The 144,179-nt window shown below is 43.3% G+C and overlaps 1 protein-coding gene across 1 annotated transcript; it reads left to right on the top strand.

The window, feature by feature from the left end:
* Positions 1-31,639: 31,639 nt before the first annotated feature.
* On the top strand, positions 31,640-103,694 carry VEGFC (vascular endothelial growth factor C). The gene is made up of 7 exons (XM_037055122.1): positions 31,640-31,801; positions 79,168-79,381; positions 80,789-80,979; positions 90,064-90,215; positions 96,979-97,085; positions 97,600-97,933; positions 101,129-103,694. Exons 1-7 carry the CDS (start codon positions 31,655-31,657, stop codon positions 101,241-101,243), a joined length of 1,260 nt encoding a protein of 419 aa, XP_036911017.1. The 5' UTR covers positions 31,640-31,654; the 3' UTR covers positions 101,244-103,694.
* The last annotated feature ends 40,485 nt before the right edge of the window (positions 103,695-144,179 follow it).

The raw sequence follows: 144,179 nt of genomic DNA, 5'->3' as shown, positions 1-144,179 counted from the left end.
TCATATTGATTATAACATCTCGTCTCTTCTGAGCAATTGTGATCAATTGATCCTTCTCCTGTTTCACACTTTCCTACTTTTAACACGCCTGATAATTTTTTACTGCCAGAGGTTGTGGTTTTCATCTTATTGAAAGCTACATATTTTTATAATCCCATAATGTAATTTTTATAATCCCATAATCTACTCGTGCTTTCTTATGGGATGCAGTTATGTTACTTGGAAACTGATCCTTTCAGATTTTCATTTTAAGTTTTTTACATGCAAACAGAGCTACACTGAACTAAATTACTCACTCTATGGACACAAGGCTTTTTTTGTACTCTCCCAGTCATCCATGAATCTTGAGGGTGTTCAGTGTGGTTGGTAAAAAAAGCACTATACCAGCAGCTTGGGGTCTTTTAATGGCTCTTCCACCATAGTTCTTTATCTGCTCAGTTCACGCATCTCCAGGACTCTGTCTGGAAACTCTCGGCTTCCACGAGCCCTTAGCTCACTTTCCTCAACTTAGGGACGACAGAGCATTCTGCCAAGGTGTCCTCTCCTTGCGCTGTGGCAGAAGACTCAATCGCAGCAATAAACTGAGCTAATTGAAAGAATATCCTTGTTCATTTTCTGTTTCTCGGAGATCACTGTCTTTTGTCTGAGGCCCTGCATTTTACAAAGCATTTTTTCATATATTTTGTCCATTTCATGGTCGTTTGGGGCAGGAAGGAAAAGTCAGTTGTTGTTATCGCATCTTGGGCAGCAATGGAATACATGGATGATGATGATATTATTATTATTATTATTATTATTATTATTTTAATGACAGTGTCCTAGCAAGAGCAAGCCAGGCAAAATGGTTCATCAGCAATAGTTTTCTCAAATCTGAAAAGAGTACATTATGTTTAATTGTAGTTATAGTTTTCATTTCTGCATTGTGTCGTGAAGGAATGAAATATACATATATATACACACAATTGTTTTTATAACCCTTATGTCTCTGGTGTTATATATGTTCTATGTACTCTAACTCCCATGGGACACTTCTGAGAAAAAGAATAATGGACAGGATATAATTCAATTAGTCTTGAATCCTGGCCACAATTGTTTTCATACCATCAAAACCCCACCTCACAAACCTTACAGTAACCTGTTGCCTGGAGACAAAAGGCCCTCACAGCATTACACACACACACACAGCCCATAAAAATGTGATCTGGTCAATGACTTTTAATAATCGAATCATGATTTCAACTACACTGCTTTGTTTTATTTCACATTATTCTCAATATTTTTTACTTTCCTTTATAAAGAAATTTTGGTGACTCTTTTCATTAAGATGAGTAACTTAACATTAAAGATTTAATGTTAAAGGTTTCGTATTTAATGTGATATTTTGGCTTAAGATACGAAATACCTTCACCAAAGGAAAATTTTACTTTTTTTCTATTTGGCTAGTGTGCCAAATAGAAATATGAGGACTAGGTGAGTGGGAACATTTTAATCTAGTCTAATCTAATAATAATAATTATTATTATTGAATTTGCAACAATAATAATAATGCTAGAAGAATAAATAAGAATAAAGGATAAGCATGGAATGATGAATCACAAATCTCTTGATTGCTGCACATCTAAGACATACTGTTTATTATTATTATTTTAGCCATTCTGAGCTCACTTTAAGAAGACATTGGCGAGGAAACAAGGGAATACTGTCAGTGTTGAAATGGTGAGTGATGTTGCTTTGTAGCTATTATTCTTGTTATAAAATATTATTCATATAAAAATAATAAATAAAATAAGTAAGCAAAATAATACATTTCCCCATGTCTACGTCACTTAAACACCATGCATTAGGACAACTGTGCCTACACGCACTTGGCATTTGCAGATATTACACCCAACACACTCTGCCCCTCACTACACACACGTGATTTCTTTTGAGCTTGTGTTGATTTTCCACATTGTTTAAATAGCAAAAATCTGTTTTTTAAACAATAAAATGTAAAACAGATAATTATGATTATGAAGTTTTAATTTAGTAATCTTGAATGAAAACTTATTTGAAAACATTTTGCATCTTGAGCTACATTTTAGCTGCATGACCTCAGGAAAAACAGTGACAACAAAGGAATCGAGCAGAATGAGGGGCAGAAAAAGGTCTGGCCCAGGAGGATGGAGCTCGGATGGCAAAGCCTGTTGGGGGATCAAAAGGAGACTAGGACAAGTCTACACTCAAGTAGAATCTCATGCAAATAGACCAAGTCCAAGGAAGAATGGCCCGGAAGCGGGCAAGAAGCTCAGCTTAGGCACCAGGGCATCAAGATGGCAGGGACCCGCTGGAGCTCCGCGGACGGGTGCTCCCAGGTGCTCTCAGCACTGCCCTGGCTTGTGCTGATCTGACATGCCAGTGTTGTAAAACTGGCAAATCTAGAGTAAGAAACGAGAGTAAAAGCTACTATTATTGAGTGCTCTTGACTCCTTTTATCCCATCAGTCCTCACAACCATACCTCGAGGTAGGTGCCTTTATTCCTATTTTATAGAGGAGGAAACTGTGTCTGAAAGTAACTAATTGACTCACTGGTTCAACCAAGTGAAAACGGCACCTAGAGTTCAGTCCTGGGCCTCCTTTCTCTCAAAACTTTCCCTCGTGGTCATATGCAGAGCAACGGCAAGGAGGTGCCTGTACGTTGTTTCGTGATTTGTCCTGAAGAACAGGTAAGTGTGGCGATTGTAAGGCGCGAGGGTGGAAGAGGATATGAGGGGATAAATGGTAATGGAAAAAATACAATAACGTTTTACTGTAATTTAGTTTTAAAAAACAGAAAAGTTGAATAAGAGGCCTTTTGGAAACTAGACTGACTACTTGTAAAAATGCATTTCTGTTTAATTTGCCTTACACTCCGTGCGTCAGCATTTATATTATTGGGGTGCCAGATCAGTGAAATGCAGCGTACCCACACTATTTCACTTTCTCGCTGATGCTTGGCTTTGTGTCCATACAGCCAGGAACTTGAGTTCCCAATTTTTTTCACCACTGAAAAATTTTCAGGTGTATTCGAAAGGTGAATTTTGATTGATGACGTCCTGAGTACTCTCATTCGGTGATCAGTCAGAACGACTAACAAGCCTGCCTTCTTTTTATGTAGGTCTTGGTTTTCTTGGTATAATTTTCAGGTATTAATCATAAAAGACTGAGAATGGTTCTACTGACAGGCTCTTCAAATTTTCTGTGATTTCCGTCTATACGTTTCCTAAATGTAAAACACAACAAAGTGATCGATAGTGATTGGAGGTGGGGTGCGTCAGGGTTCTCCAGAGGAACGGAACGAAGGACCTTAGCTCAGGGGACCAGGAGGGTTTGCAAAACTGGAGTGTGCAGGGCAGGGCGGCAGGCTGGCAACTCTGGCAAGAGTTCGGTTTGCAGTGTAGAGGCAGAATTTCTGTTCCCGCAGAAAATCTCAGTTTTTGCTCTCAAAGCTTCTAACCTGTTGGATGAGATCCACCCAAATTCACTCTCGTCAACCCCTTTACCTAAAGTCATCTGAGTGTGTAGACGTCAACCACATGGACAGAACACCTTACTGGGTACAACAGACAAGTTGACACAGAAAACTACCTGTCGCACTAATACAGCATGATATTTCTCAGAGTACACATGAAGACATTCCTAGCAGAATATGGAGAAATTTTTAGGAGTCCAAGAGTCACCGAGTTAAAGATCTGATGGGTATTAATGAGAACTTCCCATCTCTTCTTGGGTAGACTAACCTGCTCTGGTGTGGTTTTGCTCCCACAAGCCTTCGACTTCCCTCTCTAGTTTGCCCAGGTCTGATGCTTCTCTGCTCCCCACAGCGATACAGTGAGACTTTCCCGAGAATTCTGTAAAGGAAAACTAAGGACACATCATGACATCTTTTCTCTGTGATATAAGATGCCACCGTCAGATTTTCACTCCACTGAAACTTGGTGTTAGATTTGGTTTGAAATTATTTTCATGGCAATCCATGTGGGCTGTTAATTAATTAGAGTTTGCATTCACATCTATTCCCATCCTATAAACCCTCCTTTAATTATGGTTGGGTTATTTGTTCAAGTCAATGTTCTTTTAAAAAAGAGAGATCCTTTTAACACTGAAACATAGTCTTCAGTGAGAATCTCATGTGTGAAGTGTAATATTTCATCTTGTCCGTGGGGAGAGGACATAACAAGCCCACGCGCCCCAGTGGATGGTACGAATTTTTCTATTTTGATTTTCTGGGTGATTGTGAGGTGTTAATTGGCCAAACACTGACCGCACTGACACAGTTGCTATTTGCCACAGTGTATCTGGACTTAAAAAATTGGCAGAAGATACTTTTTGAATTTCTTCCCTAAGTTCCTCATTGTGCATTTTTCACCTCTTCCCACTACTTTGGGAACGAGCACTAACTCCAGCCATGTGACAAACTGCTCACTGCTTCACTCTGGGTCTTCGGACACATGGTCCGGGCTCAGCAAACAGCACTGACAGCCTCGTTTAAACAACAACAAAACTCATTTGCCAAGATACACTCGGAAAAATCATCAGTCTTAAAGCAGAAATCAGTTGGTATTATCACCACAATGAATTGATGGATAAGAATGTCTTTGAGGTTATTCACTCTAATACTGTTTTAAGTAGTTCTCTTGTTGACCTGGCTTTGGATGTGCCCTTGAGCCCATTCTCATCACCCATGTCTCAAGTCAGACAAACATTTGCCATATTTAGGCTTTCCTTCTAAATAACTTCCTCCGTTGTCTGGCCATCGACTGTTCTTACTGGAGCGAACTGCAGTATGTCACATTCCCCGTGGTCTTCCATTCCACACCGTTCACGATATCTTGCACACAGGACATTCCCCCTGAATGTCCACGGGGTCAGGCATTGTCTTTCTAAAAAATTGTAATATGGTGGTGGAATCCTCTCAGAATCAATGATTGCAGTTTGTTTATTACATCTTATAGATCTAAACCAAAAGTATCCTTTGTAATGATGTTATCAATCACCCTTTCATTGGGGGAGGTTAAGGAGGGAAATGAATCACCCAGTGGCAACATGATTTTGCAGAGGACATTTCTCTGTGAAGAAACAAAGGAAAAAGTATTTGTAGGATGCCTACTTTGTGCCAGGCGCTATTCATTAATATTCGCTGCTTTCTTACTCTGCCCACCAACATCTGTAGCTGGTCTTACAGGCCCATAATACCTGAATAAAATCCCTTGGGCTGGATGTCTCAGAATTCATAAATCTTCAAGTTTTAGGGCCTGGGGTATCACCCTGCAATCAACATTAATATTTCCTCAGTGACATGTACAAATAACTGCAGAGGATGAAATAAGTAAAGGCTCTAAATAAATTCATGTCAGTTCTGGTCAGGTGTGCTGGCAATGGGTACAGGTCAGAATAGATTTTGCTGCCAAATAAGAAAAAAATGAGCAGTTTTCAAGTTTTGGTATTGTGAATAAGGGTGAGTGAACCTGTGTTACCTGAACTTTTGAATGGTTAATAGAATCAGGGACACAGAATTTAAACCCAGGCCTGGCTTGATCCAGAAACCTTTCTTGTTGTTGTGTTATTGAACCTAAATTAAAGATGGATGCACAGATATTCTTTAAGTATATTTAGAAAATTGGATTCACCAAGGGACACTAAAAATAAAGGCTTTCAAAGATTACCCATCCCTGAATCAGTATTTTAAATACTTTTAAACAGTTTTCCACTGTGACTACTCATCACAGAACCACAGGGAAGGTTCTTTTTTCACACTCTGGAATTTAACATATTCAATAACAGGGAAACTCATATTCTTGCCTTATCTAATCTCAAATGAACTCAAGATGCTGATAAGAGGTTGCTTTGGCACGGAAACTTGGGTGTTAGATTTGGTTTGAAATTATTTTCATGGCAGTCCATATGGGTTGTTAATTAATTAGAGTTTGCATTCCCATCTATTCCCATCCTATCAAGGCCTCCCTCTTTCAAGCCCACAAGGAGGTGCAGATTATTAGCAGGGACTAACTGGACGCCCTGGGCGTGATGGCAGTACTGTGCTGCCTGGACAAGAAAAGTTGGCAGAAGGACTGCAAATGCTCTGGATGCGGCTCAGCCAGAACTTCGACCAGGGCTTTCAGCAAAACACGATGTTATCCCGAATACCAGATGCTGCGTGCTAAAACTCTTGGACCAAGGAGTCCTTTTTTGGAAGGCCAAATGTAGTCCCCATGTATTGCAATGAGCCAAAATTTTCTACACTTACCGCACTACCCTTAGGTGAACTTCCCATAATTATCCCGCAAACAAAGAAACACAGACTAATCCTAGTGGAATGCTTTCAACTGGAAATAAATGGCATATTGTGACTGCCTTCAGTGAAAGCTTAGGAATAATTCATGCCTTACGGTCTAAAAAAAAATGGCCCTTAAAAAATCAGTAAAATTTTTACTCCTTTGCTGCCATCCTCAGTTAATGGGAAGCCTATTTTAAGCTAATCAGTCATCACAAAAATTTACACTGTAGTCAAATTCATTGACGATTTGGCAAGAAATTTTCTATTTCATCCATAAATATGATTTAATAATTACAAAAACAATTTTAATTGACCATGTCTAGGGATTCACTATCAAGTTCTAGTCACTCGGAGAAAAAAGCTCTTAAGAATGTAACATGGTGGCCAACATTTAGAAAGACATTACACATTTTAAAAGATGCCAAATATATTATGCCTACTTTCCTTTTTATTGATAGAATGCAAAGTTAAAATTAGACCCTATGCTACGTTAACATAAAACTGAATTTATCTAAGAGAACTATTAAATAAAAAAGTAAAGTTGATAACTTAGATTCTACTTTTGATCTTGTAAAAAAAAAACCATTTGCAATCTACTTATCATGTTGGCCTAAAAATATAGCACCTAGGTACTTCTAGCATGAAAATCCCACAGTGGGTTTGAAGTGAAAATAAACAATCCTCTACCTATACCAATGATTAAAACTTCTAAAATGACATCATTCCTGAGATTCAGTGGAATTTTTCTAATTGCTGGCAAAATTACTTGAGTCACAAATCATGGGAAGCATTCTCTACATGAACAATGTAATGGTGTCCACATTACTCTTCGCAAAATTTTCCTTTGACTCCTTTTCCAACAATTGGATCAACTTATATCTCTGTTTTCTAAAAAGGCTTCATATTCTCCAAAAAGTGGTTCAGTACCTCTAATATAATGTATTCGTGGCCACTTTTGGCTACTTTATAAATGCTTATCATCTATATAGAAACTTTTCTTACTAATAATTCCCTTTATAATATCACAAACTTGGTATTTACTGTGACACTATTTTGGGTGTTAGTTGGCACTTCCATCATCCTGCTCATATTTATAGCTGAGATAGAAAATACATAATTATTAGCTGACTAGTTCATTAGGAAACTCACTCAGGCATAGGAAGTAAAATATACCCAGAAAAGACATCACAATACACAGAAAAAAATTGGAAGATGACAACTTTTTTTTTCCTGGCTAAAAATACAAATAAAGAGAGCTGAACCAAATAAAAACAGACCAACCATACAAACATTTCATTTCTGTTCAATTTAGTTATGACATATAAAAATTGGCTAGCCAAGAATTGGGAGACAAGCTGGAATTGAGACAGACTTGTTGTCATCCTTAATTTAATTGTGCCTTTAAACATAGGAAAAAAGTAGAAAGATAAGAGAATACACAGGAGATTGTATGGCATGTAGAAAGGAGGAGTTAGATCCTTATCAACACAATCCCAAGGGTTTTTGATATGTTTACACACACGTGTTCTTGTACAGGATGTATAAATTAATAATACAGCTTAGCTATCTATTTTTGTTCTAATTACTTACTGAAACAATGTTATTAAAACCTCAAATATCAAAGACCCAAGGACTAGATTGCAGAGCAGGGAAGGACCACAAATTAACAATAGTTTTGGAATAACAAGCCAGGGTTCTCCAACAGAAACACACCCAACAGAATAGACAGGGCGAGCTGTGTATCAGATATTGTAGGAACTGGTTAACATGCTGTGGCAACTGAGGCCTGAAAAGCAGGAGCTCATACGCCCAAGGCCATTAGAAGGTGGACTTCCCAGATCGAGAAGTGAGCCCATAGGGGGCAGGAGTGGAGCCAGGAAGGGAAGGGTATGGGAGGGTAAACAGTGATGGCCAGAGACCTGACTTGGAGTGGTGGCCACACGACACAGTGTACAGATGGGTGTGACGGGGAGTTGTGCACCTGAAACCTATATAACTTGGCAAATCAGTGTCACTCCAATAAATTCAACGAAAAGGAAAAAATAAATGTGCGTTGTTGTGTTCTAGAAAAAGGAGGAGAAGAAGAGAGCATTTTTGACCTTCCTCTGCCCTTTGCTCTGCTGGAATCTGCAGTGGACTGGTCAGGGTCCACCTGCATTGGTGACCACAGGCCTTTCCACAGAACTCAGTCCACTGAGTCAAGTGTGACTCCCTTCTGGAAACAGCATCACAGACCACCACCTTTCCTCATCACAGCATCACCCAGAAGTGTATCTGGGTGCCCTTTACCCTTGACAAGTTGACACATAAAATTAATCATCACAAGTTATAAGAAAAATATTGGCTGGAAACTTCTCTACATGAAGGACTGGTTGATTATGGCAGATGTGATAGAGGAATTCTGGCCCATCGATTGGTGTTTCTGTCTTGGCAAGTTCACGGGGAGCCAGTCTAGTCCTTGGGCCAGCAGGGCAAGACTCTGATTACTTGTTACTTTGGTTCAACAGGAGGAAGCGATGAAGCACCCAAGAACATATTTACACTGTTCAAACACTTCGCCTAAAAGAAACAGAAGATATAGAGACCAGGAGGTCAATTTATTAATTTTCCAAGGGAAATTTATAATGTGAGAATAATAGGCCTACTTGACCAATTATATATCAGCATATCTTTTCCTTAATCAATGGTTCTCTATAGCCCTGAATTAATTCATTCAGTTTCTCCAACACCATCCACTTATTTAAGGTTGAACAACACATTTTAATTCTCTGTCGATGGCTGCAACCCCTGAAAGGAGGCAAACCTTTGGTTCATAGGATTCACCAAACTCAAATTATTCTTTCAAGCTTCACTGACACTCACCTGGGGCATGTGCCTGTTGGGTAAGATGTCTGACACAGTCGTCTATGTTTACTGTGCATGATTTCTACGTTGGACCTTCTCCTGCAGTTCAATTCAAATAAATTAGCTGTAGGCTTGCTGCAACTCCACTGTGCATAGCAAACGGGTGTGACCTGAGGTGTTCTTCTCAAATGTGACGGAGTGGAAGGGGCGCTAAGCTTTGACTCAGAAGCACTGCCGGTCCAGGCTGCTTCTGCCGCTCACTGGGTGTCAGACTTGGGGCAAATCACTCGTCACAGGTGGCTCACATAGGACATATCTTACAGATTGGTTTTGAGGACCAAGTTCTATGAGAGAATCATATACTAGTGGCTTTTGAAATGTAATTCCTGCCCTGGCTAGGTGACTCAGTTCATTGGAGTATCATCCTGTACATCAAAAAGGCTGTGAGTTTGATCTCTGGTCAGGGCTCATACCTGGGTTGCAGGTATGATTCCGTGTCAGGGCATGTATGGGAAGCAACCGATTTATGTTTCTCTTCCACATTGATGTATGTGTGTGTCTCTCTCTCTGTCTCCTTCTTTCTCTAAAATCAATAAGCATATCCTCAGGTGAGGGTTAAAATAATTAAAAAATAAAATATGATTTCTGGGTCAATGAATGATAACATGATAAAAGACACAGAAGGAGCTTGATCTGAGCAGGGATCTATGCCCAGAGTCGACTGGTTCTGAGTGCCCTGAGCTGCTCCCAGAAATGGTGATGAGAGATGAAAGTCTGATAATCAGACAATACGCAACAAGCTGTGTTCCTCAATAGGAAGTCACCTCATCAAAATATGAACTCAAAGAATTAGAGGTTCCCTCCTGATAATAAAATAGAGAGCACTTAATAATGATTTCAATGTCCTTGATGATAAATTATGAGCATCGTATTAGTTTGCTAGAGCTGCCATAACAAAATACCATAGACTGGGAAGCTTAAAAAGAAATGTATTTTCTCACAGCCCTAGAAGCTGCAAGTCCAAGATCAAGGTGACTGCAGGTTCAGTTTCTCTTTGAGGCCTCAGCCTTTGGCTCACAGATGGCCATGTTCTCATGGTGTTCTTGCATGATCTTTCCTTTGGACATATGTGTGCTGGTATTTTTTCCTCATCATAGTGCACTCATCATAGTTCATGAGACCAATATGTTCTCATGACTCATTTAAACTTAATTACCTTTTTAAAGGTCCTGCCTCTAGGTACAGTCATGTTGGGACTTAGAGATTCAATATGTAAAATTGGTGGGGACACGGTTCAGTTCAGATCAAGGGCCTATTCATATGCAGTGGGAGTGGGAATAAAAAGAAGGAAAAAATTGGAGGCATTTTTGAGATGAAATAAAAACCTTATTTGATCAACCAAATGTAGGAAGTAGGAAAAGGAGAACAGAGTTGAAAAGACCTCCTTGGTCATTGTCATATGCCAGACGTCTTGCTATGTGCCGGGAACACATAGCAAGACGCAGCCCCTGCATTTGAAGAACAGAGGCTAATTCTGAAGCAGCAAAAGGAAATCTTGTATCTAGAACAAACGAAGTTACTTAGCTCCATATCTAAGTTCCACAACCATGCACATTCTAAGATTCTCTTTGAGGGACTATAGGCAGGGGATTTGTCAGACATGGTTTAGAATCAAGAATGTGTAATCCACCAGCTAGTGGTTAATATTTCCAAACCTCGGTTTCTTCATCTGCCGCACATGACCAATGGCACATGCCTTCCAGGACCGATGTAAGAATGGGGTGGAATGACATATGTAAGGTGTATAGCACGCTCCCAGGTCTACCATAGACATTCAATAAGTATCGTGAATAAAAAATTTACTAATTTACTAAATAAAAATCATGGTTTTCCCCCATGGAAGAGTGAAGATAGGGAGTGAGCAGTGGGGTGTGAGAGACAGAGATGAGACTGAAAGCTGTAAAAAAAGGTGACTGGGAACTCAAAAGTAGCTTTATTTTCTTAACAATTATAATTAAAATAAGTCATTTTCCTCTCCTCAGATAAATCTGAGGAGATGCCAGGTGTGACTTAGTGTAGTGGTTCCCAAGTTTTTGGTATGAAGAGTCCCTTTTAACATAAAAACAACAACAACCATACACTATGGTAGTAATTTTATCCTCAGTAATCATTCTTAAGAAACAACAACACAAATTTACTCTAAACCTAATAAAATTAAACAAGTAAATTAGTACTTTATGTACCACATCGAAATGACTGATAAAGATATCACTGTGATACGTACTCAGTGTATAAATATTCACCTGTATGTCAGCATCTCTGAAATAAGTCTGTTGAACTCTGAAGGCCCATAGCCTATAAATATGGGTCTGTTGGCTATTTACAGACCAAATGTAGATGTTAGCAAATGTCTGCTCATAATTCAGTTGAGTAATTTATTTAATCTCTTAGAACCTCCATTGAATAGTATTCATATTACCAACTGTATATTTATCATTAATCAGTTATGAAGTGCAAATGAGATCAAGCATAAAAAAGTTCACAGTGAAAGGCCTGGTTCTCTTCTGTTACCATATTTGCAGCAATCAAAGCTATCAAAAGAGAAAGTGTGTGAAATTATAATACTAGTAGAGGTCATTGTAGAGTAATCTTCCAGGGAGATGGCCAAGTTCTTTGTCTACTCTCTGCCTCCTGACACGCCCGACACCCTGCACGCCTGTGTGAGAGCTTCCAACCCCACATTCTTCAACTATCACATAGAAAAAATTTCCCAGTGGAAATGTCATGCCATACCACATGCCATTTTTAACCCAAGGAAAACACATGATAATACGGCTTAAATGATGTTGGACATAGACCTCGCATCTTCCCACAGAAGAATAGAATCCATAAAAATGTCTAGAGGAAGATCGTCTGATTCAGGTGGGGCACGGCCAACGCCGCTCTTTTGGGAGCATCAGGAAAACAAACAGCCCATGACGGCAAAGGACAGACGGACGATGCAAAAAACAGTCAGAATGCATGAGTAACTGTATTTGAAATCGTACTTCCAGGTGCTCATACACATAAACTAATGTCTTTTAAATGAGTTGCAGGTTATAGAGAAGAGAAATTCAGGACACCAGGAGTTTGAGGAGAAGCCACAGAAAAATAAGCAAGGCGCGTCACTTGTTAATGATTATATAATTTACTGTAAGTGACAAATTCTATATTGTAGATGAAAGTATTGTCCAAGGGGAGGGAAAAAACCCGGTGCTTAGTGTGGTATAACCTGGCAAAGCCTTCCATTCATGAAGGCCATTATTCAAAAGTCAGTGCTTTTCAAATGAAGGGATCTGAGGCAGACACAGGAGCTATCTGAGAAGATGTATAGCAAGAGCCAGAAGATTGAAAGACTATAACCTCTGAGATGCTTTAAAACAGAAGAGAGACAGGAAGAGACAGCCTGGCTGATCACAGAGAGATAACAAGACCAGAGAACTCCCAGCAGGCGAGCAAAGTTGGGGATGGAGGGAGGGCCCAGCAATCAGAAAACTAACTGCCAGGGGAGAAGAGAGGCGCGATGACTCCAGACACACAAAAATCTCAGTCCAAAGCCCAAGCGGACACATTCACAGAACATACAGTTCTGTCTGCTGCGTCCTCTTTTCAGCTCGATACTGTGTTTTGCTTACGTGTTACTGAATATTATCTCTTCAATTTATCTAGGGAGCTTTATTTTCTAAAGATGTCCTCAGAGACACGTCTCCAGCAAGCCTGTTTCTCATTAGTGGACATAATAAACAGGAGTGTGTTCACAGCGCAGCACCAGACAGAACAGAATTCCCCTTTCCTCCGGGGAGGCCCAGGGGGCTGAGAGCGGTGCTGGCACGGGTGGGGTGAATTTGGGGCCCAGCTGCCACAAGACAGTGGTCCCTGAGATCACCTTTAAGTAGCAACATGCACAACTCTGTGTGACACAAAGATACACTGTTGTCTTAAGTGGTTCTAAGATATAAAAATCCATGCATGCAGAACATAGAGTGTGTGGTGATTATAAAATGTTTACCTCCTATTCAGTAAATGTTGACTGTCCACTGTGGGCAATAAAGAGAAGATGAAGATGTCTCAGATGTTCTTAAGTAGCTTACAGTCTGGTGACTCATCTGATTTACTGTAAAAAATTAAACTCTTAGAAATCACTCTTTAATACCATAGGGGTGCTTAGAAAATACAGTTAAGCCAATTACAAGTTAGTGAAGCCAATTATAATTATTGGCATCAGTGGAAGTCAACAACGTTATCCTGGGGAGTAAATGAGAAAGTTTACAAATATGTGGATGAAAGAGAATATTTGCACATATTTTCACTGTTGTAAAATACTTCTCTAAGGCCCTGGCTAGCAAAATTGATCATCACAAGGACAAATCCACTTGCACATAGGCACTCACACTGTCTTCCTTCCACGGAGGTAACTTCACTGTCACGAGGGGTGCAGGCTGCGAGATTGAGGAATTCAGACAAAAGATGATGTAGCTAATCAACACAGAAGTACTTGGGAGGGTGGTATTGAATGAGGAGCCAGTAGAACATAATTAGAATGGTCTATATAAATCTTACTTTTTCTGAATTTGTACATAACAGTTTCCTGTGATATTACTGTAACCCCAGAGTAGTATGTATAGAATATCAGTGGTAAGTATGCAATGCGGTTCCTTTAAATGTTAAAAAATATATGCAGAGAATTTTCAAAAGAATATATTTTTATTACTGACTCTGTTAATATTAAGCAGAAGTCTAGTCCCAGGATAATTTCTGCAATATTCTGGGACCCCTCCACTTCAGGTATTAAAAGATAATATTGAACTAGTTCCAAAAGAGATTATTTAATCTAAAAATGCTCTTCATTGCCCAAACAGCTCATTAATTGCTTAAGAGTACATACTATCCCTATGTATTCACAAGACATTTAACTTTGTCATTTTTATTACTATAATACAAATTGAATTTTAAATCAGTTATTTCTGTCTTTGTAAAATAATTTTTAAAAGGAGTTCACATTGACATTGTATTTTTCTTGGTAACAAAATAGTAAGTCCAAGTTCAAAATTTTATGAAACGCAAACTGTTTGTAAAGGTCTCAGTACATGGCCTCGTGGGAGCTAAGATGCACATGCATTTTGAGACGATGGCAGGTGGAGTAAAAGAAATCGCTGTAAAAAGTTTACATAGATGGTGACTAGAATATTTTACACCAATTTTTGTAATCATTGCTTTTTCTAACTCTTGAGAAAATATATTCCAAATCTACACTATTAATGGAATGCCACTTTAATTGTGTCTCACTATGGAAAACTATCTGCAGCCTTGTTTGGCTTATGGGAGATAAAGAGGGTAGAGGAGTGGAAATGAGAAAAGGGAAGGCAAACAGAGAAGTCTGTGCCAGGAGAAGAGAGTCAGCTCAGGGAACAGGGATCTGGTCCCTGGGGTGTCATCCGGATAAAGCTCCCGGAGGACACTGGTGCAGACTGTAGACGGTGTCTGTTGGCTCCGACTCAAGTGACTATCACTTTGGAACGTAGCTTTTGTGCAGAGCTGCTGGCAGGGGTGGCCAAACTTTTGGCATCTCTGGGCCACCCTGGAAGAAGAAGACTTGTCTTGGGCCACACGTTAAATTCACAAACACTGATGAAAATTGATGAGCAAGAAGTGGTTTTAAATAAATTTACAGTTTTGAGTTGGGTTGCATTCATAGCCATCCTGGACTGCATGCAGCCCGTGCGCTGTGGGTTGGACACCCCTGAGAGGTTGACTAGGTCCCGCCAATCTTGCAGGAAGGAAGGTGTCTGTGAGAAGGCACAGGCACGTGTCTTTCATGAACGTTTGTCAGGTGGACTGCTCTCATCAGAAGACAGGGAAGAAATCTTTCACTGGAAGAGAGAAACCTTGAAGAAGTTACGGTCCATAAATAGCTAGTCTGGCAGCAGTCACAGAGCGCAGCTTTCAGGGATCCAAATTTAGGATCCATCATTTCCCTGCACCTAATCACCAACCAGGTCATCATACTACAGTAATTGCCTCAGGATTATTCAACTTTATTTCATCTTCACAATATATATATATACCTCCAAACTGATTCAAAGCAAAAATTCAACTCATACTTTGTTGCATTTTAGCAGAATGATGTTTGGAAAAGCAGTTTGCTTCTCAAAATTTATGAGTAGAAGAATGCAAACTATTCAGGGAGGATGCTGTGAGGGCCTTGAACCTAGGAAAGATGGGAAATGCTTAAAGCAAAGGGTGTTCTGCTAAGCAGAATAGTTTTTTTTTAAGTTCATATAAAATTCATCATTTGAACCATTTTATTTATTTTTTACTTAATTGTTTTCTTATATAAGTCTTAGGTATACAGCAGTATTATGCAACACCTGTGTCACTGCGAAGTGGCAACCTTTACAGGTGTAGCCACCAGCCAGCTCCAGACAGTGGACTCCCTTACCCGTTTTTGCCTCCTCTCCAACTCCCTTCCCTTTTGGTAACCACTAATCTGCTCTTTGTCCCTATGAGTTTGTTTTTGTTTTATTTTCTATTTTATTTTTATTTTCTACTTATCTATTTCTATCAAATGTACTGGGGTGACAGTAGGTGATTAAATTCTATAGGTTTCAGAGTACAATTCTGCAACACACCATCTGTATGTTGTGTTGTGTGTTCACCACTCCAAGTCAAGTCTCCTTCTGTCGCCATTTGCCTCCCTGTACCCTCTCCTTGCCTCCCCTACCCCCTTTCCCTCTGCCAATCACCATACAGCTGTCTGTGTCCATGAGTCTTTTTCTTTGCTTAATCACTGTGCCCTTCTCACCCAGTCCCCAACCCCACCCCAGACAGCTGTCAGTCTGTTCTCTGTATCCATGAGTCTGTCTCCACTTTGTTAGTTCAATGTGTTCTTGAGATTCCTCATATGAATGAAATCATACAGTATTTGTCTTTCTCTGGCTTATTTCCATCAGTATAATGCTCTCCAGGTTCATCCATGCTGTCACGAAAGGTGGGATTTGTTTTTGTTTTATTGTGTTTGTTTGCTTTGCTTCCTTTGGATTTCACATAGGAGTGAAATCATATTTCTGTCTTTCTCTGCCTTACTTATTTCACTTAGCATAATACCTTCAAGGTTTGCCCATGTTGTTACAAATGGCAAACGTTTATTCCTTTTTATGGCTGAGTAGTATTTCATTAACATCTTTTTAATGCTTTATCTATTGGACACCATGCTTTTATTGATGGACACTTAGGTTCTTCTGTATCTTAGCTATTTTGAATACTACAATGAACATAGAAGTGCATGGAATAGCTGGCTCAACATGACTAATTATTAGGAAAATGCAAATCACAACCATAATGAGATACCACCTCATTCTCATTAGAATGGCTATTATGAAAAAGACAAGAAATGGCATGGTAACAGGTATGTAGAAGAAAGAGAGGCCTCATGCACTGTTGGCAGGGTTACAAATTAGTGCAGCCACTATGGAAAGCAGTAGGGACATTCCTGAGGAAATTGAGGCTGAAACCACCATGTACCAACCCTTACACTTCTGGGTAAGAGCTGTTAGGAGAACACAAGAATGTCCAAACCATTGGAAAGTGTGTGCCATCTCAGTGGTTTATGGTACATTCCAAGTGGGCAACCATTATTCCCCAAAGTAACCACATACCCAATAGGTCTTCATTACTTCTGATTTCCTCTTAGACCGACTGGTTGTTAACAAGTGTGTTTGATTTCCATGTGTTTGTGAAGTTTTCACTTTTATCTGATTGTGGCCAGAGGGCAGACTTGGCATGATGAAAATTATTTTGAATTTACTGAGATCTGTTTAGTGGTCTAAGACATGGTTAACCCCAGAGAATGTTCTAGGCACACGTGAGAAGGATGTGCGGCAGCTGCTGACGCCTGTTCTGTCGATGTCCTCGGGTTTCGTTTGCTTATAGAGTTGTTCCAGTTTCTACTTCCTTGCTGATGTCCTCTCTCTTCCATCCATTATTTAAAGTAGAGTATTGAGGGTTTTGACTATTGTCAAATTGTCTATTTCTCCCTTCCCCATGTCAGTTTTTGCCTTTGGATTTGGGGCTCTGTTTAGGTATATAAGTGTTTATAGTTGTTACAGCTCCTGGAATTGACCCTTGAATCATCATGTAATGTCTTTTACATCTCAGAAAAAATTTTATCTTACAATCTAGTAAATGTATTTTGTCTTTTTTTACATCTATTTTATCTTAAAGTCCACTTATCACATCTTTGAAATGAAAGTAAGCTTCTTCTTGATAGCATATTTTAGATCATTTTAATACATCTATTTACCAATTTTAGCTTTTTAATTACATAGTTTAATGCATTTACATTTAATGTAATTACTGAGAAGGAAGCATTTACATCTGCCATTTCCATGTTTATTTTCTGTGACTTAGTCTTTGACACACATATTTCTATGTTTATGTTATTTGATTTCTCCATTCTTTCTTTCTTTCCATTAAATAGATATTTTCTTGTGTACTAGTTTCTTGCGTACCACTTTAATTCCCTTGCTTTTTACTTTTGTATATATTTATGTGTGGTTTTTTTTTAGTGATTATCCTGGGCATTTGATTAACACACTGATTTATTACCATCCGGTTCAAATTAACACCAATTTAGTTTCCATAATCCAAAAACATTGTTCCCATGAGTTTGATCTCCCCCTTTATGTTATTATTGTCACAGTTTGCAACTTTACACAGAGTGTGTCCAGAAATATAGATGTATAATTGTTTTATGTAATTGTTTTTATTAGCTATCAGAAAATATGAGTTACAAACTCAAAAGACATTACTAATTGACTTCAACATTTACCTATGCATTTACCTGTACTGGTGTTCATTGCACCTTCATGCAGACTCAGCTCACTGTGTAGTGTTCTATTTCTGCCCCCAAATTCCTTTGGCTCTTTTTGTGGGGCAGGTCTATTAGCAGTAAACTCTGGCATTTGGTAGTTGTTGTTTATCTGGAAATGTCTTAACTTATCTTTTAATTTTAAAAGATAATTTTACTAGAAATCTTGGTTGACAGTTTTTTTTTTTCTCTTAGCACTTTGAACATACCTCCCTATTGCCTTCTGGACTACGTAATTTTGAGGCAAGACCTAACGTTATTTTATTATTGAGGACTCCTCCCTTGTATGTGACAAGGTGCTTCTTTCTTGCTGTTTTCAAGATTCTTTCCTTGTTTTGTTTATTGACAGTTTGTTTATATGTCTTTTTTTCTACCATTAGTTCTTCAAATATTTATTCTGCCCCCCTTTCTCTCTTCATTTGGGACCCCTATTCCCACTCTACTGATGCTTCTGTGCTTGAGGGCCTCTCACAGGTCTCTTATGTTCTGTTCGTTGCTCATTATCTTTTTTCTCTTTCTGTTATGCAGGCTAGACATCTCCACTAGGATTTGTCTTCAAAATCACTGTGTCTTTCCTTTGCTGGCTCAGTTCTTCTGTTGAGACCTTTCAGTGAATTTTGAATTTTAATGATTGTACTTTTCAATTCCAGAATTTCTATTTTTTTCTTTTAGTAATTTCTGTGTCTTCACTGATACTCTCTACTTGGTGGAACACCATTCTCATGACCTCTTTTAGTTCTATGGCCATGGTTTTCTTTATCTATTTGAATAAATAGATAGAGAACATATTTAAATATTTGAACAAGTATTTAAAATAGGTGACTTAAAGTCTTTCTGTATGAAATTCAACTATTGGACTGTGTCAGAGCAGTTTTCATTAATTCCCCCCTTTTCCCATGTACTGGCCATTCTTCCTTGTTTCTTTGTATGCCTCATATGCTTTTGTGAAAACTGGACACTTAAACTATTATAATATGACAACTCTAGAAATCAGATTCTCTCCCTGCCCCAGGGTTCATTCTCTGCCAGCTATTGTAGTTGTTGATCTCTGTTTAGTTAGTTTTGTGAGCTAATTTTGTAATATCTGTATTCTTTGTCATATTTGGTCACTGAAGTATCTCTCCTGTTAGCTTAAGGGTCGGTCAGCCAGTGACTAGACAGTGTTTTTAGATTCACTCTGTGTGTGTATTGGGAGGACATGTCCTTAACCGTCAGTGAGGCAGTATGAACTTGGCCTTAGCCTTCATTTTCCACTTATACCAAGCTTGAAGGTCAGCCAGAGGTGAGAGATTGAGGCATTCTCAGGTATTTCCTGAGCCGGTAAGTATAAAGTTCTAGGCATGTACATGGTCTTAGAGACCCCAGGAATATGTCAGAGATTTTTAAAGTCCCCACTCCCCAAAACTCCCATTCCTCATACTTTCCTTCTAAGTGCTTTGTTTAGTCTGTTTTACCTCACATTTCTTCCACTGCCCCAGGCAGCCTCAAACAATACAAAAAAATAAATATTTTTGACAAACATTGCCCTTTTAGCCAGTTCTCCAGGGAACCACCATACAAGGTAAAAGAAAAAAAAATCCCTCACTCTCAAAGTTCTTTTCTTTGCAAATAAGGTCCATTCTGCTCTCTCTAGTCCTGACATCTGTACTAGGAATGTGGCCTATTATCTTCAAGGTCACGGCCATGGTGGTGAGTAGGGAATGGGACCAGAGCAAATTCAAATACTGTGTTCTTACCACAATACTGTGCTCTTACTGAGAATCAACCACTTTTTTTCTTGATTTAAGCATTCCACTGCTTGCTGCAAGCTATTGGTTAGATTCCAGATTTCCAAGATTGTTGATTCTGACAGTTTTTGTTAGGATTTTTGTTGCTTTCACGAAGGGACAGACCTTTTCATTGTTTTTACTGCACCACATTTTCAGACCTTCTCTAAGCAAAATCTCTACACAGGTGTAAGCCAATCAAAGCTTTCTGTGAGCTATTAAGTTGCTTTTGTTATTGTCGTTTTACTAACACCCTCTTTGAGTCAAGAGAGAATGTTCAATTTTATAGGACACTTTATAAAAAATGCCGTGCATAGAATAAGTTCCTCTTTTTTCTAAACTCAGTCACTGATATTACAAGTTATTTAGTAGGGTTGCCTTGTGATCGCTCCTGCAGATAAAATATCAGTGACTGGCTGGAGAAGACCGTGGGCCTCGTGATTATTAATGCCACCGGGGGAAGGCCTTCAGGGGACACTTTGCAGTGTTCAGCTCACCTTCACTCCTGAGCACAACTACTGTGACCTGATGTATCCAAGGCCACTGTGTTTGTATCACGGAAGAGTCACTTTGAATGATGGTTTTCTCTTTGAGAGACTCTCAGGCAAAAATGGGACATAAAGATACCTAGGAGCAAGAGAGCAGAGTGTCCAGAAAACCAGATCAGTTTTCCTCACTGGACCTGCACTAAGAGAATCAAGCTCAGACATTTTGGCGGTGCCCATTTCACAGAACGCCACTCTTTCTCTGTGTTAGAAACGCAAGGGGGGTGGCTGCAGGCATTTCTGCTCTTCCCTCGGCTTGCTCCACCCATGGGAAGTGACCTGACGTGAAAGTCACGGGTTAGTCCAGAACCATGGATGTCACCAGATCGGGGTTCAGAGGAAATGCCCTAAGTTCTTCCCTACAGCTCTCAAATAAAGGCATCCTTGGGGTGACCTGCAGGTGACAGTTACCCATTTCCTTCCCATTTCCTCGTTCGCGTGTGGACGTACACGTGACGAGTAAATGTAATAGTCATGGGGGCGGCAGGCGCATCACATCCTCGTATCGAATTGTCACAGAGCACCAGCGTTGATGGCAGGAGCGGTATTTTCAGTTACAGGGACATTCAGGGCCCAGTGGTAAAATGAGTCCTGCTTTCACAGTTCAGTGGCTGTGCTTGTTCAAATTCATTTTCTTTGGGATAAGAACCCAGATCTTATTTTAGAACTTGTATTTTAAATCAAGAAGAAAAATCAAATGTCTTCAGCTGTCATTAGAAATACATTTAAAAGAGAAAGCAAGAAAAATCAAATGTCAAAACTTAATACTCGGTGTTTTTGAAAAGAAAAGGCATGGCCACGTAGGGACTATCTGGCTCATAGTTTTTGAGCACAGAGTGTAAGATTCCTGATCAATCGCGTGTAAAAGAACAATGCAGGCCAGTCAGGCAGCCCAAAGGAGCACACTGTTGGCGATGGCAGAGCCCCACTCCTTGGACACAGAACAGCCCAAGATTTATGCGCAAGGAGCCTTGGCAAAAGAGCAAGGGACTCCTCCTGAAAGAGAAATTAAGACCCCATTTCCCATCCTTTAAGGAAATCCCAACAGAGATTAGTAGGCAAGAAAGCTCACTAAGATTTCTCCTGGGAGATGAAGACCTGACAGAGAGGGGCTGGCACCAGCAACAAAGCACAAGGTCAGGGGTGAAGGTCAGGGGTGAAGGGATAGTGCTGTCAGAGGTTAACTTCTTGATAGTGAAGACATTAGCAAGGGAGAAAATGCACAAAGAGCAGCAAGAGGAAACACCAGCTGGAGAACTCAAATAAGAGGGAAGAAATACGTGAGCTGAAAAGGTGGAGGTGGAGCTGGACTGGAAACGCGGATGCTGGAGCCGGCTGAGTACCTGTTCCACAAAACCCGGAGCTGAGAACGGAACCCCCCAGCAAGCAAGAACGGAGGCACCCGGCAGCTGGAAACCAAGGGGAGCCTGCCCAGCATGTCGCCCTGTCTGAGCACCTTCGGAGTAACGTGGTGTGGGGCAGGTCTCTTTGGGGTCTACTGGGAAAGAGGAAACAAAACACACAGGCAAAGCACCCATTCTGAGCAAACACCACATTCCAGGAGGCAATTTTTGGTTCTGCAAGACGTGTGTGTTCCTTAAACCAACCTTAGACAGGGCTCTTTGAACTTGCACCATTTAGTCAGCAAATCAAGGTGACTGGGTGGAGACGAGGGGCTCAGAGGAGCAAGTGCAGGGCTGGAGGGGCTATGCCCTCCGTGTGGCCAGGGAGCCAGGAAGGAGCACAGGGAACCCGTAAGACGGCAGAGGCATAAGGGTTTCACCTGACTGCGAAGTCCAAGGTGTGGTATTCAGAGAAAATGAGAGAGGCAGAAGGCACATCTTTAGAGGTAAGGGTTGATGGTCTCAGGCACGCTGAAAATCTAGCATGGTGTGCACCATCCGTTTAAGAGCAGGCCAAAGAGGCTGAGGGAACAGAGAGGAGACAATGATAGGGAAACAATAGGAAGCTCACTAAGGAAAAGCCTGGCCAATAATACATCATTTAGGTCACCGTTGCTAGAGGTAGGTCAAATATTTGGCAATGAGCTTTACAGCAGGCAGAGAAAACACAGACACACCATCTGATGAAATATTCCTAGTGACCGTGAGATAAGAATGAACCAGTTACTTTGGCCAGTGATGTGTTTTCCTAACAGTAAGCCTGAAGAAAAATTCCTGCCGTGGTTCTTGAAAACGAATGTGTGATGTGCTGTTGTTTACTGAGTCCAAGAGGAATTTCGTTTTTAAAAGTCTGTCACGAAACATCTCCATCTCTGTACACACACACGCACACGCACGCACACACACACACACACACACACACACACAGTCCCCTGAGTCAATCTTTCCATCCCCCTTCCCGGGCCCCACAAATAATTCTCTGATTGTCCACATTTCCCTATTACCTATTAAAATGGCTTCAGTCTTATCCTGCCTTCCCCCATTAAAAATTAACTTTCTAGCCTAACTTTTCAGCACCCTGGTCTCTCTAAGTAACTCATCTGATAACCTGAACATTTTCCGGAAGCTGTGTGATAATAATGAGTTAATATGTTATCGTGTCTGAAAACTGTATTAACTTCATGGCTTCTGGTTGTATGTCAGGCTAGAGATTTTTAACTCTGGCTTTTGTTGAGCCAGAACTGTTTTCCTTTTTTTTCCCCCCAAAGGCAGCCCAAGTGGCCCTCTAACATGTCAGATGCACGCAGAAGGAGCTGCCCACACGAAGGCTCATTTAGTTTTGATTCTAGCACGTGCCTGTTTTATTTCCAGTGGGGCCTTGGTAGGGAAGTCACAACTTAGTCCATCAGGAGGAATCAGTGGTGGTGGTGGCTGAGACTTAGGATGAATGGTTAGAAGTCAAAAGCCACTAAACTACTACTAAATTTGCAAACTGGGATTATATCTTCCCTTGAACATCCTCTGGAAGAGAGAAGTACAACAGGGAGCAATCATTTTGAATTGCGAGGGACCAGAAATTCAGTGTGGTCCACTTCAATCACGTACCAGAAGGAAGCTCTCGGAGGGCTCGAGCTTTGGATAAACGTAATACTTCTGAGCATAGCCATTTGCGGTGGTTGCATTTCTGTGCCATATAGCAGGCTCAGCTGAATGGGGAAAAGTGTAATAAGAACTTTTTCAATGGTCAGCTTAGCTTTACAAAATGTTGGGTGAAGCACAGGTGAATTTGCATATAAAATGTACGTGGTCTATTCTCAGATATCTCAAAATAATTGTGGGTAGTGAATCCTTAGATTATTTAGTTTCCGCTGCTACTGTTGAGATTTTTAGCTCAACTCAGCAGCTTCCTGAAACAACACAGAAAAATGCCCAGACCCATAGAAGAGATTCAGTGGCAAAAGGCCAGCCAGGTTCTCTTGTGTTGATTTGAGAATAACTTTCTCACGATCCTGTTACTGAATGGTGCTAAATGGGAAGTCTGAGATTTTTACCGTTTATATGTTATCTGTCTTTTAATTATAGAAAGTATCATGCATATACAAAGTGGGCAGAACAATATAAAAAGTTTCTGTCCACCACTCATTATTCAGTTTCAGCAATTATAAAAGTCTTGCCATTCTTAGATTTATGCCTTGATTTCCCACTTCCCACACATATTATTAATCACAATGACAATTATTTTGTGGGTGAGATAATGACTATTATTATTATTGGTCTGTTTGGGGTATGTTACATCCACAAAAAGAGAACTGGAATCTAGGCAGTATAATTTGATAAGTGGGTACCACTATGTAACCCACACCCATGTGATACAGGTCCCAGAACATCCCCATGCCCCGGGGAATGTCTGTGGTTCTGTTCTCACCCATTGCCCATCCCCCAGGCCACTGTTCCAACTGTTCCACATAGTTTGACTGTTCTAGAACTTCAAATAAATGGAATCTTAGAATTTATTTTTTTTAATTATTTTACACTAGCTGCTTTCATTGGAAGGCTCCTGGGACAATAATTCACACTAGTCCATGGATCAGTAATGTATTTTTAATGCTGAGTAAAATTCCATTGTATGAATATGCCACAATTTGCTCATTTATTCTCCTAATTACTCTTTTAATTTCTTTTTTTTGACCTATAAGATTTTATAAAATGTATTTTTTTAAATTGCCAAATATTGTGGACTTTTCTACTTTTTAATATATCAATGGTTAATGACTTCCAATCTATTTTCATTAAAATCAAAGAACATACCCTATAGGATTTCAATCTTTTGAAATATATATATATATATAGATCGCTNATATATACTGAGACATTTTAAAAATGTTTTAGGGCTCTAGCATATTGTTTATCTTGGTGAGTATTCTTTGTTCAAATAAAAAATTTCTATCTTTCAGTTGTTAGAAATATTAGTGTATCTGCATGTATATATGTGTGTGTATATATTTAATAGTGTCAATAAGCCAACATGATTAATGGTGTCATTCACGTCTTGTGTATCAATCATCATTATTTTTATCTACTCGCTCCACTGAAAAGTGTGGAGGAGTCTTCAACAATAACTGGATTTGTCTGTTTTCATATTGGCCTGTCAGTTTTCCCTTCATGGATATTAAAGAAGCTTTTAAAATCATCCATAATTATAACTTTTCTGTTTTGTTGATACACTGATACTTTTACCATTTGCAACTTACCTCTCTACCTCTGGTCAAACCTGTCATCTCAGAGTCGATTTTCCCCGACATATACTCCACCTTCATTAATATTAGAGTCTGTGTGGCGTAGCTTCTTCCCAATTCCACCTTTCAACCTGTTTGCATCTGTAATTAAGCATTTCTACAATATTCACTTTATAAATCTCTCATAATTTACTACTGTGTTCATGAAATTAATAAACAATGTATGTGTGTATTTATGTGTTCTTAAATATTGACGTATCTGGCTAGAGACTTACAATTCTGGTAACCTTTATTCCCTCCTTTGGGTCCAAGTTCCTACCTGCTTTGTCATTGCCTTCCAGCCTGACAACCTTCCATTAGCATTTCCTGTGCAGGTCTGTTTTAGTTTGTCCTTCGAGACTGGACACTCCCCCAGTTTCTGTCTGGTTTGGGCGATTCTCTCAGTGACTTCAAAGAGCGGGCGGTTTTCAGGGAATTAGGGGACAGGACCAATTTTGTCATTGTTATCTGCAGCAGGCTTAGTCTCACGGAGCCACCCCACCATTAGCAGAAGCTGAAATCCCACTGTTTATATTTTAACATACGAAATTGTAGCCCTATTTCTTCATTAAGGAAGCACTCCGTAGGACATTAAAATGTGCTAGACATTAACAAAGGCACAGCTTAATCAAGGAATTCCAAGTGATTTAATGTCACTAGGAGACAGAGCAGGCTGGGGAGAGTGGAGAGCCTTCTGCAGAGAAATCTCACAAGCACGCATGCGTCTTATCTGCTGGGTGATAAGGAGCTGTTGACGGGGCTCAGGGCAGAGAGAAACAGGCAGATGGGGGGTTTGAAAGACCACCAGCACAGAGACAAGGGAAGGCCCTAAAATTCCCCAACAAGAAAGGGCAGATTATCCACCAGGGAAAAGCATCCTAACGTCCTTGAAGAGGCAGCAGGGGGCAGTATTCAAGCTCCTGGACCCTGGAACCAGACTACTGTGACCCAGGGTCTCCAGACTCTAGCCCTGCAGCATTGAACAATGTCATTACCTTCCCCACAGTTCCGATTCCTCATTTACATTGCACAGGTCACAATTTCTGTGTCCTGAGAGTGCGGGGAGTACTAGACGCATTGAAATACAGCCACATACCTAAGGAGCACTGTACGACTATAACGTATGCTTATTCTCAGATTTGTTGGTAGCACTATTTGGTAAAGAAATATAATGAAGTAAAATTTTCAAAGGGCTTGAGGGTATATGGGGGGATAAAGGGTAATGGAAAAATGCAATAAAACATACAAACATACATACATACATAAATAACGGAAATGTTCAAAGTGCTTGAGAAAAGATAGTCGATGTTGGAATTTTATTCCCCATTTGAATAATCATTTAAATACAAGGTTAAGAAAACAGAAAAAATAGAATAAAGGTAAGGAAGAAATAAAGATCAATGTATTAGTATTTGTAATTATTCGTCATGCTCCATCCACAAAGTATTGAGAGACTGTTTAGTGCCAAGCAACCTTTTCAGTTATATTTAACTATATGAACATATATTAACCAACTTAGCACTCACAGAAACCCCACCTGGAGAAGAGAAGTCCATCAAAGGTCATCCACAGCAGATCTGATAGGCAACCGGGAGTTATCCCCCAGAGGAGGCCTTGTTCTCGAGGTCTGCGAATGTGAGACGGGCCTTAAACACAAGCCATCTGCTCCCTGCTCCCCAGAGACTCTCCTCCGTGCAAGTTTGTTTACAGACCTTATCTCTGAGAAGTGGCCCTGGAGGGGGGTTGCAAGGGAAGCAGAAACCTTTCTTTCTACGGGGTCTTGATTTGGGTTACCTCCCCTGTTGCATTCTCTTCCCTGTGAAATGCCAGTCCACGGTTGAGTCCACTTCTGAACGAAACCCAGTACTTCGAAACAAAGGATCGGCACGCGCTGGCGAGCACTCCTAGGGAAATGTGTGCACAACACAGAGCTTTGCTGTTTCTTTTGAACGAATCATGCCCACATTGCTCCCAGCACTGGAGTCACAGCGAGGAATGACGAGGGATGGAGGGAGCAGAATCCAAGGTGGAGTCCTTGGCTTTTCAGTGGTTAAGAGACAACCATCGCTGGTCAATTATCCAGAACCCTAAGCTGACAATCATGAAAAAAAATAGGTAAGGAGAAAGAAACCCCAAACATGCAGATCGAGCCCAGCTGCTGTCATCTAAATTAGTTCTTAAGGTCAGGGTGGCCCTGGCCTTGTCCCACATCCGGACACCCAGTTTTGTGCTGGAAGCTCCTGCCAGTGAAAGACCGTGGGCCTCTAAAGACTCCTCAGGAACCCCTAGTTTTAAATCTCCCAAAGGAATGCCAATCTTATTATGAGAGGGTTAAACTTTTTGTCTTTTTTAGCTAGGATGCGTACATCGAGGTGTTTACTCTCTCACATTCTCTCAAGTTTCATTTCTGTTCTAGTGGCCAAAACCCTCAGATTTCTTCTCCATTGGGATTCCTAGGCACTTTTAATGATGTCTTTTCCAGATGACAAAGTCTCTTGTTTTTTCAGGTCGCATAGTGGCTGCTTGGGGGGGTATGGAGGAAGCACAACTCATACCTGCTGGTGGTCAGACTGATTACGTTGCATGATTCCCATGGGATGTTCTGCCACATCTGCCCAGAGGGAGGCAGAGCCCCAAACTGGGGCACAGATACTGAATACATAACCTTACAGGGAGGCCTGTGCTGTGTTCTCAATGATAAAGCCAATGATTGCTCCTCTGAGTTTAAAAACACCACTGACTTTCTCTGCTTTTCACGAAGATTGCGAGTGTTAGGGACAAGGACATTTCTGAACAAACAGCAAGGCTTTGTGACATTCTCTTGCAACTAACCATGCACTAGGATGCCTGTACCCGTGGAGAGGCGGGTTGGAATTCAAGTAAGGTTTTTTCGCTACTGTGAGAACCATACCTTTCCAGCAAACAGAAGTCTTGTTCCACCTTGAAAACTAGCACTCACTGACTAGGCTATTCAAACCTCGCAGCAAGGTGTGAACGCATGAGCGAGCTTGTAAGTGTTCATAAGGTAACACTTGGCCTTAGCCTTGGGCTCCTGTCCGCGGCCACCTGCCCAGTCAGCAGGATTAATCTGGTGCAGGTGGAACATGCACCTGGAGACATCCTCGGCCGCATTAATAAAATTTTCTCACCAATGCTGATAACATACAGCAATCAATTTGTCCTCCTTGGGGTGGGAGATTTCCCGTGAAACGTTTGCAAGCTTCACCTGAAGTCTTCTGGTGAAACTGAGTGGCCCTTCGGAAGGGGCCAGCAGTCATCCTCAGGTGACGTTTTCCAATAACTCTTTCAAGGCTCCAGAGCAGGGGTCCTGTCCCAGAGAGCATTTCTCAGCACGAATCTTTGAGCGTTTAAGGGTCAGTGGGAACTGGTGTGCTTGACACTTGATTGGAGCAGCTGTGTGGATTCCATTTCCATTTTTTTCTCCTTTTAGTTTCACTCCTGGAGGATGTGAATATTTTCCACCCCAGACTGTGACTGTAGAGTGAATCCCCTATTTCTGACTTAGGGCTGTTCGGAGAGACTGAGGAAAGAGCGGCTGTCGTGTGCTTTCCAAGAGTCATGTGAGAATATGTTCTAACACGCATGTTCTCTAAAGTCAGTACAGAGCCCACCCCCTACAGCCTGTTCCCCACTGTGTCGCTCTGTTTGTCCGGGGGCATGGTTTCCAAACACGGTGTCCAGTATTTACAGACGTTTCAAATTCCTCTGGTTTTATTATGGAATTTGGGGTCTCTCAAATCATACTCAGAGAATTCACAGAGCTTTTTCCACTTCATTTTCTTGGTCCCTGAGAACACATAAAGAGGTTGATGTATATTCTGAAGCCCTGAAGTTCATGTTCTTAGAATATCGCTGTCTAAAGTTCTCCTGTAGTGCACGGGCTCTGGAGAGTCTTTGAAAATCACTCGGCTCAGACCGTGATCAGGGCTTAAATTCCACCCGCGGGGTCTTGTTCTGACCTGGTTAACATTCAGGGTTCCTGGCTGCCTAGAAGGCAAGGGAGGCTGGTGGGAGAGACTGTTGGGACAGGAGCCATAGAGGCCACCGCATGGAAGAAGAGGAATAGGAAGGTAAAAGCTTTTAGGTTTAAATGATGAAGTAGGAAGATCTAAAATGGAGATGACCCCAGACCGGTCAATCCAGAATCTCTGATACTGCTCAGGTGTGCACTCAATTACAGCTGGCAACCAATATCTTATTAGTTTCAAGTACACGGCCTAATGGTTCTACATCAATACAACTTATGACGTGATCCTGTGAGAAGCCTAGCACCCCCTGACATAATACAGACTCTTGTAAACATCCCCACAGCTATTATGAAACTTCCAATTTGTTTTTTTTATCCCTTAAAATCGCCTTTTGGCATTCCAAGGGCGATCAAAGTTGAGAAACCCCAAAATAAGAGATGGGTAAAAAGACGCACCAAATTCTACTTAAACCTTTCCCCAGTCAGTTCTCAGCTGGCCTCTTCATCAGTTTTAAAGACGCATGCGTCACATTGACCAAAAGCGCACAGAGCAGAAAGAGAGGAAGAGGAATACCACCCCCCACCCCATCCCACCCCCGCCCCAGCATCCACCTCCCGACACATTCCAACAAGCTCGGATGGTGGAGTGACTTTGAGGAGACAGATTTAATAAAGATAAATGTCAAAGCCCACATCTTGGACATAGTCAACCAACTTCACAAAGGCAGGGCAATGCAAATGTGACTAAACAGAGATACCCAGGGAAAATTATTGAGGAATTCAGTTGATTTTCCGTGTAACGTGAGTCAACATTCTGACCAGGCTGCCAGAAGGTCAACTCCATCTGCGCTGAATCAACAATTTCACTAGTGTCTGGACGAGGAAGACCCTTTCTCCTTCTCTGTGCCTGTTGGAAGACTTTGCCTACCGAGTCATGTCGTGAGCAGTATGCTAAATGAAGAACAAGTTAAAATTAGATTGTGGCTGATGAGGGAACTAGGAGTTGTCCTATTTAAAAAAAAAAAAAATCCCCCGCCCCCCGGAGGAAAGCTAGTACAGGGAGCACATATTTTTCAAAACTATGGACATTAGCTTGGATTTATCATGTCAAGTCCAGAAGTCAAAAGCCATGAAGAAATGAAAGGCAATGCTTTTCAGCCACCTTGGCCGTCAGCGAAGGGAATGGGCAGCCCACCGACCAGAGGGCCCCTGTCCCTGGAGTTATTTAAGCCTACAAGTAAGTGACGTGCGAGGGGAGTGTCAGAGCTCATAGAGAGTTCCATCAGACTAAGAAGGTCTCCTTTCCACCTAAACGTTTATAATAATCTGCGTTTCTAAAAGCAGCTCCGCAGTGCGAGAGCGCCTCTTCATTTCTTCCCCAGCAGTGGGGAAACCCGTAGCTTGGTCCTCTGCTCCCGGTACCCTCTGCCCTCGGAGATCACCAGCACAGTCAGCACCACGCGGCCCCGGGGTGGTGATGCTCCCAGGGGCAAAGGCAGTCGCTTTTTTGCAGATGTCACTTCTTACAATACCTTGAGCACATGTCTCTCTTTATTAGCCCCTTTCTCATTTAAACTTAACTTTTGCAGAAAGTGACCCCGTGTCTCTTCACTGTTCCTGAGGATTTGGGCTCGAAGTTGGTGTTTCCGCGGCCCTCACTGCATTCAGAGGACTCACTTCACCGGCAGCACGAAGTTACCAGCCCGAGGGACAGATGGGCTGGGACCGGTCCCAAAGTCCCGGTGGGGTCCCCGCCATTGCGCTGACTTTGTCTGGGACCCTCCAGCACTCCGGGTCTATTTCCAAACTTTGAGCTGGGCGCAGCAGGCCAAGTGTGCGGGAGTAGGATAGGCACTGTGGCTGCGCGGGACAAAGGGGCTCCTTGCTCCCCATGAGCTACTTTCTCCCGCAGCCACTGCGTGGACGCGTCGCCTCACTGGTGGGCCCGCTGTCCGCCAAACCCGGGACTGAACTGACTCCTTGGGCCGCGGCCCCGGGGCGGGAGGGAGGGACCCGAGAGGACGAGGAGGGGTGGGAGGTGGGGCGCCCGGGAGGCGAGGGCGCTGGGAGCTGGAGGGCGCGCGCTCCGAGGAAGAGCGAAGGGGAGGGCGGCCGGGCCCGGCACGCTCCCTCCCTCGGCCTTTCTCTCACATAAGCGCAGGCAGAGGGCGCATCAGCAATGCCCTGCCCTGCGCCCGCCGCGCCGCCCCGCGCTCTCGGCCTCGCCGCCCCGAGCCCCGCCGCCCGCCGCGGCCGCCCGGCGCGCTCCACTCCTGGGAAGGGCGGGGAGGAGGGGACGCGTGCCCCGGGGGGTTGGAGGGGCCGAACATCGCGGGGGTGGGGGTTTCGGCCTGGCCCCCCTCCTTCCCAAAAGCACCAGCAGCCACGCCGGCCGAGGAGCCGTCCGCCCTCGCCCCGGCCTCACCTCGCCGGCCCCGAGCGCGCGCGGGGAGCTCGGATGTCCGGTTTCCTGTGAGGCTGTACCTGACCCCTTCGCCTCTCGCCCGCACTGGCTGGGACAGCGACGTGCGACGTCGCGAAGGCCGCCTGCGGCTCGCCCTCGGGGGTCAGCGCTGGGCTCTCGGGCGGGCGGAGGGCGAGCGGCGCGTCTCTGCGCCCTGGCCAGTCCACCATGCGCCAGCTGCGCGCCTTGTCCCTGGCGTGTTCCCTGCTCGCAGCCGCGCTGCTGCCGGGTCCGAGCCACTCGCCCGCCGTTGCCGCCGCCCTGGAGTCGGGACTTGGCTTCACAGACGCGGAGCCGGAGGAGGGCGAGACCCAGGTGGGTGCGGATCACGCGCTCGGGTCGGGCTGCGGGAGGGGGTGGGGGTGACGACCCCAGGCTGGGCGGCGTGTGAGTTCGGTGTCACCTTGTGTCCGCTGGAGCCATTAAGTTTCCAAGCGGACTTAATGCTTCCTTTGAGAAGAGTTTTCTTCTGGTCTCACACAAAGTTGTTCCTAAGTAGAAAAGCAAATTACCGGAGTGTAGGGCCCAGAGAGCTGCCTGGGGACAGGACAGCTCTGCTCTCACGCGGAACCGCCGTGAGAGCCGTCCCCGCGCTGCGCCCAGTGGGTCTCGAATCGGCGCGGACCCGGAGAAGCGGGTTCACAGGGGGCGAGTGGCTCTTTGGCCCCGACAGATCAGTGGGAATCACGCAGCTCCGGGGCCCGGGCGCAGCCCCCGGAGGCGTGTAGCGGCTCAGTCCGGGGAAGGCAGAGCGCTCGGCGCGGCGCGCAGCTTTAGAGAGAGTGGGGGACGGAGGAGTTCAGTAACCGGGTTGGAGCGCTTAGAACCTCTGAGTCCCTTGTGGAAAACTGGTCGAACTTAAGACCCCAGGTCACAATTGGGCACGCCCTTCCAACTTAATAAATTCTGCATTTCTGAAATCGGGTCCTAAAATTCTGAAAAGTAAGGTGGGTTTTGTTTTGTTTTGTTTTGTTTAAATATGCGACGTTTTAACTCTTTGCCTAAAAATGTTTCCAAGAGACTGTGGGGACAGTCTGATTTGTGTACTTTTGCTTCTTACTTGCTCCCATGAAAGAGTGTATATTTACCTAAGAAGTCCAGGTCTGAGGTAAGGATGGAACATCCGCTTGCTGACTCGAGTTCTTGAACTCCTCAAGTTCCCCATTGGACACATTCTGAGAAGCCTCCCGTACTAAGTTCGCGGTCCCCTGCCGCGACCTGGGCCGCTTTACTGGGCCCCCACTGGTGGCGAGAGGGGAAGCTGGCAACCTGGAGGTGACTTTATTGATGAACATGTGCTAAATGTATGGAAATTAAATCGCCTCTACAGTTATATTTTGAAAGACGTTTTAAGACTGCAAAGACTTCTTTTTAAAAACCAGACTACTTTTGCCTTTAAATTTTCAGGGAAAATTTTCAAATTATCAGACCATAGGGGTCCAGGAAAACCCTGTTGAGTCAAAAACAGAGTGTGCATTAACTGCAGGACAGAATGCATTAGGTAAATTGTAAGATAATTCTTAACGCACGTGTTTACACAGGCATCTAACTATTGTCATGTGAATGTCTTCCTTGTTCTTAAATGTCACCAAAATGTGGCATGGGACCCACTGACACTTTCTGTGGTTTCACTTTCTGTTTCTGCAAAGGCGAACTATTGAAAGCAATGCCCGTGGTAGCTCCCTTCGGTTTGGAGGAAGATAGTGTGAAGTAGGAGATAAAGTGAGAAGTCTTTCCGGATAAGCCAGGAGCCCCTAATGAGAGTCGCTCAGTGCTGGGACCAGCCTGAAAAAAAGTGCGCGCACGTGTGTGTGTGTGTGTGTGTGTGTGTGTGTGAGAGAGAGAGAGAGAGAGAGAGAGAGAGATGTGTAGGTGCGTGGTTGGGTGATAAAAGTTCATTTATTTTGAATTGTCCAAGTTGTCTTCATCCGTGATGTAATCAAGTTTTCCCTTTGTCGGGAAAATCTTTATGAATTTTTGTTCCCTTTTCATATCTTACCACCCTTTTATGTCCTGTATGGTGAGGATGGGTGGATGCTCTGTAGGCGGTATGGGCTCTTTCGCACGTGGTGAAGCGTCGCTTGAAGTGCCTGAGTTCCATGGACCCAGAGGTGGTGTGCTACTTGCCTGCACTGCAGCGTCCCCAGTGTTTGAGTGGAGGGTGACGGGCATGTGTCGCGCACGCCCTCAGTGCGCCTGCAGGGGGCGTGCTGCAGACTCCACTACTCTCCCCAGTGGCCTAATCAGTCGCCTCCTTTCCTTTTAAGCCTTAGAGAGGAGCTGATGGTTCGTTTTCTGTGAACTATGTAAACCCCAAGAAGCGATTTCAGAAGGTAAATAGAAGACCCTAGATAGACACAACCTGCAATAAAGGCAAATTTTGGTGATAGACACTTGGAAAGCTTTTTTTCAATATTTTAAAATACAAAACAACTCACTAGCTATGAACCAAGATTAGCCATCCAATCCTTCACTACACTCCCAAAGCCATTCAGAAAATCAGAAGTAAAATCACAGATAGAAACAAGATACCCTTGGTTCTCCACTTACATTTGAACTTACTAGGTTCCTCTTTCTAGTTATCGGTGGTTGTATGACTTACTCAAAGTGTCCTCAAGGGTCTCTCTGAAGGATTAGTCAGCATCAGAAAAGTGAGGTCAGCACGGTGTTGCCTATTGGATAATTAAAATTAACTACACATGGTGGGGAAAAAGAAACTATTTAAAGTCCTCATCATACTGAACAAAACTGCAAAACCTGGAAAAAGCACTAGATTGCTGTCTACAGTCATTTGCAAACATGAGGTGAGGCAGAGTTGGTTTGTGAGAACAACAGAAGGAAGAACGACATTGTGTGAAACATACCTGTGGAACTTCTATTCTAGAAAGTGGGTTGGACTGGGGGCATAAACCTGCGGAACTTTTATTCCAGAAAGTGGGTTGGACTGGGCGCATAAACCTGCGGAACTTTTATTCCAGAAAGTGGGTTGGACTGGGCGCATAAACCTGCGGAACTTTTATTCCAGAATGTGGGTTGGACTGGGTGCATAAACCTGCGGAACTTTTATTCCAGAAAGTGGGTTGGACTGGGCGCATAAACCTGCGGAACTTTTATTCCAGAAAGTGGGTTGGACTGGGGGCATAAACCCCTAGATTCGTCTATGTTTCCAGAGCAGTAGACGCAGGGGGAGCACATTTTTACATCGCAGGTGCCTGTGTTAAAGACCAAGTTCAACACAAGATTTACGGTCTGCATCCACTAACTGAACGAATAATCCAGACGATGAAATATTATTGAATAAACAAATGTAACATCTTATTTTCTGTTTTACACAAAGGACTTCAAACATCCCTACACTGACAGTTTACATGGAAAGGAAGGAAATTAGCTTAATATTAATAACAGTAATAGCTATTTTTAGTCACTGTAAAACACAGTCTATGGTGTCTATCACAAGAAAACTTCATAATAATGACAGCTGGTATGCGGCATGCCAGAGTTTCTCTCTCCATTGTTTATACATCTGCATACTTTTCTACTTGATTGTTTTTTATTTGCTGTTTTAAATTCATCAGTGATGATGTTTTTCAAAATGCCATCTGTGTGCTGACTGCAGCAGAATTCCTTAGAGGTCTTGAGTTTTGTTTTTGTTTTTGTTTTTAAGCTGACATCCATCCCATCTCTGGGCTTGGGTTGAGGCATACACCATTTTAACCACCACCCTACGTCATTCTCTTGCACAGTGACAGCGTGAGACTCACCAATCTGTGGCATGTAACAGTAATTAATTTCATGGGTTTTGTTACCTTCATTATATAATTGTTGGGTTTGCAAGAGAAGCTACAAGTCATGGGCATCTTAAGACACATAAGCCATTTTTTCTCTCTTCAAGAGGCTCGCAACTCAGGGAGAAAAAAGAAAAGCTCTCACACAAAACCTCCGGCAGGTTGGTACCAAAGCATCATCCGTGTCCTGAAGTTCGTGAGAGGGAGTCATCCATGAGGTCCGGGAGTCGAGGTGCCCAGACATAAGGCAGAACTTGAGTTGTAACTTGGATGAGCATTTCCACCAACCACAGGGCCTCCCTTCATGCCGTGGATGGGACAGGAGGCGGGAAGGCAAGCAGGACTGAGGGGTTCTACGGGGTAAGAGTGAAGGGTCTTAAGCAGCACTGAGTTTGTGGAGATGGATGGGGTCACATGGCGTATGGCCACAGCTTCAGGAGTTTGGCCTTCATGCTGCGGGTCATGGAGGGTTGGTCATCCATGACCTGGGCACCTGAAAGACATCGCTCGTCAGAAGGCTGTTGAAGTCATGTGTGGGGTTGATCGATGGTCAGCACTCTTGCTGGGGTGGGCCATGGTCTAGTTCAGGAGCAACAGGAATGGTCTAGAAGGGAAACAATGAATAGAGTGAGCAGGTGCCATGAGAACAGAAGAAAAATCTGTTAGAGGAAGAACCCATACTTCTGGTGACCGACTGATGGGAAGGACGCAGGAGTGGGGGACACTGGCCTTGACATCAGTGTTAGAATCACAGTGCAGTGTGGGGCCTGTTGTGGGGATACAGCCTTTCAGAGAAGAGACCGGTCTTCATGGATAGATGAAGGCGTTCGTCCTTAAATCACTTAAGACTTTACTAAACTAAGGAGTCTTTGGAGAAGCGACTTAAGCTTTACAAATTTCTATCTCATTAAAGGAAAATAATTGTCTAGGATCAACTGGACTTAAGCTGCATGATGTACCAAACATATTTAAGTGTTTGACAAGTATTATTACAATCCCTAAAGGGAAATTAACAGTATGTGTACACCGTTGCCCAGTACTAGAAATGAGAAGCTGAATGTTATTCAAGTAAAAGAGGCCATGGATGCATCTGTGCTGTTTAGACATTTCCTTGCAGTCTCCTCTGAGCGTGGCGTTCAGGACCCAGGACATGTCTCTGGTGGATTTCAGATCCTGTCCTTTTTGGCAGCAGCCGACCATGAACCCTCGGCCAGGAGGAGGTTCGCTCTCAGGGAAACGTGCAGTGTTGGTGCGAGTGGAAACCCTTGGGTGTGCCTCCTCTCTTCAGCTTGCTCTGCACCAAGCCATGCGAGGGGCACAGGGGCTGGCCCCCCGCAGCCCTTTCTGAGGAGGGCAAACACCGCAACCCAAGAGCGGGCTCTTGCCCCTTTCCCTGGGCATCTGATGCTTCCGCCCCAAGTCCACAGCTGCTGCGTTCAGTGCTTTCCTTAGAGGATAGGAACTGGTGCCTGTCCACCTCCAGTCTTCAAAACGACTGCAGAGCCCAGCTCTGAGTGATGCTGGGGATTGATGGCTTTGGACGTAGAGAATTCAAGTCTCCTCCCGTTTGGGTTTCTACTTCTTTGTAGCCTTTCTCTAAACTGTGAACATCTGTTGGGCAACCACTTGTTCACAGGATGGGCAACCTGGACGTTGCTGGGAAGGAACCAGCGTGGTGCCCGTCTCGGCCGCCTCTCGGTGGGTGTCTCTTCTTGCCTTCCCAGGGTGACCTGCGCAGGGTGCTGGAGTGGGAGAGTCCTCTCTGGAATTGTCAGCGTGGGTCCCACCTGGAGTGCGGTGTCCTCCTTCTCACCTGGACACTTGGGGACCCAGGAGTTGGTGTGTGTGCAGGGGGGATGTTTCCTGTGCCACCAGCTGTCATCTCTGGCAGCTGTAGGGGACTTCACAGGCTCAGGCCACCCTCTAGATGCCTTTGTATATGGGGAGGAGGGGTTTCCATACTGATGAGGTTAGATCTGCCACACCCTGAGTGATCCGTGTGCTGGGCTCTGTGCTAATTACAAGTTGGCTTTTCCTTTTTCACTGCCCCCCGCCCCGGGGGTGGATGCTGTTCCATCTCATTAAAGATAATGAACTTGGACTGGCCTTGGAGCAAGAATACCACTTTGTGTTTCTTTTGAAAAAAACATTTGCAGCATCCATTTTAGAAACCTGTGGCAGTGGGTTTGGGCCGTCCAGGGTTCGGAAGACCCGCCATCCGTCCTCTCCTCTTCCTCCACGCTGTGGGGCCACGTGAAGGCAGAGAGAAGTCCGACTCTGAGTGGGGGTTCCCTTGTTTGTTTATGTATGCCCCCCATGCCCAGCAGTGGGGCACTCTGAAATAAACCTGGGCCTTCCTCCGGGATGTGCCCCTCTGACTAACAGTAGCCCATAAACGGCCCGCTCTGTAGAGTGCTGTAAGGGTGTAAGGAGGCCGCCTAAGGAGGGTCTGACTAGCGCTCCTGACAGTAACGAAGCAGGTTTCTGAGCTGCTCTAAAATAACTTCAGTGAGAGACTGGGGTCGCACCTACGCCCAGTGACCTTTCACAGACAGTTGGCTTTGGGAAGGACAGGTGTTGGTTGGCGGAGGTACCACGCCTCCTCCACATTCCAAGTCTGTTGTTTCACCTCTCACCGGCTGCAGTCACCACGGTAGATGCACGCTCTGCAAATGCCAGGAACGCCTACACTTTGTTGCCTAACACAGATGTGTAACTTTGGGTCTGTATAAATCGCTCATTGGGGGAATCATCGACACATTGAAAGTCGTGTAGCAGAGAACTTTAAACAAGGAAGGGCGACAGTTCTCTTGATTTACAATGCAATTCTAAATCACCATGGATAATTTTAAATTTGTGTAGTTGTGTCTCGTAAAATTAACTCACAGAAATGAGGTAGTTTCTATCTTCGGTGGGTGGATTTTTCTCAGAGTTTGCAGTTTGATTATTAGAGAGCCAAGAGATTGTGACTCAGTTTGCTTTTTGGAGTGCCCACCCCCAAATCCATCAAATAAGTGCCTTAAAACTGCCTTCAAACACAGGTGGATTTGTACCAGGCCCGTGTGCTGACTGTGCCTTTGGGCGTTTCACCTTTAGCAGGGCCTCCTGAATCCCTTTCTCCTGAAATCCAAAAGCTCATTTCACCAAACTGCTTGCTGCCGTAACCCTGGTAGGATCTGACATAAGCTGTTTGTAGTCTTTCTACGCGCTCTGTTTGAACACTTGAACTTCCTTCGAGAACTAGGACGGTACCAAGTCTGAGATGCTGCCACAGGCCCTGCTGGGGCAGGGTGCGCACTCAGCTTGCGCCCTGGGTTTCCCGGAGACTTTTGGAACTTGGGGTTCTTGCCCTCCCAAGGGCTGTGGCCTTTTTTGCAAAGGCCATCCTCAGTCCTCAGTCACCTGATCGTCCCAGGGACCACCTGGAAGGGAAACCTAGGGACTCTAGAAGGAGACCCTGGGCACACTGCTGACTCCCCTTCCCCATGAGGACCTGGTTTGTGCCCATTTCAATCAGAATTCTGCCAGTTCAGTGCACTTGCATGCAGAGCACTTGCATGCAGGGATGTTTTCATTCATTCTCACCAGCGGGAGCCTCCGGGCCGGGCAGAAATTACAACACCATGAGGAACTCGGAAAATGCAGAATGGGTGACTCCGCTCTGTAACAAGCCTACCATCCTTTCTGAGAAACAAGACAGGAACTCAAAATACCGGAAAGAAGTCAGCCTATAAATGCCTGTGGTATGGGAGATTTTGTACCAGTCTGCTGATTTACCAGAAGTTGTCGTCAGCCCAGCTGCTGGGGAGCCCCTGGCCGGTGGGGGCCTGGTGGGCCGATGTCGGGAGAGCTGGGACAGTCCAGAGGAGAAGCTGCTGGTCCCACACACCAGGGAGGGTGGACCTTTCAGAAGCCACCACTGAGTGAGAGCAGAGACCAGAGGCAGGGATGTCACTGCAGTCAGGGGCTCTGAGGACCAGGGGGCAGAGCTTCAGGCAAACTGGGGGGACACCTGGGACCACCCGGAGCAGGACTGAAGGCTGAGATTAGGTGGAAAGCACCAGGAGCTGCGGAAACTCTTCAGCAAGATTCTGGAATGGAGTGAGACAAGGCTTTGTGTGGACTCCTGGTGCAGATGTGTCTGAACAAGCAGATTAAAAGCTGGTCACCAGGGTCCCCAAGGCCTTGTGAGCTGCAGGTTTTTCTGTGGTGTCCGCTGTGATGGCCCCGCCACTCGAATGGCACCCCGTGTGGTTCCTGAGTCCCCCAGAGGCCTCCGATTCCTGATGGGGACAGGGGCAGCCTCCTCTGACCCCTGTAAACACCCATCGCTGACTATCTGGAAACACTTACAAAGTCTATTAGTAACAGGCATCTCTGCTATTGTGGCTTGCATTCCAAACAGAGCAGTGTAAATAGTCCCATTCAGACACACTCACACAGACACCAACATACTCCCACACACACCCACACACACACAAATGCACCCCCCACACACACACACCTCTTAATGTTCCTTAAACAGCCTAACCTGGACTTAGTGTATTTTCCTAAGTAGATATTATTCTTAGACAATCTATTAAAAGACACTGTTTTTAAAAGTCAGAGCATATGAGATTAGGTTCCCTGTCATTTATACGCTTATTTGTAGGCCAGCTGGCAGTTCAGAAAAAAAGAGAGGTAACCCTAAGTTGTCCCGGCAATTTCTTCTTTTCAAAGGATACTTCTGAGTGTTCTTGCTCACAGCAAGACTGGAAAGAGGGGGCTGAGAGGAGCTATCAGGGAAACAGTCCAGTTACTTTGTAGCTGCTGTTACCAGTGTTTTCTTAATGTGCCAGAAACAGTCACTCAAACTCGAAAGACCCCGACGACCAGAATACGAACACCCTGAAGGAGGGGTACCCAGATGTGCGGTTCTGTGTAAGCAACAGCCCTTCAGAGTTCAAAAGGCCGACTTCTCATCAAGGGCAACGTCAGCATCGCCCTCTTTTGGACAGGTGGGGAGGAAACCCTTCTTGGAGTAGGTCAAAAGCTGTGGCTTGCCATTTCGATACCATCGAGTGCTTTGCCGTGAAATGTCCCCAGGTTGCCATTTCTGTGCATTTTATGCCCTTAGAAGTGGTCAAGCCTGCAAAGGAGGCTGGCTCTTTTTTCTGACCTCGGACCACGTGGCAGGGGAGGGGGAGACCGCTTCACATCTCCTCTGCTGGCACCCGCAAGAACCCATGGTCCATACCTCTGCATGTCTCAGTCACAGCACTGTCACTTGTTTTGGTGACCCAAGGCCTCGGGGAGACAGGCAGTGCAGTGGGGAAGGGCATGGGCTGTGGCACATGACTCTCCGTACTCCAACCCTGGCTACCGGGTTTCCCATCTCGCCTTTGCCGCTTGCTAGCTGTGTGACCTTGGGCAAGTTTCTGAACCTCTCTGTGCTTCCTCTTCTAGAAAAGGAAGTCAGTAACTAACGCCCATGCCATAGGGTTATTTAGAGGAGTAAAGAACAAAACAGAACCATCTTCTACCACCGTGACTGGTGCATAGAGCATCCCGTGCATTTTGGTCAGATAGAGGGGCTTCGTTATTGGGGAAGAGCACAGGCCTCAGTACTGTGATGCCAATGGGGTGGGGGCTCCCATCGGGGGTGTGACCGAGCCCCGGAATCCATCCTGAAAGGCACTGTCCTCTCGCTCCAAGTTCCTGGGAAGCAGAAGCAGCCAGTTAAGATTGCATACCAGCTGTGTGGTTGCCCCATACCACTCCAGTTTACTTTACTACAACGCTGTTGCCTATGTGGAATATTTTTAATTCTTTCTGTTTGTGTCTGTTGTGTGTATGTAGTTACTTTATCCCTTCAAAGTCCTCTTCCAAGTTTATGTTTTGAAAGACAGAACACTTATTTAGGTTCATGTTTGCTTTTGCGTAGCTTTATTTATGACTTCCCTAAAGAACAAACTATTTTTGTCTCAGAGCCAGATTTTATTTTTGGGGATGGTAGTGATTCACGGCCTGTCCTCTTTGAGTCCTGGGTCTTTCTTTGAATTTCGATGTCCCTCCGGGCCAAAGGAGAATGTCATTCAAGGCCCAGTTATTCATGAGTCATGACCATCACACTTCAAATTGGGCAGTTGAAAGCTGCTTTAGGATAAATGTTCATGCAAATGACATTTGTCATTCCTCCTTCCTGTAAGCAGAATGAGACCTGTGCTTCCGGAGACCAGGACTGCTCTCCTGGAGGAAATGCACCTTTGTGGCCAGGACCCCGTAAGCATCGCAATGTTGCTGTAATCCACACACCTGACACCTAAGTTAGGGAGGTGGAGGTGCAGATAGTTAAAATCGGTGTCAGAGGTGGGGGTCATGCCTACCTGACAGTGCACGCTCTGCTGTGACTGTAAACAGGGGACAGTGGGAGTGTGGCTGCCTCAAGGTGCCCTGGGGCCCCTCCCGCTTCCTCCAGCAGAAAACGCTTGAGAGTCACATGTTGTCTTGCCCTTGCTCTTGATTCTGGCTTTGTCCCAGCTCTGTGAAGGGCCTGCAGCGTGGTGGGGAAGAGGTGCACACACACCTCATTTGTCTCAGGTATTAGTTCTCCCCGCTCAGGTCTGGACGCTGTGTGCTCCTCCCGGGGGCTGACGGAGGCTAATGCAAATTTGACTTTCTGGTCAAAAGTTGAAATGGTGACTTGTAAACCAAGACACTTGTGAGCGCGGATTAGGTCTGCACCGTGCACGTGAGTGATGTGCAGTACCACGGGCCCTGCGTGCTGCGCCGAAATATTAAATGCTCGCTCAGGGAGTGGGTTATAAAGGAGTTGGACTCCATGTCTCTGGAAAAAGCCAAGCGGCCTGTTGCCACTAGTCCGAGCGTTAAGGAGTTCTAGTTACATAGGTCCATGTGTGAAACTTTTCTGATTTGAATATGGTATCACCAGGACGTCCTGCACATGATTTCAATACATGTCGCCGTGGGTTTCCTTCAGACCTAATGGTGCATGGATGTCTGACGCTGCGTGGTTTCACTTGCACTTTCCATCCATGTTCACATCCAGACTTTTCCAGAACAGTGTCCGGTTTTCGGAGCCTGAACTGTTAGAACTTTTGTTGAGTACGTGCAGAGGCAGCAGTGTTTTCTTCTCTGCGGGTGTCTGGCTGCCCCACCATGGGGGCTGGGCCGGTTCTCTGTGCGGTCGGACAAACGGGCGGGAATTCCAGGTTCCTGGCCTCCCTGGAAGGTTACGAAGACCCTGACTTAGAGGCGAGCGACTCTCTCCAAAGTGTGCCACGGGGTGGCCGTCCCCTGGGTGCTGAGAGGTGTGACATCACTCTGTCCTCAACCAAATTTCAGACACACATCACATTAATATACTCTTCTTTACAAATTACGCATGCTTTTCTTTCCCTTTATTCCACCTTCTGACTCTAGTATAATGTAGTGCCGTTAAATATTTTAAACCCACTTCAAGCAACTTTTGTTCATTACAAAATACTCACTTACACCACTGCCGGGAATTCTTGTTTATACCACCCCGCACTGTGATATAGAAACGTCATCCTACAGAGAGTGTTAACTTTCAGACTGCAATTAGATTTTCTTAGGGCTCATTTAAATTTGAACTTAAATCCATTTGGAAAATCAGGTTCCACAGTCTTTCCCTCAACACGTCTTCCCGCTATGTTGGTGCATAAATCGTGCTTTACACCATGCTGGCTTCAGTTTTATTGTAATATGACATGGGTTTATGGCTTGAAACACTTAGTGTATATACTGCGTCCATAAAACCAAGAGGGCACCCTATCTGTACATGGAATGTGCCTTTAATGCAAAGAACCAGAATTTTTCCAAATTCTCATCGGTTCTTTTTTTTCTTCCCTTTTTATTATGGTGGTGTGACAGTCATTCTTTGCAAACATGTATACATTTATAACGACTTTGTCAAATCGATTTATTTCATTGCTACCATTTGAGTTCAAAAGGTTTTAGGGGATATAGCTAGATTGATAGGGACATAAAGAAAATGTGCAAAAGACACAGGAAATTGAGCAGGGAGGTTCCTGGGCTTGTAGGTCACGGGGTGTTCTGGGGACAGAGCAGTGTTCTGCAGCGGGGGGGTGAAGTGCGGTTAAAACACATCTGAGTCACGTTTGGTTATGAAAACTTGACTTCTGTCCAATGAGATGGGTAACTAAGAGATCAGTGTAGTTTACAATAGACCTTAGAAGTCTTTAGTATTTCAGCAAAATAACAGATGACTTAGTCCAAATTGTTTAATTGGGTAATTCCTACTTGAATCACCATTTGATTGGAATAGATGTTGTCATGATAAATACTTGGAAATCGCTGACTTTAATTGTTGGGGAAAGAATGCTTCACGTTTCAGGGCATCTGCCCCCCAGCAGCCTTCTTTTCTAGGGAAGAGTCATTTACTGAGTCGGTTAATTTTTCCCTCACTGTGCTTTTTCTTTACTTTTGGCATGGTCTTTCTTGCTTCCCATTGTAAATGGGAGCAAATGTCAGTAGTGAGTCCTCGGAACTTCCAGCTTGGTGTAGTCGTCAAAGCTCACCTGCAGAACGCTGCCGACCACGAGAACCGAGTCGGCCGCACCCGACGTCAGCGCCCAGAAGTCTTGCGCCCTCCGCTGCCCCCGGTGTTGTTTTCCTAGTCTTGTATTATTCTGATTGCAGTTCAGGGCTCTGCCATCATAAAAATGATTGGGCACCCTACAAATCCCTTTTATTTTGAACGATGAACAGATGAGACCTCAAACTCTTGGACTTGGAGAATTGTTTGCGATCTGGTTATAACTTCAAGCAGAATGAGCGAACGAGCTAGGTTTGTAGGCACATTCGGACTGTAAAATAGGTAACTTACATGTGGCAAGAGTGACTTTCATATCTGTGTCTGTCCCTTCATAACATTTATTCATTTCACTAAGTAGCTGTTGCCTTGCATGTGTTAGGGTTTGAGGTAGTAAATAAAATATGAGGAAAAGAATTCTATAAAATTCCAAGATGTACTGTTTTATGTATCTTAAAGATGTATCTCTCTATATAATAGTGATTAATTTTTATGATAGGTGAATATAAACAGGAACGTAGACTTAAGCAAAGTATAACTAGTCATCTAGGCCAGTGAAAAAGCTAATACAAACCTCCTGCAGTGGTTTCAGAATTCAGTGAACTTACAGCCTCTCCCTTACTGGTGATGCCAATTAATAAGTATCAAAGTAGGAAATGTCTTCAAGGAAATGAAAAGCACTAACTGGGGTGTCTGTAATTTAAGACACTAATTAAAGATAACTAATCACAGAACTATAAAAAGGAATACTAGGTGAAACTTTTATTACAACAGATCCAAGTTGTTCATTTGATACATACAGAAAGACAGAAGCAAAGTGATACAAAATGCAAGCCTTCGGAATGCCAACGATGTTCCATCTTGCCATTATCCCTGGGTCATTGCATCCCACTTTATTTAAAAAGACAGCCCTGGAGCTCCGGGGTGGTCCGCTGGGGTCAGATCCAAGATGCTTCTCTGTCCCTCCATGTCCCCCTGTCTCCCGTGCTGCAGCCCCTGGGAGGTCAGCCTCTCTGACACCTTGGTGACACCTGGGAAGTATCACAGGGCACAGGCGTTGAAATGTTTGCTCCTCACAGACCTGGTCATGCGGTCATACCTTGGCTAGGCCGGTTCCTGTTCATTTTTTTAGCGTAATTCAAAGGGGTCAGTGGAAAATTTAAGTGTAGTGGAGACCAAACTCTGTTTGAGGTCTTGTGTTGCCAAGTCAGAGGAAAACTTGCTTCCAGCTCTCTTTGCAGCTGGTGCTGCTGCGGGATCCTTCTGGCCGATGAAATGTGAGACGAAACGTAGCCAGGGACTGATGGAAAACGTTATTTTTCTGATATGGGCCTGCCTGTCTTTCTATTTTCTTGCCTGCAAATCAGAAAATCCCTTCTAATTAAAAAAATTACTTTATGCTTATCAAAAGAACACTTTTAGACTTACGCAGACTAAAATTTCTATGGTTATTAATGCCAGTCAGTGAGTATGGAATGCCTTTCTAAATTTGTACTTAATCCCCTGCCTCTAGAGTTAAAATAATTTCATATGCAAGTTGGATATAATCTTTGTATCCAACATTCTTTGCTGACTGATGGGATCTTTTAAAATTCTATGTGTATATTTTGTAAATACTTTAAGAAGTAGCCACATTTCAAATAAATAAAAGTTCTATTTATTAGGAAAACTATACCTTGGGCTCTTTTTTGCTGTGAAAAGGGTTAATCCCTTGGGTGTGACCCTGACCAACTCTAACTGTTTTGAAAGTGGAAACTAGAGAGAACAGAGAGAAAGAGAATTCTCACAGGCTTGAGAGAGAAAGTTAGATGAGAAGCCTCAGAATGAATGGGAAGAAATGTGCACACAAGAAAATATTTTTATGTCTTCCTACAGGTGAATGAATAATGAAACCCCTGGACTATTCAAAAATTGTGCTTGAGTGTGGGCTTTTGGAGCCTGCATCTGTCCTCCTGATATGGAAATGGGAAATTCGGAAAGAATGCTTGTGTAATCCTGCAACAGCGGGGCGTGCAGTCTGGGGCCTGTACCCCAGTGGGATGTGTAGAGGTGATTTCAAAAATGGGGTTTCCTCACACGCAGAGCAGTCATTCCTAATCCTTCGCCCAACACAGAATGTAAAGGCATATAATCCCTCATCCATACGGGTGGTTAACATTCAGGGGGGAAATCCACCATCAAATAATAAATACATGATGATGAGGCTTAGTTTAAGGAATAGTTTATTGAAACTTTTTTACAGAGCCGAGGCATAATCACAAAACCAAGTCTGGGAGAAACAGAAAGCCCACCACTTGTGCCCCGTGAAACTATTATTAGCGTCCAATAATAGTTTATTTTTCAGCACAACACATTTCTCTTTTAGTTAGGTTTTTTCTCTGCGGTAAAGTCTGGAGCTGGAGCCCGCAGGCCAAGCTGTGGCAACCCAGGGAGAGCAAAGGTTTCCCACGAGCCTCCTCCCCGAAGGTTACTTTCTGTCCCTGGGAGCTGTGGGTGTACTTCCTCCTCTCTGTGCGGAGGGGCTGCACTCACTCTGTCACGTCCATCATTCCCAGTCCCGGGGGACGGTGGCCTGTCTGGGAGGAGCAGTGTTTGAGCCAGGTCTCCCTGCCTCAAGGTGCTTGGGCTATGTCCGTTATTAAAACCTGGCCCACCTTGGCTCCAGTCCGAGGCTGGACCACCTGATTCCCGAGATATTCTTCTCTGACGGTGTAGGGAATTAATGTCAGCACACGGCATGAGCAGGAAGCACCATTAAATAAACCATGTTGTTTTAATTCCTTCAAGACAGCCTGTGGACCAAGTATATTTTTACTTACTGAGTTTATATAGGGAGATCATTTTCATTTTGAATATGGGTCATATTTTCCATGTCTTAATTCTCTAATATTTAAAATTTCAGTTTCATATTCTGCTTCGCATGCTGTAGTCATTTTGTATATGCAAAGATCTTTTGGGGGTCACAAAACCACATGTCAGACACACTGAGCACATGTATACCACTTGGTATAACTGAGCACAGCACAGTCAGAAGCCCAAGGTGATGGAAGGAGACGAGGCTTTGGGTGGTGAGCACAGGACAGAGTGTATAAACGGCATCTTATACAGTTGTACACCTGAAATTTGTGTAATGTTGCTGGCCAATGTTACCTCCACCCATTTAATTTTAAAAGGAAGGGATTCTTTGGTTCTGGCTTCTGAAGTTATTAACTACGTATTATTTTCTGTCATATTTAAAACCTAACACCCATAAAGTTGCCTTTCCTAGTTATTACTGCATTGAATAATTCAATTATATCAACTAGAATTTTTATGTAACATACAGTTTCAGTCTATTGGGAATCATATGCTAAATTATACATTAAGTAGTCCTACAGCATAAATTGTTCGAGAATTATAAGTCATGGCATGTTGCAAATCAACAGATAATATGTGTCATGAATTATCTCTATATTTTCTTTTTCTTAACAATGCTGAAAAAAGTAAATTCTAGTAAGTATATATGCTTGTCATTTATTCAGTATTCTAAAAAGTGAGGTAGTTTTCAAGAGTGAATTTTCTGGGCTCCTGAGAATAAGCAATTTTAAGTACTATAGCTCAGATTTTCATTGTGTTGGTTAAAGTATATTAAACATAGCCTCATCTTTAGGATTTGCTGTAATTGTAACAAGAGTTACTGCCGCCACTGCTACTGTTTGTAGATGTCTTTATACTTTTTTAAACTTTGCTTTTATTCTTTATGTTTCCCTTTCCTTCAGGCCTTTCTTTACTTCTATTCCTTGATGCTAGGGAGGTGTTTTTGTTTTTGCTTTTTGTAGCCATGGCCACACCGTGAAAGAATAGTTTTGTGAGCTTCTGGTGATCTCACTAACTACTCTGAGAGCATCGGTTCAACTCTAGCTGCAGTGGCTGAAGCTAATTTTAGTCGCTTTTTCTCCCTAAGGAGGAGTTGAGGGCTGGTGTACCATGGAGCTCCGTTCTGCTGTCAAGGCCCCAGACGCCTGTTTTTCTCTCCTCATGGTTGCTCAGCAAGGCTGATTCCTCCAGAATCATGTCTGACTTCAAGGAAGGAAGAATAAGGAGATGGGAGGTTGTGCCTTAAGAGAAAAGGAAGACCTTTCTTAGAAATCCCGAGTAGATCTGCATTTACGCTTAATGGACAGTCATCTCTAGCTGCAAGAGAAGCTGAAAACGCAAGTGTATGCCCATCAAACAACACTGAAACTCTCTTTGTAAGGAAGAAAGGAGAATGGATTTGGAGCAGTAGCGTTGGTAACATTGTATTCATGATTTCTAGATTCCGCCCTCCCCCCATATTACTCATTTTTCCCCGGAGGCTAGTGTTGCAGCCATGGTCCATTCCTGGTGTACTGTTCTGAAAGATTAATGTGTTTAACCCCAAAGATTGACAATCCAGTTTGGAGATACATTTCTTATATGAAATATGTATAGAACATGAGAATTTAAATTTGCTAATTGTATTGTGTCAAAGTTAAGAGCAGTCACAGAGAAAGGAAAAACTTGGGCAAGCAAATGTTTTTGAAAAATATTTCAATAACGTAGATTTCAGTATGAGATAAATGAAATAATGTCAAATTAAATAAGTATAGCATCTTTAAAACTAAAAAATTGAAATAGATTGAAAATAGTGATTTTTTTTACTCTGCATTTTTGCTAAGGTTGGGCACAGAGAATTTCCATACTTTACTTACCTTCTTCCTTTTTTAAAAAATTTTATTTATTTATCTTTAGAGAGGAAGGGAAGGAGAGCGGGAGAGAAATATCAATGTATGGTTGCCTCTCGTGCATCCCCTGCTGGGAACTGGCCTTGCAACCCAGGCAAGTGCCCTGACTGGGAATCAAACTGCGATCCTTTGGTTTTCAGGCCTGCGCTCAATCCAGCCTGAGCTACACCAGCCAGGGCTACTTATTTCCTTTCTAATGGCGTCAAGTCCACTGCTGACTATGTGAATGAAACAGAGCTATCTTTAGCCACACACTCATTCTTTCCTGTCCAATGGGTTGTACCTTCTCTGAGACCAATTGGTGTTGAAGGGAATTTCCCATCTTTCTTGGCCTCTCCCCGGTCTCCATGAAAAATAGCGAGGAACAGCTATTGTCAGCTGATGACAGAGAATAGCAATCCATGCCACTGCAGGGTCCTCACAGAGGACAGTCAGCGACCACTCTCCCAGGCAGGGTGTCCCGACCTCACCACCAGACGCTCGGAGGGTCTGTTGTCACCCTGCGTGGCTCTCCTCCTCTGCTTCATCCTTCACTCCCTGAAAAAGGGGGTGTAAGCTCCCTCAAATGTAGTTAGCGCATTTCTACTGTTAATGGAAACATTTCTTTGATACTTCCCCATTATCCTTAATATTTCATCCTACAGATTTTATTATTCAAATTCGTAACCATACATATGTTAAGGGTGCTTTTTCTAGGAAGCGAACGTGTATCAAACTTAATGAGAATTTGATAGGAAAAAGCATTTCGAAGAGGGAGGGAAACAGCTGTGATAAGAGTATTTGAACCTTGAATCTTACCTTGTTTAATTTCCGTATCATCATCTTATACACTAGTATGATTTGACCAGTTTATATATTTTTTAAATTTCCCTTGTAACTGAATTGTTTGTACTTAATCTTTTGAATTCTTCTTCTTATTGTGCCTTGCGAGCAATTGTCATGTATGCTGATATGTCAAAGTAGTCCCCAAGTTGAGTGTATTTGATTTCAAATATTGACTCTTTTTTGAGTAAACTTTCCTGAAAGAAGTACATTTTGCACGTGTGTTGGCTATTTGCACTTTCAGGTGAATAAGAGATGAGAGCCGATGTATTGGGGCAGAAGGAGAGAAGAAGCGGACCGCCCGCGGGTCCCCCGGAAACCAAACCAGAGGCAGCCCCTCCGGGATGGGGTGGTAGGGGCGGGTAGCCACTCCCCGTAGGAAAACCGAGATTGTATCATATGCGTCAGCCTCTGTTGGCTCTGTGTCCTAGTCACATTAAACTAACTCAAGGACACTGTTGCTAACCTAGGAGCTCAGTTCTTTTTCCGAGGCAGCGGTCCAGGGCGCACTGGGGAGGAAATAGATCCTTTCAAAGGTGAGAGTGTATCCCATACTGTTTTTATTCTGGCTGGAAAGTCTGCACTGAGGCCCGATTCCATCCTGCTTTCTCAGGAAAATACCCCTTTCAGGCCCCTGGAATAAACATGGCAGGGTTGAAAACTGACTTCACGTGTAGCCAAATACACCTGCTGAAAATATTTAGAAAACCATTCTAGTGACTAATATCTTAAATGGTTTCTACAATAGCAATGTTGTAGCAGTGTTAGTAATGTTTGCATGGGTCCTTTGCTTTGCTTTGACTTGTCTGGTCTGAAAACAGACTTCGAAAGGTTAGCTAAATACACTTGCCAAGTGTGATTAGAAGAGATGTTTCTAATATAAAAAAAGCTTTTTTGAAAGCCTATCATTTTAAGCAATGATGTGGATTAAAGTCTTTAGGTAGCTGGGAAAGAGACATTAGCCTACTTTCTGTTGGTTTAACTTTTTAAAAAAATTTTAGGTTAATGGGGAAAAGGAATAGGGTCCAGATATGATGTGAAGTTGGTATGTTTCGCTTACTTGAATTTTGGTTTTCCAAATGACTGTTTTCAAGATCACACAGGACAGTCGGATAGCTCTTAAGTTGCCTTGTAGGAATGCATGTTATTGTGTCTCTTTGGCACGAGGTACCAAGAAATGGTATTTCCAGGGAGCGCAGGGGCCCACAACCCCCCCCCCCTCCCCAGAGAATGTGAGTGTGCTGACTCGAACCTTTCTGTCGCACTGTATGGTAGAGAGCTCAGGGCAGTTGAAACAGCGCAGGGACTTCGGGGTCAGAACTGGATTTGAATTTAACCCTCTGCTTAGGAACTGTGTGATCTTAATATTTTGGTGTCCGTTTACCGGAACGGGGTACAATAGTATATATCCTATGGCATCACACGCGAGTGCCCTTCAGGCGCTGCTCTTGTTGGCCACTGGCGAAGCGTGCGGCCCATCAGGGCCTGTTGGGAGCGCTTCCCCCTCCCTGTGGTTTGCACGTTTGCCGTCGGAGCCCTGAGTTTAGGTTTGGGTGCTGCCACTCGGGTTCAAACAGAACACCCCCAGTGCCTGTGAGTGTGGATTAGGCTTTCGTTGAGTTTTGCTGGCTTTTGCACTTTGTGTAGTCGGGATGATGTTGACGCGTTCCTTCGCACTTTGCTCTGTTCACTTAACATCAAGTCACTGTGACTCACCCATGTTGATATTCTGCGGTCATGGCTCCTTCATTTCCCCTCACTTTTCAATGTAAGGTTGCGCGATAAATCTAGGATCCCACCTATGTATTCTCTTATGAAGGGAAAAGCCCATCTTTGGAGATTTCACTGTGGGCTCTCTTTCCCTGACTCTGCATTTGAGTGGGTTGAAGGTGAATTTCTCTAGAGCAAATTTGTATTGCTGTGTTGGACATCCGTGCACAAAGTACACAGAACCCCCGCCTTCCTCAGGTGTTTTGGACGTAAGCCTGCCGGGACCACAGGGTAGATTATTGGACGACACAGACCCGGGTGACACTCCCAACTGATGTCACAAGGAGGCAATTTCGGCCCTCCTTTCTCCTGGAACCAATGCGGAGATGTTGAGTCGTTTTGCTGTCTCCTGCGGCCATGAGATTTTTTTTTCCCCGTTTGCCCATGGATTGAGAAGACACTGTAGACTCAGGGGGTCCTGGCTTAATACAGGATTTTCTGTTTCCCATTCTAGGGGAGTGCTGGGGTCTGTCTCTTGAGACATGATCAACCTCAACAACCAAGTTCACCAGCCAGAGCTCCTGCTCCCAAGGCCAGTGTGACCGGAGTGCTTGCATAGTCTCTGATTCCTCTCTTCTACTTTATTTTTGGTTTCCTAGGATCTTTACTTTCTTACTGCATATTTATTATAATATGGAGATACATACACACATTTGTTCATTTGTAGATAGATAGATAGATAGATAGATAGATAGATGATGAACTTTTTCAGAAAGAATCTCTTCTAGCAAACTGGTAGACACAAAAGTGACTCATTTATGTTTTTTTTTTTTGTTTTTAAAATTTATTTATCTTTAGAGGGGAAGGAAAGGAGAGAGGGAGAGAAATATCAATGTATGGTTGCCTCTCGTGTCCCCCGCTGGGAACTGGCCTGCAACCCAGGCATGTGCCCTGACTGGGAATCGAACCTCGATCGTCTGTTTCGCAGGCCCTCACTCAATCCACTAAGCTACACCAGCTAGGGCTCACTCGTGTTTTATAGGAAGTTCTAGGATTGTGTGTACGACCTGGTGACTTGGAGGACTCATGTTCTGGGTCTACACCTGACATCTGCTGCCGTGGTCCCTCCCAGCTGGTCATCCATGGGCCTCTGGGGTCACGGCTACAGGGCGACATCCAAGTATTTTCTCACTATTGTACTATTTAACTTTCTAGCAGAAGATCAGTAATTACAGATCAGTAATCCTAACGCTGTTTTTATCCCCAATTTTTTCACTTGCTTTTTTATTAGACCAATCACAGGGAGATACAGAACCTTTTCACTTTAGGTGACAAATTGCCTTAAATCCCGGGCACCCTTGCCCTTGCTCACAGGGGCAGATCTTGGGCATGCAAACTCCTTTATACTGACTTTGAGTGATTTTACCTTGTGGGAAACAGCTCCTGGGTTACCCTGAGCAATAATGAACGACATCCTCGCTGTGATCGATGATGCTCTTTGGAGCTGCCTCAATGTGGTGTTTGTTCGGTGCCTTAAAAAATAATTCTTTGTTTTGGAATCAGCAGATTACTAATGAATGGCATATTTCTAGGGAAATTAATGGGGCTTTTCCAAACTCTACACGCAGGAGAAAAATGGCCAGAGAAATGACTAATTCATTGCGTGTTTCACAGAACAGCTTTAGGTTGTATGAAAAAAGTTCTGGATCAGACGTGTGAGGGGGGCGATGGATAAGAAGGAGAAACAGTGCAGTCTTGTGATGGAGTCGAATTCTTGTTACGTTTCCTTCCTACATACGACTCAAGGGAGGCTTCTGGCGCTCGGCTGATAAATAGTTATGCATAAGCATAGAAACATCTGAAGACATTTCAGCTAGTCCTAACTGAGTCAGGTTATAACTTCTCACCACCGAAAGGGGATTTCGCCTGGAGAAAATGTTTATTTTCTGGGGAGCGGATATTAGAGAAAAGCCTATTGCTCAGTAACCTAATTGAAACGTGTGCATAAAATTTAATAAAAATAGCTTTCATTGTGAATTATTTTTCTAAATATAGAAAATTTATAGAACCTTCATAATTTTCTAAAAGGAAAAACATATTTTAAAATTATCTGTAACATTACCACGAGAACTTATCATTCTCTGCTCTATCAGAGAAAGTAAGGTTGTGCTTAAAATATTATTTTATAGCTCACTTTTAAAATGTTCTCTATTTTTTCAGATCCTGAACTATTCTTGAGAATATGATTTTGATGACTCATTGCCTCATTTTATTTATTTATTTATTTATGTCCTTGCTGTTAGCTATTTTCCTTTGTGTGTACAATACATATTTCTTTACACATTTTCTCTAGTAATTTGGAAAGTATGCCTTCTTCAATGATGTTTACCTTTTAAGTTCTAAAAAATAATCTAGTTCATTGTAATAATCACAATAATGGAATTTATCTCACTGGAAGATATGAGAAAACATTTGCTGCATTGTTCTACCCCCAAAGCTTGTTCAGTTTGGGTGACATAATTGGATACTCAAGACCTAAAATTGTTTTAATTAAATGTTCATACTTTACAGTTTATAAACTTCATGAAAATTACAAAAAGTTTTACAACCACATTGCACATGTATTTCATGCACGTAAGCTTGCACACATGCAGTTCCCATGCAGTTTATATGTGCATGCATTTTACAAACACATTGTGCCTGTGTTTATAACCCCACTGACATGCATGTAGACTCTGCTCTGTGCAGTGTTGCCGAGCCCCCTGTGAATTTTTGGTACATGGTTTCGATTCACTTTTGAATCTGTTGAATAATGCCTTGCGAACAAATGTTAAGAATAAAAAGTAGGAATATGTGGTATCAGTGTAGGAATTGTGTGTTTGAATCCTCACGCATGTGCGTGTATTATTCTCTTCTCCTTTATTCACGCATTAACTATGAAGTAACTTGCAGTAGAATCAGAGCACATTGCCCACCTCCCCGCCCCCGCTTTGCCCCCCTCCCCCCGAGAATAACAGCCAAAAGCTCTATGAACATTATTTTTTTCTTTAAGATTTTATTTTCATTTATATTTAGAGAGAGAGGAAAGGAAGGAGAGAAACACCAATGTATGGTTGCTTCTTGTGTGCCCCCAAGTGGGGACTTGGCCTGCAACACAGGCATGTGCCCTGACTAGGAATCGAACCAGCAACATTTTGGTTCACAGCCTGCACTCAATCCGCTGAGCTATGCCAGCCAGGGCTCCTATGAACATTTTTTAATTGCTCTTTGGTATTCATGTCACAGAACTGAAATCTAAAACTAGAATTTCATCTGTGTGATTATATGATTTCCAGTCTTTTTGAATGTTTTAAATTTATTTTTGTTTGCATATTATGGAAGACCCTTCTTGTCCTTGGAGTTTCCATGATTTCATTGGGGCATGTCTAGACATTACCCGGCTGTGGCGAGTGGTCCTCAGACAGGCAAACAGTGAACGTTCTACTGCAGAGCTTTGGTGAACTCAGAATTACTTTTAATAATGTTGTTATCTTTAGCATTAGTTCCTTAAATGATGCTCGTCTCTAGTTCCTGTTGTTTTTGCTGGAATTCCTATAATTATTTTTAATATTTCTAATTTTTCTTATTATTGTTATAATCTCACTCTTTTCCTCTGAATTCTGAGAGAATTTGCAAGGCTTATCTTTGACATCACTGATTTTTTTTCCCCGCATTGTGCCTCTTTAGCAATTTTGAATTAAGTAGTCCAAAACTTACATCAGTTTTAACTTTTCTTATTTATCTTTTGTTCCTGGCCCTTTTTTTGGTGTGGAGTTTTTAAATAAAATCTTGTGCTGTGCAGTACTTGATAAAAAGTTATTTATATTAACTTTCAAAGGGAGTTTTTGAGGCTGTGTGCTTACACCGCTGATATTTTCTTGTCTGATCCCCAACCGTATAAATGAATGGAAATTGCCCTGTAGTTAATGTTAAGGTGGGTTTCCATAGAGGTTATGTGAATGCTTGCTATATAGAGCATTTTACACCCAAAAGATAGTTAAAGGAGTTCTGAATTCTTTCCGTTTTATTTCTCTTCTTCGATGCAATTAAAACTCTCTCTGTATGCATTTGCATCAGAAGAATATTGGAGGAATGGACTTAGTGAAAAAATAACAAAAAAACAGACATCTATATGATGGGCTGTTTCAATATGCCACTTTAAAAAATAATGTTCAAAATATCCTAATGGTGAGATTTTTCCACAAGTATCTCTTTTTCTCCACTCTTCTATGTTTAGAAGTCTTTCCAAAGGGAAGCCTATCCAAATAATTTCTCAATATAAATTGAAAGTGTATCTCAATAATTTTAAATTTCAACAAATAGAATAGTTATTGAGTTACTAGCTCCATAGGATGTTATTTGAGCTTTTTGTGTACTTGCGACTTGTTACAATTCAGTTGTGACTTTTACTGATCATTCGAAGGGAGGAAGTAATAATTTTCATAACTTTGTAACAGTGGACATCGTCCTTCTAGAGGGAGTTGGGTAGCATTTTAGAAGGCCTCTTGGTCATGTCAAAGGGAATATGTTCCCTCAGGACTGGTACCATGTGCATGTTCCTGTATGACCCTTGACATTCTCTCTCTAGTTATGTTATTTATGTAGGTGTGGATTATAAATGGTGCTCAGGAAAAAAAGTATTGTTAATGAGTAATTGTTCTATTCATATCCTTATTTCCCAGGTCTACTAACATACTTTCTCCCACTGGTGTGCCTTTAACTTCTCCTGTAGCCAAAGCTTATCACCTGGCGGCCATTTGCTGGGTGCTCCCTACGTGCTGTTGCACGAGGCACTTGCTGTGCACAGTGCATCTAGGAACCGTCGCGGAGTTTTCATGTTACTGCATTGTCCAGACCCTCCTCCGGTCCATCAGCAAGTCAGTCTATCAGCAGGTAGCTTCTCTCCCTCTTAAATGTGCCTCAGCCCCCTGCGCCTCACTGCATTTCAACAGCTACCCTTCTGACTTAAGCTGTCTTCATCCCTTGCTTCAATGATTCTAATAAAATGTGATTGCCCTGTCTGTTTCCACTGGTCATACCCTTTGAATCGATACCTCTGGCAGCCAGGGTGTGTTTTCAAAACTGTAAAAAAACGAATATCGTTCGTCTGTCTCACCCCACCAATGGCTTCTTCCCATAATGTGTGGACTAGAATCCCAACTCCCCAAGTGGATTACAATGTGAGTAAGACTATGGTTAGGGATCCGGACATGGAACGGTGATTGTCCTGCGTTATCCGAGAGGGCCCAGTGTAATCGCAGGAGCTCTGAGAAGTGAAAGAGGGAGACGGGGCAGGCAGACTGGAGTGCTGTGGTGTGAAAAAGACCCCCCCGGCCATTGCTGGCTTTGGAGATGGAATGGGGACACGAGCCAGGGAAGGTGGCAGCTTCTAAAAGCCGGAAAAGACAGATGAATTTTATTCTAAATCCTCCTAAAGGGAAGTGAGCCCTGCCAACACCTTGATTGCTGCCCAGTAAGAACACTTGGGCCTTCTCGCCTCCAGAACTGCAAGATGGTTCATTTGCACCATTTTATGCAACTAAGTCGGTGGCCATTTCCTCCAGGTGCAGTAGGAAACTGATAGCTGTACGAAGTCTAATAGACGTTATGCAAACACGTAGGTGTCAGGTCACCCAAGTACAGACATACTGACCTGAGCTGCGTTTCAGAAATCATGACAGTTGCCCTCAAACGAAGGTATTATGAACCTGTTGAGTCTGTTCCCTGTGAAGTTCACTACATCCTTGTGGCTTTTTTTGCTTTATAACCGGAAGTTTGTACGTCTTACTCCCCTTCACCTTGTCACCTGTCTCCCTGCAACCTTACCCTCTGGTGACCATCCGTTTGTTCCCCATGTCTTTGAGACTGTTTCTGTCTTGTTCTGTTTGTGCATTAGTTGTTTTTTTAATATTCCAGGTATAAGTGAGCTCATATAGTACTTGTCTTTTGCTGACTTATTTCACTAGCCAGATACCTTCTAGGTCCATCCATGTCATCTCAAATGGCTAGAATCATCATAGTGTTCACCTGAAGCTACTATAGTATTGTATGTCACCTATACTTTTAATACTTTTAAAAAACAAAACAAAATCACAGCACTTCACAAATACACACCCATGGTGATGGACTTTGGGAGGAATCTGGCATTTGAGAACACAGAACCGGTTTGGAATTCTGCCTCGTTGCTCCCTATTTGGTCTCAGTCATTGTTTAATTTCCCTTAGCTTCAAACTCATCTTCTGGAATGTAGGGACAGCGACCTCTTCTTGCTTCTCTCGGGAGTTTGTTGGAGGGGTCAATTTAGAAAATCCACGCAAAAGTACATTGTAGGCTCCGAGAGAGGGCATACAGTCTTTGTGGGCTTTGTCCGCAAATGGCAGTGCCAAAGAGTTAATCTTAGATACCAGAAACCCAAAAGATACATCTTAGGCCACAGCATTCTAGTTAATGTCTACATTTCTTGTTGTTTCTGAATGAAATGAGGAAGCATATCTTATATTTACAATGAAGAAGTCATAATTCTGTCTTAAGAGATTGAAAAGTGTCATCGTTTTCTTTTCTGTCATCTGTATTTTTACATCACAGTTTTCTGTCCCTTGCTCAGACATGTTTTAGAACAGCTTGTTTACGGGAATAAAGACATGGTCGTGGGCTCTGAGATGCTGAGCTCCATACCATCTGCTGCGGAGAAGTTAGAAAACTGCCTGGTGCCAGCTCTTCTAAAATGCTGGCAAAACCATGTCCTGGGTCTCCCTGTGCACGTATCTCAACGTCAGCAACGTCTCTTTGGGACTCAGAACACAGCAAAGCACCTCTGATGACAGGGTCATTGGAGCTGCAAGTCACCAAAAGAACTGCCTGCGGAGCAGGGTGGTGGCCATTGTCCAGGCTGCACGGACTCACTGGTGAGGAATCCACACCGCTAATGAGTTCCAGAAGGTGTGGTTGCTGGTTTCTCTCTCCTGGAGTCCTCAAGATAAAGGCTTGGTGCCCGGGGTGTTTATGCTGGAGGCCATACATCATTCTTTGACACCCCCTACCCCTTCCAAAAATAAGCCCCGGACACAACCATAATAAACAACGGGCTGTTTGATTTTTAGGCAGCACCCCCATCACACAGCCCAGGAGAATGGCACAGCTGCACCCCATCCCTGGAGCTGCGGCAGGCGCAGGCTGAGGCGGGAGGGGCGGGGAAAGCCTGGTGTGTGTCAGGATCTGTCCTTCTTATGGACTTTAGATCACTGCTGGCAATGCCAGCTGGTTATCAGGACCTGTCCCCATGTGTTCAGTTCCTGCCCCATCTATAAATTGCGATGTAGCTCATTCACTGAACAAGCCATGTGCTAGGCACTGTGGTTTGGGTCCTGAGCTCATTTGTTTCTGCTTTTGTTTTTACGGGGATTCATGATCCGTGATAAGATCAGCGTCATAGTTCATGTAGGCATGATTCAGATCAGTTTATTTTACTACAATGACCTAGGAAAGAGCAATACATTCAGCCCATAACTTTGATTTGTGTCCACTCCGATTGGTTTTTACCTGCATCTCGTTTCCTTGGGCGCCCAGTTTTGAACTTACAGTATCATGCTGCTGAACTTTACTCACGATGGCCCAGGATACAATCTCGTGATACATGTTGATGATGTCAGAGCCTTGAATTATGAAATGGGAACCGTGGGCTAGAAGCACGCCGCCTGTTCGGCATGCGCTGTCACGTGGTCCCGTCTGAAGCGTGGTCCAGTCTCGCCGACTGTCTCCCAGTCTTTCAGTCTTCGGTGCCAGTCTCGGCGGCTCCGTGCTCTCAGGCAAGGAGGACATCTCTGCATCTGCTTCAGAAGTAGAGCAAAGCCGAATTCGTCAGCATCGGGCACCTGCCCGACGTGAGCGGCTGGCTCTGTGCGAGTAACTGATGCAGGGCGGTGACCTTTGGTAACTCCCCGGGGCTGTTTGGGATTTCAGTAGTGGCTTAATAGCGATGGGGCGCCATTTAGAATTTTAATGTTGGGGCTGTACTAGAAATCACAGCGTCATCCAACACAGCTTAGGTCAGTTGCATAATTTTCCAAAAATATAAACGCGAATAGAGAAAGCCAATCCGTAAAATACAAGAATTAGGAGGAGGAGTGGTGGGAGATTTTCCAAATGTAAATTATTATTCAGCAAGTCACAGAAACTGAGTTCTTAGTAACTGTTAAATTAAAAGGGATTTTTTTCCCCTTAAAAATATTGATACTGCGATAGTCCAGAGAACCAAGTGAAAACTGCATCACCAAGACTCTGGAAGGTTCTCTCGGATAGATTTGCCTTCGGGCTGTTCAGTTCCAAAGGCCCTGTCCTCTGTGTTTTCTTTCCAAGGCCAGAATTTCCATAGGGCGAACTCAGGGGCAGAGCAGGGGTTTGTTCGTCTCTCCCACCCAGAGCAGAAGGGTAGCACAGACGTAGTTGAGGGAAGGACCTTCTTTTGTGAACCCAAGAGACACTCTGCTTGCCTCGTTGATGTAAACTGTAGCTGTGAAAATACTAGTTGCTAATACGTTACAAAGTGCCCCGTGGGATCCTCTTCGGCGTTAGCACTTTCTGCTCCGTCTCTGGCCAGGCCTCCTCCCTGGAGGCTGTGGATGTTGGCCTCACTGTTATATACTCTATGCTACCAGCAGGTCCTAGAAGTGACGATGCTATTTTTTAGCATGAACTCCAAATATGCCTTCATTCAATGGTGCTAGCCCTGTCCCCTGAGGAATAGGAAACAAGCCTTGACATGTCAGCCCAAGAGCCATTTGCAGGAAGATGTCACATCTTCCTTTGAATGGATGCTGCCCGGGCTACCCTGGACGCAGCCTGACCTTTAGATTCTTCCCATCACTGCTGTCCTCATGTGGGTCATTCCCGGCGGTCTAAAATGAGCCGCCTACCACACAGGGCTCCATCTGTAGTCGGCCCGTGCAGACCCAAGAGGCCCCCAAGGCAGTTTTAACAGGACATGGCATTTTTGACTGGTGATGAACTTGCTTGTAAGTTCTAAAACATCCAGATTTTTTAAAGCCTGTAATGAACTTGTCAATACCCAAAACCCAAACTTTTGCATATGAGCTGTTCTTAGGCCAGGATGTTTGCTGCATGATTGGAGACCATCGCTTAACGTGATTGTTTCAGGAACATCTGGCTATTTCTGTAGACAGATGATGGAGAGGAAAGAAAGCCCCACACCTCCGGTCCCTGCAGGCTCAGGCCGAACCCCCCTGCACAGGCTTCTGTGGAAGACGGGGTGCAGTCTGGGGACCGGAACTCCAGGCAGAGATGGTCCAGAGCTGCAGAACTGGAGACCCAGTGTCTACAGGAGGTGGCCCGGGAGTTCATATTTTTAACAACAAGGGAATAAATGATGCATATATAAATTAATGCTTCACAATCACTGACGTAGTGAGGGAGAGCAGAAGCCATAGCTCTTTGAGCTCATGGGTGGGGCTCAAAGGGCTTCTCATGAGTGATGAAGCTTCCCAGAGAACTCAAGGAACAGGTGACATTTGAAACTCCCCAGCGAGACGTGGCTGGTGTGGACTTGGGGCTTCCTGTCTGTGGAAGCTCACCCTATCCGAGGCTCTCCATCATCCCATGCGCTGGACGCCGGGAGCAGTCAGACAAAAGGTTTACCAAGGACAGGCTACAGCTCGGGATTATACAATTGTGAAGTTTAGGGATTTCTACAATTGTATAGAGAAAGTAAAATATAGTTCAATTAGCACAAGCTGTGAAGTCCTAGGAGTGTGGGTTTGGCCCTTGTCTTATCTACCCACTGGCCATGTGCCCTTTGCAAGTCATTTAACTTCTCCAAGCCTCCATTACCTTATCTATAAAATAACGGTAATGTTATCCACTCTCAAGTACTGTTATGGGGAAGTAATATTGTTACCAAGTTAGCACAGACTCTGATCCTCAACAATAACAATATTCGTAAGTATAAGTAAGTATACTAAGGTTCTGCTGATCACTTGTTCTCTTACTCATCAGCAACTTTATCAGTGTTATGTGTTACCAAAATATCAGGCTAGAGACGCTGAAGTCACTCCTGCTGGATGTCATGTTCGATCCTAAAGGTCACATCATCTGTTGCTCCGCCTCACACTCGGCCCCTGAGTGGTGAAGGGAATAGAGAGCTACTTTCTCATATACAAAAGGACCTTGATATTTCTCAAAGAAATGTTAGCCCTAGGCACTCTAAGAAAAGGCGGTATTTCTTTCTTCTTAAATCTTCTACATGCTGCCTGGGATTCGAGGGTGTGCAAACCATGGCCCGCGGGCTGCATACAGCTCAGGGCGGCTATGAATACGGCCCAACACAAAATAGGACATTTAATTAAAACTTTTTTTTTTTGCTCATCAGTTTTTGTTAGTGTTTGTGTATTTAATGTGCGGCCCCAGACAACTCTTCTTCTTCCAGTGTGGCCCAGAGGCACCAGGAGGTCGGACACCCCTGCTAGAGGTTCTGATCATTCTCTGTCTCCCAGCTCAAAGCCTCGTCAGCACGGATTCACCCATTCACATGAAGTGTGGCTATAAAGTAGAGGCTGGGATTGGACAATTGCCGTCACTAAAATAGTCATATAACTGCTGACTTTATGGCCAGACAGACTCAGTGAAATCACGGCAATGAGTTCCCAAGGTTAATTCGCTGCCAAATATTTTCAACACAAATTGATCGTTCTTTCTTAGCCTGGGATCTTTATTGCACTTAAATTTTATTAGTGCCCAAGCAAGGGAATTGCTCAGTCAGGTAACGACTTTAAGAACAGGTGACTAAATGGCAAAGGGTTCTTGAAACTGTGGCTATTTTTTCCTTTCTGGGGGTGACCAGCATTTTTGGACATCGAAACTTTGATAAGTTTGCGTGGCTTTAAGTGTAGTGCGGGAATTTGGGGTCACAGGTTAGAAGCAGTGTCTGCTCTACATTTACTCTGCTGAGATCTGATGAAGAGTTCAGAGAGGGGATATTTATTTAGCTTATAAAATAAATGTGTGAAAATCACTGAATAAATACACCGTCAAGTGCCTCTATGCATCTGTCATTCATAAGAATAAAACAAGAGAAAGATAAATGTAACATAACTTTCCATGCAGCTGGATTTTCATCTTTATGTATATAAAAGGCTTATATAACATACGTTATGTATCATTGTCACATATATATTGCTTTATATATTATCTGTTCTGTACATATATTTATATGTTAGATAGATGTTACAGTGACTACATAATTGGCCAGATTCATCCTATTCCTAATCTTTTGTCATTATAAGGCCTTTAATCATGAATCCTTATTTTGTACTACTGTGTAACTTTTATTGGCCATCATTTCAATTATTTTAATAAGCAGGACATAGCCATACTGCACATACACTTTATCACAGATATTTCCCCCAAATACTTGCAGCGTTTGTATTTTAATAGATAAAAATAAATACTTTGCGCACCCCCGATCGCCCTGGGCTCTGCCCTAGAGCTCAGACGGGCTACGCAGGGGCAGGAAGGAGCGCGTGCAGTGAGAACGGGCGGCCTGGCTCCGCACGGTGTGTTCCACGGCCTTCACCCTGCTCTTCCCTCTGCACCTGGTTGTCCTCTTCTCCTTCCCCTGGGGGGCTGGTCCTCCTTGAATACGTGGAGCCTTCGGTGTCTGATCCTCCCTCTGCCCTTCGTCCCTCGCCCACGCGGGCGCCCCTGCAAGCTCAGCCCGCCCTGGTTGCTTTGGTGTCCGTGTCATTCCTGCCTCCCGTTAGGAGACACACATTCTGCTCGTTTTCTGCTTTCCTCACATGCAACTCATAAAAATATATGAAAGTATTTTAAACTGAATTTGGTAATTTTATGCAATGGGATCCATAGATTATTTTACAATAATCACAAAGGAATAACACAGTATAAAATAAATTATGAGGAATTGCGATGATTTTCCAAGGAGACTTTTATTAAGTAAAAAGCAAAGCTGTCCTTTAAAAGTTTTATTACAACCACTTTTAAGATTATTCTGTTCAGAACACTTATTTATATTGTTTGTTTTGGGGCCTTTTTATCAAGCAAAGAAACTTTTTTTTCCTTTTTAGGTAATTTTTAATTCTGAGCATTATATAAACACTAAAAGGCAAATTGCTTTCTTAGAAATATTGAATAAATTCTGGATTAATTTATATATTATTGATCTAAAATATTTTGTATTTCACATTTCAGCATTAAATGAACAATGGTAAAATTTTTTAGAATATTGTCAAACAAAATTCTTCTATAAAAATTTTCTCTTCCTTTAGCAAAACATCTTCAAATTTTTATGCTGGTTTGCACTTTTTTTCATTGCAGGTTTATGTTTCATTTTAGGGTGTTTATTAGTGAATGTGAGAAAATGGGGGTTCTGATAATACCAACACTCAGGTTTATGAGTAGTGCATGTTCTGTATAACCATTTACAATGTATACCCAGATGCATTATCTATGTTGATTAAGGGGAGTGTTTTGAAAATAATTGTTATCCTTTGCTGAAGGAGAAGGATTGCTCTTTTAAAATGCATCCTTGAAAACAGAACGAGTTATGCTTCACTGTGTAGCCCACTGGTAAATATTTAGTCTATAGTATCCTTCTATCGCTCTCTGTTTAGCTAAGAATTGTTTCTAATTTGGTGAGTAGTACCCTATTTAGAAATAGGAAGAACACTGAAGCAAGTATGAAATGCTTGATTTTTAAAAAGAAGAAACACTTTAAAAATCACTAGAGATATTCTCACTGACATGAATGTTTACGTCCAAGACAGTCTTTTTTGTAGTCTTTCATTCCTTATATGTGTATAAATTCAACTTCAGACACAGAGACTGGACTGGCGGTTACCGGAGGGGAGGAGGGTTGGGGGGCTGGGTGGAGAAGGGGGAGGGGTTGGAAGTGCAGATTGGCAGTTAGAAAACAGTCACCAAGACGTCAAGTGCGGCATAGGGAATAGAGTCAGTCATATGGAAATAACTGTGTATGGTGCCAGGTGGGCACTGGAATTATTGGGGGAAATCACTGCATACATTGTGTAATTGTCTAACCACTATGCTGTACACCTGAAACCAATACACAATAATGTTGACAGTAAATATAATAGAAAAATAATAATAGTAAATGCATACTTCCCTTGGAGCCTCAGAGAAAATATTTGCACAGTTATGAAGTGCTCCTCATATACACCTAGAATTATACTAAACTCTAGGCATATGTCATCTCATAAACATCACAAGAAGTTGTAAGGCAGATGCGTTTATTGTATCTTCTTTACAATGAAATTACTTGCATCACAGAGAGACTAAATCATGTATATGCTGTTTACCTCTGAGGCTAAACCTAAAAACTGTGTTCTTTTATATTGAGTCCATAGACAGCCTAATAGTTTTTTTAAGATTATAAATCAAGAGAAAACACCACAAAATGTAACAGTAGGTAATTATACAAAACATAGTCACCTTATAGTGAAATACAGCTGAACCCTAACAAATGAAATTCACAGCCCTCATTGTCCAAAGCACGCAAGCCTTTTATTTTTGTTTTAGTGATTTCGGTGCCCATTATTCCCATATTTTTCTTCTTATTTAAGAAATCATTTTCAGGCCTGGAGTCCTTACAGAATTCTCCATTTACAAAATTAAGGCTTGGGTTTCCACGGTGGTGGTGCTGGCCGGGGAGGGAGACAGTACCCCTTTCCTAGTCGGAGACGATGGATGTAAATCCACTTTTGAATGAACAATCACATCTATCTCAATTAAGGCCAATTAAGGCTAAACAAATTAAGGCCAATTCATTTCCAAAAACATTGCAATTTCAGGTATTATAGGGGGCTATTTAAATGGGCCAATTTATATAAGATAGATTTCAAAAGACTGTGAGGAAGAGTTTTATGTGGCTCATTGAAAAAATGTCCCAGTCCTTTAGAATAGTGAAATTGAAAATGCTACAAATGACAGGCACCTCTCTCAAGCAGTGGACATGACACTGCTTGGGCAGTGTCCCCTCACACTAACAGGTCACTGTGAGGTCCTTGAAGAGTAAACCTTGCAGTGGTCTGTCCAGGGTGTCACTTTTCAGTAGGCTGCACCTGAAAGTTCTTAAAAGTCATGTTGTGCGATCTCTTGCTCCATTGGATGGGCAAAGTTGACGGGCAAAGAGAAGCATTTCATCTCTGGGAAGATTTGCTCTAAGAGCCTCTGTCCAAAACATCTAGTGCTGAAAAAAAGAAAAGCTAGCCGCAGTGTGGATGTGCTGGTATTTTGTTTCTTGTTCTTTCCTTTCCTGATTTATATTGTGTAAAGGGTAGAACAGGATCGACTATGAGTTAGAATTCTTTTGACATCCAAAAATAGACAAGAGTTATTCTATACTGTCAAATTTTAAATTGTTTAAATAAAAACACATGCTAACGGTAATCTGACCGTGGGAAAGGAACAAGAGTGCAAAGCCATCTTATATTGCATGTGAGGGAGGTATAGGTTGGTATGTGTTATGTACCACTAACAGTATGAGTGGAAGTGCTACATAAAAGACTCTCTGAACCATGTCTGAAGGAAGATAAAAAAGGAAAACATTTTCCTTTGTACCTGAAAGAATATGAAAATGTTACGGGTGAGGAATATGTATGTATATGCATACACACAAAAGCATATGCATTCTAAACATTTTCTTTTCAAATATTTTTTGCCCTCCTTTAGGTTTCTCCCACTTAACTTTTGCAATTTTTTATGAGATTCTTCTACACATTCCTTTCTCTCAGTTTTCCCTAGAGCAATTAGTCAATGCTGACTTCACGTGAAGCTTTGATAATCCATAAAAGAAATTATTAGTTTAAAATGTTAAACGTGATATTTATTTTTAAAAACTTTGTGAATAGCCCTCAAATGTGTTTGCCAATCTCATTACAACAAACAGAACAGTTTCTCGAACAGAAGGAGAACTCGGCAAAGACTTGTGGAAGAATGATGACGGAAGTTGCTACACATAAAAAGAAGGAATAATCAAGAGCCAAGATATGAATTTCAAAATATTGCTTCAGTTGCCAAAAATATGCAAGATGAAACGACCGTGTAAACATGGTCTTGAACAATGAATACTGTTTTGGTGAATGAGAAGAGGTTGCTGGTACCAGTGGTGAACACCCAGTGCCACAGACAGCTGGCGTCTTATGGAATCACACAGTTGATACCTATATACACTTATTAACCAAACCAGCACCACTCCAATGCATTTGATTACAAAGCAAAAACAAAAAACAAAGGCTATTGCATCCTTTTTAAAAAAGATACCAGTTACATATGTGGACAATAAAAATTGTTCGTTACAGATTCATGTTGGGGACAGAAGGAGAGAAGCTGTTTTAAAAGTTTGATCTTAATTATGGAGGCTGTTAAAACGTTTATACTCTAGTGCAGTTACATATGCTAAACTATCGGGTTATACTCTTCAAGCTAATATTGAATTATAAGTTTGATACTGTTTATTTAAATGACACATGAGAATTGTTAAGAGTATAATGGTACCACAGGGCTACAGACGGAGAAGCCATCCCCTTCCATAGCCGCTCCTCTCCTTAAGTCCTGTCCTTCGGAAAAACAACTGCCTTCCAGTCTTTTAATGGTCGCTTTTGGTCGTTACCTTCACATTATCATTCTGGTACTTTCTTGACTTTTTGCATGTAGATATGATCTCTTGGCTTGTTACCAAGAAGACAAGGGTCTGGCCTGTATCCCTTCCCTTACCCCTCCTTTCATTGCCCCACCCCTGACACTCATTCTCCTCTGCGCCCACCCCACCCCCCCAGTCTGTGTACACACTTCTCATCTGCCCGTTGCTGAAGGGTGGTATTGAATACCCCGGTGTGTGGGCAAACCTATATTTGTTATTTATTTTTATCATGATGCTCTATTTTGCATACAAGTTTTTTTTTAGAGTATGTTTTGGAACTAATTTCTACTTAGTTTGCTTGTCTCTACCACAAGTATTTCCCAGACTTTCTAAACTAAATTATAAATCTCCACTGAAAATTGGTGACGAAACCTAGAGGTTAGTGAATAAACTCCACTTTCTTCTTTTCTCTCTGCTGGAGTCCTCCTCTCTCCCACCAGCAACCAGTGGTCTCCAAGTCCTGGGGGCAGGTCCTCCTGTCTCGGAGGAACAGCCCCCCTCCCAGATTGCATGTCTTCCTTTTCCTCAGGCGATTCCCTAGTTTTCGGAAGACTGCCATTTCTTAACGCATTTATTGCAGTATAATTTACATCCCATCAAATTTACTAACCATATTCAGTTAATGGTTTACAGGTACACTGCAGTCACCATAACACAGCATTCTAATGTCCTCACCACACCAGAAAGTTCCCTCGTGTTCCTGGGGTCAGTCCCTCACCCCACACTCAGGAGCAGGCAGCCACCCATGTGTTCCTTTCCTATACTTTCATATTTTTTAGAAATTTCTTATAAATGAGATTATACAGTATATTGTCTTTTGTGTCTGGCTGTTTCCACCTAACATGATATTTTTGAGGTTCCTCCCTGTTGTGGTGTGTGCCAGGAGTTCATTCCTTTCAGTTAATGAATAGGATTCCGTTGTGTCCATAAAACACATTTTACTTATCCATTTAGACAGTTGATGGAGTTGTAAAATGTTTTCCAGTTTGGGGTTACTCTGAATAATGTGACTAAGAACACTCACCTGCGAATCTTTGTGTGGACAGTTCACTAGCAGTGGGATTTCTGGGCCATAAACATGTATGTATAAATCTTTTAAGAAACCATCAAACTGGCTTCTACAGTGTGTGCGTTTGCATTTGTATGAGCAACACGTGAGGGTTCCAGGTTCGCCACTGCCTCACAAACACTGGGTTCGTTACTCTTTCACATCACAGGGCTCTCTACCCAGCGTGAGTGGCGATGGCTTCCTGGTGTTAGCTCTGACGCCAGTAACTATTGTGAATAAACTGGCAAAATGTGTATACAGATGTCGGTGGTCTAATAAAAGGTAAAACCCAGGAGTTGAAAAGTTCTGTATTACTTCATGATGTAACATGGTCATGCCCCAGGGCTGCTGTTGCTTGTTAACTGATCCAAGAACTGGCACCTTAGGAAAGCCTGGCAGGGACGTTTTGTCATTGCAAAGGTGACAAATCACATATTTAATCCTCACTGATACCAAAGTCGGGGTCCCTACTGCCACGTTCTCGGTGGGCTTCATGGTGATTGATTTTGCTTTCTCACTTGGTAGCTTTTTTCTTTGGGTCTTTTCATCCACCTTTTCCCTGCTTCCCCTTTAACTTGCAGTGTGGCAGGTGTCCCATTCTGACGAAAGGGGGACAGCTGTAAACTGTTATTTTTTTTTTCCAGCTAATAAGAGGTGTAGGCCAGGGAGGGTTTAGGCGGCAATCCCATAAGGCTCTGCGCACTGGAAACACAGATGGAGCCCCAGGAAGGCGGTTCTCCGAGGTCCTGGGCCCCAGATTCAGAGCTAGAGGAAGGGGCAGTGGCCGGCCAGCCCTGCAGAGCTCTGCGGTCTATTTGCAGCTCTGCTGCGGTTTGCGGAAGAGAAGCTAGAGGCGTAGTATTCCTCTTGCAGCATCTCTCTGTCTTTCCTGCCCTGCCCCGAACCAGTGGCTTCACAGTGCAGTTCTGCGGCCACGTGCTTTCATTCACCTTNCCGAGGTCCTGGGCCCCAGATTCAGAGCTAGAGGAAGGGGCAGTGGTGGGCCAGCCCTGCAGAGCTCTGCGGTCTATTTGCAGCTCTGCTGCGGTTTGCGGAAGAGAAGCTAGAGGCGTAGTATTCCTCTTGCAGCATCTCTCTGTCTTTCCTGCCCTGCCCCGAACCAGTGGCTTCACAGTGCAGTTCTGCGGCCACGTGCTTTCATTCACCTTGCATCACATAAAGGAAGAAAAATGCAATGAAGTGTTTCAAATTTTTCAGTTAAGTGAAAAACGAAGGCGGTCTTCAGTGGTACCTTGTTAAGTAGTCTTTGCGTGATAAACACTTCTTTTGTTACTTTTTGTGAGGCCTGTTTGGGTGAGGCTCCTTCCTTCCTTCCTTCCTTCCTTCCTTCCTTCCTTCCTTCCTTCCTCCCTTCCTTTCCTTCCTGTCTTTCTTGCATTTTATTTTTAAAAGGTAGAATTTTAAACCTTTTTAAAGAGCTGACTACACACTTTTCCATGTGAAAATGAAATAGAGCCATTTGAATATTAATATGATGAAATAACTAGTTAAAATACAAATGTTATGCCATTTCTTAAAATGTTATATTTGAAAAGAAAATTGTGTTTATTTTTCTACTCTTTGATTCAGACTAAAGAGGGAACCTTCCTAAATGAAACCTTAGTCACCTTAAGAAAACAAATACATCATTATCAACAGTTACTGTTTGGCACTTCTAATCAAATTTGAGTTAAATGGCCTTCAACATTTTTTCTAATGTTTCTCTTTGGCTTTGGGAAAGCACTATTTGTAGAGTCGTTGCATGACATGAAAATTGGCAGGAAACTGCGCACACCTCTCACACCTATTCCTTCACTCTGTGCTGGAGGCCAGGTCTGCTACACGAGTGTGTACACAGTAGGTGACACGTGGACCTGGGGGGCGTGCATCAGGTCAAGAGTAAACTGGCTGGCGTTCACAGCGCCCGAATGGCACAGAAAGAAAAACACGGCAGGCGCTAGCATCAATTATATGAATGGAGTTACTTAGGTAGAGTGAATACAGAGCCGGAGAAAGCACCAGCCACGGCTTGTGCCAGGGCGGTTTAATTCTTGCTGTAGGAAATTTGAGAAAAGGCTGGGAGTTTCGGGGACATCCTTGTCCTGTGAGGGTGGGTGGAATGCCACAGGGTCCACCCCTGACAGGGACCCATCCTCTGAAGCTACCGGGGCAGAGTAAATGGGTGAGAGGCATCATTGTGTGGGTGTTTATCAGGGATTCTTCTGCGTTGTGTGTGGAGAGCCAGCAGGGCAGCTCAGGGGGTCCGTCAGGGAGGTGATGCTAAGAACTAGCCAAGACAGAGCGAAGGTTTAAACCAGGAGGTCGGCAGTGGACTTGGAGAAAACTGGTGCGTTGTACAGGTAAGATGCTTAGCACCTGCTGATAGGCCCTATTTAGAAATGAGGGGGAAGGAGATAAAGTGAGCCTCAGCTCAGGCAGTGGGGAAATGGGGGAGGAAATGGATTTGGAAAGGAAACTCATCAATTCTGGGAGGAAACGGATTGGAGAGGAAACTCATCGATTCCGGTTTGGATATGTGACAATCGGGTCCCAAGGACTCTGGTGGCAGCGCCTCTGAGGAAAGGGCCCTGGGCCCTGCGTGTTGAATGGAGCCCTTAGATGCAGCCCTTCCCTGCAGGGTCGGACCCAGTGGGGGTCCTCGGAGGGGAGTATGAGAAGGGTGGTTAGGAAACACTGAGCCCGGGATACTCCAATGGATCAGAGAGGTCAGCAAAAATTACTGAGAATGGCAGCCACTCCAGAGAAGAAAGAGCAAAGAAGTGTCATCTCAGGAGACAAAGAGCCTGTGGTTCCGAGGCAGCAACAGCATGGTCAGCACGGTGATCCCAGGACAGAGGACAAGGAAAAGCTCACAGGGACGTTGTGGGACCCGGTTCCAGGGGAGGGATGGGCAGTAACCAAGGTGGAGGTGTGGACAAGGGAAGGGAAGTGGGGAACAACACAGATACAGACAGTGCTCCCCAAAACTGTGCAGCTGTGAGGGAGAGAAGGGTCTTGGTGGAGCTCAGTGGGTTCTTCATTCCCAGACAGTTCTTCCCTGCTCACACGTGTTCCTCTGACTGCATGCTCGTGTTTGTTTTTAAACTCGGGGGGTGCAGCAGGTTGGTAAGCTAACAGGAGCACGAAGGTTGGAAGAGTGTGTGTAGGTAAGCGAGTCACTTCCATCGTCTTCTATTTTCTTTATGGCGTATGAGCCAGTGTGTCCCCCGAACGCAGGAATGAGAGATGGAAGGCAGGGCGATTTGCAATCAGCGTGGGAATGAACTGGCATAGAATAAATGAACCGGCGGTGACAATTCTTAAAGGAAACATCATTCTGACACTTGTTAAAATGCCAAAGGACATCTGTTCTTCAGGACTTTGTCGGGTTGAGCAAGGCTGTGCCTAGAGCAAGCAGACGGGAGTGTAGGAGTCCCCGGCTCGGTACGGGCACGTCTGTGGGCACTTTCCCCGATGCCAAGGGAGTGATCTGCACTCAGAAGAGCTTTCCAGTTCTTTAATGATGAATCGGACACGGCAGTGATCTTTCAGCCTTTTTCTAGCTTGCCTGGTTACTGAGTGTGTATCCTCAGGATAACCCAACACACACACACATGCACACATATATGTTCACGCACATGCACGCACACACACCTTCTAGAGTGCGACTGTGGCCCCAAATGAGTAGTGTATTATATAAGTGCATGGGTAGATGAATTTACAAATAAAAGCACATAGAGAAATTTGTGCTTCTGCTAACTTGGAAAGAAATTCTTAAATAGGTTTTAATTGCAAGGAGACATTGCACAGCCCAAGGGCTAGTAGAATCACAGGCTGGAATTTTTGTGTTTCAGACGCAGGACTTCTGGTTAAATAATTCGACTTTGTTTTTCACTCAACACTGTTTCATAGCAACAAATTCCATGCCCTGCCACTTCAGCACAGAGTCTGGAACCCTTTAGGCACAGAGGCGCGTGAGCAACAAGCAGGTCATCTGGAATGAATCGCATTATACAACACAGGTGTGCCTGAGGGCCCACAAATTCCTTGGAAAGGACAACTTGAAGAATCTTAGAATTAATATTCTCAGTTCTCAGAATAAATGTGTATAATTTCTAGCATGCAAACTCAGTGGAAGAAGAGGCTTGTTTACAAATGGCATGCCTAGGACAGTCTTTGACCTAGAGTAGTCCTTTGATAAATGTCATAAAGTCATAAAATTTTCCATCCTTCGCTATTTATTTAAAATAGCTTATTGGAGATGGGTGACTCCATAGTGTACCGACCTTCTTCTTAAGTGTTTTATAAATGTCGTATCGACACATACAGTAGCTTTGTTAGGTACATTTTGTTATCTCATTTTTACAAGGGGAACCAGAGGCTTAAGATTTTAATAATATCACCACTATCTACACATATTAAAAATGTACTGTACATAAGCATTGGGCTACTTACATACCTTATTTCAAAGCACCCATTCAATTGTCGCAGCTGCCCTCCTATTTCTTACCGGGATGGGAGCCTCGAAGGCACTTACGCACAGCGTGAGCAGAGAAGCTGAGATTCAGCACAGGTCTGTCTGTGCCCCCCACATATGCTCTTAGCAGCATGCCAGACCACGCATGTGCGGCCCTCCAAAACACGCGGTCTGCTGGGAGACTCAGAATTCAGTTTGTCATTCTACTAACAACATGTCTCCATGTATGCATTCTGTGGTTTTAAGGAACAGGCCTATGTGACTGGCTAAAACAAAATTTTTAAAGCACATAGGTTTTAAGTGAATAAGAGTTACTATTAGAGTATGCTGTGAGCATTGAAGCTTTTATGCCATTTAATGAATATCCCCTAACGTAATTGACCTCATGTGTTTGCTGCTATCACCACACTATACAGTGAGTAACTATAGCTATCCTTGGGTGCCTAATGCATGCAAGACACTGAGCAATATATTTAACTTATATTATTCCGTGTCCTCAAGTCCCTCAGATTTGTTGCAGAAACCATAATTGAAACTTCATAGAAGAGGAAGGAAGTGAAATTGCAATTAAGTTTTGTACATCAGTGGTAAAATCTGGGGCATCACAGGTATAAATCAAGTAATGTACTTAATCTCAAGATTAATTATAAAGCTGTTGTAGTGTAGTACTAGCATAGGGTAGGCAAAAAAACAACAACAACAACAAAAAACCACGATCAATGGTAAAAATTCAGAAGTCCCGAAGCAAACCCAACATGTAAACTCATGTGATCCATAGCCAAGGGACCAGTGCAGTGCTCTGAGGAAAATATGGGCTTTTTGCCCTGGCTGGTGTAGCTCAGTGGATTGAGCACGGGCCTGCGAACCACACGATCGCGGTTCGATTCCCAGTCAGGGCACATGCCTGGGTTGCAGGCCAGTTCCCGGCCCCTGGCAGGGGACACACAAGAGGCAACCATACATTGATATTTCTCTCTCTCTCTCTCTCCTTCCCTTCCACTCTAAGATAAATAAATAAAATCTTTAAAAAAACATATGGGCTTTTCAATAAATGCTGCTGGATCAATTATATATGAGAACAAACAGAATCTTGACCTCCACTTCACACTGTACTTGGAAATGAATTCTTAGTTAATTTTTGGTGCAAAGGTGAAAAGTAAAATAATAAAGACCCTAGAAGATAACATAGGACATTTTCATGACTTTGTGATAGGTAAAGATTTTTTTAAAGAGTGTACCAAAAGCACTTACCATAGAGAAAAATCCAGACATCATTTATATTCTGCACTTCAATTCATAAAAACAAACCACCATACAGAGAGTAGTAATACTGTTTTCATAGTGGAAAAATATGTTGGCAATACACACATCCAATGACGGACATACACCCAGAATATGTTAAGAACTCTTACAGATCAATAACAAATAAGACAGCCAACAGAAATGAATAAAAAGCTTTTAACTGGCCCTTCTTAGAAGAGGGTAAGCAATGTCCAAATAACACACAAGTGCCCCATACCACCAGTCACGGAAGGACCGCACCCTGAAAACACCATGGAATGTTACCATGTCCATGCCAGAATGGCTAAAAACCAACGTGACACATTGTTGGCAAAGATAGAGAGTGAGGAAAAATGTCTATGCAACTCCAGGGCATGTAAATTGATAAATTTTCCAAATTAGTTTGGAAAATGGTTAGATCATATTTATAAAGCTAAGCATATGCATGCCTCATGAACCACCAATTCTGTTTCCACTTATATACTGGCCCCCCAAAGTATACCCTGTCCATCAAGAGAATGTAGAGTGTAGCCTAGAGACATAAACTGCAGAAATTCATACAGTGGAGAGCGAGACCACAGTGACACCAACTGTTCCACACAGCAAAGGTGAACGTCACAAAGGTCAGGTTGAGAAAAAAGACCCAGCATGCAGTGTTAGGGGCTGTAGGGACCCCGTTTGTGGATAATTTGAAAAGGGGTAAAAACTAATGGCTTTGGTAGAAAATAGAAATGTAACCAATGGTAACACTGGTGGAGAGTAAGAACTAAGGACAAGAGGGGTCCTGGGATGTGGCCGGTGCTCCGTGTCTCAGTCTCGCTGTGATGACAAGGGTTTGTTCAACTTGTAAACCTTCTTTGGACTGTGTTCTTGCAATTTGTTCAGTGTTTGGTGTGAATATTGCCAGTTCAAGGTCTTTTAAAGCATTATTATTGCTTTCAGTATTAGAGAGCATTAACATAAATTGGTCTTTAAAGTATCAAGGAAAAAATGAACTTTACAAAAAGGAAATATTATAATCACCTATCACATTTTTTAATTTCAAAATAATTTTCTGAATAAGCATTTAAAAATATATGTAAAACCTGTTTTTGAGATTGGTTGACTCTTCAGAAAAATAATTATAAGCAATTAAAGGAAAATGGTTATGAAACATTTGAATTTATTTACCCAGGAAGCCTGTGTCTAAACCACTACGTTCTCTTCTTGTTATGAAACAAAGACACTTGAGAAATGCTTGTGGAAAAAGAAAAATCATAAATTACCCTGGCCAGTAGATAATTCTCCCTAAGAGTGTTGCCGTCACTCAGTTCAGCCACTGACATTTCCCATTCACTCATTCACTCATTCTCATGTCCCTGCGGGTTTCACAAGGTGAAGTTCATGCAAATGTTGGGCCTTGGGACGTCCTTAAGAGGCTACCAAAGACAGAGCTCACTCTTACTCAGCTGTGGGGTTTCCCAGCAGCAGCCCCACTCTCAAGTTGGCCCAGATAACACGTTTTGGGGGGGCCCTCCTGTGCATCATAGAATGTGGAGCAGCATTCTTGGCCCCCACTTACTAGCGTCTGTAGCATTGCTCCCCCCAACCCCAGACTGAAAACAAAAATGGCCACAGACCTCGCCAGGTGACACTGGGGGACAGTCGCTCCTGTAAAGGACCTGTGCTTTTCAAGATGGCCGTCAGGATATCTGAGGAGGACGTTTTAGTTCCTCGGCCTTTCCTCAGCAGGCAGTAAATGCACTTCTTATTTTTGGCTTCAACTACCTGGTGCTGTTTTTGTTTTTGCAATCATCTCTGGGCGGAAAAAGTGGGAATTAATATTTCTGAGGTCACGTTGCCCTTCTGCAAGGGACAGAAGTGGATTCCAGTTATGAATAAGCGGAAAGCAAGCGGTTCTCGGTGCTCAGCGCAATGAATCAGTGTGCACAGTGTCCATGGTGTTGAGTATGCAGATACAACCAGTTGTCCACTTTGGCGTGAAATTAGAAACGTCTCTCAAAAATATGAGTATTTGAGATGTTTCTCAGTCTACTGAACTCAGATTTAGATGAAATAAACATTTGGTATTTTAATTTAATTCACATAGGTAATACACTAAAAAAGTGACTTTTCTTCTTTTTTAAGTAAAAAAAAAAAGTATGCTATTAACAATAGACATAAAAAGTCCACTCTTCATTATGGCATCATTTTCAAACTGTATACTAAAACATTTCTGAGGACTGGGTAAAATTCATTTGGTTCCTCTGAACCAAACCTCCCGATGTTACGCTGACATTCGGATGCTCCCTGTTCCCAGGGTCATCTGTGTGGCACAACAGGTTGGTGCAGACATGGATGGTGGGGGACCCCTGGGGGCCCCGTGGGGGAAGGAGTCCTGATCCAACACTGCAACATTGGGTCAGACGATGTGTTTGACTTCTGTAAAATATTTCCACACTTCCAGTCCTGAGAAGAATGCCATTTGATTTTCCACATTTATTTATGATTCTTTCCATCTCTGTTCTGCCACCGAGACCAAATTTTGCTTTAAAAGAGTCACTTTATTTTTTAATTTTAACTCTTTTTTTATTGTCGTGCAGTTACAGTTTTCCCATTTCCCCACCTTGCTCTCCCTTGCCCAGTCCCAGCCCTGCTCCCATAGTCAACCCCCACCCCACTGTCCTTTTCCATGTTTAAATAATTAGAATATACTTTCAAAATTGACAGATTTGCATCGCGTGGATTGTTAGTGAAAGGAAGTAGGACAACCTCAAGTTCAACTGTCACACAGATGCCATAGTTGAGCAAGAAGCAATGAATAAATGAGCCCCTTGGCTTTTGGGGGGAAAGAATAATGTCAGCCACCACTGATTCTAATGATTGGCTCTGAACCTATTTTCAGACAAAAGAAAACCAGCTAATGGGAGCTTAGCTCTGGACCTCAACAACTGCCTTATAATAGATTCCCACCAATGATCTGCTTTTGTAGGACAAAAAGATGAAGGTGATGAATAATATGAAAAATATTTCCTTTTAAAACTTTTAGTACATTTCCCATCTCATTAAACTGACCGTTGGACCAAGTAATCTTCCCTCCGCTTCATTTTATGAAATTGTCCATGACAATGTGCATTTCTTCAAATAGAAAATATTACTGAAGTCAGACCTTTAAAGATAACATTTGCATGTTAAGATAAATATAAATGCCCTTTACTCTCCTTCTGGACATTGACTTGTTTCTCCCCTCTCCCCCTGAGTATAGACGTGTTAGGCAACTAGTCAGATCCGCTTCTTTTTGGCCACTCTGTGAAAATGCAGTAGTGTGCCCATGCATTTCTTCAGTGGACACTTGCCCATGCTTTCAGTTCTGACTAATTGTATGTGGGAGAAGTACAGGATTTTAGGCAAGAGGAAATTTTTCACAATTCAACCATTTGCCTTCCTCCATGCATTTTCAATGCTATAAAACTATTAAGTGAATGTTAAATTTGCATATAGCATAGCCTTTCACTTGATTGTTGTTTAAAGGGACCGTTGATACTGGACTGCCATCTCCCAAAGTGCCAACATCTGAATCACAGGGGTGCGAGAAGGATAGGAGAAGAGCAAGAAATTGAAAACTGATTTGAAAAAGTAATGAAAAACAACTTCTCTAATTTGATGAAGGAAATAGACATACAATCCAGGAAGCACAGAGAGCCCCAAACAAGTTGGATCCAAAGAGGACCACACCAAGACACATCATAATTAAAATCCCAAAGGTTAAAGATAAAGAGAGAATCTTAAAAGAAGCAACAGAGAAGCAGGGAGTTACCTACAGGACAGTACCCACAAGACTGTCAGCTGATTTCTCAAAAGAAACTTCGCAGGCAAGATGTGACTGGAATGAAGTATTCAAAGTGATGAAAAGCACCCACAACCTTGATTACTCTACCTATCAAAGCTACCATTTAGAATGGGAGGGCAGGAAAAGTGCTTCTCAGACAAGGTAAAACTAGAAGAGTTCATCATCACCAAGCCATTATCACATGAAATGTTATAGGGACTTATTTAAGAAAAAGAAGAAGATCAAAACTATGAACATTAAAATGGCAACAAACTCACACCTATCAGCAACTGAATCTAAAAAACAAAACAAAAAAAACAAACCACCAAACAGGAACAGAATCATAGATTTGGAGATCATTTTGAGAGTGATTAGCCTAAAACAGGGAGAGGGAGAATGAGGGAAAAGAACTGGGATTAAGAAGCATAATTGGTAGGTATAAAACAGACAGGGGGATGTTAAGAAAATTATAGGAAATAGAGAAACCAAAGAACTTACCTGTATGGCCCATGAACATGAACTAAGGGGAGGGATTGGTGGACGAAATGAGAGTACCAGGTGAAGGAAATGAGGGTACCAGGTGGAGGAAGGTCAAGGGGGAAAAATTAGAACGACTGTAATAGCATAATCAATAAAATATACTAAAAGTAAATAAAATAGTGGTGGAAAGTGTTCTAATTAAATATTATTTTTATTTCTAAAGTGAAGTTATTAATTTTGTTCTTCAAAAATTAGAAAGGGGAAACTATACCTTTTTAGAATGTAGTGTCTCCAACCAAGATGCGTGGCTGACGGATGTGGGAGGCAGGTACCTGCATTGTTAACAACTCCAATGTCTAATGTTCAATGTATTGTTATGTACCTGGACTGGGGGGGTCAGTCATGTCACTATAAAACCAACAGGTCATGTTGCATTTCACTTTGCAGATAAAGTTAAACAATGTATCATTTTTCCATAATTTCAAAGCATGATTTTTAAAGATGTATTTTTCTTGAGTAGAGTAACTACTTGAATATAACATGGGATGTTCCACTTAATTAGATGCACTAATAGAGACAATTAACTATTTGTAAGCAGAATTCTGATTATACTATGTCTTTTTCATACCAGAATAAATCTTGATGATTAATTTTTTTGGAAACACTGGAGATTCTGCCAATATATAAACCTTTTTGTGATGCTGTTGCTGAAATTCCATTCTTCATGAGATTATCAATTCTAAAATAGCTTCTGTAAAACTGATTCCTAATTTCAAGCATCCTGCTTAATTATATTTTATCGATGCTGGTAACTGCAAATGAAGCAAAGCATGAGAATGGAGTTCAGTTTAATTTTATTTCTATTGGAAGGTAACAAGCTTGAATAAATTTCCAAACTTATAAACTTTACATTTATATAAAATAACTATAAATAAAACAAACTACTTCAAAAATTATTATTAAAATTATATCACAAACTTCTTGTCTTAAAAACAAAATATATATTTTAATGGTGGGATTTAACTTAATTTTGATTGTGGTAATTATCCAAATTAATATATTAATGAATAGATTGCCATGAAATCTTCTATGATTCAGGGATGATTCCAAATATTTTACTGTGGATCCAGCACATGTAATATTAAACCTAAAGGTCTTTCAGTGGCTCTGTGTACAAATCCTTCACTCCGATAAGGACTTGACCTTGTGTGTTTCTTCCACAGGCTTATGCAGGTAGAGATCTGGAGGAGCAGCTGCGTGAGGTGTCCAATGTGGACGAACTCATGACTGTGCTCTACCCGGAGTACTGGAAAATGTACAAGTGTCAGTTACGGAGAGGAGGCTGGCAACAGGGTGAAGAACAGCCCAACATCGGCACCAGGACAGAAGACACTATAAAATTTGCTGCCGCACATTATAATACAGAGATCTTGAAAAGTAAGAATGGGGAAATACATATCTAAAAAGGGCTATATATATACATCAACCCAGTGTAGGTTGCCAGCCTCAGCCTTTAATTTCAGTATTTGTACCGCTGAATAGTTTGGAGACGAAAGTAAATATTGTTTTTCAAATACAGCATTTTATGACTTCACTGTAAGTGGATGAGATAATTTTTTGAAATACTTATAAAGACAGGAGAGTGCCTGCCTCTTGATGCACTTCAGTATTTTTTTAATTAGGTGAAATGTCATTGGAAAATTTTAAAACATGTAGATATGTTTTATACTGTGAGGTTAATCATGCAAACATTCTGTATCTTGCAAAATAATTTAGAAATGCTTAATTTCTAAATCATTCCAACTCATCTTTTTAAGTACTGCTTGTTGCCTGATTGGTTCACAGGTAACAGGCTTGACGGGGAACTTTGGTAAAGTCTCTGAGAGATCCTGCAAAAAGTGTCACAAAAAATTATGATGTTGCACAAATTGGCATAGTATAAATTGGTAGATTACTTTTGAAAAGTAATTCCCTTCAGTTGTTAGACATTAGTTTCTATTAATGTTTAAGATTGCAAAGTGTTTTTAGAACAAAGCCAATCAAACAAAATGGTTTCCTGGTTCAATAATGAAAAGTTGGTCCTTTTTTCCCCATAGGATTTTATTTTAGGGGAAATATGGGCCCATAGATTAGAACATTTAAGATGTACATTATTTGTAATGCAGTAAAAAGTCAATGGTGCTGTGAGTCATTGGAAGCAAAATTCTGAGAAAAAGCATGAAAGGAACAGGAAAATTTGACTTTTCTGAAAAAAATGTAGTTTGGAATGCATGTTCCAGTTGGTAGAAAATACCCTTGTATTTCAAGTAGCTACCATCAACCTTGACATTACCCAAAATTGCCAAATAGCCTGCCTAAAATTGATGTTTGAATTGAGTCCAAAGCCATAGCCATGTTCTCATTTACACCTCCGTTGAAAAAGAAAAGTCAAATCATGTTCCTGTTTGCTTTGAGACCATGAAAACAGTGCATATTATAGCAAATGAGCATGACTGTCCGTGCAAATCTTGGCAACATCTCCATGCTAAGTTTGTGTTTTCTTCGTGGAGAAAACCAAATGTAAGTGCTGGGGAATGTTGATGTTATTTTAAGAAAGCATAATCCTCATTCAGCCTGATACATGGCTGTAGAAATTTGAAAAACACATCTTTCGTGCTCTGTGGTGTACGGTAGTGGACAGCAGTTCACAGGGCCATTTAGGATACGTCAGTTATTTCTTTAAAGTTACCTCTGCAATGTCGATCTTCAACTCTGAAATCAAATGTAAGCGACGTCCGACTGCTGTGGGCTGTTTCCGCCATGGTGGCTTCTGTGTAACCTCTGGCCTTCCCTGTGACTCGACAGGTATTGATTATGAGTGGAGAAAGACTCAATGCATGCCGCGTGAGGTGTGTGTAGATGTGGGGAAGGAGTTTGGAGCAGCCACAAACACCTTCTTTAAACCTCCATGTGTGTCCGTCTACAGATGTGGGGGCTGCTGCAACAGCGAGGGGCATCAGTGCATGAACACCAGCACAGGCTACCTCAGCAAGACGGTAGGTGTCTGCGCCCGCCGCCCACGGCCCCGCCCTGCCCTTCCCGGCCATCTGTTTAAACTGTGGGCCCCGTGCAGGACCTTTGCGCGGTTCGGAGTGTCTGGCATTCTCTCTGGGGATGGAGGTCACTTTTCGATGTTTTGTGGTTTGGGTGATATGGTATCACAAAGTAACCGGTGCTCAGTGAACTCACACTGCGGTGTCAAAGCCAAGTGGAGAAAAGAAAAAATATGCATAGGAATGTGTGTGAATCCGCATGCACACAAACATATACATGCATGCATATACATACACACACACATCCTCACACATACACACACACATGTTGATCTTCAAGGACAAAGATTTTCATTTGGCAGTAAGTTACTTATATTTTCAATGTATTTTATTGATTATGCTATTACAGTTATCCCATTTTCTCCCCTTTATTCCCCTCTGCTGTGCACACCCTCTCCGACCTGCATTCCCCCCTTAGTTCATGCCCATGAGCCATACATATAAGTTCTTTGGCTTCTCCATACTATTCTTACCCTCCCCCTGTCTATTTTCTACCTACCATTGGTGCTACTTATTCCCTGTACCTTTTCCCCTGTTCTCTCCCTCCCCCTCCCCACTGATATCCCTCCCTGTGATCTCCATTTCTGTGATTTTGTTCATGTTCTAGTTTTTGGCTTAGTTTGCTTTTGTTTTTCTTTTTTTTTTCTAGGTTCAGTTGTTGATAGTTGTTGATTTTTTTCCTCAGTGATATATCAGATACTGCTCAAAACTCTTCAGGAACATTGCATTCTTGGGACTGAGTCAGCACGCAGCTGGTGTGTTGACAACCGCTCTCTTCTGATTGGATGGCTCAGACTAGCATCAGTTCTGATTGGTTGACATAAACATTCTAAGTTTTTTAATATTTTGAATGACACTCTTTCGTAGGTTAAATCCTTTCCCGTGGTTCCCAGGGCCTTCATGGCCTGGCTGCTCCCTGCATCTGCAGCCTCAACTGTCAGTGCTTTTCCCCTCAAATACTACTTTCACCCNGATAGTTGTTGATTTTTTTCCTAGTGATATATCAGATACTGCTCAAAACTCTTCAGGAACATTGCATTCTTGGGACTGAGTCAGCACGCAGCTGGTGTGTTGAGAACTGCTCTTTTTTGATTGGATGGCTCAGACTAGCATCAGTTCTGATTGGTTGACATAAACATTCTAAGTTTTTTAATATTTTGAATGACACTCTTTCGTAGGTTAAATCCTTTCCCGTGGTTCCCAGGGCCTTCATGGCCTGGCTGCTCCCTGCATCTGCAGCCTCAACTGTCAGTGCTTTTCCCCTCAAATACTACTTTCACCCGGCACCAAAGTATGTTCTTCTTTAAATTATGTCAATATCTCTTCTCTCCAAGTCATTACAATACTGCGCCCTGTGTTTGAAACACCTCCCGGCACACCATCCCCATGGCTCCGCTTATCTAGCTGATTGCTACTCTTGCGTAGGTCTAGACATCACTTCTGGTCTGCGATAGCTCCCTTTCTGCTCGGGTTGCAGCAGCATTACCTTATCTCTCAGCTGGATTTACTCCCCAGGCCCTAAACTCCACGAAAGCAAAGCTTGTTGGGTTAGCTCCCTGGGGCATATAGCACAGTAGTTGGCACACGGCAAGCAAACGCTTGGCACTAGCAGAATAGAGACTTAAAGAGAACGGATCTGAGGTCACAGTTAGAGCATTGCATATACTGATTTTGAAGAATCTGAGCGGCATGTAGACAGAGCGATCAGAAAAAGCCTGGGTATATCATTCTAGAACTCTGCAGCAGTGACTGGGCCATTGGCTGCAGGTTTGGAAGGACACATCATATTGATAAAGGTGGTTGGAGGCCCTGTGTGGTTGGCACTACTTAGAAAATCAATGGATTAGGAGAGAAGAGGGAAAGCCAAGATTCAGTCATTGATAATCTTTTGATTTTGTAATGTCATGCCCTTCCCCCTCCTGAAGAATCCACTCAGACTTACTCATGCAGTAAAAGGGGTAGTTTTAACTTGAATTGAATTGTGGGAGCATGGTGAGCCCCCCCCCCACTATGTGCAATGGGCCCACAGGGGCACGTGGGGCCTAAATGAATGAATGGAGCTTGCAGCTGAGTAAGCTGAGCCAGCACCGAGAGCAGGCCGTGTTGGAGAAGAGCAACTGTGGGGATGCATGGCAAGGACACTTACACACCCAGGGAGAGCAAGGAGTGAGACTCCTGAAGGGAACGAGTGCTTGCATCGACCATTTTTACTAATAGGGCAGCTTCTAGAAGCTTGTGCTCAAGGAACGCCTCTTCCCAAGTTTATTGTATGATATTTTCAATGTAGTATCAATGGGAGTGCGGGGTGATTTCTTTCAAACATAAAAGGACGTTTCTTAACTGCTCTATTTTTGAAGGAAACAGAGTTTTTATTTTGTCAAAGGAGTTCCAGACACATCATTTAGCAACCAAAGTCACCCATTGGACTCAAACACGTTGTAAGGACAGAGGACCCTGAGTCAAGTGACACCCATGTGCTCTGTGGAAACTTCCTAGGCATTCCTTTCTGGGCTTCACGGAGGGGGTGTTATCAGAGTGTGTGAGGAGCCTGCTTAGTTGCAAAGTGGAACCATCTGCACCCCGCATTCCAGTGACCTAATCAATAGCACCTGCTCTGCGACATCTCCCCCCCCACTCAGACCCGGGGCTGCCGAATGCTTCAATTGCTTGGGTGGTTTTGTGACGCCTTCCATAAACATACCCTTTCAGTATGTTTTCTTATGAGTAGTTGTGTATTTAAGAGATAGAACCGAAGAGTAGAATGTGGATTTTGCAGAAGGTCCGTTATTTGATGGCGGGCGTAGCAGCAGAAGGAAGTCATCTGCTTCTTAGCCAGATATTTGGATTGAGAAGTTAGTTCAATGTTAGTATTTCCCTTATGTGTTTTCCCAGAAGACAGGAAGGAAAAAGAATTTCTGAACCCCCGGGGCTCCCGTGGGCATCCTCGGATGGGCATCCGAGGCGATAAGGAAGGCAGCTCTGCCTGGGAGTTCGGTTTCTGGCTCACTCTGAAATACCTGAACAGGATCAGTTGCAATTTGTGCTACGATCTTCAAGAGAAGTGGCTATTCTACTTTTTAATTATGTTATAAAGAAATAATAAAAGCACAAAAGCATTCCAGATTATATTTGAGTTAAGCTGGGTTTTTCATAGAATTTTCTTTGACAGCAAATTCTTTTAAACCTAAGTATAATGTGCAATTACAGACTGAAACTTAAAGGTACTATTTTGCACTACAGACAGAGATGGTCCTTCCATTAATGAGACAGAACCCTGTGGCAGTCTGAAAAATTAGCTTATTACACTCATATGTATTCAACAAGTGGAATGGGTTTGTTTTGAATCTTCGGCTAATTAATGTTTGGCATGTACACTTGTTGGAAATCAGGTTTTATCCAGATGGGGAAAACAGAACTCTGCACCAGTCACAGCCACCCAAAACTTTCTTTAGGAGTCACATTTGCCTTAAGAAAAAAATCAATGCATCTATTAAAAGTAGCACTTTTTTTTTCAAATCAAAGTACTGATCGTCTCCACAAGTTTTATGCAGTATTTTGATACCTCCTGGGTGGTATTTTTGTTATGATGACAGCACTGAACATACATTTTATGTATAATAATATCTTAAAATTGATGCAGGGCCAGATTTAAATCTGTCAGGATCTGCCCTCCCATGTTCTTTCCAGACCGAATTAAGCTCCAAAGACGGTTGGCTATGTGGATGATATGCTCAGTTGAGCAAAAAATGAAATGCAAAAAATAAATTTTCAGTGTTCACTTTTCCCCATTTGGGGTGGGGGATTATTTCTTTCAATTACCGTGTAGTGTTTCTGATTTTGCCATTATTAATCACACAGTCCAGGGGCTACAGATTGCTTCCATACCTAAGTAATAGCCTCTAGGTTGGAATATTTACATTAAATATGGTTGTGAGACACCATGCTTTGATGAGACACTGGTTCTCTTTCCGGGTGTGGAGGCGTAAAGGGAGGCGGTTGTCGGGTGCGTGTTCGTGTGTGGTTATTCCAGGATCTTCTCGGTAAGGAAGTTCTGTGCCTTTTTTCTTGAGTCGCCTGAAAAATAAGTAGAAAGAGGGATTGTTGCTTTACAACTGTCGCTGTGCTGGGTAAACACCCTATTGTTTCAAAAAGTGGCTGTTTTTGAAGTTCGTGCTTGTTGGTGAGAATTAACTCTTAAATACTCTTATTAAAAAATTCCAGTTGATAGTGACGGGGAGACCCTCAGTTGGAAATGGTCGCCACTTCCTTTTTAAATTATAGTTTTGCAGAAAACACAGTCGGGTTTTTTCTTTTAATTTTCCAGCCTTGTTTACATGCCTGCTTTATGTAAGTTCTTTTGATCACTACAACCGGCAACTCATTCAATAGGCATACATTGATAGACTAGCATGAGTCTCCATACTGAATTTTACAATTATTGAAACCCTAAATTAGATATGAGTTAATGTCTTAAGAACAATTCACTTTATAGCATAAAACTATTTTTGGAAAAGCGTCATGTTCTAAATATCAAATTCTGATGGTCACCGTCGGTCTGTGTTGACTGAGCACACGTATGTACACAGTGTCAACAAATGCTGAGTACATGAATTTGGCATTCGATGAGCATAAATCTGAATTAGAAGATATTATTGTATACACATTAAAGCCCCAAATAGTCTGATAATAGTGTAAGAATTCTTATTTTATTAAAATGTAAAGAATCTATTATTAAAATTAATTATTAATCTATTATTAAAATCTATTATTAAAATCTTTATTAAAATGTAAAGAATCAAACACTGATGTGTTTGAAGAGACCTCGATTCTTCGAGAGAAAATTATAGGAACTGTGTGGATTCAGCTGTTCATGTAACTGCAAGCACAGATTTCCAGAAGAGGGTGGAACCATGAGTTCTTGCTCACTAACAGCATTTGTGGTAAACTAGTGGGTGTTTTGAAAATTCTGACACAGCATAATAGCCTGTACGAAGTGTTTTCTAGGTCACCCCCACTGTTAGTTCTGCTCCCCTGTGGGTTGCATAGATTGATTGATGACTGTTTTCTTGACAGTCGAGCAAGGCACCTGGCATGTGGCTTGTAATAGGTTCTCACTAAGCAGTTACTGAAAACAAGACAAGGAACAATGTTAAACAGAAATTTTAAAATTTGTAATTCATCAGCCAAAGATTCAACTCAATCTTGAAGGCAAATCGGGAAGATAAGGGGAATCCAAGCAGCCCTATTATGAAATCACCATATTATTGTCCCTATTTTATAATGCAGTGGTGGCCAAGGGAAGTTGGATAATTTTTCCAAGTCATGGGAGTGCTAAATCGAAAATTCAGGACTCCAGTTAATGTCTGCCTGTTTTTGAGATTATCCCCTTGGTTACTCTTATATCTCTAGTGGAGAAGGGAACTTGCCAGTTATTTTAAAAGTATATGGATTTATTTTAGAAGGGAGACGTGAGTTTATATGTGATTCTAGTTATTAATATTTTTAGTTCAGAGAAGTTTACATTTTTAAGACTTATTATCTGATTAGGAAAAAAGGCATATGGCCATTCTTAGTAGCATAGGCATTAAATATAGCTACATAAAATCCACACTCATTCAGTAAAGAAGACAGAATTTACTGTACTTGTTGTAAAGGTAGTGATTATGTAATCACTCGAAATGAAAACTGTCAATCAGTGCATGCACTTAAGCACAGAAGAGACTGGAAGACGGCAGAGGTCCTTTGCTGGCAGGAGCCGGCTGAGGTGCAGTGACTTCCTGCCCCCACAGCGCCCTCTCAGAGGTCCCTGATTTTCCTGAAATGGACACACACGTCAGACTCGATTATTCAGAGTTCCCCTCCTTTTCGTATTGGTCACAGATGTCTTTCTCTGGACCCCTCCCTCTTTTCCACGCTGTGGCGTAGTCACGTAGAGAATTAAAGAAACCCCCTGCAACGTTCAGGTCAAAAGTTGGAGGTAGAAAGGTTTCGAGAAGAATTTATCTTTGCTCCAGTGTTTTGACCTATTTATTCCTTTTGATAGAATTAACTGAATCCAGCTGATCAATTGCCTCTTTACATTTGAACAAGAGAAATGAAACACCGATCGTTAAGGTTTTTTACTTTATTTAATTAGCTAAGCTATGGGTATATTTTTCTCCCAAGCTTTACTGCAGTTTTCAGCCACATGATTTCTCCAAGTTACAGGAAATTAAACACTTCTCTGAACGGGGATTATTTTTGAAATCCCTCTTTACCTGCCCCTTTATCTTTTTAGTAGTGTGTCTGCCAACACAGATCTCTTCTCCTTGAAAGTATCGAGCCAGACTTATTTTCCTGGGAAGGTACTGTCTTCATGGGCATCTAACTGACCTTCATTTCGCTGGAATGTTCTTCCCAGCCCCAGGTCCCAATACACACTTGATACTCTCAGAGGGGTCCTGACTGTGGACAGATGCCCTGGGAGTCACCTGAGTCACCAGTCACCGAGGAGGCAAGATCTGAGCTCTTGCCTGGGGACACAGGCCACGTGGGGTCTGGAATGGCCACCCTTAGGGCTGAAAAACATCCTTCACTCCTCCACAATAACCCTTATCTCAATCAGGCCTTATCCTTCGCTCTCCGTCTCTGTTCTGCTTTGTGTCACTGGAGAGAGACCTTGGCAAATCCTTCAAGGATTACTGGTCCGCTACGCACGTGTCCCCTGCGGCCAGAGCCATCGGAGCCCCTTCTCTTCAGTCACCTGGGGCTTCTCTGGCCCCTCCACTGCCACGGGGCTCCTGTCCTCACAGCCCTTGTCCTGCGTCCGTCCTTAGAGCTGTCCCTGGTGCCCGGTTGTCTCCACTGTGGCCTTCTGTACTTGGTGTCCCTGAGACCCTGGCCCCTGTGACCACAGACACCTTTCTGAAGCTCTCCTGTCATTCTTTGCCTTCCCTGGGTTTATCCACTCTCCCTGCCTGATTTTCTGTCTGCCCACACCTTCCCAGGTGTGCCTCACAGCTCATCGGCCTCCTTTCACCCTGTAAATGTTTCTGTGACTAGAGATTTTATGATCTCACCAGGTAATCTTACCAATGCCTGAGACTTCAATCACAAGGTTAGTATGGAAGATTTTTAAATGGCTCTTCTAAGCTCCAGGCACAAGCACCTACCCGCATAGTAGACAAAAAATGGAGGCTTTTGTGAGCTGGGCTCTGCATCTTTGTACTGTTCCCTGCTGTCACAGAGCTCAAGTCATTTGCAAAAGTTAAATATGGAACATATGAGAAATGGCTTGTTTTCTAAGCCACTTCCTATTTGTTTTGTAGCTCTGGTTATTCGAGTAGGGTCCACCGAGGTCATGGGGAGTACTGAACTTTCTACGGGCACTGCAGAATTATCTTTCTTAAAATAGTTATGCATAGTGTAAAGGGCTTCTGCCAATGAGACCTTTCACCTAGAAAAAGTTCTTATCCAAACTGCATAAACAAATGTCTTTTAGAGAAGAAACTGGTCAAAATCGTAGTGCTGGGATACGTCAAGGTCATGTGTTGAAATTATTTATGTAGAATCGAGCATTCTGGAGGATAGCTGGAATCCAGAGAACACATGCAAACAATTTAAAAACTGACACCTAGACAGTGACCACTATGTAGGTCACATGTATATGTATTAGCTTACGTAGTTTTTATAACTGTCTCATGAAATCTGGAGTCAAATATCATCGTCAGCTTTGAGAAGTTAAATGACTTTTCAAGTGCACACAGCCTCTAAGTGGGGTTGCTAATCAAAGTGTCCTCCTGTCTGGGTGTGACCTTGTGCCTATCCCTCCTAAGGCACCGAGGCTAGGAAAGCAGCTGGTGTTTGGAACGCATACATTTCAAGTGAAAAAAAATCCACAGTTTACAATTTTCAGATTTCTGTATGTCCTTCTTTAGCCTCATTTCAGTAAATCTGTCTGTAGCATGGGCCACGTGGCAAGTAACTGTGTTCCCTACATGTTTTCGACGATCCCCCACTGTTGGTATGACGTTGCAGCGAGGTGCTGAATCCTGGGGCTCTGGAGTGAGTCACGTCTTCTGCGCTGCTCCGATCGCCCTAAAAGTAGCCGACAACTCGTGCCTTGACTGTGGGGACAGTACTGCAGGCTGATCGTAGCAAGAAGCCGCTGGCCAGGGTCCCATGTTCGCCATTGTTACTGATCATGGTTTAGATTTCGAGAGCAAATTGGGACTTTAAATCCACGCAGGTTTACTTGACGACTCATTTGTACATTTAAATGAAGTTTTGAATTTAAATGTTTTAAAGCCTTGTTTCTGTAGAAGGAAGAGAACCGAAATTCTCTGCAAAGAAGGCATTCAGAATGAGACTTTAGTTAAACGAACTTTTGAGACTCTAACACACAGTCGTGTAAAATGTCCTACCTTATGTTAAGCTTATTACTTTCCTAATACCTTAGTCAACACGGCACAAACAAAGCTTTATCTAGTCAGTGGTAGATGTGGCTTTTTTTTTCTTTTAAACATAATAAATTTTGAAGAGATCACAAATGCGTGTAAAAGTACCCCGAGGTACAGACATAATTTGGACTGAGACTGATTTTACATCTGTGTGTATTCAGTTTATGTGCGACAAGATTTAACCAAACATTTCTAGCTTTGCTTTTAGATCACAAAGAAATGTATAGCAGGGCCACTTTTTCAGCCCCTGGAAAAACCTAAGGCTCTGAAATAATTATTTTTCCTCGGAAACACTGGTCTGCTAACATAGCTGTGCTCTAGAATCCTTAGTTGGTTATCAAAATTCTAAAGTGTTTTATACCAGTGACATGGGATAAGCATGTGGACTGTTGATTCAGTGATCAAGGATATCGATTAGAAGCAAAACAGTTTTTGTGTCGTGAACATAGAACTTATATCCTGCACGTAGTAGGCAGCCCTCTACCTAATCGTGAAGAGTTCCTCTCACTCTTTTTGGACTCCCACATTGGCCAGAAAATGCTGTACGGCATCCATATAATGCTTTCTTCTTTCTGTCCCTTCTTTGTAGTTGTTTGAAATCACAGTGCCTCTCTCTCAAGGCCCCAAACCGATAACAGTCAGTTTTGCCAATCACACTTCCTGCCGCTGCGTGTCTAAGCTGGACGCTTACAGACGAGTCCACTCGGTCATCAGACGGTCCCTGCCAGCGATGCCACCGCAGTGAGTATGAGCCACGCTTCTTTTGTCCGTGTCCTGTGCCGCTACAAAATGCTGCTCTGTGTGACGCAGTTTACTCAAAGGAGTTTCGTGAAGTCTGCGGTAATGTACGTTGCCTCAGACACAGAAGAAGGCAGATGTAATAGTGCGCCAGGAAAACAGCGTTAAAGGAACAGGGAAGCGCACCGGACAGACACAGCAGTTCATGAAATGAAAGAGGTATTTCTGTGGACTCCCACACGCCCGTCCAACATCCATACTCTTGGTGATTTAGGTGCAATGCTCGTGAAATCAGGCATGCCAACTCGTAAGTGAGATTAAAGCTAAAATCATTTAAGCCTTAAGAAGGTTTTGGCCCCAAACAAAAAATAAATCTAAATAAATTCTTTTACATATATCAGCATCCGGTCACTTTTCTTCAATCTCAATGACTTCTTCTCTATGTATCTATTCATATTTTTATTTCAGCAGGGATCAAATATTCATTAATTACTTCAAAGAGCTTCCTTTTACTGTTATTTCAAAATAACATTCGAAAGAACACACGTTACTCAGATTTCCTCACCCTATTTTTTTGTTGCTTAAGTGGTAGCCCAGGCTTCATTTCATCAGAGGGAAGGACCTGGATAGGGTCTGGACGGCCGACCCTACCAGAATTTCGAGAGAGACTGTTACACATTACCACCTGAGACGGAGCGATGGCCTGCTTCCCGCCCCCAAACAATCAGGTCCCTCTTTGTTCTTTGGGATGGCCAATACATAAGGCGCGTGCAGGCGAATAATACCACACAAGTCCCACATTTGTAACAAAAACATACACAAATCGACGGCAAGTTTAAAAAAAGTTTGCATTCTAGGGGACCTGGCAATAAATGGGACACACGGATGGCAGTTTCCACCCCCATTGAGTCTCTGTGCTGCTTTGCTTAGGCAGATCAGAGCCTTCTCTCTCCAGGGACTTAAGGGAAAATGTGAGGGGAGCCTAATGGGAGTGACGGAGCTCTGTCCTGTGGACCGTGAAGGCAGAGATGCAGGCGTCAGCGAAGACACGGTACACGCAGGGTGGCTGTGGCCTGCAGCCCTGAGTATGAATGCAGCCGCGGGACACGGAGAGGACTGTACGCCAGTCCCCCTCCACAGCGCATCCCCTCCAAGCATCCAGTCATTGTCTCTGTGCTGGTCAAGACTTGACCGTGTTGTCAGCTTACACTCTTTTATCTAAATCTACCTTATTTTGCTGTGTTGATAAGGCTGGCAGCAACCATCCTTATAACGGGTGCAGAATGGAAGATTTAGCCCTCTTCAGCCCCTCGTTCTGCACACATTTCTGAGGCAGTGGTCTCAGTGCTGGTCTCCTTGTATCAGACGTTTCTCCCTCTCCGGTGCAAGGTCACAGGTCAGCTTCCCAAGGCATTATTTCATTCTTCTGACCAGAAACTGGCAGTGACTGGCAGCTTCTCAAAGAAGGGGGCACAGAGTCCTCACCCCCCCAATCTGGCACCCTTTCTGCTTTTTGCTCCCCTCTTCCCCCAGCCTGGGTTTCACAAAGTCAGGCTCGTTTCCTGAGCCATGTCCCGTTTCCACTCTGGCCCTGGCCCTGTCTTTCCTGCCTTTCTGAAGCCTGATCCACTTCTCAGCGTTCAGGTCAAGGTCTTTCTCCTGCATTCATCTTGTCCAGATGCCACGGCCACCTTTGCCTCTTGAATCCCCATAGAGCTTTCTGCGTTTACTTTGACCTTGCACAGACAGGGTCTGTAAATGGGGCAGGTGCAACTGGACTGTGAGAGTGTTTTAGGTTGATGTTCTCCATAACATCCAGCTAATTACACTGAAAAGTAGTTGAGCCGTTACTATGCTTTAATTAACATACTGTCTTATATAACAACCACAAACGTGATCCATGAAGTTAGTAGTGGTGGTAGCAGCCTTATTTCATAGATGAAGCAGATTTGGGGGCTGAACAATATGCTGCACTGATCAGAAGATGCTCGTTAAGTAGAACAACTCATTCATCTCTACATGTTCCAGTACTTCCGTGTTTTATTCATGTTTTCATGGTTCCTCATTCACTGTACTGCACTTGGATTGAGGCATGAAGAGACAAACAAGAGTAAAAAGACCCTGGGCTTTAGAAGAAGCCAGGTCTAGACTTGAATTCAGGTCCACCACCAATGAGTGATTAGAGATCGGGTATTTCGGGTCTCTGAACCTCAGTTTGCTTCTATAGAAAATGTCAGGATGTAAAGAGAATTGAATGAAGTACTGGATACTTGTCGAGTGCTTAGCACAATGTCTCATATCTAAGAGATTCTCATACAGGGCAGATGCACTCTTATTACTAAGATTCACGTCTGACTCCTCTCCATGTCCCTGTGTTTTTCAGTGTGTTTTTTTTGTTGCCGCTAACTACCATCAGAAATGTATTTTGTATTTCAAGCCAGTGCACACATAACTATGTGTGTATAATAAATATACATATAGATTTAAAGTAGGCAACTCCTCAAGTGCAAAGGCGTTGGCGACTTTGGGAACGACATGTGTAGGATAACAAGGAGGGGGAAGATGCATCGATAATATTAAAAGGACAGGAATACAAGTTTGAAAAGGATTTAGTTTTTCACGTGTAGTTTGAGTGTCTGTAAGAAATGAAAGTGACCGTTCAGCAGGCAGTCAGATGTGGAGCTGGGAGCACGGGGGTGGGAGGTGTTCGCTCATTTGGTAGCTAGGAGCATATAACTGATAGTGAGAGCAATTGGAAAAGATGAACTTAACCAAGGAGCATAGAGGAAGTCAGCAGAGAAAATGAAACCAGGGGAAACATCAATATTTAGAAAAGTGTTAGAGAAACAATTGTCTGTGCGGGGGACTGAGAAAGAGCTATCAGGAAAAAATGAGGGCTAAAAACTGAGAGAGAGAGAGATTACAAAATTCAGAAGCTAGTGCAAGAGCCAACCAGAGTGCCGGGACAGAGGAGTGGCGAGGTGACCAACTATTGGAAAAAGCTCCAGAGTGACTCCGTTAGCCAAAGGACGCAAAGTAAAAATAACATTACCCTTGATGGATAATCTCCTGTGTGCTCGGCAGAGAGGGAGAGTGTGTTTGTGGGAGAAGGAGAGGAAATGAGAACAGAGATTGATTCCGAAAGACATCTGAGAAACCGAATCATTGGGGGTTAAGTAACTTTCTCCAACATCATGGGACTACAATGCACACTTCGGAGATTCAGACTGTATTTTCAGCCAGTTCATTCCCTTGGGGTTGCAGTCATTGTTAACCTGGTTAAATTAGAAAACGTCAAGCATTTGTTAAAAGACAACAAAAGCAAATATGACATATCTGTCTACCCCACGTTAGAATTTACCAATTTTTTGGTAAAAAATTGAACCTGAAAATAGAACCTGAAAATGAATGTGGGTCTGATTTCTATATGTAGTATTAGAGATGTCATTTAGTAATGTTGTTTATATTTAGCCACTTTCTATCCCACATTAACCACTCTTGCAAGATGGTCAGGCATATTCAAGGCCTATCACGATGAATCCAGTAAGAACACTCTTTGAAAGGTTTGAAAATAGCACTGTGGAAACTTCTTCCCAGGGCACTGTGGTTGTGACCATGAGAGAGTGTGGCTGCCCTCCCAGAGGCTGTTCCGACAGCAGACTCGAGTAGGAAGGGCCTGGACTGATGCCGTCCCAGAATATGGTAACTGCAGGCTGGAGTCATGCGAATCACAGTGGTTCAGATGGCTTCAATCTCTCTGGCTCTTAGGAACTCAAAATTCTGTTCAATAGTTATCGAAAATGACCGATGTGGTCAGAGTTCCCCGAATTGGTTTTCTTAATGGCGTGCAGAGCCTCTTACTGGGTGCCCCATTGAAGGCTTGAAGGTGCTCTAAAGGGCACAGAGAGCTGGTGGTGCCTGCTTTCAAAGGGATGTTTCAGGATCCCATTCCACATTTAATGAGACTTAGAAGACGTGGGCCGTTTGAGGAGCTACACTGTGGGCCATAGGAGCTACCTGGTGGGCAGAATTTGCATCTGTTGGGTCGCTGAGAAAATAACTTATTAAAGGAGCTGCCAATGAGAGTGACTGATTAATAGCACAGTTCCTCTCCAAAGAACGAATTTGCTTTTTTTTAAAGATTTTATTTATTTATCTTTAGAGGGGAAGGGAAGGAGAGAGGGAGAGAAATATCAATGTATGGTTTCCTCTTATGTGTCCCCTGCTGGGAACTGGCCTGCAACCCAGGCATGTGCCCTGACTGGGAATCGAACCGTGATTCTCTGGTTCACAGGCCCATGCTCAATCCACTGAGCTACATCAGCCAGGGCTGAATTTGCTTTTTAAAAAAGCCAGTGAGTGCTACAAGTTGCATTTGCATTCAATTAATGTTAACATTCCTTTGCAGTGATCCATGAGCTATTTAGTAAAGCGGATCAACAGTAGTTTACTGTAAATCAAGATGCAGTTAACTTTTTCTCAATTAGAACTGTATGACAAAGATTACAGTTCTTGGGAAAGGGGTAACATTTCAGCTCAGTTCCAAGTAGGGCCACATGTAAGGTCTTTGTCCCTTACATAGGGATTTGGGGAGTCAGGGAATTTCCAAACATAACAGCTTCAGTGCCAAAAATACAGAAGATGAGGGTCAAAAAGTTCGTATTCCCCGAAGTCCCACTGCAGTGCTCACAGTACAAGCGCTAGTAATCATTACCCGACGTGTACAGTGTGTTCTAACAGCGAATTGGGGGCATATTAATCTTTCACAATTTCAGAGAAGAGATAAGTGGCAAAATAAGATTGACTTTTATCATTAAAGCCTTGTTCTCTAACACGTTCTTGTCCTCTAATCGTAAGTAAATCCTTACATTCTTGTCCTCTGATTGTAAGTAAATATCAAGGACTATCAAATCAGCCTAATGAAGTGGATTTAAAATAATTATTGAAATGACTCTTAGCAAAACATCTCTATCCTTCCCACAGATTATACGCAGGACTGTCCTTTTGCTCGTGGGTTTGTGGGCAGGAAAGGGAAAGTAGGAAAGTCAGTTTATTTACGCATGATTCTCAGTATACATCTTCTTACTGGTAATTGCCCAATCTGCTTTGCTTTCCAAAATGTGTCTTGGAGTCAGTTTTATAAATATCCTATACACAATGACTAATTTGTAAACATGGTAATATGTTACACATTAATATTCATCACAAAATTTTAATAGAATAAATGTGCTTTGAAGATTAAGACAAGTGGAATAGGATTGTGCTAAATCTTCTATCCACCATGAAAACATTTCCTTTAGTTCTAAAATGACAGTATTTTGGGACGTGTGTCTCTTACTTTTTTAACATGAGAAGTTTTAAATGCTAAAAACTTGTGACTCGTGTTTAGAGCAGGGAGCTTCTAAGTAATTATGAAAATGCATTTCATCCAAATATATGTTTCTCTAATTAAATGGTGTATGGCAGGGCTTCAAATTTTGATTTTGAAGTATGTGCTGACATTGATGAGTAGTAGTTTCTTATTTTTGGCAGTTTCTGAAGTCATATTTTTCTAGAAATTTAAGTTTTAAGAATATTAAAAATTAAAATATTCAGTTTACCTTGAACAAACTGTAGTTAGAATATGAGAGTTAAGTGGGCACAGTGTTTACTGTATGACATAATTGAGTGTTATTCTGCAAGTTCTATTTTTATTCAACATGAAATGCAAAAACTAAGGAGTTAGTATAGGCAGATTATATGAAATTATTATTTCATTCTATAAAACTAGATATCTTGCTTTGTATGATATTTCCAGAAATATAGTTCTTACACTTATTCCTACATTTGTTTCTCCACATAGTCTATACATTTAAACTTATATTTTTGAAGACATTGAAATATTAGAGAGAAGAATATAGTTTTTCCTCACGACATGCAGGGGAATTATTTTACTTCCATACCTCCTTCGGATGAACAGCTGCCTGCACATTCGGCACTCCCGCGCAGACTCACGAAGGCACACCCCTGTGGTCGGCATCTCACTGCCCATCAGTCCACTGGGGCTCGTGAATCAGATGACTCCGACACTCTTTTGGGCCATTTCAATGGTTTAGATAGAGGGCTTTGTCACTTTTCTGAAGGAAGGAAGGAACGAAGGAACAAATGAATGAACGAACTGGAATAACAAAAACCATGGTCTTTCTGGTGGAGTGTCCCCTGGGAACTTTGTATTAATGGGCCCTTGATAGCTATGGGCATCTGTGCCTCAGAAAAACAGTCAGTAAAGGTATCTGTATAAAAACTCAGTTGGAAACATCTTCAATCACTACAAATAGGAGACTAATAAAAATAAAAAAGAATGCATCCATTTTATGGACTGCTGCCACCGCTACAAATAACAGAGCAGAACTTCACGAGATGACATACCAGGGTGTCCATAATGTTTGTTTAGTGGAAAGTGGAATTTCGGAATGATACGAAAGCTTTGTCCCATGTTCTCACAAACAAGAACACTATGTGATTATACAAATTAATACATTTGCCTGGAAGAGGTCGAAGTCTGGAGGGATACGAGACCACACCACGGCCATCGGCCACCTCTGGGATTAGAATCTGATAGTGAGTGGGAGGCCCTTCCTGAGGGAACACCATGCTTCATTTCCTTTGCCGCGCATCATTTTAGAGGGTCTCCTACTAGCGTGTGTTGATGTTGTGACACAGAGGTGACAGATTCTGCCTTCTGCATGCCAGTTACACTAATGCTGACTCATCTGTGTCCCGCAAGGTGTCTCGCTGCCAACAAGACATGCCCAACAAATTCGACATGGAATACCCATGCCTGCAGGTGCCTCGCTCAGCAAGACTTTATATTTGCCTCTAGTGCTGGAGACGGTAAGCAAAATGGGGAGGGGGGGCGCCTTAAGATTTTATTTATTTATTTTCAGAGATGGAGGAAGAAAGAGAGAGAGAAACATCAATGTATGGTTGTCTCTCATACACCCCCTACTGGAGATATAGTCTGCAACCCAGGCATATGCCCTGACTGGGAATTGAACCAGGGACCCTTTGGTTCACAGGCCAACACTCAATCCACTGAGCCACACCAGCAGGGCCAGAATGGTGTTTTGTAAGACTAAATGCCAAGGGTCTTTATTGTGATTAACAGACACTGTAATGCTAGTCACATGCATGATTCTGAGGCCATTGTACCCTGAGTTAAGTCGCTATGGGACAGGGCCTTTGTGGCCTCGCATTGGTATTAGGTTGAACTCCTTTGTGAAGCAACATGCCTGTGTTTGCACACAGCCCCATAATGAAAAATCTAGAAGGGGAGACACTCTCCCTGCCTGTACCACGTCCAGCACCACGTGAAGCGTAGTAAGATGTCCTGCCTGTATTTGTCTAGACTCGGCAGATGGGTTCTACGACGTCTGCGGACCCAACAAGGAGCTGGATGAAGAGACTTGTCAGTGTGTCTGCAAAGGGGGGCTTCGGCCTTCCAGCTGTGGACCCCACAAAGAACTGGACCGGGACTCATGCCAGTGTGTCTGTAAAAACAAACTTTTACCCACCTCGTGTGGGCCCAACAGAGAATTTAATGAAACTACATGTCAGTGCGTATGTAAAAGAACCTGCCCGAGAAATCAACCCCTCAACCCTGCAAAATGCGCCTGTGAATGTACAGAAAATCCACAGAAATGCTTCTTAAAAGGAAAGAAGTTTCAACATCAAACATGCAGGTAAGAAATCTTTATAAACTGTATTTATTTCTCTCCCCTGGAAACAGTTTTCTCAGCCAAAAGCTGTCTTCTCAACCCAAATAGCAGCTGCTTGTTGTTAGCGTGAAACCGGTAAGTTCTGGAAGGTGAATTCTGATGTGTTTTAACCAGTGTCAAACTTCTGTGAGACAATGTTTGCTCCCAAAAAGCAGAACGGGGGCCCTGGAAACCCAAACCAGATCCACGCTCACAATATGCTCTGAGTCCCTGTCCCGGAGGCAAAGACAGTGGCTGTCAACACTCATTGGAGGGCAGCCACCCGTGCAGCATCTCCAAGTGCAGCCAGGCAGTGCACCCCACCCCCACGGAAATTAGGGTCCCATCAAAGTGGGACAGCTGTTCTAGGTGCAGATGACTTTGTCCAAATTTATAAAGGGTAGAACAGGGCCACTTGCTGTGGGATTGAATCTAAACATAAGAATATGTCAGCAAAGCATTCAGGGCAATTAGAGAAATCAACTAATGTGCTGTTTAAGGTCACTCAGGACTCATTCCCTAAGCCTTGATTGTTTTCTCTTCTTCACCAAGAAAAAAAAATGAGGCTTTTGGACTCAAACCCTTTCGAGGTGGGTCCTGAGCTGCTTCCTCTCTAACCCGAGAGCGAGGTGGTCAGCTGGGGAGGCCAGACTGTCCTTGGGCGTGTCCTCCCACACTCCTTCAAGGAGGCCCTCCAGTCTTGCCTCTCCTCTGCTGACCTTAAAACCTTAATGCTGTTGTTCTTTCCCTCAATTTATAACGGTTTCCGAACGTCTTCAATCTTATCAGCCTCTCCCTGCAATGCAGAGCGCCGTTGAGTGACCAAGATCTGTCTTCCCTCTCTCCTGAGTTGCTCCAAGGCTTGTGTGTGCACCTCTTTCTCCTTAAACTGTGTTGACTATTAAATTTGTAAGATCGCCCAGATTTTCCATGTACAGGATCATAATACGCCATCAGTGTGTTGCCCTGTGGCTCATCACCCATTGTCCAGTCTCTTGCCGTCACCCTATGTTTGTCCCCACCCTCTGCCCCTCTGGTAACCCCCCGTTCGTTCACCTCTTTCATCTCTAAATTCTCCAACTGTCATGGATTCCACCAATCGAGGATTCGACGATAAGCTTCTGCTGAAGGTGTCCCTCGACTCTTAATTGCCCGTTGCAGTGGGCAGTGTGGTCTTTATGTAAGCTGTCCTCTCTGTAGCCTTTCTTTAAGCTTTTTTCTTTTTTTTTTTTCACCGACATAACATTGTCCTTTCCTGGTGTCTTTGAGTCCCAGGTGTTTGTGCTTCATCGCCTTCCCTGCCTCCACTTCTTCTCTTCCATCCAGTCTTTGAAGATGGCGATAACGCCCGTTCAGGGGGTGACTGGTCACATGACTCGACACTTACTTTTCAGTCATTTATGATTTAGTGTCTGCATTCACACATTCATCGTTCTCTTTTCCTCGGTCAATAAAGTAGCCACCTTTTTGAGTCTAGAAAGTTTTGTCCTCTCATCTTAGTTTATATTTCTGATGATCTGTCTCTACTCGCATTTTAGCTGCTACATAAATAGATTTCAATGAATCTATGTATATCATTGATGTCTTTGTCATTGTTTCAGGATACCTTATAAAGAACCATTTAATAACTATATTGTAATTTTACTTGCAAATCCCTACTCCACCAGAATATTTCAAAAATTCAGAATAGAGAGATTAAATCTTACTAAACAATTTTGTGTATTGAATCTTCTTGAGTGAGCCTAGTTAGAATATATTGAAAAGCTTAAAATTTTTATGCTTTCATAGTCTAAACAGCAATTCTATTTTTCTCCTGAATTCTTATATTAATTTAGTCAAAAAGATTTCTACCATTGTATTTCTCCTAATCCTATATGCATTGTTTCAGAAAGATTTTTCATCTGCTGCTACTTTCTCTGTGTTCATTCTTCTAAGTGTGTACTTCTAGGTTTTATGTATGTATTGAAGCAAAAAATAATATACCGCATTTTTCTGACCATAAGATGCACCTGGGTTTTAGAGGAGGAAAATAACAAAAAAAATTTTTGAAGCAAAAAATATGGTAAAATATTTAATAACATAAATAACATAATATTTCACCAATATAAATGTAAACAGAACTCAACAGCAGCATTAACAACTGTTATTTCTCCCAAATTTGGTGGGGGGGAAATGTGCATCTTATAGTCTGAAAAATATGGTATGTGTTGAAAATATGTATACTCATTTTTTCTTCATTCTTATTCCAAAATTGTGGTGGGTATATATCCTTTGGTCCATTGCCTTAATCAGCAACTTTCATTGCTCGTTGACAGTTGTATTTTTTAGTGAAGGAATTACAGTGGTCTTCTAAAATTGCATTTGTATTTAGAAGTTAAAAAAATAATATTTTAACTACACGTGCTGTCTTTTCTGAAGCATAAAAAATGAAATTATAAAATTGCATTTGTGGTTTTTCTGAAGTGCATTTTGAATATCCATGTCAGGTCATTCGCATTTTTCCTTGGACCTTCATTTCCATTCCCACATGTTAAGCAAACGCATGCTCAAAAAAAGAAAAAAGAAAAAAAGAACAGTCATCGTCAAAGAAGGCTCCCATTCCTCAGAGCAACAAGGCTTTGCATGCGCTTGGCTGCTTGATCATTCATTCTTCACCACTGCCAGAAACTGGGAGTCTAGCAGAGGAGGAGGGGCCTGGTGACCTGGTGACCTGGTCTCTCCCTTGGCACATGCAGCCCAGGTGGAGCGGAGATGGCTGGGTCCAGTGGCTTCGAAGCCCGGGTTCACTGCAAGTCTCAGACACTAGTGAAGTCTGCCTTGCTCACGCGGTCACACTGAACAAGCAGACCTTAAATAGACGCTGCCAGCATTCCCATTTCTTTTAGGAAGCAGAGAGCACTTCAAAAGCATTAATGCTGATGGCTTCTCATTCTCCCATTTGTCATATCCGCAACCGGGACACTTGGGGGTGGGGGTGGGGGTGTTTCCATTCCTCTTCAGCTTTGTCATTGTAAGCATGAACTTTAACAACTACAAACCTATAAACCTAAAGACAATTTTATGACAAAAATGAGTCACTTGGCCCTAGTTTAAAATTTAGAAAATACAAAAGTGTGTCTGCAGCGTGACGGGTTCCTCACCTTGGTCTTTACAAAAGTGTGCGTCTCTGTGTTTTCCCAGTTGTTACAGACGGCCGTGTGCAAACCGACCGAGGCACTGTGAGCCCGGACTCTCGTTCAGTGAAGAAGTGTGTCACTGTGTCCCAGCATACTGGAAAAGGCCACACGCGAACTAAGGTTGGACTAGTTTCCAGTCTGCCACATCTCTGCCATGGAAACCTGAGCTGCCCCTTTAGAACTGTCTGGGGACAGAGAGACCTCTGTGGGGCCGTGGTGACAAGGACGGGAGTGAAGGATTCCTGCACCATGGGGTCGCCGTCACGGAAACGGGCTCAGACCGGTCTGCCGAGGGCCTCTCATAAACACTGGTTTTCTGCCGAGGACCCAACAGCCGAGGTTTTCCTGTTATGGTTTTAAAAAAAAATAATGACTATATAATTTATTTCCACTAAAAATATTGTTTCTGCATTCATTTTTATTGCAATAACAATTGGTAAAGCTCACTGTGATCAATATTTTTATATTATGCAAAATACGTTTAAAATAAAATGGAAATTGTATTATAAGCCGCTAAGTTTAGCCCATTAGCATCCTTACCCTAGAAGCAGAACTTGCTATTGCAGAACATGGATCCCCCCCAACCCTTGTTCTTTCTCTCTAACCAGATGTCAGGCCGGCGTTGCCTTGAAAATATGTGAGCCTGTACACGAAAGTTTCCCAGGGATAACTGTTGCTATCATATTTTATTCCAAGTTATCTCTTAATCTATATCATGATTCAAAACATTTTAGCACGTGATACTCCCGAATGTAGAACCCAGTGAATCAGTCTGGGACAGGCCACCTTCCCAGTCTGCTGCCTGGGGACAACCACGTGACTGGGCTCCGCAGTGCGCCGGGAGCATTCCGACTCCGAACTGCGCGCGAGAGCCCTCAGGATCTGCTCAACCATTTTCAGTTTTGATACACTTTTAGATTCCATTACTTGTTTAGCTAATTTCTAAAAAAAAAAATATCTAAGTCTGGAATGAGCCCCTGAGGCCATGTAAGGAATATTAGAACCCGATACGACTGTTACAAGCTATCAGTTTAACGGTCATCTAAACTATGTGTTGACAATTAGTTTCTCAGAAGACACGGGTAAGCCAAAAAATCACTAAGCCAAATATTAAAGCGCGAAGCATGCCAGAAAAAAAAAGTTTAATTTGTCCCAGGAGATGTAATAATTTTGGTCAGAAGCAAAAGTAACATGGACAAAGATAATGTATCACCAGAGACACTTGCAACTTTATGTGGACTGTAAAAACCTCACTGCACTCTATGGTAATAATCGAAATTTCGTGGTGCCACTTTAAAAGATGGGCTGGAGATAAAGTTTAACCATGACATAGAGTATTAGCAAGGCTGACTCGGTGGAAGTGTCCATCAACTCGCCGAGACCCTCCAGATTCCAATCCAGTCCATCTGCTGGGTAAAGACAAGGAAACACGGGGAATTCACAGTGCTGGTCACTACATCAGAATCTTGGGAAGTTGGAAAGCAGAGTTTTATGTCTAGAAACCTAGTGCTGTCTACGCCATTGAGAAGTCTCAAGGGAATTTAAAAAAAAAAACAAAATACTTCGGTATGCAGTTGTATAAGGTCTAGCTTCCAGACTTTCTGTTTTTGGAGAGGGGTTTTGACATTGGCTAACTGGTTGAGTGAAACAGATTCCAGCATGAGAATTTCTAAAAATAGCCTGGTTCTCCCGATCCACACTAACTGCAAACAGAAGTGTGAGTGCTGGCCGTAGACAGACCTTCCCAGCGTGCACCTCTCTAAGGGAAGGAGGCTGGTCATGCCCTCTGGTCTTCCTCCAGGATCCCTGCTCTGAAGGGATGCTCCAAATAGGTGGGAGAAAGGAAGCAGATGCGAGTGAGAGGCCAGGCAATGGCCGCTGTTTGGGTGTGTGGCCAAAAGTCACAAACTCTTTACCTACGAAGTTCCGACGTTTACCTGACAGCAGAGCGCCGCCCTGCTGGGTCGTCCCCTAGGAGCTGGGCTTTCACTGCAAGTTTGTTCAAAGGATGTTGTTCAGCGAGTTTACTTTTTGAGCTGAAAATGAGAATGACATAAAAATAGTAAATTGCTTTGGTACAGTGAAGAGGGAGCATTGATATGTCTGACTTTTACAGGAATTCCAGAGAGCTCTGAATAAATCTAATATTTGTATCCTAAAAATGCAGATAGTACACCCAGAAAACTGTTTGAGGAAATTAGCAATACTTAGCTTTATAAAGTGATTATTGGTTTACCCGTTCTTGGGTTTTTTTGTATGTTGGATATTTTTTAAGAGGGGAACAGTTCTCTGTTAACTTACGTAGTAAGTGCAGTTTGGTGGTCTGAAAATCTTTACGAAACCAAAGGTTCACACGCTCTTTTCCATTTGCTCCATAGAAAAACTCAGTGCTTAGAAGAACACGGTGGAGAGGGGACTCTCGACAGGGAATGACAGACCAGGTGCTTGATCCCGACTCCTCGGCTGAGTCTCAACTTCACGTCCGAAAGGAGGAAGTTGAGTTAAAATTGTGTAGGAAGTCCCTCCTTTGACGTTATAGCGTTTGTGCTAGAAAACATATGGGGGGAGGGGAGAACATTTGTGAGAAACTCAGGGAAGCCCCATTCTTCACATCAGTGACCCCATGAAGAGGAAATATTAATCTTGTAAAAGTATTGCTATGTAAAAATTATGAGTAAAATATCTGTCTCCTGTAATAATATAATTCCAATTATACTTCTTGAATTCTAACTAGTTCAATGAGCTCAAAGCACTGAAACTGTGTCACACATGGAGACTTTGGGAAGCTTCTCTCAACTGTTGAGACAAGTGGTATCTTGAAAAACACCACCAAGCAGTTGTCATAACGCAGAAATTAAGATTCTGTCCTCCCCCCCCAAACGCTGGTTAGATGCACATACACTTTCCGCGTGTCACCCCGACAGGCTGTGGAAGCGGAGCCTGACTTCTGATGCTGTACTTTCCGGAGCCCTGACTCCGTAGACTTGGTTGGGTAACAGGCCTGGTGTCTGAGCACAGAGGTCCGGATGCTGGGTGCTGCCCCTGAACTCACCCACCTGGGCTGGTCACCTGTCAGGCTTGCAGAGCTGTGGGCCACACAGGCATCGGTGGCTGACTGTGCTGACTGATAGGAAGGGTTGCGAGACACCGTGAAGCACTTCACTCAGACTCACAAAGCAGTGAGTGAGTAGCTGGATAAGACTTCAAAACTGTCTCTATCGAGACTATTTCACTTTACAAATGCAGCGCATACGTACTTCTCAAAGGAAAACCGGTCCTGTGCAGTCAGCACACACTGCGTTGCTGGACTTGAGAACATGTTGTGAAAGTCGTGGCATTTGTTTCATCAGTTTAAGGCAGCTGCCTGTGTTCTCCGTCTTTTTAAAAGTTAATTTGCCTCCATTTCAAATGAGCCTATTTAAATGAAGTAGAGTTTTGTTGTTGTTCTTTGTTTGAGGATATTATTGGAAAGGCAACTAGGAGCTAACATGTCTTTCAGTTTGAAAAAGAAAAACCTTCAGAGCCATGGTCAAGTCTAAATCCTCATGGTGGGGACGTCAGGGAGCCCATGTTTCCATGACAACTGACCCCCCCTTAGTGTGCCTCATTCTTTATACTTCCTATCTCCTCTCTCTGACAGTCCCCCCCTACCCCAGGTGCTAATTTTTTCTCTTTACATTTTAGGAATCTTAAATAACGACCTGTAACCCCTCTTTTTCTCCTGCTCCCATCCCCCAGTGTTTCTGCTCCACAGCATCTTGGGGTCCCAGCTCAAACATAAGCACAAGAAGCCAACCGGACTCGGCGGGGCACCTTGAACGCTCCCCTTCCCTTCCGTTCTGACACCCCCTTTGAGATCTCGGTGTCCCGCGGTTTGATGGCATGGGTGTGGCCACGTTCCTCAGTAGGACATGGGGTCAACCAAGAATCACAGATTCGCATTTGGAGTTGCTAAGGTGAGGGAGGATAGAGGGAGAGAGAAAGGAAATGAAGAAAAAGTGAAAACAGGAAGAGAAAACCAGAGAAAAATGAGAGAAGGCCGGAAAGGGAAACCGGGGGATGAGAGGGAGAGCAGACACGCCGGGATGTCGAGGAGGAAGGGAAGATGTCTCCCGACCTGTCGGGACAGCGATGGGGAGGCGTGGGGAACATTTCCACCGTGTGGGAGCAAAAACGTCAGAGGCAAAATGACAGTATCTGTCGCAGAGTCCTTGAAGGGATTGTGCTAGTTACTATGGAAACAAGATAAATGCCATGACGGCTGTTTGAAAAGGTCAATGGGCAACAGCCTGACGTGAGACACCGGAGGTATTTGGCATGAAATGACTTGGGCCTTTACTTGTGCCCATGGGCACATGAATGCCACTTCTGACAGCATGGTTCACATGGTGGCCTGTTGCTCCTGAGAAGGTCATGGCCAACAAAGAACTTCCTCATCTCTGCGCTTCAAGCAGATGTCTTCACCGGCAATTTCAGATCACGTGAAAATGTCATTGTGATGTGTTTTTCCTGACAAGATATATGGCCGGTTTGGCCAGAGAATGATGAGCTCTGTTCTCCCTGCCCCATTTGGGTGGGGTGTTCCCGGTGGGGCACCAGGAACCAGGAGTCTCGCCTCCTCCAGAGGCTGGTTTGCCCAATCCGGGTTCCCTGGGGAAGCAAGAGTCTCCATGGGCTGAAGAGGGTTTGAAGGGTGTGGGGGTCTCTTGAACAATCCAGCCTCCTCTGTGCATCTGGGGTAATTCCAGGAATTTCAGTTAGACCTAAAGGGTTTCCAGAAGTTATAGAGGTCGTCTTCCCATTTTCACAAATAAAGCCCCTGTTGCCCTGAACTGTTCAAGGTTCCTCCTGAGACAGGCAGTGGAGTGTCAGAGTCCATATGAAAATATGGGTGGCGACCTTCCCTTGTCCCAGCGACAAGCTGTGGGTGTCCCACAGAGGCCCCGGCTGGGGCCCAACCTGCCCTCCTGGTGCCACCAGGGCTGCCCTGATTCTAGCAGTTTTATGTCAACATTTTAGCAGGGGGAAGATTTTGGGAGTTTTTTAAAGGCCCTTTGCAAATTCTTTTTTCAAGCAGTCAAGCATGACATTTCCCTTACTGAATTACTTGAATGAGCTCTCGCTCTCTGCCAACACCATCATCTCCCATAGGTGCGGCTGTGGCTGCTGTTGAGACAAAACCCTGGAGCATCGCGGCGCCTCTTCTTGTCCAGAGAACCCGCATGCTCTAGACATGCCCAGTATTTGTCAGAAGGCCAGAGTGGCCTCGGCTCATTTTCCAACATGCTTTGCTCTGTTGTCACCTGCTCAGCAGCCACAGCACCCATTCGGGGTTAAACCACAAACACCCAGTTCCTCACAGCTCTGGAGGCTGGAGGTGCCGAATTAGGGGGCCAGCAGGCATGGTTCCTGGTGTAGGCCCTCTTCCTGGCTGGTAGGCAGGGGCCTTGTCTCTGTCTCCCGGAGTCCCCACATGGTCTTTGCTCTGTGTGCTGGGGTGGGAACGAGAGCCCTGGTGTCCCTTCCTCATCATTGAAGGACACCAGCCCTTTTGAATCAGAGTCCCACCCTTATGACCTCATTTAACCCCAGTTACATCTTGGCACCCTATTTTTAAAGGTGGCGGCATTGGGGGTTAGGGCTGCAACCTACGGAAGTGGAGGGGGCGCAGTTCAGTCAATAGCAACCCACCCTTTGCAGGCAAGTAGTAGTTGTCAAGAAAAAGTAAATTATGATTGAAACGCTCTGACACCAGAGAAAGTATTTATCTGAAGGCAGACAGTGCCCCTGGATAGCTCTGGGGACTGGATTGAAGGACAATTAAAGATCTGCAGAGAGCATAATTAATCTAGAACATTCAAGCTATACCTGGAACTCCACCTGAGAGAGTTGGTTGAAAAAGAGGCTAACTAAACTATCCATAAAAATGATCAAAGACTGTACGTAGAAGCTGGGTTTTTCTCCCAACTTGGGTCTTAAATTTATCTGCCTCTATATTGGTACATCAAGATACCTCTTATTGTAACCAGCTTATGTTGAACAGCAGCCTGATTCTTTCAGCCATTGCTCGAGACCGTCCTTCTAATGACAGAAGGCGCCTTGGAGATAACTGTGGCTGCCTGTGATTTCGCAAGCCAAAGGGACAAGCTGATGACCCTGTCAGCACTGTGATTCTGCAGATGACCAGAAATCAAAGCCACGGTTATTGATTTCAAAGTCTTTAATTTTTCGGTTGCTGATTAAAAAGTTGGCAAACACGTCCACGTTTACAATACTGCTCGCTCTGCAATAACCCCTCAAGGGTTATTCATTTTAGTAATCTTTGGTAGTTGCAAATGCCAAATCCTCTTTTTAGCCAGAATTAAAATGTTCACAAACTTCGCTTTATTTACAAATTTCAACAAGGTTCTGAGAGAGCAAATGTTGGTATTAGCAAAGTACCAAAAGGTCAAGGTAAATATTCCAAGAATGAGGGGTATTTGAACATTGTAATTTTTCGTAAAAAAAAACACAGACAGAAAGAAAACAGATGTGAAAAAAATTAAAAAGCCTTGGAATATTAATGACATTAACTTAGAAATAAGTTTTGTATTCAAATATCTACTTGATTAAGAATTTCTCACACTACTGGTAGAAATTTCCTTCATTTGAAAAACATGCACTTCTACGAGAGACTTTAGAAAGCCAGTGTACGTCAGCGCTGTTGAAACATTGACTCCGAGAGAATTCGTACTGCATTTGGTGAGTGCAGCGTGACCTGGAAAACATTGCCGACCCATGGCCCATGTTCCTGGGCATCCACCTGAACTCGAGAGGCAATACCGGGTCCTAAACAGACAGCTTGGTTTCAGTAGCAGAACTATTCAAGAGCCATTGGAGGAAAAATACCATAACTCTGATCTAGCTGTGTTGGGCATTCTCATCCATTTCTAGCAGATTTGAACTTGATTTTATATTCTTTTTCCTCTCAACAGGAAATAAATGTATAGAGATTCACTGAAATCCAAAGTACCTTTTCTGAAAGGTGAACAACAGAAGCTTCCGTCAATGTGGTTCAAAGCAGTTTTTTCAAATGGGATAAAGGTAGTTGACATTCTTTGTCAAAGGACACAAGACCCTTGGCGTTGCCTTTGGCTATAGGTGTGGGATGTATGAAGTGCTTAATTGTCCAAAATTAAAGACCTGAAAATGCAAAGGCTCATCAGACTCTCCTTGTGGCATAGTCAGGGTCAGAAGATTGGAATCTGTTGGAAGGGGACAGACTTCTCACAGATAAACTGAGTTCTTGTTGGTGACTGATTAATCTAGGCACTCGAAGTGGATCATTAAGTGTGCTTTAATTGTGATTTTATATTTTATACGCATATATACTGATTCACTAGGCTTTTGTTGCAGGAGCAAGCCCTTGTCTTTGGAGTTGGAGATTGGCTTTTTTTATTATACAGTACTTGAAACACTTTGTATATTTTGGAGGTTTTTATTGCATTAAAGGGATTGAGAAATTAAAGCAATTCTTTTCTTACATTTGCCCCAAACATCAATAGTTGGCTACTCAGAACTAATCCACAACCCTTTTTTATAACTGGCTTTCCTTGACTGAGCTTTTCCAAAGCATTTAATCTGTTTTCTTAGAGTTTATGTTAATTTTTCCATGCATTATGGTTACTTTTGAAGAAAAACATTAAATAATTATGCATTCATTCATTTCACATAGTAACTTAGAACATGAAAATGACCAAGTTTGGGTCATATAATTCCATAATGAAAAAAGCATTTTGGGGGTAACTAAAATAGATGTAAGCATTCTTAAAAGGTTTCACACTATGGACTATAACGTTTCAGAAAGCCATTCTTTCACTTTTCCAGACTTCCCTTAAATACATAAAAATAAACAAAAATGTGAAGTTAAGTGTATGTTAAGTTTAGGTAAAGAACCTAAAACTAATAGTGTAAGTTGGAGTGGCAGTGGTGTCTTCACCCATGAAGCATGGCCACACCCATGCCACACCCACGTTGTCTGATGGTTGGTGTCTTCGTAGATGTTCTCACTTGCTGTATTCCTAGTGACCTTGCCGTCAGTCACTCGGAACATGCTCGACGTTTCCATGCTTTGCCTTCTCGGAAACTTTCATTCCCCCGGCTCTTTTCCTCTCCTGCACCCATACGCTTCCCTCCTCACCCCGAGCAGCAGGTCCAAGCTTCTCCCTGGAAGACTTCAAAGTAATGTGTCTGGTTGAAAGCTGAATAATGTCTGTTAGAAGCTTGTGCTACGCGGGATAAAAATAATAAAGGAAGAAGAATGTGACCCCTGACCTCTCTGAACCGTAAAATTGCCTTTCCGGTTCCAATGCCATTTACGTTTTCTAAACAGAAGTCAAGTAAGTTGTAGGTAAGAGTAATTTAAAGCATTATACCCAGCAGTCTTTTATGTATTTTTCTTTCCATCATGTTAATATAAACAATAGTCGTGTTTGGGGAACAAAAAGGAAGGACCATACCAGAAATGATCTCAAGTTTTACTTTTATTTCTTACCCTATTTTCTTCCTCTTTTTGTGTTTTGATCTGAGAAAACTCCTGAGATGCCCACCCCACAGAATGTACCCATTTGCCTGAAGTAGTTTTAAACTGTCAAGCTTGATTTCAATAAATAATTTAAATAAATCTCTAACCATTATTTTATTTGGGTGTTTGTCCCTTCAAAAGACTAAAATATTTAACAGAAAGCTGTACTTGAACAAGAATTAAATAAAAAAATTATTTAAAAAAAGACTAAAATATTCAAAGGTTAATTTATCTGTTCCATTTAAAAATAGTTAATCAAGTCCACCATTTTTTCCCCATTATGACCAAAGGAACCTGATGATTTTTCTTCCATCTGTTTATTGTGAATGGGACAGAGAAGCTCCAGTATTTCAGACAGTACCTTGTCCCTGCAGCCCTGTAAGGGCGTTGCCAGAGGGTCAGGCCTCGCATTGTCCCGACTCTGTACTTGCATACACTCACCCTGTCAACCTAGCCTGCCCTCCTATAGCAGTTTAAATTCCCCGGGGCCGCATGAGCTCCCGCACCACACAGCTCTCTCTCTATATATACGAAACCAGACATTTCCACGTGATTTCATATTCTCTACATTGTTTTCTCCATAGCTGGTAAACTTCACAAGTTAACTGTGAGGTCATATCTAAAAAGAAAATCTTAGCTGCCTCCCACTGAAGGAGTGGGTTTCATTGAAATGTTTCCTGTTTTCCATCCATTGCCTGGTAGAAGCATTGTGTTTAACACAAAGTCTGCGTCAGTTAGAAACTGACCTGTCACAATGAAAGTGCCGCCGAGACACAGCACGAGTGCAAGAAAGGTGAACTGCTGGGGAAGGAGGGTGGGTACTGTTCTTACTCGGGAGGTTGGCATGTCTAGCGTGGAGGTCCAGGACGTTTGTCATCGGACGGACAACTGTAAGCCATTGTGCAAAGACCAAACAAATGAAAAATGAGGAAGTTCAGTTTATTTTTATCATACGGCATTAAATAGATTGAAATATTGGCCACAAGTATTCACCTATTTCTATATTGGACACATTCTGCCCTAAGCCATCCACCGAGTTGAACAGCATGATGCCAGGCTATCAGCCTGCTTACGCCCAGAACATTTCCACAATGAATACAATTTGAGCAGGAACATCCAGCCCCTGTTTGTGGGCGTGGTGGACCTGAGAATTCATGATGTTGATTCAATTCCTGGTTTAATTATGAAGAGTGTATTTTTGCCTGTTAGAGTGAGATGCTTTCAAGTCAAACTGGAATGAAAATGTTTAACACAATATCCCCTTGCTCCTCTTCGGTATTTTTAATCTCAAAGAACGACGTTGTCTGATGGCAATGTCTCCCTTTTTTTCATCTAGTTGGCAAATGCCTCTTTGTTTTCAGTATTTCTTCACCCATTTGTTTTAAGCTTGTTTCCTAAAAACAGCATATGGATTTTGTCTCCTAATATAACACTTGGATGTATTCACATTTTGTTCAATGTCTTCTATAACTGATGTTATTTTTCCACTGTATTTTATATCCTGCTTTTCTTTTTCTTACTTTTGTGGGTATTACCAACAAAATCCACCTCAAATGCCTACTCCATCTATAAACTTCATTTTCTTTCCTGTTGGTCACAGGTGTATGTTGTACTGTCTGCCAGAAGCAAGACAAAACAAACAGCTTCTTTAATACGATCCGTAGCTCTCCAGCCCCCCTCAGTCGGAGAACAGGTTAAAACCCACATATTTCCATCGTTTCTTCCCCACAGGGCCAGCTCCTTTCCTTTTTCTCTCCCCTAAGGTGGCTGAGACCCCTCAGTGGGATGTCCTACAGCCTCCATGCTCATCAGCGTAAGGTCTCCACTGTTTCCTGTATTTCACTTCCTGGCACCAACCCGAGGCCGCCTGGCAGGTTTTGCCAATGAAAGGTAAGTGGAAGGCATCTGGGTGGTTTTGGAGCTGACTTGGTGAAAAGCTTTGGGCGCTTTTACAGCCTCTCCCTTCCTCTTTCAGAAAAATCATGCAGAAGCATTGTCTTGAGATGGCAGGGCCAAGAAGCTTAAGGTTTTGAGATCTGAGAGGCCGGCAGAGGTTGGCTGTCTGGCAGAATCACAGACAGTGAGGGGGATTATTAGTAGAGGCAAGTGAGAAGTAGGTTTTGGTTGCAAAACAACCACAGAAATTTGCGGGCTGCTTTATATCAAAATAGAGTCTATGGTTTGGTTCCTATTCACAATTCCTTGTTTGCCATTTGTATTATCTGACCCCATGAACAGGTTTTTGCTGGCTTTTCAAGGCCTAATACGTAAGGGGCGAGTTGAGGGTGCTTCGTCTGAGCCCTAGGAGTAAATGGAATAGAATTGGATATCCAGAAACGAAGCACAGCCAAAACAAAAACCCCAAACAGGCAGGGTTCGTCTTTAAGAATATGTGTTGGGTAGAAAGCTGAAAAGCTGTGTAGAAAGTTGAAAATTTTCCCCAGAAGAAACCCACATCCTCATGCCTGGAACCTGGGAATCCGACCTCATTTAAAGTCCTTCCCAGGTGTGATGAGAGTAGGACTCTTGTGATGAGAAGATGGTTCAGGAGGGCCTTCCACGCTGCCCTGTGTGCCCGATGAGAGAGAGTCAGGGGAGGCCAGGCACACGGAGATGGGAGGGCACAGACAAGAGACCGGCCCGGGGCCGCCAGCCTGGAAGCTGAGAAGGGCAGAGTGGATTCCCCGCTGGAGTTTTTGGAGGGTAACGAAAACAAGGGTAGATCGAAGAGCCCAAAAGTCAAGGGGAGCGACTGAAGGAACGCTGGAATGGTGAGCAGACAAAATGCTACCCCTCGTGTGTTTCCGTGCCTCCACCATTTCGGCAATTAGGCTTTTCATAGGCTGTGGAAGTTCTGAAAGGGCCGATGAGACCAGCTAGTGCTCAGCGCACTATAGGCAACTCGTGAGAAGAAGGCGAAATCAGACGTATAAAAAAGCAGCGCGGGGAAAGCCAGCCCAGCGTGTTTTTGTGTGATCTTCAGATGCTTGACAAAATACAAGGCAGTAGTTTGTTTTCAAGTGGCTCTGATTTGCCAAAATACCAATGATGTTTTAAGCATGTGTGTTGGACGGGGAGAGACGTGAAAGTGGAAAGGAATTTTAAATTATCAAAGAAAGGTTCAGCCTAATCCATCTTAATGAAAACAAGACTTTATAGCAATTTGCCAGAGTCCACTGGATTCAGAGCATTTTTAATTCTCCACAGTCCACAAGATGCCTTGTCTGTGATCGTTACATCCTCTGTGAGCATGTTGTAACCCCACTCCAGGACCAGGTAGGTCTTGACCTGTCTCACTGAAAACACGGCTCACTACCTGTGCACGTAAGAAATACTAGGTTTCAGGCCAAAATCCACCTTCTTTTTAAACAGATGATGTTTTTTAAAAAGAAAAAGTAAAAGGTGACAGAATCCATTCATTATGCTGATTTGGCACAAGTCAACCTGCTCAGGTAAAGAGCAAGACTTCCCAGTGAGGACATCTCTTCACATCAAAGAACAGCAAAGGAGTGGTGGAAACCAAGTTCATGATTAAGAGTTGTGGGGAGAGCAACACCGCCATGTGTCACTAAGAGCTAACGGTGTGAATCTGACCAGTCCCTCGATGTACTAGTTCTCTGTTGCCACATAAGAAACGATCAGTTTATAGCAATGCCCATTTCTGACCTTACATTTCTGTAGGTCAAAAACCCAGACGGGCAGATCCCCATGCTCAAAGCCAGCTGACTTCATAGGGTCAACTGGGCTGGACTCCATCTGGAGGGTCTGGGGCAGAGTCTGCTCCAAGTTCATTGCCGCTATTGGCATCATTCCATTCTTCCTACAGGCCAATTGTCCTTGCCCCAGGGACCTTCCATCTCAACAGAGATGGAATTTCCTCCCTTAGACTCCTCTCCTGCTTAGAATCTCTGGGACTTACTCATCTTCAAATCACTAGAGAAATTTTTTAAAGGCCCACCCTGATAATCTGCTTATTTTAAGGTCAACTGAGTAGTAATCTTAATGTCTGTAAAGTCACGTGATCCAGGAGGCGCACCAATGCCAAAGGTCACTGGGGCCACCTAAAATTCTGCCTACCACACCTAGTAAACATCGCATCATTAAAGCGACAAACGAAGCCCGTTCCCTCCCTACCCAGGTGGCCGACTTCATCGCTTGGGAACCCTGGCCCATAGATGGGGTCAAGTTTCAGAGTCAGAAGGCAAACTCTGAGTTCGCTCGGGTCTCCGGCCAACTTGCTGGTGGTGATGTATCCATTCATCAGAGGATCTCAATGTCTACACCTGTGAGAATTAAATGAACTAATAAGAGGAAAGAACATCTACTTCCAGGCTTTCTACATAGTGGTCACTTGAAAGAAATCACGGGGCTCCGACTGCCCCTCTGTGAAACTGCGGGTGGGTTGTAAGCGTAGTGTTTTCCTCTCCCCTGTCCCTTGGGTAGCCGAACTTTTTATCAGTATCCTTTTACTGGGAATCCATACGTGTCAACCTCCTGCTTTCTGTCACACTCAAAGTAAAGCAGAGCAATGAGCCACCAGCAGATGAATATTAGAAATTCATTCTTCATGGACCGATATTTATGGAGTTGGGCTACATCAGTTAACATCAATGTGTATTTAGTGGGAGAATTCAGTATTGAGAAGGGAAAAAAATAATGAAAATCTGGTAAATTGTATTTTAAGTGTAATGCTAATAAGCTCTGGAAATGTTCTTTTAATTTTTATAACAATCTTTTCTTAGGAACATAGAGTCAGGTAGTGATCGTATCTTTTTTTATTAATATAGAGAGTAAGTTACTAATACCTGTATTTGTCATGGTTCAAAATATTTTAATGATATGGGTAAGTATACTCACTCCCCTCTTGCTGATGAAGTTTGAAAATGATTTGCATGGCTTCTCCAAGATCATTAATTAACTTAATGGCAGGATCTGGAACATTCCAGAATGATTACCTCCTGTTGCAGAACAAGCCCTGAGTCTTACATAAACTCATGGGCTTAATGCTGCAGTGTCATTCCCAACATCTTCCAAATGTTTCTGTCCTCAAATGCATGGAGACAGCTTGGTGAAATGAGATAAGCAGAGACCAGATTCAAATGACGTGCTGACCCAGGTCCTTGTTCTCTTCGTTGAGCTGGGAACTGCTGGCCAGTCCAAAGCTCATCTCTTATGGGTTCAGAAAGATCACACTCCCAAGTTTATTTATTCCTATTCTGTACAGAGCATCCTAGAATAGTCACTCACTTTACAATCAGTTGTAGGTAATGAGAATGGACTTGGAAAAAGTCACAAAGATTTGAAGGAAAACAGATGTCTCTCCTTTTTTGTCTCCACAAATGCTGAAACGGTAACAACAGAAAACCACGCCTCGCTTGAGTGTGTTTTCCCCACAAAAACAAAAGGGAAAAAAAGAGTGCATTTCTCTGATAAATGAATTCAAAATTACTACCAAAATAATCACAGTAGACCAGACCAGAAACTTGGCATTCACACTGACTCATCTGAAACCATTCCAGAGATGTGGAAGCCACAGAGCTGGTTGCTATCATTGGATTTTGGAATGGAAAAGAAAGCTGAAAGGATTTTGGAAATATATTACTAAGTAGAACTTCCCAATTTTAAAAAATGGGTTTTTTTTTTTAGTTCCTGAAAATTGTCTAACTTTTGGAAATGTAGGTGAATTCATGTATTAGAATTAGGAGTTTAAATAAATAAACGGCCAGTTTATAGACTAAAGAGTCACACTTCTTAAAATAAAGTTTGCAATGAGCTGTCAGGAAGTAAATGCAATTACTTTCCTATTTAGACAGTTTGTCTGAATCTCGGATTCTCTGTTTGTTCCTTGGACTTGGCCAATGTGTTTCCAGGGAAGGAACTCCAGCTACACGACCCCCCTGGGCCTGTCCCTGAGCTAAGGCTTTGCTCAACTTGCCAGGCACTCACTAGTCATCCAAAGTGGCCGCCACAGAAATACTTTGTCCATTAAAACATTATTGTGGAAATTTTCCTGCTTCTTAAAACTAGTTCATATGACAAAGACTTTATCTAAGAAATACCTAGTGTGTAGAAACTACATTGTAAATAAGGCTGTTCTTTAGGGTGTCAACCTAAGAAACACCCAAACCTGCACAGAATTTTTGTCAGTTTATTGGAGCCAAACTGATGACAGTTGCCAAGAAACAAAATCTCAATGGATTGAGAAAACACTCAAGAAAGGTGTCAGCTTTACAACTTTGTACACCAGATTCAAAGGGGGAATCACCGGGGAGTTCCATGAACCCCGTGGGTGGTAGATTAAAGAGGCAGGAGAAAGCAGTCCCAAGGAGGGACTGGGCGAAAAGTAAACTGATAGACACACACTTCTTTTCCCTTGGCAGGTACAGGACAGGTAACGACGTTTACCCACAGGTGGCATCCCTGGTAATCTGGAGAATGAGATAACAGTGCGGGGTTCTGTGGTCTGGCGTGCTGGAAGAGGAGTTTACCTCTCACAGCCCAAAGGTGTGTTACCCTAGATGCACGAGGCCACCGGACCAGCACAGTTAAGGTAAAGATGGACCTTTGTCAGGGAAGAGGACAGCCTAGGCTATGACTCCCGCCACAGCTGGCCTTCAGGTAGAGAGCGGTTTATGCTGACCATCCTCGTTACTTACCCTCCGTCTCTGGGTTTGTAAGGCTGCCATGCTGACCTCCCCTGAGTTCGTCGGGTTTAATATGGGACTCCTTTTTTGTCCATGAGGGTACACAGAGAAACGGGGAAGTCTTTGATTCAGGAAGAATATCGTGCTACTAGATATTATTTATCATGTTATTTTTCTTCCTTATCCTCGGTAAAGCTGGTGTGACTGTCAAATTAGTTCATGTGCATGATCAAATATCTTCCCTTCTAATAAGTACGGAACAAATAACGGAGCCTTGTTGTATCTGTTCTCCTCACCGCCCACCCCCACCCCACCCTGTTTTCACTATGTTCCGAAGTAATTATCAGGAGTGCAGCGAACCTCCTGGTTCACTACTCCGGTTGAATGGCCTGCCGACGCTGTCGTGCCCTTTCTCTCCCCCTCTTACGCGGAATCCCCCCCTTAGCTTTCAGAGCACTCCACAGGAATCCCCCTGGGATTCTTCCCCTACTCCCCAGCTTTTGGTAAGTCTGGACCCTCCACTTCTCCCAAACAGCCCTGCACTGTCCCCAGCACCGACCCCTTCTGGTGCGGCTCCCTTTGGGGATCGTCTTTTCTGTCCCCACCCCCGTGACTGATGTCTTTACTAGTAATACCATATTTGTTCAAAATCTGTTCTTGTATCAAACCGGATTATAAAAAGAGTATTACTTCATCATAAAACACTCAGACAGTAAATGAACAAAAGAATAAAAGCTTGCATTCACTTTAATTTGAGCATCAAGCGGTATGGTTGACATTTTGATGTAACACTCTTGGCAGGCTTCGTGATTCTGTTGTGGTATACACTCCAAAAAATAGTCTCCTACTGTACATGATGCCCCGTCAGCTGTATTCTCTCTAGTGCCTACATCCTAGACGTGCTAATAAATACAGACGTGTCCATACTTCATTCCACGATTGTTTCTTAAAGCTGAATATCCATCAGCTCTGAGAACCTCGCAGCACCCAGCTCAGAGGCATGCAGCCACGCAGAGCTGGGAGGGTGTGGCATTTGCCGCTCGTCGGCCCCAGCTCCTGGCCACCCTGTGAGTGCATGGCATCCGCTCTCTCCTGCCCCCACAGCCCAGCTCAGCTCGGCTCCTGCCCCTTCATGCCTGTGGCTTCTTTTATGGAGCAAACCCATCTCATATTTTGTCTTCCTCTTTTCCTGCTGCCTCTGGTTTTTCTAGCATCATTGTTTTTCTCAAAGAACCCTGCCTCTCCTGATAGGCCCCAAAGCAATGCACCATCAGTTACAGATTTTGATTTTGCAGTTTTGTCTGCTTACAATAATCAGAATAAAAACAAATCCATAGATTGAGCACAGGCCTGTGAACCAGAGGATCGTGGTTCTATTCCCAGTCAGGGCACATGCCTGGGTTGCAGGCCAGTTCCCAGCATGGGACGCACAAGAGGCACCCATACATTGATATTTCTCTCCCTCTCTCCTTCCCTTTCCCTCTAAAGATAAATAAACAAATAAATCTTTAAAAAAAGAAATTAATTTCACATTAAAAAAAAAAAACCAAATCCACTAATGCTGAGTAACTTTTCAACTAGATTTTGTATGGAATTTTTTTTCAAATCAGAAAAAAACATAAAATTTGCCACATAAATGATGGATTTAATGACATACAAAATGTATGTCAAACATTCATTAAAATAAATTGAATCAGAAAATAATCTAAATAATAAGATGGTGCTAGAGAGAGAAGATTCTCGAAAAGAAATAGACTACTTGTTGGCCCTGCGTGGGTGGACACTCCATCACCCCTTGGGTTCTCACTGACACCACCATGGATGGCAGGGGTGGGAATCCCTTTTCACTGCCCCACACCTGTCCCTCACTGATACCCTGGAGTAAGATCTCCTGCCACTGGGGTGAAAACACTCCTCTGATATCCGCTGAGCAGGGAGTGGAGAGATGAGTCAGTCCTCACAGGGCCCCTCCACTATTTCCACATGCGCAGTGTGTAGGGGTGAGGAGGGGCGTATGGCCACCATCTGGCAGAGATGAAAGTCCCCGCTCCACACTTGACCTTCTCTGACACCATCCTGGCGGGGGACTGGGGCACCTCCTTACAGCCCACCCACTGACGTCTTATTGGCATGACTGGGAGTGAGACCACAATGTTTTCTGAGGTGTTTGGCTAGAGGAAGAGGGTGCTCTCTGAAAGTTTTGTTGCCAGGATACCCTTTTCCTGGTCCTTTGGCTAGAAAGAGGGGGCTTCTCTCCGGGCTTGTTCTGTCTGCCCCTGTTGGGGGGCCTGGATCTCACCTTCTTTGTCTCCACATTGGGGATACATGAGGCTCAGGGAGAAGCCAGGGAGTGCCCCGCTGTGTTAACCCTTGCACCCTAAGTCTCCTACCTGGTCTTCCTTCTCTCCATTTTTCAGAGGTCGTCTTGTACATAATGGGTGTGATTTTTGGTTGTCCTTAGAGGAAGAAATAGGAAAAATGATGTCTATCCCCCCTTCTCAGAGCACAGTCAATTTTGAAATGGTGCTGTTTCAAAGGCGTAACTGGAAAAATTCACATTATTAGTGAGTTTAAACACATTGCTATCCTCGAGTTAAAACTATTTTTGAAGAACCTTTATGAGGAATTACCTTTGGAAACCTACACAGAAAATACTATCAAGGAGCATTCTTATGAATTAGAGTCATGCTAACATGTGTAGTTACTCCATATGTGAGTGTTTTTCCAATGACCTAAAACTTATTTGAAGAATGAGACACTGTTGGCAGACTACTCCAAAGTGATCATTCTTTCTCATCTTTTTGATGGGAAAAAAGAAAACCATAGGATACAAGAAAATGCCTTTGTGTCCTTGGCCTGAACTAAGCTGGTTCAGTGTCTAATTATCATTATCACCTGCCGATGTCCAGCTTGTTATCAAGGAGGAAGTCATCTGAGCCTCGCCCTTGGGCAATTGAGATGTTCAGGCATGCGCGGAGGCCCATAAAAACTACTTGCCTTGCAGAGAAGAAAGTAATTTTAATCCATGTTATTTTTTACTGAAGAGGTTATCACATCGTAAAAACAATAGATGTTGAAAACCCAAAGAGAACTGGTCACAAGAATAAAAATGGTCTGACTAATGGAAAGGTCTGTCCACTGTATAAGCTTTAGTATTGAGTGTAAGATGTCTGAAAGTCCATGATCTGTCCAGTGGTCACAGCTTTATGATGCCTCTCCTTGAGGCCAACATTCCGAGTGAAAAATACACAGGCAACCTGGTGGTCGTTTCTTAATGATGTGGTTCTGACTTCCTCTAAGTGTCTTGATCAATTTTAGTACACGATGCATTAAAATACACTGAGATGCTAAAGAGGAATCTAAGACTGGAAATGGGAAGGGATACAATTAAAATAGCTTAAATGTTTTCTAAATATATGTTTTAGCATCTAACTTTTGGTGACGATTGTATATGCTCTGGGTTATAGTTTCAGCAACACACGGGGCCACCATCAAGATTTTTTGCCATCTATTTGCAGGCACATACCTCATGGTGGGGAAACCTCTGCTCTATGTGACCTTATTTGCAGTGGTTTGCTATTTCAGGATCACTAAACAGGGGCAATTGAAGCAAGATGTAGGGGTCTTCATGCTATTTACGAAGGAGTTGCAGTGACTGTTTTGGGCTAATGTAGACATCTTACAAACCTGAACACCCACACGGGGCCTCAGCGTGCATACCAACGCACCGAGAAGCTGCCCCACTTCAGGACTTCATCAGCTTCATAAACGGCATTACCAGGTTTCGTCTAGTAATGCCTCACTGTGACTTCTCTCCCCAAATGTCTTAATCGTCCAGAGAATCCTTAACAGCATCAAACGTTACCCCCGTCTGAAGTCCTTCCTGAGACATTCCAATAAATTGCACCAGTCTTTCCTTGGCTCTCTATGATTTGTTACATATATTTAGTTACGTGGTTCTCAGCTAGAGGTGATTTTGTCCCCAAAGAAACATTTGGCGAAGCGTGGCGATATATTGGTTGCCACAACTGAGGGTGTGTTATTAGAAACCAGCAGGTAGAGACCAGAAATGCTTCTTACATCCTACAGCTCACGGGAAGACCCAAAAAACATACAGCCTACAAGACTGAATCATGAACAAATAGGAAATCTAATCAGTAAGGGGATTGAATCAGCAATCCAAAACCTCCCAGTAAAGAAAAGCATGGAACCAGATGGTTTCACTGGTGAATTGTATCAAACATTTAAAGAAGAATTATCACCAGTCCTTCTCAAACTCTTCCAGAAAAAACAAAGAGTCAGGAACACTCCCTAACATTTTATGGGGAGAGCGTTACCCTGATAGCCAGAAAAGGACACTATAAGAAAAGAAGTCCAAAATCCTTGATGAATATAAATGCAGAAATTCTCAGTAGAACACTGAAACACTGAATTCAAAGCACATGAAAAGATTCACAGACCACGGTCAATGAGTCCATCCCTGGGAAGCCAGAACAGCTTCACACATGTAAATCAGCAATGCGCTATATCACATCAACAGAGGGAAAGATAAAAATCAGCTAATCACTTCATCCTTCAAATATCTGATGGTTCCTGTCATTAAAGATCATCATTTGAGAGGCATCCTGGATCACTAATTACTTCTTGAGTATTAAACATTTCATTGCAATTAACTAATTCATTCATTGAAAAACTTTATTATAATCAATAGTTTATCAAGTTGAAATGAATTAATGAAGGCTGTGTAGAATAAATGATTCCTGAAACCTGATGTAATATCAAGCTTTTGGGCACTTTCCTTACTAATTTTCTTATCTTTACATTATTGCCACTTTTTTACTTGTTTATTCACTAGATATTCATTGAAGGCAAGAATTGGATCTTATCCAGTTTTCTGTTTTCACTGAGTTATTTAATTGAGTATCTTCCTGATCATCATTATTATTAGTATCTGTGGAATTTGATATAATTGCACTGGGACTTATTTTCATAATGAAATTAAAGTTTGACCATAATGGGTTGAATTTTTGGCTATCTTACTTTTTTACTTTATCTGTATTTTCTATATATTCTTGAATATCCTTCAATAATTTAGAATAGAAAAGAGATAAAATAACATTTGGTTTGGAGTGAAAAGGAGAAAATATAGCATTCACCAAACTTAATATCAAAACTAGCTAAAATTTTGGAGAGAAAAGGAATAGATAGAGCTTTTTACCCCAGCTCCTCTTTTCTTCCCCTTAGAGAAAAGCTTAAAAGGGCCCATTGATTTGGACCACTTATTTAGGAAAGTAACTATTTCATAAATTCACATTAATAATTGCAGTAACGTTGCAATTTCAGATAGATCCACTGAACCCTCAAGATAATCTATTTAATTTGGGGGGATGTTACCTTGATCACTTCTTAACTATGTGATTATAAATCCCTGAAATTACCATGTTAGGAAAATTTATTGAGCTACTAGGACCCAGGATCAGGGCTCATTTACAAAATGAGAGATGTGTTATTATCAAAAGAAATATCAGTTTAAATGAACGTCAAATTATAGCTCCTTATCTCAAGCCTGGAAGCAACGGAGTTCTGCCCATCCCACACTCGAGAGGAATTCTCTTCTGCGTAATTATTGAATCATCTGCGTGGGTGGCTCCACAGCTTTCGTACTCACTTCCTTGTACTCACACGCATCTAATCACAATGCAGAGCCCGGAGGGGAAGGGACAATTCCCCCCCCCCCAACTCCCTTATCTTTGCCAGATTAACTGACTTGCTCACCCTGCCTCAGGCTGGGCTGTCTGGACTTTGTATTGGAGGTCACATGCCTTTGTATTCTGCAAATCACATGGGGACAAGCCATATTCTCAAAGAGAAGATGGACAGGTCACAAGCCCTTCCATCTTCGGCTGTAACTCCATTCGGTGGTGTCTTCTGCCTTAGAGAAAGTCCAGAGGATCCCAGCCTTCACGCTGGTGTTATAAATGACCTTCCCCAGGCTTTCTGTTGTGACAGTGCACACAGGGCATGATGCCGTGGTCACTGCAGTCACTCTGAGAGCCAGGAGCATCCCTGGGAGTTTCAGAACCATCAGCTCCTCCTTCAGGAAATGGGAGGAAGTGCAGACCCAGGGGAAGTGCCTTTATTACCTGTTTGAAGATGGCTCACATAACAGGACATCCTTCCGAACAAGCAGCCCAGGGCTGCACAAAGGAACCTGAGAATATTTTCACACTGGGCAGGGAAAGCCATTTGGACAAGTGCCAAGGAGTTGTTTGTGAATGGCACGCATCTCAAGAAGGAAAGAAGGCAGTGTGGCTTTGTAAAATTAGTTGAGTATCAGTGAAAAACTGTCCTTGACCCAACGCTTGCTGGAAGTCTGCTCCAAGTAGAGCTTGTAAAGTCTTTGCCGCCATCCCACTGTGCTGGGAACCCCTATCCTCAGGTTCAAAGTTTAACAAGAATGTTGCCTGGGCATCAGCTGCCCTCCAAACAGGGGAGATAGCGTGCTTGGTTTCGCAAGCCTACGGAACAACGAAGGATGGAAAATTTTCATCATTTTCTCTCCTTCCCAAGGCAGAGCTTAGCCCCCAGAATGGGGAGGGGTGGAGGGGTACCCCTTAGCTCGCCTGTACTTTCTGAGTTAGGGCAGATGGGAGTGCCTGGCTCCTCCTTTGGTCTTCCTGACTTAGTTTTGGATGGCTGCTTCTGGACTGTAAATCTCTGTCATTCTTGAAAAGCACATACTTCTTTTCTGATTTCCTCTGCCTATGCTTTCTTGTTATAATATGCTCTTTGTCTTCTTTTGAAAATCTTCTTCCTTCACGGGATCTTTGAACACTCTTTCATATACATGAAAAGATAGGAAGAAGGAATTTGGCCTCAAGACTAAGAGAGAAATCTTGTCTGAGTATCCATCCCACCTGGACAGCCCTGCAGGTTTCAAACTCCAGATGGTAATCTCAGCTCTTACCTCCCTCCCAGCCTGCCCACCTGCCTGTGGGGTCACAGATGTGCAGCCCCACCCACCATCTTCATTACCTCCACACCGTGAGCTAAATAAACGCTTCCCTGAGAGCACGTGAGTAACAGCCAGGTCCTGAGCTCTGGAGGCCCCTTCAGCAACTCAGCTGGTCCAGGTCTCCTAGCCCTGGATGTGAAAAATTTTCAGTTTTCATTGTGAGTCTGCAAGGGACCCTGAGGTCCTGCTGCTGGAAGGCCCTAGAAAAGGGCGTCCTTGGGGGACAGCACCACACCATCCCAAGGCCGCCTTTTGTGTCCGCATAGGACAGTCACTGTGAGCAGAAAACTCCCTCGCACTGGTGTTGGCAGCCACGCTCCCCCCAGAGGATCCCGCCCACGGGCCCACGGACACTCAGAGAGTCCATCCGCACAGGACAAAACATGGAAACACAGGCAGAGGGATTCCCGGGAGCAGGTCAGAGGAGGGGCAAGGAGTCTCTGAGCCTGACTGTGGAAACTGAGTCATGATTTGAAGAATGAGAAGCTGGTAAATTTAGCTGAAAGAAGGACCCACGGCCTCCACAGGGATGTGCTTCTGAAGGCGACTCCATATATTGAAGACCATCTGCAGGGTGACCTGGGGAGGCTGAAACTGAGGGTCATTATGACTGTGACTAATTTGAGCTTGAAATGCTAACTCTGGAAATCACCTCCCCCGCACTGCCCCTCTCAGAGCTATAGCCTTTCCCCCAGATAACCGGCAACCCCCGAGGCAGCAGGAGACGGTCCCCCGACCTGGCTAATGGTCACAGGGTACAGGCCTCCAGCAGACTAAAGGTCACATCCTGACCTGAGTGATGTGTCAGCTCCTGATCTCTACAGTGGAATGACGCCCCGGCTACGTGCCCAGGAGATGGGACAGAGAGACACCAGCACAGACCTCAGCACTGTCCCCAGGACCTGAAGAAATGATGCATCCCCTTTACCTCACCTCCCGTCTACCAGCCCCAGCAGGACCCCCAAACCCGGACCCACAGTGTCTGTGATTTTGTCCCATGTAATCTGTAACCTACACGCCATCGGGGAGTTTGGGCTTTTGAGCATTAGCTTCCCTTTATCCGGGATGGAGCCGTTGGACAGTAAAACGGCCAGTATTTCTCCACCGCAGGTCTCAGTGCTCGCGTCTGGCTCTGCCAGTGCTGGTGGATGAACTCTCTCTGTGGATTACGAGCCATATGCTGAAGGTGAAAAGACCCATGAAAGAGGGAGACACATCCACGGAGTCACCCCCAGAAAAGAGTCACCCTAGAGTGACTGATGCGGCTGCCTGTTTGTAGTTCAGAGCACATACGTGGCGAGTTGATGGACACAAAATAGGTCTAACCCCACTATGTAGAGTGGTAACCAGTGAAACGAGAAGATGTAGCTCGAGATCTCACGCTTTAGGTGGGGAAGGACTGAGTAGTTATGTGGGCCAGTTCCACCGTTAACTAAAACCCATTCCACTGGTCTCTCCTTCTCGAGTATTGGTTTTGCGATGCAGAGGGCACAATCTCATGAACCTGGCTGAGCAAGCAGGAATTCCGCACTCACCCATCCATGTCTCGAAGGCCCCTTGAACAGGAATGTCAGGTTCTCTGGGGAATAATGTTTCCAGTGCACAGGTCATGGGCTGGGTGGAGCTGGAGCCGATTACCCTCCAAGTAGCAAAATGTAGCAAGATGCCCAAATTCCCTCCGGCCACGCCCCGTGCCCTGAGCAGAACACATTCAAATGCTGCCTCTACCTGCCTGTGCCTACCGTTTTTGTGTGTGTGTGTGTGTGTGTATGTGTACAATTTCTCCTAGAATTCACTCCTATTCCATAGGTTGCTTTAATAATAATTCTAAATATTTCAACCCACAGTTCAAATGTTCATGTGTATACATCCACTTAGTTGTTTTTAAATAGTTCCCAGGGAAGATTGCTTACTTTAAAAATACTTCTCCCAGATAATTACATATAATTATAATGATGGACTTGTGTTCAGGCACTGTCTGTGCAAAATATATCCAATCCATTCAAAAAGACATTACAAATAATCCACATTAGCTAAGTGTGTGGCAATGTGTTCCTCAGCAGGTGCTTCATAAAAGCCCGGAGTCCCATCTTCCCTGGTACAATTGCCTAGATGTGGCCCAGGTGCCTAAAAAAAAAAAAAAGGAAAAAGAAAACTTTCTCTTTTCTTAAGCCTACCTTTTCTGCTTTAAATATACATGAACAGTCTACTCAGACAAAACTGGTGCTTTCCCCAAATTTTCTGCTCTCTTACGCGGAGTCAAGACTACAGAAGCCGTGATGAGAGGGAGCAATGCTGAATTTGGGGATGTGGGTTTCCCATAAAAGCCTCCAATGAGCAGAGGTTCGAGGGACCAGTGTCGGGGGCTGTGTTTCTAGAGAAACCCCAATCGTCCACTGGCCGACGACACTCAGACTAAAACCTTGGTCGACCAATTCAGAGATAATTCACCCACACCCTGGGAGGAGGTGTGGAGTCCCCCAGCAACCTAACGAGACGCTCACAGGAAGTGCCCTTGGGGACTGGCTTTGGCCGCTGGCACCACTCACAGTCTGTTCCCAGAGAAGAGAAGAGGTCAAGCAGCAACGTCACGCACAAGTCATTGCTGAGCGTATCTGTGCACTTGAGAAAGCTCAAGGAAAAGAATTCATTCCACGGTGAGTCCCGACCGTCCACAAATCCTTCATGGTGCTGACTGACCACATACGAGCCTTTCTCCTAAGATTTGCTTTCCATCTTCAGGCCCATCATCTTTGTTTAGTGGCTCCATAAAAGATACAAACACCGTGGGCTAAGGGACATAATTCAGTTGTTGTTACTCAAGAAGGCATTTGCTCCATTGCCCCTTGGAGTGTTCCACAAATCTTTCTCTCCCTTAAGAAACTGATGGAGTCAAACCTGTCAAGAACAACATGCTGCTATTCTTGGCACTTCCCCAAGTTGTGCTAGGAGGACCTTGAATGTGACTTTGTTATCTTAGGTTAAAATATTTCAACTCTGCCGGGAAATGGGACAAAGCAGCCAGAGCAGGGAGAGGAGTGTGTAAATGTTTTGGAAGAGAAACACGACGTCTTATCTCCTGCAATGTGTCACTGGCTAAGATTTTTAGCTTAAACGTACAAGTTCAAGTTCGCACCAGACTTTACTTCTTAAAATTATGACTTACTGAGTTTTAGAAAATGCAGCTAGCTTATAGAAATAAAATAGCTTCCCCCCCCCCAATCTCATGGGTTTTATAGTTTAAAATACCATGTTTCTGAATTCTTCCATGACATGTATTATTCCCACCTCACTTTCCAGGCCATTAAAAGAGGTGTCTTATAAAAATAAAAGTCAACTCCCTCATTGCACGATAAAGGCATCTTTTCAATGTTTGCTGAATTTATTCTACATATACAAGTTACACATATAAGAAGATGATTACCTCAAGTGACTGTTAAGTGGGTTTCTTCCGCCTTTGCTTCACAATAGTCATCTGTTCCGACAGAGCCCCTCAGAGGTCTTTAATAGGAAGGAGTGACCCCGACTGCATCCTGATATCTAACAGGTTGTGATGGATAGAACTTCAGCCAAGACGTTCTGGAGCTAGGGTACAGGAAACAGAAAATTAACAAAGTTAAGTTCATTTGAAACTCTGTGAGGAGCCAATTGACACCTGGTAGCCCAACAGGACCTGGCAGATATGAAGACACAGCAGTGGGCACAAAGCATTAGAATAACTCCGGGAGTTCTGGAGGGAGTCTAGCACAGAATGAATTAAACTCAAGGAGTGTAATCCATGAGGAAGTTTAGCATATAAGGACAACTCCTGGAAAAAATATTTCAAACTTAGGGTCATTTTACTTTCAAATTTATTTTACACTTGGTTTTCCAGGTGACAAACTACCAACATGCTGTGCAGCAAATTGAACTCCGATAGTAATTAGAGTTGCAGTTGAGTGGTTTCCCATCACCATCCATTTCCTTTCCTGAAACAGGTCTGGACCCCACGCGGCCCCTACATTTGAGACTTGGTTTCTGCCAAGTAATGTATGGGCCCTCTGCATATGTTACAGTGTGCCCGAACGTCATCATTTGGCAGTAATGTATAGGTGTGCTTATATATACACACATATTATTCTCTGAAAATATGTCCTTAAAATTCACACTTTTCTGCCTCCTGTCTTAAAGTATTGAGGTCTCATGAAACAAATGCGCCCCTTTAGGAAAACGTCGTCCACATTCCATTCCATGTCTCACCCCCAGGTTGGTGTCCCCAGCTTGGCCCTGGCCTGGAGAGAAGTCTGGTCCCCTGCGATTCCGTGGTACCAGGAGGGGCTTTCCCTTTGCATTTCTTCATGTCTCATAGAAAACAAGGAACAGAGAAAGACACGGGTTCTTGTATTGCTTGGCTGTCTTCTGGTGCCCTCTTGGTTTTGGGACATTGGCCACCGGTGGAGCCCCATAGTGGCGATGGTGGGCATGGTCATCGCCACTCAAGGTCAGCAGTAAGCCTGCTGCCGCTGCTTCTGTGTCCCCATTCCTGTCCCCTGCACAAACTGAGGGGCACAGGAGGGTGGGACCCACTGCTGCCCTGGTAGGAGGAACCTGAAGCTGTTGTCAGAACGAAGGACGTGACAAGCAGGGGTTCTGGGGAGCCAGCCCCCAAACCCCAAACCCCAGTCCCCCAGGATGACAGGTAGTAGGGCAAAGATTAAGTTAGCATCCTAGTTATACATACAAATGCATTCTTCAATTCGGATAAAGCTGACTTTTAATTCAGGAATTGGTGTGTCATTATCCCCAACCAGTCACATTCTCCCAACGTGTTTCTTTCGAGACTTTTCTTCCTCCGTATGTAAAACTTCTTAGGTACCAAATTACCTCGGTTGCCAAAGCAAGATTTGGTCTCTCCTGAATGAGCTGACTGTCTCTAGAACCCACTAAAGACCTGAGGTGGGTGTTGAGCTGACACTCACTTAGCATAATGTGAGCTGGTTCATTCATGCCTCATAACAGCCCAGTGGCCAGGGTCCCATCACCTTTTCTCCCCAATCACAGAACAGACAGTGAGAAAGACAGAGTAGCTGGCCCATGGACACACAGCCATCAATTCCCCAAATTGTTTGGTTCCAAAGTTCACCCTTCATTGTCTTCCTTCTATTGTGGAATATTCAGACAGAACGCCCAAGTCAACCGTATCTCACCAGATTCCTGTTTGTCTTTGGGGTGTCACACAGACAGCCCTCAAGTCTACCGAGGTCACGGAACGACTGTGTGTGTGCCCAGCTTGGCATTTACAAATATTGGAAGTGGCTGCAAATAACTAAACCTGGGAGATAGCACATCAAAATTCCCATTTGGAGCGTCTCTCGAACATCCCCTTCACTGGGTCATAGACGATCAATGAACCCTTTGGCACGTCCACACAGTTGAGGTGGCGAAAGCCCCCCAGCTTGTGAACATGGAGCCAATCTGTTTAGAAACGCGCGGCTGCCGAGAAGAAAAGATGCTGCTACCGGATGTCCGCAATCTTCCTTGCACGTTGCCCCTTTTCGATCAGGCTCGGGAGGGAGTGCCTGCTGTAAACAGAGAAAGAACAGACACGATGCTTCAAGGGGAGTCGAACTCTGAAGTGGCTTTGGATGGGCTTAATCTTCACTTGACAGATACCACCGGAGGGGCCGGGTCTTGCTAAGCGCCGGATGCTGACGAGCGCTCTTCCGAGGCCCCGAGTAACGGCCTTCATTACTTCTCCTGCCTTGGCAGGAAAATCCACCTGAGAGTCTCAAAGGTCTTTTCTCTACCAGACCTACCGGCCAAGATCTATGCTGCTTACTAGATAAAATGCCCACCCAGCAGTTCTGCGCTCGGCAGAAGCTTTAAAATATAATCCTCTGGTTCTAAAACTGTCCTCATGCGAGAATTATCTGATGATTAAGAAGCTTGTCTCCGTGTCAAAGGGAGGTTCATTTCCCATAAGTAAACTCTTGGTGGGCAGGAGGGTGTCATTTATAATCCCGTATTTAAACACATAAAATTGAATAGATGTCATGGGAGTTTCCATTTAACTGAAAATAAAGATGTTTCCTTTAATCTGATAAGGTTAGGAATTTTCTATAAACCAATGCCCCTGGTCCACCCTCCACCCCTTTTCCCTTGTTTATTTCTACCCTAGAGGTTTCACATCCTGAACCCGTGTTTTTCCCTAAGGCCCCCTCCCATCGTATTTCATCAAGTTTGCCTCCAGCACCACACTCTCCTTCGGCGCCCATCCATCTTTCTTGTTCCTCTCGTCCCCAGTCATCAGAGGCAGCGTGCTGTCAGGTTCAGGAGCACCGGATCCCAGAGGAGCGGGGCTCCTAATTGCATGAATGTGGACACATGGCCTCAATGAACTTGAGATCCCTGTGTCTGTAAAATGGGTTAGCATTACCTCAGAGGTGTCTCGTGAAAATCCTATGAGATAACCTGTGAGCCACGCCCCGTGTAGCCCGGCACCTGGTGCTCCGTACATTTGCTTTGCAGACCTATCGAGAAGATGTTGACTTCTCTGATTTGAGTCGATGTGTAAGCTGACACAAATTAGGTTGGTTACTCGTCTGACACCAAAATCGTCCTGTTTCTCTCCTCTTCAGTCTGTACATCACAACGTACAAACACACCTCAAGATAAAGTGCACCTTCAGAAACACAAATTTTTAGCCTTGTGGAAAATCTGTCTGCCTTTCTGTCCCAACCCATAAATAATTTTTAAAGTAAGACTGGAACTGAATCTTACCTTGAAGAATCTTTAAGAATCCGAGTGAAATAAAATATTTGGTGGACTAACATATTTGATTCAATGGACTTCCCTCGCCCCCCTACTGCATCATCTCCATTTAACAATAAAGCTTTTAGTGAACGAAACTGTACTTTACAAAGAATCCGAAAAACAAAAAAAGAAGTTAACATTGCATTCTCTACATGGTCTGGATGAACAATTGAACCAAGTGAGAAGGAATTGACTTACAAACAACCCTTTGTGGATCCTAATTTACAGAAGCAGAAAGTAAGGGCGAGGAGTTAGGGAACTTGCTGAGGCCGTGTGTCCACATTCAGGCCGCCTGTCGAAGCCAGTTGTCCAGGCAGGGTTAGAGCCCAGTTCTGCCTGGCTCGGAAGTTAATGTTCTCCCTATAAATCACATTGTTCAGCAGTTTCCCACTGGGTTTTCAAGCGCCAAGTGAGCTGAAATGCAAGGCCAATGCACAAAACATAGTTACTCTTAATTTATCATATGCTATAAATATTTTCGGAAATGTTCATGTAAACATGGCAATATGTGAGGGCAGAGGTTCTTAACTTAGGACAGTCTCTCCCCACAGGGGGCTGGGCAGTATTTGGATATGATTTTGGTTGTCATGACTGAGAGTGCGTGGAGTGGGGGGTGGGTTGCTACGGGCATCTCACTGGTACAAGTTACTAAGCACCTTCGTGTGCACTGGATGACGCCCACCAGCAGAGAAGTACCTGCCCACGCTGTCCCTTGTGCCAGGAGTGAGAAGTCCTGATCCAGGGGCTTCTGCTTCACGGCAAATGAAATAATTGAGGACAACTTTTATAAACGGATGGCACGTAAGTTAATATTTTTTATATCACGGAGAGACTAGTGAGGAATTATGGACCGAAATCTGCACAAAGGCAAAACTGCACAGGGGAAAACCCAGCCCAGAAAACTGTTGTCGCCCTGAGGCCATTGACTCATCAGAAGGAACAGCCACGAAGCAGAAATCCAGTTTCGGTGATTCTTCAGGAAGACAACATCCCAGGGACCACTCACCGCTGAGCCTCGGTTGGCATCCTCTTCCAATCTAACCCTGCGGCCAAGGGCTCCCCACCCTGGGACGTGAACTAGACATCAATCAGCCTTGTGCAGACTTGCAGCCCCACTTGGTCTGTTCTTAAGCTTTCATTTTTATTTACTACCAGGCTGGCAATGCCCAGAGGTATGTGGCGGAAACCAATAAACATTCTCTCCTCAAGATGGTACAGTGACTTTAGACCTCCAAGTTTCTTAGAAGAGCCTTTTCCCACTACACTGAGCATTGTGCCATCAGAAACAACCTGGCAGAGAAGTAAACGAATCCCCACGGTAAGATGATCTCAAGCTAGCTGAGAACAGAAACTCAACACAGCGGGATAACTGGACACAGACGACGAAGTAACTGAGCTCACTCTGGGGAGTGGACACTCCTCCCATTGCCAGGGTCTGGCTCTCTCCTGTGTCCTGCACCCATGAGGGTCACCTTTCCTTGCCTCTGGAAATTAGGAGTAGCCGTCTGCCCTTCTTTCTGTCGCCTCTTGATGGTGCGGTTTTGCCTGTAGCTCTGCCCAGAAACTGCAGGCTCAATTCCACTTCATTCCAAAATTAGCTTGCCCACGGATTGCAAGAGTGTTTGATCCCAGGAAGTCCCTCTCTGACTCACACCAGCTTCTCTATAAGGCTCTGCTCATCAGCCCCAATGGTTCTACTAACGAGCCTGGGTGTGTCCAAATTATCAGGGTCGGGAGAGTCTAGACACCAATTTAATGTGCTGCTTAGATGTCTGCGTTTGTTTCTTATTTCCTCAAACAGCCTATAACTCCCTGATGGAGGATCCCACTCCTGGTGCAGGCTGTTTCTTTATCCTGTCCTTCTCAGCCTGGGCACAGCACAGAGAAGCAGATATACATGAGAGGCAGGGGTGGAGATGAGGGAACAAGCCCCCTCCAAAAGTTATCACATAATGTCCCCAGTAGTAGCAGTGCTTTGCCCTTTGGCTAAACATCTGTAAGGTGCTCCCTCGTGATTGAAACCAGAAACACAGTGTCAGGACCTCAGATATACACTCCTGTGGAGACTGAGGGAAGCAGACTTCCTCCACTACCCCAGAAAACACGGGGTTTTCGTTATTTAGTAGAAGGTCTTTGCCACTAACGACATTATTTAAAGGGTCATGTTCTCCAAAAAGTTACCTCAGGCCAAGCTAGGTTGCCATAGAGAGAAGATTCCATAAACAGAGCTGAAATGCTCTCCGCTTTGCTTGTCCAGGGTCCTATCCTTGTTCTGCGATGGGTGAAGAGACAACAGGACCACGAAGGGAAAGAAAACAAATCTTGTCTCTCGAAATTTTGCAATTGCAGGTGTCCACTTCAGAAACCTTAGCTTACTGATGGATCTCTCCTTTTGAAATATAAATGATTTCATTAAGAGACTTGCCTATCTGATCTCTTTCATGTGAACTTTCTCTCCCTCCGTTGATGCTGATTTATTATTCAGCAGTTTGATGTGCTGGATGTAATCATTGTATGAGGTTTAATTCATCTTGACTCATAGAGAGCCCCCATACTTGAGTAATTAATGCTTCACAGCAAATTTTATGGGATTACTTTCTACTGTGTATGATTAATGTCTAGAAAGATTATTAAATATATGAAATGTTTGATTCCCTTCTTCCTTTCCCAGACAGGGAAATGCCCCACCATTCAGAGCAAGGAGATCTTTCCTTCAGGGTGCACGTTGGAACGAGGAGCCAATAGCCGCCCAGCTCCAGGGGGGATGAGCTCCTGGCCCGCAGGCAGCCGCAGGCCGGAGCTGCTCGTGGCTCTGCAGTTCCCTCTTTCCCAGGAGAACTGTCTGGAACAGTGTAAAAAGCACTTACTTCACTGGGACCCCTGGGGCCCTCAAACAATGGAGGTCGGAGAGGGTGATTAGCATCTCTCTCTCTGTTAAATTCCTGTACAACACCCCTGTATTCATTTCCTATGGCTTCTATAAGCAAGGGCCGTGAACTGGGTGGCTTAAAACAAAAATCTTGTTTTCCCACCATTGTGGAAACTAGGGTCCAAAAGGAAGGCCTGGCTAGGCTCCCTCTGAAGCTTCCAGAGGGACATTCCCCTGTCTGTCCCCAGGTTCAGGTGGCCCCGGGGCCCTCGGCTGTGGCAGCGGCACTCCTTCTTCCCAGAGAGTTCTCTCTTGGTGTCCAAGTGTCCTCCTTCTCACCAGAACACTGGTCAACTTGGACCACAGGCCACACTGCTCCTGTTCATTGTGCTGCCTTGTGATGGCAATGACTGGCATCTGCAAAGACCTCAGTCTCAAGTGAGCTCACTTTCAGCAGGACCCGAGGTGGGATTTCAGCAGGTCTCCCAGGAGATACAAGGACCAGCACAGACCAGGCAGAATCTCCCAGTTTCTTCACAGGCCTGGACAGGGCCCCGCTGCCACCAGAGACAAACAAAATAGACTGTTCAGTGGGTCACAGATGTGAACAGGCCAGCACTGCCATCTGCTTTCAACCTGATGGAAAAACTCCTCCACAGAAGACAGTGGTGCCGAAGAAACACAGAAGACAGAAACCCAGAGGTGGTGACGGGTCTCCTGAGACAGAGGAGACCTGTGTGGTGGCCCCGAATGGGCTGAGCTCGAACACGCAGGTGGAGACAGGCGCATCCTGGCCCTGACTGTTCCCACCAGGTGCAGCTCACCTGGCCTTGGGTTTCCTCTGGACCCCCATCGTTGGATGCTGCTCAAAGGCCCAGCAGTGATGGGGCGGGGGGGGGGGGGGGNCACAGATGTGAACAGGCCAGCACTGCCATCTGCTTTCAACCTGATGGAAAAACTCCTCCACAGAAGACAGTGGTGCCGAAGAAACACAGAAGACAGAAACCCAGAGGTGGTGACAGGTCTCCTGAGACAGAGGAGACCTGTGTGGTGGCCCCGCATGGGCTGAGCTCGAACACGCAGGTGGAGACAGGCGCATCCTGGCCCTGACTGTTCCCACCAGGTGCGGCTCACCTGGCCTTGGGTTTCCTCTGGACCCCCATCGTTGGATGCTGCTCAAAGGCCCAGCAGTGATGGGGCGGGGGGGGGGGGGGCTCAGCATCACAGCGGGGGTGGGGAGTGGGGAGGGGGATAGAGAAGAAATGGGAGTGGGCAAGTTGGTGGGGATTATCTTCTCCCCAAAACAAAGTTAGGCAGGAGGCAAGGAGCCATTTCCCTGGTGAGCAAGGAAGGGCCATCCCCTGAGGCAGGGTTCAGAGGTCATGTCATTGACGGTAAGGATGCCTTCAGGTCCTGGCCCTGCGATGTCGAGAATGACTACCCTGCTCTTCGTGGTCACCTCCTCCTCCAGGGGAGCACAGGGGAGGGTGGGTGGGGCTGGAGGGATCGTACAGGCAATACACCTGCTCAGCAGCAAAGGGCCCAGGAAACCGGTACCAGGGACCTCCCAGTCTTGAGGTAGCAATCCTTTGCTACTTGGCCAATCACTGTACAAGATGCACAGTTGCTTTTTGTCCCTACGCTAATAATTCACAACCTTTTATGACTTTCTTTTCATATGATCATTCTGTAGTTCTTTCTAAATTCATTTACATGTCTCGCTTTTTTCGAAATTAGTGGGGGTTTTTTTGCTGGAGAATATTTTAAGTCTTCCCATTCCTCCATCTATAGTTTGGACCAGCGTGGCTGTGCTGCCCGGTGGTGCAGAGAAAATGTACCTACTGTCTTCTTCTGGAATAACAACAACAACAAAAAGAAGAAATGGGTAAGTGTGGTAAAACACATTTTAACTTATCATGAATGAGAAACATTGCAAATACTTTTAAGATAAAGAGTATAGACTGAATATGCTACTTGCCAAGTCTCATTTAAACAGTTAGTTTATACCTAGAGGGCTGTCCAAGTTATCACTGACCTTGGCAATGAGACAAGAGCAACATTTTCCTAAGGATAAAATGTTCTTCATAAATATCTCAGGAGAATCAGATGTGGCCTCACTTTGCTTTCATCACTAACCGTGTTCTTTTGCCAGTTTCTCTTCCTCAGCCAAAAAGTAAGGAGTCTTTTAAAATAAAGGTGGGAAAATCCCTAAAACTCCGTCACTTGGATTATGGCTGGATGTGATAGAGCCATGATGGAAATAATCTTCTGAGGCTATGAGTGTGTTTTACTGCTCTCATGGGTGAATGGCAGCCAAAGATTTAAATTGAGAACAAAGCAAGCCACAACATTCTGAGATCAACCCACTGGGAGCAACTTTTTTGTTTGTGTGTTTTTTTAGTTGTAACGTCAGTGACCCCATGGAGCTGTTCGTGTTCACAAGAAGAGAGTTTGTGAAGTTATAATGAGTGACTGGTTGACTCAATTCATTAGTGAATCAGTAGGTAGATAAATGGGGAAATACAAAAAATGAAAATATTTTTAGTGCTGTGATCTTCCTCATCTTTTTAGATTATGTTCTACGTTTAGGGGATTGAAATGTAATATTTTAAGTGAATTTATGGCAATCTTAGATTGTCATAACATTCTAAAATACTATTTCCTAGAAAAATAAAAACTTAGAAATTTTATGGTCTCCATAAATTTTTTTCAAGATAAAAGTTTATTTTTGAAATTCAGAACATCACATGGCTCACATCAGTGATTTGTTTTCTCTGGATCCTTGCTGAAGTAGCCACTTGTATAAAACATTTAAAAAATTTTTTCTCGTGCTTTGCTTAAACTAGAGATTTCATGTCTAATAACAAGCAGACTGGTGACCACCTAATTGAGCGCTACATTAACACTCACTCAGTTATTCAGAATGAATAGTTATAAAAAGGTGTTTATTTGATTAAATGAAGCCCGTTCACTGAAAAGAAAAGTCAAAAAGAATGAGGTGCAAAGATACTATTTCATGTATTTCAGATTTCAACCAGCAATGGGAATTTGCCTCATTATTGCTGTTGAAGACGTGAATAAGAGGGAAGAGAACTTATGTAAATAATATTTTTCAATGAAGAAAAACAGATTATTCATATTAAGTGCACCCTCCATGTTTCCCACAGAATATATTCGTTCTAAATATGTATTCAACAACTATTAATATTTATTGAGTTCCCATCGTGTTGAACAGGGTGTTTTGAGGAACTAACAATCAGAAGTGAGCAAAGCAAAGTGGTGAGCTTGAATTCCAGCGAGTGAAAAAGACCTGGCATCGCTGCGAAATTTTAGCAATCTAAGGATGAAGCAAAGATTCTAGGAAATTCCAGAGGAAAAAAAACACACTTTACAATAATCTCATTGGCTTCCAAATTCTCATCGACAACCCAGAGTACTTGACGATATTGGAGACGTGCCTTCGAAGTTCGGGGGGAGAGGGCTGTGAGCTGAGAACCCCACGCCCAGAGGGAGCAGCAACCAAGCACACAGCGAGTTCTGCCCTGGGGACTGAGGGGGACAAAGCCCACTGCCTTCCTTCTGGTTCCTTCTCACATTCCATCAGAGGGATTCCTGCTCCTAGAAAGTGAGTCCGGAAGAGATGCCCTGTGTCCCTTCACATATTAAAGAGCAGCCTCATTATTAGTTGTTAAAACATTCTGTCTCATAGTCTTCTATCAAACACAGAAAAGTGTTTGATAGAAGTGTTTGATCTCACAGGACTAGGCTTTCCAAGCCTAGGCCTCCAGCACACCCCTCCACACAACATGCACACACACACACACACACACACACACACACATACACACTCTCCCTCTCTCTCTTCACCTGAGCTGTGACCCCAGCATGGGGCTGGGAAGCAGAGTGGGAACAATGTCCTTTTCTCTTTCTCCCTCCATTCTTCCTCCTGTCCAAACCCTTCTGCTCTTTCTGAAAACTCCAAACTGGGAAAAGGCCATCTTCATAGTGGGTGATATTGTCTAGTAACCATGGAGCGGCTGCCTGCATCTGTCCCCACAAACTAGTCTTCTGTTCGCCGTCATTAAGGGGACCCTGCTTGCTTACATGTGTTGTTGTGAAGAGGAGCAGGAAATTAATTTCGTTTGGGGAACTTAGTTCACTTCACGACCTCTCAGCACACCACCAAATCCTGTCTTGGGCTTCACAGTTGAAAGGGGCCTTCATTGTTCATGTCACTGGAGCCTTGCATCCTGTGAAATGGACACAGCAGGTGTGTGTATTCTTGTGTCGTAGGATAGACAACTGGGTTTCAGCTGGCTCTGTGAGCAGCCCAAGGCCATGGGCAGACAGAGTGGAGAGTAAGCTCTGCATTTTCAGACTGAAAATCATTCTCTCTATCTGGCAAATTCTCTGTCTTTTCACCGCTCAGACTCAGTATGACACCTGCCCCTTCCTGTGCTCTCACGTCTCAGGGAATCTCCAAGTGGGCTCACCAGCTACGTTCAAGTCCAAGGCAAGAGAAAACATCAATCTCTACAGTCTTCCTTCTTTCCTGTGGGAAGAAATGCCCGGAAGCTTCTTACAGATGCACGGGAGTGTGGCATGTTCATCTAAGGGTGGTGCTTTCACGGTGTAGACAAGAGTCCCCAGAATATAAGGTCATTCCCTCAATGGTTTCCTCCAGGAATGACATGCTTTTGCCTTCTTATTCAGCATATATTTAGATAATATCTAGTACATGTGAAAAGGAGAGTGTTCTTTAATGAAGGACTCAATTTCCACAGCAACCCTATGAGGTACCGTTATCACTCTCATCTTACCAATATGGGAATGGCGCCATCCAGATGAGAATGACATTTCCTGGGTCACACAACTCGCTTATGGTAGAGCTACCAATTAGTGTGAACGTATTAGTGTGGATGCAGTACGCATCCACAACTGCTTCCATTCAGTTAGCTTTTAGCTCATGCCTTGCTAAGATATATGTGAAATCCTATATAATTTAGGATTTCACCACGTCTTCCTATCTTTCTTTAAACCTGCTGGCTAAGATTTCCACACGAGTCTGTGTTTCTGGCCTAGTATCGTGACACCCACCAGTCTGTGGCTGTCCCTGGAATTCTGTGGGAACATCAGAAAGTGAAGGAAGCCTTCTGAACCTTTCAACACAGTTGAACTTTTATAAACAATGTTTGCCATCGCTCTCTGCACTTTACTTTGCTGACTGGACATCCTTTCAGCAAATGGGCATTGAAGAAAACAATTTTTAACAGAAGTCACAAATGGGTTATTTTTCCATAGGGTTCTTCGCCTGATACCTTTTATGCCAGGTGAGGAATAAACTCTAATAGAAACAGTGGAATCTAAGTCTAGATTTGTCTTGAGGAGCACTTCAGTATTTTCAGCTAAAAAAAAGGCTGTTGAAGCCCTGGCTGGCGTAGCTCAGTGGAATGAGCACAGGCCTGCGAACCAGAGGATCGCGGTTCGATTCCCAGTCAGGGCACATGCCTGAGTTGCAGGCTGGTTCCCTGCAGGCCAACTCCCAGCAGGGGATGCACGAAAGGAAACCATATATTGATGTTTCTCTCCCTCTCCTTCCCCTCTAAGGATAAATAAATAAATAAATAAAATCTTTAAAAATATATAAAAAGGGCTGTTGAAAACATCTCTTTCTTGTCTCTATGTGGAATTGTTCTGAAGAAACATTTAGCTTATATATGAGAGGTTTTCTTTTGCATGCATATTGGTTTTATAGTGCATTAATTCAAATATATATTTGATATGTGTGTCTGATATACCAAAATCACAAACACACACTTATAACATTTTCCAGGAACTATTAAAAACACCCCAAATCAATCACAAATCCTAAAATCAATCCCTGATCCTAAAATCAACCATAAGGATACCTGTGCCATGTGAATATTGAAGACTTTGGAAAGGTTGTGTATGCTTCCAGTCTAAAATTCCAAAAAGACTTTCAATGCAGACTTTAACCTGGATACAATTGTGCATTCATTTCATGTTAACTTATAAATGGCTGGTCTTGGATTCTCCCACAGGACATGTACTGATGAAGACAGAGAATGTGGAAGGGGTTGGTTTTTGATATGTGTAAGGAGTTTCACACAGAAAGGAAACCAGGGGAGTGTATTTTCACCCAGGAAACTGCTGTAGACATCATTACCCCGTGTAGCCCCTGGTTTCAGCCACAGAGGCGTAGACCGCATCCAGGTGATCAGAAAGAGAAGATTCTGGTGCATTCCCGTCCTGGACCACATCACTACGATACGTGGAGTTGAGACTCTGTCATCAAACCTCGCCTTCCTTGTTGAGAGACTGATCGCAGGGCTAATGTCACACTTTATGTGGCTTGCTAATGTGACTCTGGAGCCCTGCTATTGGCTGCCTCCCCACAGCGCCGTGATTGCTAAACTGTACTCCCAGTAGGAGTGCAGACAAGTTCAGACAAGTGTTTCCCAATAAAGGAAAATCATTCAATCTTTTAAGTGCTTCATGACGTTATGTCGCAGTCACCATAAATTACACTCTGACTCATTCATTCACTCTGACTCAGCTGCTCCAGGCTTAGGCAATGCATCGATTCTAGTATTTTTTAAAGATTTTGCTCTAGCTCAAAGTTCCAGTGTGTGGTCTCTTAGTTAGTAGGTTTCCCAAAGTGCCCTCTTTGTTCTGAAAAGGGTGCATCTAAAATTTAAATGTAGTGCTTATATAATGATCCAGATGCAAAATCTAACTTCTATCATTTTGAGACTTCGTCTGCATCCTGAGGCTCCTACAGAGAGTTCTAATGAGGATTTCATGGTTGATTATGGTTCACTCCAGTCCTGTTGCTGTTTGCTCAACGCTGCTTTGGGAAGCACAAGGCAAGTTGCAAATCGTCAAATTCTTAAGTTGGCGAAACTTTCAAACTGGCCCCCCCCCCTTTTTGTCCCTGCATTGTAGGTGTTTACCCTAGTCACCTTGTGTTACATATGGGCAGCAACAATGACCTGGGCATAGAAAAATCTCTGCCAAAACCTTCACCATGTGAGGCTGATTCGATCTGCTTCACTTAAACATTGATAGTGAACACTCCTGTGCTGTGAGCATAAAGTCTATGCAAGTGACCCTTCTACTGCTATTCCTTGTACCTACCTGTGCGTGTGGTCTGGGAAACAGCTAATGTCTCCGTTTAGGGTTTTATGGGATTTGAACCCCTTCTAATTTGAGTGACTTGTAAGTGGCATTTCATATACTCTAGGACATCTGTGGTGCTTTGTGGTACATACACAAACTTTTAAATGATCAGGTAACATGGTATTGTCTTTTGGGGATGGTTCTGAAAATTGCGTGGTTCCCTTAGTTCTTAAACCTGAATTTCCAATGATAGGCATTCATTGAATCATACGAACACATTCTAAATTGAGAAAATGTAAAGTGGAATTAAAGTAAAAAACTATACAAGTACAACTAATCAACAGTATTCTTTTTTGCTACTTTTATCCTAGCACCACAGAAAATATTTTCCATGAACCAAGCAGTGTATAATTTTGGTAAAGAAACACTTGCAAAAACCATTGAAAAGTAGTTCATAGTTTATGTGAAATATCTGTTTCTTTGGACACATCACCAAATTCTAACTCCAGGACTACATAATCTGTCCCTCAGTCCCCAAACCCAAGGATTCACAGTCCTTTGCCCTCAGTTGCAACATAAGAAATAAGTCACTTTCATGATTATTGCATAGTTTTTCCTGCAAGGATTTCCTCTTCTTTTTAAAAATGTATTTTATTGATTATGCTATTACAGTTGTCCCACTTTCCCCCTTTTATTCCTCTCCACCCTGCACAACTCTCCGACTGGCATTCCCCTCCTTTAGTTCATGTCCATGGGTTGTACATACAAGTTCTTTGGCTTCTACATTTCCTATACTATTCCTGCCCTCCTCCTGTCTATTCTCTACCTACCATTTATGCTTCTTATTCTCTGTGCCTTTTCCTTCTCTCTCCCCCTCCCACTCTCCTGCTGATAACCACCCATGTGATCTCCATTTCTGTGATTCTGTTCCTGTTCTAGTTGTTTGCTTAGTTGGCTTTTGTTTTTGTTTTAGGTGTCATTGTTAATAACTGTGAGTTTGCTGTCATTTTACTGTTCATATTTTTATCTTTTTTTTCTTAGATAAGTCCCTTTAACATTTCATATAATAGGGGCTGGGTGATGATGAACTCCTTTAACTTGACCTTATCTGGGAAGCACTTTATCTGCCCTTCCATTCTAAACGATAGCTTTGCGGCATAGAGCAATCTTGGATGTAAGTCCTTGCCTTTCATGACCTCAAATACTTCCTTCCAGTCCCATCTTGCCTGCAAGGTTTCTTTTGAGAAATCAGCTGAGAGTCTAATGGGAACTTCTTTGCAGGTAACTGTCTCCTTTTCTCTTGCTGCTTCTAGGATTCTTTCCTTCTCTTTAATCTTGGGTAGTGGAATTATGATGTACCTTGCTGTGTTCCTCCTTGGGTCCAACTTCTTTGGGGTTCTCTGAGATTCCTGAACTTTTTAGAAGTCTATTTCCTTTGCCAGATTAGGGAAGTTCTCCTTCATTATTTGTTCAAATAGATTTCCAATTTCTTGGCTTTTTTCTTCTCCTTCTGGCACTCCTATGATTTGCATGTTGGAACATTATAGATGTCATGGAGGTTCCTAAGCCTCTCATCATATTTCAAATTCTGTTTCTTCACTCTGTTCTGATTGACTTTATTTCTTCCTTCTGATACAAGCCACTGATTAGAGTCCCAGTTTCTTTCCCATCACTGTGGGCTCCCTGTACATTTTCCTTTATTTCACTTTGCATAGCCTTTACTTTTTCCACTGTTTTGTGACTATACTCAACCAATTCTGTGAGCATGCTGATTACCAGTGTTTTGAACTCTGCATCTGACAGGTTGGCTATCTCTTCATCACTTAGTTGCATTTTTTTCTGGAGCTTTGATCTCTTCTTTCATTTGGGCCATTTTTTTTTTCTTGACCAGCCTGCTACATAGTAAGGGGCGGAGCCTTAGGTATTCACCAGGGCAGGGCAACCCACGTGGCTACGCTGTGACGTTGTACCTTGGGGAGGGGTCAGAGAGAGAACAATGCCACTTGCTCAGCTCTCTGCCAGTTTTCAGTCACTTCCCCTGTTACCCACAAGCAAATGGGGCCCTTCTGGAGCTGATTCCCAGGAGAGTGGTTTGTGTAGATTCTAGGACCCTGTGGTTTCTCTAACAAACGCTCCTGTGAGGCCAGGAGTTTCTGCTGCTGCCTCAACCCCCACAGGTGTTTTCAGTCAGAGGTTTAAGGCTTTATTTCACCATACTGGAAATCTGGATTGGGTGGTCTGTCTCGCTCCCCAGTTGTTCCTCCCAGTTTATCTGCACACAAATGTGGGACCACCCAGTCCTCCAGCCACTGCCTTTTGGTGAGTCTTCTCCACCCGTCTGCCGGTCTCCGTCTGTCCTACTGGTCTGAGTGAGTGTTTCTGCTTTAGCTCCTTGGTTGTTGGACTTCCATACAGTTGGAGTTTCTGGCAGGTAGGGTTGTTTTTTGTTTTTAAGTTTGTTGTTGTCCTTCTTTGGGTTGTGCGAGGAGGCACCTTGTGTCTATCTATGCCTCCATCTTGGCTGGAAGTCCCCAAGCATAGGATTTTCTCCTCCTATCAGCCATCTGTGGAGCCTGTCACTTACTCACCTTAGTGACTAAAGGTGCACACACTCAGGGGGGTTGACTCGTCTCAGATCTAGTCGATGACCATGCAACAGAATAGCTTGTAGTTCTTAAGAAGCTGTGAGGCATTAGTGTAACCCACACTCAACAGAGAAGCAGGTGTCTGGGGCTCTGGTGGTGTTCTCTGCCAACTACATGGGTGAGCCCCAGTAATCCACTGAAATTCTCTGGGCTTTATCATAAAAGGAGTTGGAACTAATCAGTGACATGGAGATTTTAGTGTGTATCCAAAAATAAACAAACAGATTAATAGAATAAATAGAGGGCACACAAACCCTAATAACTGCATACATTTACTTTATCAATAAAATAGTATTTCATAACAATGCAGAAAATACAGTATTTCACAAATTATGGTCGGGTTGTTGATATACTCTTAGGAATGGTTAATTGTATTGTATCGTTAGCTTATTTTCAGGTCAAAATAAATTTCCGAGTGGCCTCCAAATTTAAGACTGCAAAACACAAAACCATCAAATTTTAGAAGAAAAGATAGAGAATGGTTTTATTTGTATGGGGAAACCTACTATAGAATGTCACTAAACTTAAATAGGACACACTTATGTATCTGAGCATCAGTTTTAAAATCCCAAATCAAATCACAGATAAAGTTGGAATGCAAAAAGAAAACTTAATAAATATTTGCAGTAATTATTATATACAACTAATCTCCTTCACATGTAAAGGTATCTGAAAAATGAATGAGTAAAGTTAATTATTTTTAAGTGGTTAGGATATGAAGATACAGCACACAGAAAAGACTATACAAATGGTTTTTAACATAAAATATACTCAGTTTCAATCAAGTGTTCAGAAATCACTTATAGGAATAATGATTGAAGCACTATTATTTAATTTTTATAAATAATTTCTCATTGATTGATTCCAGGTTGAAAACCTCTGAGCTAGAATCGCCTAAGATCCACTAATCTCTGAGCTTATGTGTGATTACCTTGTCTTCATCCCCACCTGTTTGACTATGCCATTTTCCTACCTGACCCCCACACAGCCCACACTGTTACAATCACATAAGCTGCCCTTTTCATTTCTTTAACCAGGGCCTAGATGTGGCAAAGGGGAAAACAGTACCGTTTTGGAACGGGACTCTTTCAAATTCATGCTTTCCAAGTTTGTGGCCTAGATTACCTTCTTCAAGGCTTAAAAAACCATGTTGGCCTTTCCTTCTTGGGTTCACTTCAGCTCTGTTATCCTGAATGAGCTCCAGTTCTCACTCTTGTTCAGGTTGCTGCTTGTTCACTTTTACCAAATGATCTCATCTTAACCCACAGAGATGATGGAAGCCACCCCTTGGTTTCCTGACCACTACTCCATCCCCAAATGCCAATTGTGTAGCATCGAAATGCTCTTTTTGTCCTTCATTTTTGGTGCCAGAGGGAAGATATGTCTC

The sequence above is a fragment of the Sturnira hondurensis genome, unplaced genomic scaffold, assembly GCF_014824575.4.
Source record: "Sturnira hondurensis isolate 20B ecotype Veracruz unplaced genomic scaffold, ASM1482457v3 Scaffold0008640, whole genome shotgun sequence".
In the NCBI taxonomy this organism is placed as follows: Eukaryota; Metazoa; Chordata; class Mammalia; order Chiroptera; family Phyllostomidae; genus Sturnira; species Sturnira hondurensis.
Note: the sequence above shows the minus strand (reverse complement) of the source record. Positions and strands in the feature narration are given on the sequence as shown.

Excerpts from the sequence above, each read along its gene's own strand:
- VEGFC (XM_037055122.1), top strand. The coding sequence starts at position 31,655 with ATGCGCCAGCTGCGCGCCTTGTCCCTGGCGTGTTCCCTGCTCGCAGCC. Across the intron at positions 79,382-80,788 it reads TAATACAGAGATCTTGAAAA|GTATTGATTATGAGTGGAGA; the intron begins GTAAGAATGGGG and ends GTGACTCGACAG. Across the intron at positions 97,934-101,128 it reads TTTCAACATCAAACATGCAG|TTGTTACAGACGGCCGTGTG; the intron begins GTAAGAAATCTT and ends GTGTTTTCCCAG.